General features: G+C 44.2%; 1 protein-coding gene and 1 long non-coding RNA gene across 2 annotated transcripts; both read left to right on the top strand.

Annotated features, from left to right (window-relative positions):
* The first annotated feature begins 846 nt into the window (after positions 1 to 846).
* On the top strand, positions 847 to 48,687 carry LOC129132392 (DDB1- and CUL4-associated factor 12-like). Its single transcript, XM_054651456.1, has 9 exons — positions 847 to 918; positions 1,658 to 1,912; positions 25,749 to 25,955; positions 27,162 to 27,222; positions 28,912 to 29,105; positions 29,747 to 29,812; positions 36,083 to 36,245; positions 47,532 to 47,716; positions 48,472 to 48,687. Exons 1-9 carry the CDS (start codon positions 847 to 849, stop codon positions 48,628 to 48,630), a joined length of 1,362 nt encoding a protein of 453 aa, XP_054507431.1. The 3' UTR covers positions 48,631 to 48,687.
* Positions 48,688 to 111,015: 62,328 nt separating this feature from the next.
* Positions 111,016 to 113,509, top strand: LOC129132427 (uncharacterized). Its single transcript, XR_008535799.2, has 2 exons — positions 111,016 to 111,223; positions 113,222 to 113,509. It is a non-coding gene; the product is annotated as an uncharacterized LOC129132427 (long non-coding RNA).
* Positions 113,510 to 121,896: the final 8,387 nt, after the last annotated feature.

Here is a 121,896-nt window from a genome sequence, read left to right as displayed (position 1 = left end):
CCCCAAAGTTCAGAAGTTCAGCCTTGTGTAGACCCCACTTGTCTGTTTCAGGAGCCAAGCTGTCTGGGCCCTGTAACAAACCTGCTGCCCTAAATCAGTAGAGACATAAAGACCTATTTCAAAGACGTTAACACCCACACCTTCACCCACAGAATTGTTTGTAAAGACATTGGCACACATCTTCCCGATCACTGTGGTCAGATTTTCCCACAGGAGATATGTAGAACTTCAGATTGTGCATGTTATAATCAACAGGAATATGCTCACAGGCTGTCTCAGTAAAATATCACTGTGCTGGTTTGGGCTGGGGTAGAATTAATCTGCTACACAGTAGCTAGAAACGGTGTTGATAATAGAGGGCCTCTCCTATGCTTAAACTGACGGGGCCCGGGGAGGCCGCCAGCGAGAGCCGCCGATCCGTGCAGGGCAGCGGGGAACGGACAAGTGGCGAAGCCGGGAAGCTTCGCTCTGAGTTCCGCTGGGGGCGCCGCCCCGCCCCCGACGGGGCCACGCTGCCTGGCAGCCGCAGAGGGTGGGCAAGCTCGCCGCTATCCTTCCTCCGGTTGCTAGGAAACGAGACTCGGGAAGGGTGGGACAGCCGTCGCAGAGGCACGGTGTGACTGTCGTAAAAACATCTCGGAGAAAATGTCGTGAAGCGCAGTCGGTACGGTCTGTGACGAAGAGAGTGACCGGGCCTGGCTCCCCGCACTTATTTGCCCCGTACCCCGGTGGCCCCCTCCCCCTCTTGCTCCATGTGGGGCCCAGGTTGGGCTCTCGGCTTCTCCTCCTTCTCCTCCTTCTCCTCCTTCTCCTCCTTCTCCTCCTTCTTCTCCTTCTTCTTCTCCTATGGCCCGGAAAACAGTTAGCAGGAAGCGGAAAGCGGCGACGGCTGCCGCCGGGGGGCTCCAGGGGGAGCAGGTAGGCTGGGGGGCCGGAATGGGTGTATGAGGGCAGAAGCCTATATGGCGGTGCCTGGGGTGACCCTGACGGGGGGTCGCCGTGTCCCGGTGCCCGGTTGAGGTAGGGGAAAAGGGCGGGGTCTTTCGGTGCCTGGGGAAGGTATCCTGGGGGGGAGATGGTGGGAAGGAGTAGTCCCGGCCACGGTGGCTGTCGGTGCGATACAGCGGGCAGCTTCCCCCCGTCTCTGCTCTCTGCCCCGGTGGCCCTGGGAGCTCCGGGAGCTCTCTGTTCGGCCCGTAACCGCCGAGTCCCCGCTGCCCCAGAGCTGAGCGTTACTGCGAGGCCACCCCAGGCCGGGCCGGAGGAGGCCGATGAACGGCGCGGTCAGTATCAGATGGCCCCCGCGGTGTCACCTCCAAACCTGCCGAGCTCACGCCAGGAGGCTGTCGGGGCTTTTCCGTTTAAAGTGCTTCTTGTCTTCCTCTTGTTTCTGTAAGCTTTTGGTGTCCCAACGGTGCCGAGACGGGGTGGATTGTTTTCAGTATTATGGCAGTGTTACTTCTTTAGCAAGTATTTATGCTTAATTTTATGTTGCTGAAGGCTTTATCACAATTTATGAGTTAATCTTCGTGTATGGTATTATATGGGTAGTTTGGAAGGCTTCAGTATTTTGCTGAGAATATATTTGAATTTAGATGGCTTGTGTCTTAAGTTTGTTCTAGTCACTTTATCTAAGTTTAATGCTTCTTTTCCACAGTATGGGTGGGATCACTCAGTTCACAAAAGGAAAAGACTCCACCGGGTGAAAAGGTCTGTGGTGTACTACCTGAAAGGTAGAGAGGTCAGGATGCAGAATGAGTCCAGCTATCACCGCTTGTTGCATGGATATGCAGCCCAGCAGCTTCCCAGCCTCTTGAAGGAGAGAGAATTTCACCTTGGAATCCTTAATAAAGTATTTGCCTCCCAGTGGCTGAACCATCGGCAAGTGGTGTGTGGGACAAAATGCAACACAGTAAGTGCCACCTATCTTTTGCTTCTTGCTGTTAATTATTCTACCCCCAAATGACACTTACCATAATTGAAGTATGTAGATAGCCAAGGAATATATTAGGAAATAATTAGGTGTGGATTCCAATTTGTGCACAATTAATTTTGAATAAAGGTAATGCTTAACGATCACCCATTCTCATCTGAAAACATGGCACTATGCGTATGGCCTGAAACCTGAACATGAGGCCTATATCTCATGCAGCATCTGTCTAATCCACATAGAGCGATTTACATCTATTTGCAGCATGGCAAGCAACAGTAGGGTTTGATCTTTCTTCCTGTCCTGCAAATGTAAAGTTAATGAATGATGTTAGCTTTGCTAAATGGTAGCTAACATGCCTGGCAAAACTTGCTAGTAAGACTCTATTTTTATTGTGCTCAGTCTTTTACCATTTGGTTTTATGTATGGTTCTGTGCTTCTGACTTGGGTCTGGAGCATCTCTCTTATGAGGAGAGACTGTGGGAGCTGGGCCTGTTTAGTCTAGAGAAGACTGAGAGGGGATCTCAATGCATATAAATATCTCAAAGGCAGGTGCCAAGAGGATGGTGCCAGACTCTTTTCAGTGATGCCCAGTAACAGGATGAGGAGCAATGCCCATAAACTACAACACAAGAAGTTTTACCTCAACATGAGGAAGAACTTCTTTACGTTGAGGGTAGCAGAGCACTGGAACAGGCTGCCCAGGGAGGTCACGAAGTCTCCCCCTCTGGAGACATTCAAGACCCATCTGGACATATTCCTGTGTCACCTGCTCTGGGTGGCTGTGCCTTAGCAGGGGGTTGGACTGGATGATCTCCAGAAGTTCCTTCCATCCCTAATGATTCTGTGACTTCAAAAAGTTGCTACAAAACTAAAAACTATGGTTAAACTCCAGATATTCTTCAAAGTAGCTAGAAATGTTCCAAACTGAAAAAAAATTAATTTAGATCTTCAGGATTATTCTTTTGCTTTTCTAGTTTGTAATTTTTTTCCCACTCTAAATCTGTTTTTAGTGTTTAAATAACTTCCCTTGCTTATGTATCTTTACATGCTTTAGCAAAATTGGAAATCTGTTCGGACTCTGTTATTGTGGCAGGGCACCCTCAACACAGGGAATAAAGAGCCTTGACTCCGTGATTGCAGAAGGCTGAACAAATGCTTTATTAAGCTATACTATACTATACTATACTACATACTACACTAATACTATACTACTACTATACTAAAGAGAAACCCGTGACCCTTACAAACAGTCACAACACAGCTTTGACCTAATTGGTTAATCAATCAAAACCACCATCACCAGAGTCCGATTAAGAAGCTACCTTTTGGTAAATAATCTCCATAACACATTCCACATGTGCACAACAACAGGTGCAGAGATTAAGATAAGAATTGTTTTTCTCTGAGCTTTCTCACAGCCTTCCCCAGGAAAAATCCAGGGAAAGTTGTGCCTGCTGCTCTCTGTGAAGAGAGCTGTGGCCACACTCTGTCATGTTTCAGATTTCATATTTCCAAAGCATCCCTTTATAGGAAAATATTAAAATAATGTAGTATGTGATTAATAAATGGAGGACATCGTACTTCTTAGGTAATGCTCTCTCTGCTGGAGTTAGTGGCCCAACTTCATTGGCTGAGGTTTCAATGTCATATATGAAATTCTAATTGAATTAGTGCAAAATCCCAAACCTGTTCTTTGCAGGTTCGTTAGTGCCACAAAAATGAATTGAGCATTGTAGAGAATGTATAGATCAAGCAGCTCTAAAATCTCAAAGTATATCACTAGGTGTGATTATTTCTTTGCCTCAAGTTTTGGGTTTTTTTGGGTTTTTTTTTGTGAAAGCCATACTCAATGATCTGACCTGCAAGGGACAGTGTTTTTTGGTTTTGTTTGTTTTGTTTGTTTTGTTTTTTCATTTCAGATGTTCTGTTATTATTCATAGTTACATAGCAGGAGGCTTTCATGCAGTAGGTCTTAAGAAGCAAGGCCTAGCTGTATAAACAAAACAGTCTTTTGACAGGAATTAAGTCTGAAATAGAATCTCTCTGCCTTCAGTTTCCATGTGTGTTCATTGCCTCGGTCTCAAGAGTATTTGGTTTTCTGTGAACTGCATGTGATACCCATGTCTATCTTCATAATCTGGTAGTTTCTGTGCCAAGTATAGTGTGGGTGGTAGAGATTCCCTTTAGCAAGCAATGTCTCTCACTTCTCCATCCTTTGTCATCTGTCAACATGTGCTGTCTCCCAACCTCCTGAAATTAAATGTGGAGGGCAAGACACAAAAAGTGACAAATGTGATTTTGGCACTGAACAAATTCAGTTATATCAAAGTGTGTGCCCGTTAGATAGTGCTTCAAAGTTTCACATCAAGATGGATTGTCTGATTGTGTGGTCTTGTCTCCAGAAATGTAGTTCAGTCAGTCAATTTGTTACCAAATGTCTGAAAACTGGAATGAGATTCCTTAACACCAGCTTTTTGTGTTAAAGAGGGCATCATTTATTCATGCACCTGGAAGGGCATGGAGGATCACTCCTTCCTAACATGCCCCCCTGATTTCTACAAACGTGTTGCTAATATACAGTCACTACATGCATATTATAATTTGCCCATTACCATAAAAATCCTCCCCAAGTTCCCAAACTCAGTCCTTGTTTTGGCTGTAGCTGCATTCTTAAACCAGATGTCTCCTCTTTATCTTCTAACGTCCTTGCTTGGAGAACAATTTCTGCATGCCTTGCTTCTCTGCCAAAGATCCACAGACAGTGTCTTCTCTGCTAAAAGTTCACAGTCACAGTGTCTTTCTACTAAAAGCTCACAGTTACAGTAGAAATTGAATTAACTTTCTTGGTATCAAATTCACTGGCTTCTTTTACCACTGCCCACTTCTCAGACATTTCTTTATATCATGAATTGTTTCTCTGCACTCTTTCAAGTAGGACATGTGAGGCCATTACCCACTTGCATTGCCTGTACAGCACAACCTGTAAGTAGGTTTTGTGCTAAGATCAGTGCACGTTCTGATCTCCACCAGAAAGCAGGCATACGTTTGATATCTTAGTGTTTAAAGAGTCCATGTTTCTTTTGGGCTTGGCATTTTATCAGTAAATATGTATTGCTGCAGAACAGAAGCCAAGCATTCTGTTAATGTAGAAAAAAAGAGGTGTTTATTGTTATAAATGATCAAATCGTGAGCCAAAATTATCAAAAATTTAGCAAAGATTTATTAATTTGTCTGCGAGACTGAAGTTCGGTCTTCGAAACCACCACAGCCAAAGATACAGTGTCGAGCCCAGGGTCGACACCGGGTGAACCTGGATCTGACCTCCAGAGTGTCAGTCTCCCCCTCGGTTCACAAATGCTGCTTCTTGCAGCGAGGTTTTATACAGTTTATTTTGCCCGAGGCAAAGATGACCAAATTTCCTTTGTATCTCTTCACATGCATCGCTGTTTCTTTCCATGTGCAGAGCTGGACAAAAGCCAGGTCCAGGTGTGTAGTCAGTGACAATAGACACCGGGGAAGCCATGTATTCAGATGTATCAGGGTGGCATCGCTGACTATCTTGATAGATGCAATCGGCAAGGCGATAACGCTTTCGGGGTTCATCCCGTGCATCTGGGAACTGGTTGAATCTGAATAAGACAGCTGCTCCCGGCTGAGGTGGTCAAAAGACATGGTTTGGATTTCACAATATTTTATGCATTAATAACATGAATTATCCCTACCATATATTACATTTATAATCTAAATAAAAGTATAGACTAGGAATCAAAAAGTGCTACTCAGTGTGACCAGTGGGGGTATTGATATAATGACACTGTAAGCATTGTCTTGCTTCTGTTGTTAGCAAAAAGCAAATCTGAAGGAAAACAATAACATCATTTTCCAGCTTGGCTGAGGGTGAAATTTTTGTCTGAAGTTGTACTTTTGCAGAATAGGATGTTCCCACATGCTAGTTCTTGCTGGCACCGATGTGTGTGTGGTTGGGGAATCAGCTGGATCAGCTTCCTGCTTTGTGCAGATGGACTTTCTTGTAGGGTTAGTTTTACTGAGACAGATATGCAGCTGATCTTGTAGCTATCTGAGGGCTAGTTGCTGTCGTAGGGGTCGTGAAACTGTTTGGGTGGATGAAGAGGCAAGTGGATTCTCAGAGATTGGCTTAAGCCAATTGTGAAACTTCATCACAGTTGATTTTCTCTTAGTGACTCAATTTTTAGCAGTGCAATGTGTTATTCTTGGGTTTCTTTCAAATGGTAATATGAATGACAAGAATGTGCCTGTGATTTCTGAGAGCTGTATGTGAGAGCTGGGACACAGAGCATGTCAAGTACTTCCTGTGTATACTAAGCAGTATTTTTCATGCATGTTCTTTATGTTTTGTAAATCTATGTCCATCCTGCTTGCATAATAAAAAATGCTGTAGCTCAAGGTGTCACCCTTTGTTTGGTTGATTTGTATGATCAACTAAAAGATAGGGCTGCCTGTTCATCTGCTGTTCTGTATGCAGGGGCAGCAACAGAGGACACTAGAGTCTAAGTGCTGCCATGAAATGACATTTAGTAGGCCTAGGGTTTAATTTTGCTGTGTAAAGTCAATGCTTTCAGTTAAAGATGCATGGGAAAGGCGCTTATATTTAATCAATTGGTAACTTTGTTGGGTTCCTGTCTCTCCCCTCCCCCAAACCGTTGTCTCCAAAAGGCAGGTCATAAAATGGAATTATACTTGATGAAAGAGCCTGGCAAACTGTTCTGATCACAGTATTGTATATAAATTAAGGATGGATTTTCCAGTTCACACTCTGGTTTATAGATACTTGATTCCTTGCCACAGTCTTTACTTTTGGCAAACTGATTAATGAAGTTCCTTAGTTAATGAAGCAGGGCAGTTTCTAACTTGATTGTAAGCAGTTTGAAAAGGGGACAGCTGCAGTGTTGCCTTTTTCCCAACCTGGAAATGAAACTCAAGATAATTTTAGTAAGGGGGAAATATAAAAGGGGATCTTTATTTGAAGGCCTTCAGAGGCAGTTATGGAAAGATGTCCACAAAAGCCCACCCCTCCCAGGGGTGAGTACATATTTATACGTTTTAGGAAATTAGCATAATTGATAAAAAGCACCAATTAGGAGGACAAGCGATGATTCAATTTCCCCCCAGGTTAAGCCTCTTCTCTGGAGTTCCCCCCTCAGCACTAGCTGTACTTTGTTCATGAAAATGTATCTCTGAGAGTTGTTCTTGGCCTTGGTTCCCAGGAAGAACCAAGATAGCACTGGGGCCTTGTACCCCCTGGGGCTTGGAGCTCTGGAATTTGTTTTATCTTTCTGCCTAGGGAAAGGCCATGGAAAAGTACTGGGAAAACAAGTCACTAATACAATAGGCTACAAAGCTACACATATATTTGTGAAGAATACAGAGAACATATAAAAGAAAAAGGGTAAAACCCAAACGGCATCAGCAGAGTAATTGGATGGGGGCCTGTCGTGGTTTGACACAGGCACCCATGAAAGTCGCTCGTTCACCCTCCCCTGCCACATCTGGGCAGAGGAGAGAAAATTTAATGAAGGGTTCACAAATTGAGATAAGGACCCGGAGAAAACAATTCAAGGGAAAAACAGGCTCAACTTAAACTTGCAAAGTGAATTTATTACTAACAAAATCAGAGTAGGATAATGAGAAGTAAAATAAGCCCTTAAAACACCTTTTCCCTCCAGCCCCTCCCTCCTTCCCACCAACAGTGCAGGGGGACAGGGCACGGGGGTTTTGGTCAGTTTGTCACCTGAAGATTTTCTTCCACTGCTCTGGGAGAGGAGTCCTTCCTCTGTAAGGCCATGGGGTCCCTTCCACCGGAGACAGTTCTCTGTGACCTTCTGTCGCTATAGGACACGAAATAAAATGACATGCACGCTGGAACCTCCAAGGTAAAAAAAAGTGTTATAAATGATCAATCGAAAAGCTAAATTATCAAATTGCGAAAGATTTTGTTTTCTGCGACCAAAATACGGTCCTCAAAAACCCACAGCCAAAGAGACAGCGTCAAGCCCGGGATCACGCTGGGTGAGCATAGGTACAACCTCTATCGCACTGGACCTCCCTCTGTTCACAAATGCCGTTTCCAGCAGGCTGTTTTATACAGTTTTTTATGCCTGAGACAGAGGCACCCTGATTTCTTTTGTAATCCTGCATATGCATGAGAGTTTCTTTCACTGTGCAGGGCTGGACAATCGGTTTCCTGAGTAGTGGCAGGCATTGATGTGTCAGGGGAAGTCCTTATTCAGATGTATCTTTCTGGTGGACTTCTGTTATCTCGATGGATGGTATCAGTTGAGGATGATCACTTTTGGGTGTCTCTTGATTACTCCTGACTAGGATGATCATCATGCTGGCCACATCTATTCATGGGTAAACGGGGGTATTGTTCTGCTGCCTTCAGGAATTTCAACATTCCTAACTAGATATCTGTCTCTGGGCTGCTTGTGGTCAGAGACTCGTTTGGATTTTACAATCTTATAAAATACATTCTCTCTTGAAGCATGAATTATTTCATAACATATATTACAGAAGGGAAGTTTATTTTTGACTCCAACATTTATAGACTTTCAAAAGTGACAGTGGATTGGAGGATGAAAGTGCACCCTCTCCAATGACACTGGACAAACCAAGTCCATCAAATTTCTCCTTCTCCTAAAAAGAATGTAAAACAATAATTATTTACAGAAAATTGCGTGAGAAAGTTCATTACAAGAATGTAAACATCAGAAGGCTTAGAAGAACAGGGCGACGACCTCCTTCAGCGTGAGTTCACTATCACGAGTAGCAGCTGTACTGCACCTGCTGCAACATAAATTTCCCCCCACGGGCAGACAGTCCTCCCAAAACTGCTGCAACGTGGGGCACTCTTCCACAGGGTGTAGTCCTCCAAGGACAGGCTGCTCCAGCTTGGAAGCAGGGGCCCCCTCTCTCCACTGGGTCTTCCACTGTATCACAGCCTCCTCCAGGCATCTACCCGCTCCAGCATGGGCACCTCCCCCATGGGCTGTGGGTGGATCTCTGCATCCCCTGTGGACCCATGGGCTGCAGGGGGACAGCCTGCTTCACCATGGTCTTCACCACGGCCTGCAGAGGAATCTCAGCTCCGATGCCTGGAGCACCTCCTCCCCCTCCTTCACTGACCTTGGAGTCTCCATGCTGTTTTCCCTCACATGTTCTCACCTCCTCCTCTTCTCTGACTAGAAGAAAAAACTATTGTGCCCACTTTGTTTTGGTTTTCTTCTTAAATATGTTATCACAGAGGCATTACCAACCTCTCTAATTGGCCCAGCTTTGGCCAGTGGCTCATCCATCTTCAGAGCCGTCAGGGATTTGCTCTGCTGGACATAGTGGAAGCTTCCAGCAGCTTTTCACAGAAGCCATCTCTATGGCCCTCCTGCTACCAAAAAACAGGCCAAGCAAAACCAACACAGTGGTCTTCAGATCCTCTGCATCCCCAACTCTAAAATCCCAGGGGTCAACCTTCAGTCTCCCCAGTGCTTTCTGCCAATGGCTCCAGGAAGGATCATTCTCCCCAGCTGTGGTGTAGAGCACATTGTTTTTTACATCTTTCCCTGTTCTGACTGCCCTGAGAGACTACAGCATGAACTGTCTCCTGTTTGATTTGCTCAAAGGCTTTTTGTTGCTCAGGGCCCCATTGGAAATAATTCTTCTTCCTGGTCCCTTGATAGGGAAATCTTATTATAATTTGGAATATACATTCTCCAAAATCCCGCAATGCCTAAGAAAGCTTGTGTTTCTTTCTTGTGAGTTGGTGGGAACATTACTGTTATTTTGTTGAGCATATCTACTGGTATCTGGCAATGCCCATCTTGCTATTTTATTCCTAAAACCCGTATCTCTTGGGCAGGTCCCTTGACCTTGCTTTGTTTTATAGCAGAATAGGCTTTCAGAAGGATTTGGACTATTTTCTTACCTGTCTCAAAAATTTCTACTGTATTTCCCCACACAATGACTTAATCAATGTATTACAGGAGTTCTGGAGCTTCATCCTTTTCCAGTGCAGTCTGGATCAGTCCATGGCAGATGGTATTGCTGTTTCCACCCCTGGGCAGTTGGTTCCAGGTGTACTGGAAGCAAACTGTGGCCTGCATTCTGCTGCCAGAGGGATTGAGAAAAACCCACTGGTGATATCAGTTGAGACACCACTTTGCTGCCTTTGACTCCAGCTCTTACTGAAGTTCCAGCATGGCAGCACTCAGTGATTGTGTGACATTGTTCAGGCCACGAATATCCACTGTCAGTCTCCATTCTCCATTAGACTTTTGCACTGGCTAAATGTGGCTAATAAAGGGTGAGTGGGTCCTGCTCATCACTCCTTGGCTCTCCAGTTAAGAAATCAGCTTATGGGTTGGAATCAGGGTGTCAGTTATTGCAATATTACTGCTAGTTCACTGTTGTGGTAGCGATCTGCACCTGCTGTTCTTCAACATTCAGTAACCCCACAACTAAAAAGTTCTCCGAGAGACTGGGCAGGGTAGACAGCTGATAACTTTCCTCTGTCTCCAGGGCAGCTATGCCAAAAGCCCACTGGTACCCTTTTAGATCCTTGAAATACCCTCTCCTGAGGTAATCTATGCTAAGGACGCAGGGAGCCGCTGGGCTGGTCACAGTGGGCTGCTTTTGCCATTCATTCCCAGTCAGGATGATTTCAGCCTCCAATACAGTCAGATGTTATGATCCCTCTGTCACTCCAGAAATGCAAATGGGTTCTGCCCCTCTATAGCTTGATTTCATTAGGATACACTGTGCACTGGTATGTACTAGAGCCTTGTACCCCTGTGGGTCTGATGTGCCAGGCCATTGGATCTACAAGTCCAGTAAACCCAGTTTTCCTTCTCTTCCACCTGGCTGGAGGCAGGGGCCCTCTACTTCTGATCATAGGATTCTCTACTTAATTCTTGTAGAAATGGATTAGAATTTTCTTCTGTAGGATCGGGAGTAAGATCAGTCCTTCCATTCTGCCTGAGAAACTGCCCACTGTAGCTTGAAGCAGCAGCTTTCCTGCAAGAACCCTCTTTTGTGATTGTTTTGCCCTGCAATTCCTCTACCTGTGCCTCTAGGATTGAGGTAGGTTTTCCATTCTACTTCCTCATGCCCTCTCTGTGGTCCCACAGGCAAAACCACAAGGTACCCCATGGTGTGTACCTTCTATATCCTCTCTTTTGAGTAAGAGGATGCTTAATGGTAATAGTTGAGATGCTGGTCCCTACAGGTGTAGAGTAGGGCATATCCTCTTTGAGTTGGTGGAACTCCCAGGACAGTTTTTCCACAGCTGACATGAGAGAGGGAGAGATTGTCTTTGTATTCCCAGAGCTGGTGTCGTGGGTTTGGGTTCTTCAGGGAATTTTTTTCCCATCTCCTGTGGGGAGAGGGGGTTGCCTGAGAAACAGCAGAATAGGCAGCTGGAATGACCATCAGGGACTCCAAAAATATCCGATGACTCATAGGACTACATCAATCCATTGTGAAACTCCCTGCCCTGGGGGAGGTACCACCTGAACCTGACCACATGTAATCTCAAGGTCTAGGGGCTTGGGACACCACCACTACCACTGGACAGATCCAGAGGAGGACCCGAACTTCCACAGGAGGACCAGACTTTCCATAGGACCACCACTTTAAACAAGACTGTGAAAAACGCCAATGACTTGTTTTAAAATTTTAAAAGTTTAATAGTAATAAAATGGTTATAAAAATAGTAATACAAATTAGAGCAATAAGAATTTGGACAATCAGAGTTAGGACAATAAAGGACATTAAAAGCAAAGAATTACGAACATTTGGATGCTTTCCTCTTGAAAGCATAGCTTGCTAACAAAGCATTAACTCTTAAAAGCAATAGCCTGTTGCATATTCATATATCTCATACAAGATACATACATTCCTTTCAAACTAGGGATTTCTCTGGTTATTGTCAACTTTCCCCCCCTTCATCTTGTTGGCCCCTCAGTGTCTGGAAGGAGGTAGAAGGAGACTAGTTCTTTACGATAAGGAGACAATAATTCTCTTTGGGATTTTAGTGTCTTTTTGCTGTTATCTCGGTGTGAAGAATTTCTGGATTATCTCATCCCTATCTTGAACTAGTTAAAAAAAGTATATTGCATAGCATAGTTTCTCTTTTAACATTTTGTTATAGCCTAAAACTATATTTAACATACTGCTGAAAAGGATTAATGTCGTTGTTGAGGCGGTCACGACACAAAGCAGAGACCACAAGCAGTCTCAGATGGCGACTCTTTATTATTGAACATGGCTGATGTTAAAAATGCCAATCACTTGTTTTCAAAATTTTAAAAGTTTAATAGTAATAAAATGGTTATAAAAATAGTAATGCAATTAGAGTAATAATAATTTGGACAAATTGAATTAGGAGAATATGAGACAATAAAGATAAAGAGTTACGGACTGTCCGGGTACCTTTTTCTGGGCAGCACGAGCCCGACAAAGGACACCTGTTAACAAAGGATTAACCCTTAAGAACAATAGCCTGTTGCATATTCATACACTTCATACATGATGCATAAATTCCATTCAAATACAGGATTCTGTCTGGTCATCGTCAACTTCTTCCTCCAAATCCTAATAGCGCCTTTGAGGTGGGAAAAAGTTGGTTTCTTCTGATAAGAGGGCCATAAATTCTTCTTCTCTGAAAGATTTAGGTGTCCTGTGGCTGCTATCTCGCTGCGAGTCCTTTCTTTTTAAAAAAAGTATCCTACATAGCATCATTTCTATTTTAATAATTTTTATAACCTAAAACTATATTTAACACAGTACTTAAGAAAACTAATACAGCATTGCTTTCTAACACAACACATATAATATTCATTTTAATATTTGCGAAAAGCCAATCATAAAATACATGCATTTTTCACAATCCCCACTCTTAGTCTTTGTAAATCCTTTGGCTTGAGCAATATTTCTTATCTATTTGCATCTTCTGGACTATGCTGGCAAAATAAAACAGGGGATTACACAAGGAAGAGATATAAAATCAGTTGTAACACATGATGATCTTAATTTCTTCTAATACATTACCCCACCAGCTAGGTTTTAACATTGTTTTCTAATTATTTTGGACCGGTACCTGGGTTATTATATGCATATATATATATTTTTCTTCTTTGATTTCTCTCGCTTTTGCTAGAATGACTTTTCTGTGGTCATCAATCTTCAACAATCTGATATATTAAACTTTCCACAAACACCCCCTTCTTTTGCCAATAAATAGTCTAAAGCCAACCTATTCTGATACACTACAGGTATTGTTTGGCTTAGCTGACTTGATATTAACTCTAATGCCTGGGCAGCTTTATTTGCTATCATTTCTATAACTGCTTGGAGTCTTGTAATATGACTCAATAGATAATTTGGGGTCAATACAGAGTTAAATTGCTGTGCTGGTTTTACCTTTTCATTTACTATTTGTTTTTTTACCAAATCTTGAACTGTCTCTTCAAGATTAAATGTAAAACAAATCCATCTATCTGCTTTTGGACATTCAATTTCAAATCTATTACCACTTTTTCCTAAGTTTCTTGTAATCCAATAATTTTCTCCTTTTTGCCTACAGGTTCTTAATTTGGATGGGTTATAACAGTGGCTGTTGACATAGGTGTGTGTAATAAAAGAGGAACTTTGGTTTCTTTCCATGTGATGCTTTCTGTAGCATTTGTGACACAATCTTGCTGGTATCCCGAAAGGGAAAAGACGACAAATGAGTGACAGAAACAGGAATAACAGAGGTCCAGTATGGCTTATACTCCCACCTCCCATGCCTGTGAGGTTGCAACCCACAGCAGGTATATTTGATCTTCTCGGTGGCGAAATACAGAGGCCAATCTGGTCTTGCCCTCTATTTCCTTGTCACTTTCTCTTAACTATTTTCTAGGCAAATTGTTTTAGACACCGTTTCACTGTGGTCTCCTACCGTTCCTCAGGTATCTCTCATTCAACAGGCACTAATAATTCCCATCCACAAAACAAAGTTATTACTTTACACTTTTTGCAATAAGAGCATAAATTTTGTGAACCACAATACTAATTATTCCCACAATTCAAGCATTTACTTATAACCCAGCTAGCATGTCCAGTATTGGAATGAATCAAATAAAGTTTACTAATGGAAATGGTAATTCCCCTTCTCCCCTGTACAATTCACAGGCTAAGGTCAGAATACAAAAACAGTCTTGATCTTTCTATCTGAAATATTCCTCCCCAAAGGAGATGTTTTATTCAGGCAGTGCTTGAAACCAGTGATACAAGCGTTGTCTTACTTCTCAATTCAGTGTTATTCTTTGTACATTTCTTGGATCATTTGGGTTTTTCCAAACTATTACCACTCAGTCCCCATTGGAAAGTCAGTTCGGTATCACCTGGTTTAAATGTGATAGTCTATTCTTCAGGTTTCTTCACAAGTCTTTTGATTCTGTTGGCATTAATTCACCCTCTTTCCGTGATTCTGATTGTTGCTTCAGTAGTACCTGGAAAGGACTCCTTAATAGCATAGTAATAAAAGAAAGACAATACTGCATTAACTTCTACCATTCGCTTTTCTTCCAAACTTTCTGGGTTTAGCTAAAAGCTTTCTCCACAGCAACCTCTTCTTCTTCTATCCAGCTGCGCTAATAGCTGCAGAGGCAAATTCTTCTTTCTGTGAGTTACAGTTAGTTAAATAAGAAAAGCCTGACCAATTTCAACACGAGATGTATCACATCTATTGCTTTTTACTTTTTCAGCAGCATTTAATTGTTTTAGCCTTACAAACCCATTCTTCAGAAAAAAAAAACAACAACTTCTTTTTAACAGCAAACAAAACACACAAAAGAAAAAAACTAAAAAAAAACTTATTACTTAAGAAAAACAACCTACTTTGTGAGGTTTGGAGAGTCATCAATCTCTGCTTTGATTTTATCTTTTAGTGCTAGCCCCCTCCCCCTCTCTTCACAGCCTTGCTGTCAATGCTGTTCTTCGCCCTTCCCCCGGTGCTGCCACTTTGCTGCAGGGGAGAACAGCAGAACAGCCACAGGCATGGGGACCCTGGGGGCATACCTTGGGTCTCTTTTGCCCTCTCTCTCTCTCTTCTCTCTCTTTCTCTTTCCTTCTCTCTCTGGACCCACTTACCGGGGCCAACGCTGCTATCCTCGACTCGGGACCCCGACAGTCTGGGAGCCCCCCCCCGGCAGTTCCGCCATGGAGCCAGCCCGCTCCTGCCCGGCAAACCTGTGTCCTCTGCTGCCAGCACTGCCGCCGGGTCACCTCCATGGATCGGTCCCTGCCGCAGTCCCCAAGACCTCGTAGGGAGCGGTCAGACACCTCCCAACCTTGACTACCCCAAACTTGGCGTCCTCAGGTGCTCCTGACATTCTTTTTCTTTCTCTAGTCAACTTATCTTCTTTTCCCTTCAAGGAGGGTCCGTCCTGCTGAACCCTTTCTGGACCCCAGTTCGGCATTGAATAACCTCCTAACAACCATGTGTTAAGACATTTCCCTGCCTTTCATGCAAAAAACCCGCATTCACACTCCTGCTCTCTTCTAGCACCAAGATGTCATCACTCCACGTTCTAACATCTCAGAGTTTGCTAACCACCTCCCTACTTCAACTTCTCTCTTTCTTTCCTTCTTACCTGTTTTTTTTTTTGGTTTTTATTTTTTGATTCAACACACCTCAGATGGTACGAGGTGAACTTAACTAATTTACTTCTAAAAGTAAGCTTAGACCTTTCTTTGACTAGGATTGCTGTAGCTGTTATAACTTAAATACATACTGGCTAGCTGTGGCTTACTGGGTCTAACATCTTTTGATATATAAGCTACTAGATATTTTTTACTCTTCTTCACTCCTGAATTAAAATTTTATGAGCTACTCCATTTTCTGTATTTATGTATAAATGATAAAGTATTTTTCAAACAAGGGTAAGCTTAAAGCTAGTACTTAGGCTAGTTTTAACTTAACTCTTTTAATTTAACAATATCTTCTTTGGTCTGTTTTATATCATCTCCTTCTGTCAATTTTTTTTCATACACAAATTTTGCTACCTGTGTGTACCCCTCAATCTATAATCTATAATATTTCAATAATTAGGTAATTTTCTGATCTCCCTCTTTGAAGAGGGAGGGAGAAGGAATACAATTCTTGCAATTTTCTCATGGTTGGGTTTCCAGCTACTTTTATTTATTAAGTGTCTAAGATATTTTACCACTGGGTAGTGAGTCTGAGTTCTTTTATTAACCTCCCTTAAATCTTGTACTAGTCTATAACTCCCATCAGACTTTACTGGGGGAATAGGGATATTATGAGGAGACATACAAGGTTCTAATGCCCTATCTTTTATTAGTCCTTCTATTACTGGCTTCAAACCTTCCTGTCCTTCTAAAGATACAGGATACTGACATACACGTATGGGACAATCTCCTCTCTCAATTGTAACCATTATGGGGTTGATATTTACTCCTCTTCTATTTCCTTCTCCAGCCCAAACTTCTTTGTTGATTTTTTTTTTCTTCGTCTTCTTGGCCTAATTTTAAAACCCTAGCTGTCATTTTCCCATTTTCTGATATAACTCCTATTCTTAATTGCACTTGTAAGACTCTTCCCAATAAATTGCTACCTGCCTCTGGGACCAATAAGACATCTCCCATCCAAATTCTAGTTTCTTCTCTCAATTACCACATCTTTAATGACCAGAAATGTAAAACTTTCTCTTTTTGCCTCTGTTACTTTCACTATATGTTTGCTCACACTATAACTTTTTGGAACATATAACAGGCAGGTTCTCTCTGCCCCTGTGTCTATTACAAATTCTAATTCTTCTTCTTGGGGACCCACTTTTAAAGTTATCACAGGCTCCAGATGGTATTTGTCCCCCCCAAAAAAATTAGAGCTTATGACCTCCCTATTCCTCCTATGTTCCCATCTCTTTAAAGATTTTCAGATCTTCCGCTTACTTAGGACCATTTTCCTATTTCTCTTAAGTTTATCTATTTAGTTGGAGTTTCTTCTTTCTCCTCTAAAAGCTGTCCCTCAAAAACCTTTTGTTTTTGCATTTCGCCTTTGATATGCTGTCTCATTTATTCCCTTGGTTATGTAATTGCGATAATTATTCATGTGTTTTCTCCCCTCCTCAATATTTTAACTTTATTTAGGAGGTACAGTTGGCATTTTGTCTTCTCTGGGGGTCCCCGTGGATTATCTTTTTCCTAAGCTTTTATTTCAGTTGCTCTGATTAATTACCTTTCTTCTTGAGAAAAAAAAAATTATTTTCATTACAGACTGCATCTCTTCTCAAGTATAAATGTTTGGACCTAAAAATTGGTCCAATTGTTCATCTATGCCTATGGAATCCTCTAAATATATCTTTTATTTATTTCTTAAAATTTCAGACCTCAGACGAAGTCAAAGGAGCATTTACAAACCCTGGTCCGTCCCCTCCTGTGAGAACCTCTCTTAATGGAAATAGACTAATCCCTTTATCCCATTCTTTTTGAATTTTTATCTTCTATAGCCTTTCTCCCATATTTTTAGGAAGAATCAGGAGAGGGCTTTCTTTTAACTGAACTTTTAGTGTTTCGATAAGGTGATTCCTTTAGAGAGTTCCCCTGAGCAGCCGGAGCTGTGGTTACCAAGGGAACGGAGCTCAGGGCAGGACGGGGGACTTGGCACAGCTCAGGGTCTAGGTCCTCCAAAGGCGGGGTCTGCAGCCGGGATCGCCCGAGGGGCTGTTCCGGTGCAGACCGAGCTGGAGCGTGGATAGCCCCCACATGGCTGATCCGGCAGAGACAAAGTCGGCGACTGACCCCGGCTGCAGCGGCGGTAGCCGACCAGAGTCAGGGCAGCCGGGGATGGGACAGACGGGACCCCCCTCGGTGCGGTCAGCGTGGTAATCACGGTCCACACGACAGGACAGACCCCCATCCCCCGGCACGGCCAGCGGAGCGGCCGCGGGCCAGGCGGCCGGACTGGGACAGACGGACTGGGACAGACGGACTGGGACAGACGGACTGTGCCGGAGCCGGCACCGGGGCTGGGGGGTGGTGCAGCTGCGAACGAGTGGGGAAACAGACGGGAATGGATGAGGTAATACTTTGTTCCTAGCTTTATACTTTCCCTGTTTTTCTTTTATTGCTTTTCAAAAATGTTATTTTCTTACAACCTCCCCCCTCCCCAGCATGTGGTATACTCTTTTTCTTCTGGATTAAACGGTTTTTACAAATAAATCCAGAGCTTAACAAATCCAAACTTCTGCTTGGTTACTTTGAAATAGTCGACGAGCTAACTTACGACCTTCTCATGTTGTTTTTCTCATCACTTTTTTATTTATCTTTTGGCAAATTATACATCTTTCAGTTACTTGCTTTTCTACTCCAAAAATCTCAATGCACCTATAGTTCCTTAAAAAAAAAACGATCACACAAAGCCCGAGTATCCCACAGGGCTTTTTGATACATGTCCTCTGCTATTCCCTAGTAAGCATTTTATTATCTAATTGTCTTTCATCAAGAGGTTTCTATTTCCCCGATTTATCTTGTTCACCACCTGTCTTGTTTTAATTCCCCTTTTTTGCTTCCCTAAACTTTGGAATTTCCAATTTTTCCTCATTTGGAGTTATTATATAACTCTTTCAGCTCCATTTTCTGCTGCGTCTTTAGCTTCTTGAACTGCCAAATTATTTCCCCTTATTTCTGGGGTCTTTACCTTTTGGTGTCCCTTAATATGTACTATAGCTATCTCTCTTAGGTAATTTTAATGCCTCTAAAACCTCTAAGATAAGTTTCTCATGTACTAATCCTTTTCCTCTTGAATTAAGTAATCTCCCTTTTAAAATTTTTCTTAAGGTATGTGCTACTCTAAAGGCATACCTTGAATCAATATATAACTCCTTTCTTTTGTGTTAAATATTCTAATGCTCTTTTTAGAGTATGTAATTCACAAGTTTGCATGTTTTTTCTCATCAACATCTACATACCCTGTATTTTGCAAGGAGTTGTATTTCTGTTTGCTAACATAACTCCCAAAGGGCTATCTTGGGGTATTTCTGTTGGTAATTTTTTCCCACTTTTCTTTCCCGTATCCACCTTACTGGATTTCTGCCCCATTTCTCAATATTCTATCTATTCATCCCCTGCTTCTGTTTTCCACTTTTTACTAACAACGTAAATACCACTTTTCTTTCAACTACTTACACTCAAAAAACCCCCCACCTTTTTCTCACACTGCTTTTGAATACAATACACCTCCCTCCAAGGAGATATGGTAAGGCTTAAAATGCACAATCCACGTTACCTATACTTTCATTCATCTACATTCACTCACTTTTATTTCTCATTCACTTTTACACATTCCTTCACACCCTCAAGACACAAAGTGGATCGCTGTCGCCAGAAAATCACGGGTCCCTGTGGCACCCCTCGCCTTGGGGTTGGCCTCTAGGTCTCAGTATCTCCGGGCCTCCTGGAAGGGCCCTGACTCTGGCTGCCTCCAGTGCCCGTTCACCTGTGAGTCTGTGCGTCACTCACACTCTTCAACTCTTCAGCTACGGCCCCCTCACACGCCCGGGGAAAACTAGCTTGGTTTGCAGGTCACTCACTCTCTTCGGCCCAAAAGTTCCCACCTACCCGGGAACAATAGCCTGGTGTGCGGGTCACTCACTCCTCTTTCCACTGCCTCCCCCTTCCTACCCGCTCGGGAAGTTGAGGCTGACGTTGTGTGTCTCTCACTCTCACACACCACAAAACAACAATAAGGTACCTTTTACTTTCACATCACCTATTACAAGTTTAGGTGTTACTGGCCAGTCCCGGTGCTACTGGATATCCCTCAACCCAGCTGTGTTGTCCAACCCCAGATGCTCTTGGGCAATTTTCCCTCAGTCCTGCCGTGTTGTCCAACCCCAGATGCTTTTGGGTATTTTTCCCTCAATCCAGCTGTGTTGTTCAACCCCAGATGCTCTTGGGCATTTTCTGTCCCTCAACCCAGCAGTGTGATACAACTACAGATGCTCTTGGGCATTTAATTTGTTTTGCTGTGTTGTCCAACCCTGGATGTTCTTGGGCATTTTTTATCCCTCAATCTGGCTGTGTTGTTCAACCCTGGATGCTGTTGGGCAAAAATTTTCATCCCTCAATCTAGCTGTGTTGTCCCACCCTGAGTGTTCTCGGGCATATCCTCACTCCGACAGAATTCTGCTCAACCCTGCTCTTGGATGCTCTTGGAATATAAATCCCTCAACCCAGCAGGTTTTTAGGGGCCCCTCCTGTCCTGTTTCCTAGTGGATTGGGCTAGGAAACCTTGCTCCCTACCTCCGAGGGGTCCAACCCCTCCCTGAGACCCAGTCCCAGTTACCCCGGGGGATTCTTTCACTCTTATCACTCGCTTTGTCTCTTTACTGGCTGCTTTTCTCGAGAAAAGACAGAAACGCAGCATGGGAGACTCCAGCACTCACTTGGCAGGTCTGGGACAACCAGCCCACCTCTCATTCACACACATTCATCCCCCCGTACCTGCCCCCCCGAGAAATACTTACCAATCCTTTTTCCTTCCCGGGTTCTTCGTGCGCACTACTAGTCTTAGGGGGCCAATTACCGCGGTTGTAGGGAGCCTTTTTCCCTTCTCTTTGTTTTATTGCCTCCTTTTGTCCACAGATCGTAACCTGCGTCTGTCGGTCACTTCAGGGGAGACAGAGCGAGGCTGCCAAAGAGGGCAGGGCGCGCCTTCCCCACTCTGACTCTCCTAAAGCACCAGCAGCGAGGTGTTAACCATCCTCTGCTACCAAATTGTTAAAAATGCCAATCACTTGTTTTCAAAATTTTAAAAGTTTAATAGTAATAAAATGATTATAAAAATAGTAATACAATTAGAGTAATAATAATTTGGACAAATTGAAATAGGACAATATGAGACAATAAAGAGTTACGGACTTCTGGCTACCTTTTTCTGGGCAGCACAAGCCCGAAAAAGGACACCTGTTAACAAAGGATTAACCCTTAAGAACAATAGCCTGTTGCATATTCATACACTTCATACATGATGCATAAATTCCATTCAAATACAGGATTCTGTCTGGTCATCGTCAACTTCTTCCTCCAAATCCTAATAGCGCCTTTGAGGCGGGAAAAAGTTGGTTTCTTCTGATAAGAGGGCCATAAATTCTTCTTCTCTGAAAGATTTAGGTGTCCTGTGGCTGCTATCTCGCTGCGAGTCCTTTCTTTTTAAAAAAAGTATCCTACATAGCATCGTTTCTATTTTAACAATTTTTATAACCTAAAACTATATTTAATACAGTACTTAAGAAAACTAATACAGCATTACTTTCTAACACAACACATATAATATTCATTTTAATATTTGCGAAAAGCCAATCATAAAATACATGCATTTTTCACAGCTGACCTTTTATACACTTTCCAATTGTTTATGCTTCTTCTACCCTAACTATTGGCTACAATAAATCAACATAACACTATTGGTGAAAAGTTACAGGGACTTCAACTAACTTTCTAAAAATACTTTGTCCAGCTGCAAAGTTGTCTTCTTATGTTTCTTCAGTTCCTCACTTCTCTTGGTCTCCTTGGTTACAGCCTTGGAGAGAGCTCCTTATCAGCTTCTTCTTGCTTCTCAGCTTCTTCTCACTCCTTTAGCTAACAGGCCCGCTGTTAGCCCCTTCCACAGATTAATACAGTATAACTTTTTAACATAACACATATAATATTAATTTTAATATTTGCAAGAAGCCAATCATAAAAAAGCATTTTTCACAAAGACTGTGTACAGAAAATCACGCTATTGTTATAGATGAGTAATGAGATGGTTGGCTCTCACAATTAAGGGGTGAACATTATATGTATGTTAAAAGAAGGTTTGTAGATGTATAGTAATGTTACTTTAATATGTCATTCCCCCCCCCCCCCCCCCGCATTGTTATATCACGGAATGGCCTTGGTAGTTGGTAGTTGGGGCATTTGGGGAGGGTTGGCTTGTTACTATAGTAATACCTGACCTCCAATCAAGATGTAAGAAAGTGATCTCCACCACTAGATGGCAAGGAAGGAGTCGACTGATAAGACATTAGGAGGGGGTAGCAGTATAAACGGTGGAGCATCCATTCTGTAGGCGAGCATGTGGCTGATAGTCACGAGGGCTCCCAGAGCTGTAATTTTTCCTTATTTTGTCTTTTTGTTGTATTTTTTGTTAAGGTTTTATAAACCTTTAAAATTTTAAAAAGTGAGCAGTCGTTTCTCATACTATGAAAAGCTAGTGTCCATAAAGGAGACAAAGGAGTCCTGCAACTTTATTCAAATAAAGGGAGAGAGTCCACTGGGGCACATGCCTGCAGGGTTTTCTCTCTCGGGATTTCGGTGGACACAGCCTCCTTTTATGCTAAACTACCAGCTGCATGTTGCCCCCTCTTCCTTTCCCCACTGGCTGAGGTACTAGGAAGGTACAGCCTTCCCGAACTGCCTACCTCATATTCCCCCTTGAACCTAGTGTTTTACCCCAAAGTTCAGAAGTTCAGCCTTGTGCAGACCCCACTTGTCTGTTTCAGGAGCCAAGCTGTCTGGGCCCTGTAACAAACCTGCTGCCCTAAGTCAGTAGAGACATAAAGACCCATTTCAAAGACATTAGCACCCACACCTTCACCCATAGAATTGTTTATAACGACATTAACACACATCTTCCCGATTATGCACTTGTTCAGGGGTGAGGTTCAAAAACATTGGAGGTGCTCACTGTCCTAGGCACTTGCCCATACTATCCTGCATACCCCATCACTCAGAACTATTCAGCCTCAGGGCAAATCTCTGGGGGATGTTCTTAAATAGTTGTTTAATCTGAAAGAAGACCTGAACTATATGCAGCAACATGCTGGCTCCTAGCAAAAGGGCCAGGTTGGTTGCAAGTGTATTGAAAGGTTATTTAAAATCTTACACATTCTCAAATACTACTGTAATCATCCTGGAGGAGAAGGAAAGCAGGCAGGCAGGATGGAGTGATGGATGGATGGATGGATGTTGGAAGATGTATTCGAGGAGGAAAGGAAGATGATGTTACTGTTAATAGTTCCCAATAGATGGCTCCTGAGGTACAGATAGGATGGCAATGGTGAGGACACATACCAGGTTAGTTTCATGACCAGTGGTTCTATCATATCATAGGCCAGTATTACGAAGTACAACAAAATTATAACCTTGGTCCAGGCCTCAAGGATGATAAACATCACCACAGGGAAGACATACTGCAAGTGTCACACAACACAACTCTGAGAAAAAGTGCAACAACTGTGAGAGTAAATAAATCAACATTGTGACCCATGACTATTAAACTAATATAATGAATGCTTATAAGAAATTTGTTTTAACATGCTCTGGTCAGATCTGTCATTGTCTCAATGCTTTGAGCCCCATTTTGGGTGCCAAAATGGACTGTTGTGGTTTAACTCCAACTGGTGGCAGCTAAGTACCACACAGCTGTTCACTCACTTCCCCTCAGTTAAAAATGCCAATCACTTGTTTCCAAAATTTTAAAAGTTTAATAGTAATAAAATGGTTATAATAATAGTAATACAATTAGAGTAATAATAATTTGGACAAACTGAATTAGGACAATATGAGACAATAAAGACAAAGAGTTACGGACTTCCGGCTACCTTTTTCTGGGCAGCACGAGCCCGACAAAGGACACCCGTTAACAAAGGATTAACCCTTAAGAATAATAGCCTGTTGCATATTCATACACTTCATACATGATGCATAAATTCCATTCAAATACAGGATTCTGTCTGGTCATCGTCAACTTCTTCCTCCAAATCCTAATAGCGCCTTTGAGGCGGGAAAAAGTTGGTTTCTTCTGATAAGAGGGCCATAAATTCTTCTTCTCTGAAAGATTTAGGTGTCCTGTGGCTGCTATCTCACTGCGAGTCCTTTCTTTTTAAAAAAAGTATCCTACATAGCATCGTTTCTATTTTAACAATTTTTATAACCTAAAACTATATTTAATACAGTACTTAAGAAAACTAATACAGCATTACTTTCTAACACACCACATATAATATTCATTTTAATATTTGAGAAAAGCCAATCATAAAATACATGCGTTTTTCACACCCTCCCCTTCCCTGGATGGATGGGGAGGAAAATTGGAAAAAATGTAAAACCTGTGGGTTAAAATAAGAGCAGCTTAGTAATTGAAATAAAGTAAAATATTATTGTTATAATAGGAAAAAAAGAAATAAAATCCAAGAAACAGAAATGACATACAATACATTTGCTTACCACCCACTGACCCATGCCCAGCTGTCACGAGCCATCCTCACGGATGGGTTTCGTGATGGTTCGTGATCTCAGAGTGCAAAAGGAACCGATGTGGTACAAGGGGGGTTTGCAGCGATAATCAAAACAAATGGACCTTTATTGAAATAACCACAGCCAAAATGCGTTGGGGAGGAATTGGGGAAAAAGGGAAAAATAAGGGAAAAGAGGAAGGAAAAAGAAAAGGGTAAATAGCTACCAAACGTAGAACGGCAAAGTCCTTCAATGTCCAGCTGATGGAGTTCACCAGGTCACGTCTGACAAGATCTCAGGGGTGCAGGTCATCTGGACTCTAATTATACTCTTTTTTGATGGGGTAAGGGGAATAGATCTTGAAACCGAATCAAAGGTAATCTATTGTATCTTTGGGGGAAAGAATGGTATTTGGAAAGGGTACACACAGTCCATGTTCTCAGCAGTGAGCGAGAGCCATTGTCTTCTCAGTCCACTGCTTGCACCTGCAACATCCATCTTGCTTTGGTCAGCTTGCCTCCCCCCACACACCTCCCCTGGGTTGAGGGTTTCAGTCCCAGTCCTTGGAAAGCATTGGAGGGGGCCTTCTCACATAGGGATTTCATGTCTCGGTTTTTCTCTGGTGAAGAGGCTTCTTACATCTCAGTTTGGCTGTCATGGTGGTTGCAAACGAGCAAGAGGGGTCTTCTTTGGGGGACCACCCCGAAACTCAGGAGAAGTCCAGCCAGGCCGAGAGGTGGGGAAAAATCCCAGAGCTATTGTTGCAAAAAGGTCAGAATGTCCTTCTTTCTTCTTGTTGAGCTCAGTGTAGCATACAATAAATACACATGTGAAAACAATAACTTAGCAATGCTCTCAGGTCTCAGGGCCCTGCTTGACATGTGACTTTCTCCTACAGGGCTAGACAGGGAGGTCTTTTCTTCAGTGGTCCCCCCAATGACGATCGTGAGGCAGATGAGGGATATTTCGGACAGACTCTCACACCAGCCCATCCCCCAACAGTGATTGGCAGCTCCCAGCCAATCCCAACCCCCTGCTTTATATACTGAGCATAATGTTCTATGGTATGGAATATCCCTTTGGCCAGTTTGGGTTAACTGTCCTGGCTATGTTCCCTCACAGCCTCTTGTGCACCTGCTCGCTTATACAGAATGGAAAACTGAGAAGTCCTTGATTTAAAGTAAGCACTATCAAGCAGCAACTAAACATCAGTGTGTTATCAACATTATTCTCATACTAAATCCAAAATACGGGACTGTACCAGCTACTAAGAAGGAAGTTAACATTATCCTAGCCAAAACAAGGATGGATGATTAAAGTAAAACCCAGTTATTTAATTTAGTTGTTTTAAGAAGGAATGTATACATTTTTCAACCATATTTGCAACATTTGTGGATTCTACATTTAAAAGAATGTTAGTTCAAAATAGGAAAAATATTTGACCACCTTGGTTTTCTTATCTGTGTGATAATGACTTGTATCTGCTTTTTTCCCCCAGTTATTTGTAATAGATGTCCAGACTGGTCAAATTACCAAGATTCCTATTCTGAAAGATCGTGAACCTGCCATGGTGAACCAGCAGGGATGTGGTATTCATGCCATTGAGCTCAACCCCTCAAGGACCTTTCTGGCCACAGGTGGAGACAACCCTAACAGTCTTGCAATTTATCGTCTGCCTACACTTGATCCTGTGTGTGTGGGAGATGTAAGTGGGAGTATTTGGGGAAATTTTATTCTGTCCCAAGAATTACTACTTTGAAGTGCGTAAGGTCAAAGCAAGTGTAAAATTTGGGAGTTTTGTAGTGGAGAGTGAATTAAATATGAATGAGTACATAAATATACGAGAGGATTCTCAGGGTTCTAAGTCAGATTTCTTTCTTATCCTCATTCAGGTCTACTTCAGATTACTTTTAAGCACTGAAAATGTAACAAAATCTTCACCGTCAAAGTCTAATTGGGGTGATGATGATCTCTGAAACTTAGCTTTAGTGAAAAAACTCATTTGAGAAGTTGTAAAGGTGATTCAAGGCTTTCTCTTCTCCAGTGCAGCTTATATATGTATTATTTCACAGGTGGAACTTGGCTTTGAGGAGTAGTTCTAACCCAGTGGCTTGTGGCACTTTGATAGACTTTGATACTGGTTTTATTTTTGAAACATCATGAGGCCTTTTTAAAACAGCCAATCTTAAAAAGAAAACGGCTGAAATGGGTATAGTGGTGTCCTGTAAGCACTTCACTCTTATTTTTCCTTTTTGATTCAGGACTTCGCATAGACGTTAACTACAACAGCAGAGCTCAGGTCAGAGTTTCTGCAGTAGCAGATAACCAGCTGCAGAAAGGCTTGAATATGAAGATTTGCATTACTTGTTATTCGTGTGCCACTGTGACTGCAGTTTTTCAAACAGAACTAGACCCTTATGGTCTTTTTTTTATACACAGGCTTCTCACCTTCTGAGGTAAAGATTCTTGAAAATTTAACCAGTAGGTCATATATTTCAAACATAATTTTTTTGTTTCTTTTTAGGGATGTGCATTTGAGGAAATAAAAATAAGCAGCTACTTTAGAGAAGTAAAGAACACTGCTTTCAAAATGGAAAAAATCCAAGTCCTTAGAATTGACATTAATTTTTCCTTGGTCAGAGATCTGTTTTTCTATTGCCTAATTGCTCTCTATTAATTATACATGTCAAAATCAATAAAAGTTAAAATTACTGTTAAGTACTTAAACTGCTACAGCTGGATAGTGGAATACTATTTATATGTTTTAGCATAGGTCTTCTCTTTCTGAGTTTGCACTTAAGTATTCTTCACTTTAATATTTTTTTCGTCTGCCTTGAGACCACTGCAGAATATAATGGCACAGAAAATCTGTCTTTTTTGTTTGTTTTTTTTTTTTTTTTTTTTCTTTTAGGATGGACATAAGGACTGGATATTTTCAATTGCATGGATAAGTGATACTATGGCTGTTTCTGGTAATGTTAATTTTTAATTTTTTTTTCCCCGGAATTTTATACTGATGTACAGCACTTGATAGGTCTTAGGGAAGCACCTTTAGAAGGGATTTGAAACCATTTGGAGCTACTTTGCCTATTTAAACCATTCTTGATCTTAGTACAGCACTTAGCTTTTTTAATTTTTTTTTAATTTGTTGAGCCCTGGTCTAGATTGTACTTTTTTTTTTTCTAGTATTGGAGGGAATACTGTTGTCTTTACAGTAGGTGTTGACATGAGAGGGTGTCTTAACACAGTAAGTTCAAGGGAAGGATTCTACACCAGAATAATTTCAAGATACAGCTCAACAGTACTAGTTTCCTGAAATTCTATGGAAGACTGATTAATGAAAACTCAGTTTGTTTTATCAAGCTATCAGCAAAGTTGTGTGTGTGTGTGTGTGTGTGTGTGTGTGTGTGTGTGTGTGTGTATTTATATATATAGGCACACGTACTGTGGGAACTAATACAGAAGGTTCTAATAGAAAAGGTCAATTACTAACTTTTTAGTCAGTGTAGTTGGATAATCAGTGCAACTTCATAAAGTATTACTTACCTTGAGTAAAGGCAGCAATATGCCATTGAATTAATGTATTAGTTTACTGTCTTTCTGTGCTGAGAGGGTTTTGTATTCCATTCAAGGAGGTGTCAAACTGCAGGTGACAGAAAATCCTAACAGTCTCATATAAAAATCAAATGCTTCAACTGATGATTCAGTAATATAAAAAAAAACAAAAGCTAACCCTTGAGTTGATCCTTGCAATTCTCTAACGCAAATATCTGCATTAAAAAACTCATTAAGTGACATTGTGTAGGGAAGAAATGGAGGTACATGTCAAATCTATCAGAGCTGACTTAAATGGAAGTGAGTTGCCTAAACACCAGAAGGGATGGGTATAGGACCTTGGATTAAATCCATATTGATCTTTGAACCAAAGACATTTAACTTTCTTCATCCAGTATTGTTGGTCTTACTGATTCATATTTTGTATCATTATCTTCAAATTCAGTCGAAAAATAAAATTAATTCTTGCTTGTTTGGCCTCAGTTCCTGTGTTGCATTCTTTAAGCAAGAGGTTGAATGAGTTGAATTAACAGTAGATTTTATTTAAATTGATGCAAATTGTGGTTTTAAATATATGTTTCTGTTCGGTTCACTAATGTATGTGTACATATGCATAAACATACTGTCAGAAATCAAACTGTCTAGAATTGGTATAAACCCCACTGAGTTTTCTTGTAGGTTTTTGTATTGGTTTAATAGACTGTCAATCTCAGCCTCAGTAAGCCAGGCTCAGGCTGAACACATAGGCTATTCAATTGCCTCTGAGTTTATTCTACATGTGAATCTCTAATGGTGATTGTTGTACAGGATCATGGTTTTTTGATGCATCTCAATCAGTTTGAAAACAGATGAGGTGATCTAGCTGATTGGAAACAATGTAGACAAACCAGTTGACAATAACTTCACAATGTTATGAACTCAACACCTCAGTAAAATAATGATTTTGTTAATAATAATTAATACATAGGCACCAACAGTGTGTTCAGTTAGATTAAATGAATCTAAAGTATCCTTTCTTTTTTTAAGACCTCACTGTTTATTGCAGTTCATTTTCTAAAAAGGATAATTATGTATATTTGAAATGCTGTTATGGACTACTTATTCAGGTTCCCGGGATGGTTCGATGGGTCTCTGGGAAGTTACAGAGGATGTGTTGTCCAAAACTGATGCCAGGCATAATCTCTCTCAAGTTCCTGTCTATGCCCACATAACACACAGGGCTCTGAAGGATATTCCTAAGGAGAACACCAATCCTGACAACTGTAAAGTCCGAGCATTGGCTTTCAACAATAAGAACAAGGTCAGTAAGATAAGCAAGACAGTTGAGTAGTCCTAATGTTAGTGTTCAGGAACACATAATCACGGAATGATTATATGCAGGTGCTTTTATTAAGAACTCTGGGTGTCAGGGGTACACAGACCCAAATCTGACTCTGACATGGTTTCGCGCCGAACATGTTTTATATTCTATCGTTATATAACGTACATATTAATTATTAAACTTACATTGTTCTATTGTATACATTGATTTCATCTAAGCATGGATTTCTCGTGATCCCCCTCAAACCTCTAACATAGTTTCTCATGATTCTTTAAACAATAATTATATCTAATCACATCTAACAATTATATCATTTATCATATACTGACTACACAGGTGCAGTTTCACATGATCTAGCAAATACAAGGCCTAACATTTCCCAGGCCCTACCTTTAACATTTTCCCAGGGCCTACTAAACCTTTCTTTCTAGCTCCCCGAATTTTCTGTGATTTTAAAATCTTTTACTATCACTAAAACTGTCCATATGTATTTGAAAAAAAAAGTCATCTAAATAAAATATACTAGAGAAGCAACCTGGAGTGTGAGTTTGTAAGGATATCTATAATACAAAAACTAACTCTTACTTTTTTTCTTCTTTTTTTTCCTTTTTTCATAATAGGAACTGGGAGCTGTGTCCTTGGATGGGTATTTTCATCTTTGGAAAGCAGAGCACACACTATCAAAGGTGCTTTTCTGTTGGTGTAAAACTTAAAACATTGCTTTGCATTGAAGGCTATTCACTATTCTTTATTTCCTATAAATGCTTGATGAAAGAGCAGCAGTGTTTGTAAAACACTGTCCTGGTTCTGGCCAAGACAGGGTTAATTTTTGCAGCAGCCAGGAGGGGCACAGCCTGGACCCTGGGGTTATTAACTACCACCTCACACCAAGTGTAGAGGGAATGGAAGGGAGTGGCATTTTTCCAGTTTTGCTGGGGTGTATGGTTGGGTGGTGCCAGGTTCTACAGAGTGAGCAATCACGTGTGAATCATTCGCTTGTCTTGTACACACTGCTATCAGTATTGTTCTTGTTTATTTTTTTTATTTTGTTGCTGTTTCTAGTAAATTGTTCTTATCTCAACCCGCAATCTTTACCTTTTTTTGCCTCAAATTCTCCTCCCCATCCCACCGCAGGGGGAAGTGAATGAGTAGTGCGTGGTCTGGGGTGATTCAATGGGAACACTAAATTGGGAAATACCATTCCTAAACTATGACAGTCAATTTGGCACCCAATGTGAGGCATGAAGCATTGAGATAACAACACATCTGACCAGAGCAGTTTGGAAACAAATTCGATCTAAGCATTTGTATTAGGTACAGAGCCACTGGTCACAACTTTGCTTGATCTGTTCACATTATGGTACCTAACCCTGTATATGTTCCCCCATGTGCTCTTCATGGTGCTCTTTTTCAGAGCAGGGAGAGGGATCAGCATTGCTTTATTGCTGTACTGTGGGATATCAGTTTATGACATGATAACATCAAGGGCAATGAGGGTCATTTAGGATGTGTCTTGAGTGCTGCTCTCCTGCATTTGCCTTGGGTGCTACCTCTGGGAATTCATTAATAATTGTACTGTCTGTAGGGAGAACAGGGGAGGATGATTTGCCCCAGATTTTCACACCCTTTTCCTCCTTCAGGATTGTTACAACAGCTTGTGAGAATTTTGAATTTCCTTTGGATGTTAAGGAAGGCACATGTTCTTCTTGCTATGTCTACTCAGTACATGTTTAGAATTATGAAAGAGACTTCTTGTATGGTCATTCAGAGATCTACCCGGAGGGTGGATAGTCATGAGTGGCATGGAATGTGGGAGAAAATGGGACGGTTTCGGAGGACTTCTGTTCTCCAATGGTTTGGAAGTTCACCCCTGAACAGGACCCTGATAAAGTGGCAGAATATCTGAAAGGAAAATGCTGTGGTGATTCCAGAGAGGCACAAAGTAATGCAATGTGCTGGGCCCTGGCTACTGTTTACCAGATACCACTCGTCACTAGACAGCACCCTCAGGGGGAGGAGGAGGAGAAAAGCAGAGCAACTGCCACTGTGGCCACTCAAACTGCAACTGAACCAGAGGAACAACACATGCCAGTAGCAGTCATACCTATACAGAAAAAGAAATGCAAGATCAAATCAGTTTGCATAGTGAAGGATGAAGAGGAAGTAGGGCCCTCAGAACAGGAGGAAGAAGCAGGGACAGAGATAATCACCCAATCCCTATCCCCAGGTGAGCTGCACGATATATGAAAATATTTCAGCCCCTAGTAAGGGTGAGCCCCTGGTGACCCCCTGCTCTGATGCTGGGATAGCACAACCCACAGTTGGAAATCGGAGGATAGTGAAGCCAAGCAACTGGGATCCCTTTCCAGGGATGCAGGCATTGACAACAGCATTGGAAAAAGGACAGAAATCCTCAGCCTCTGGAGGTGACTCCTGTCAAGTGTGAGGGAAAGATATCTTTTCAAAGAGGATCTATCAGTGCACCAAGACAAGTGGAACACCATGGAGCAAGGTATCCAGTACCTGAGAGAATTAGTTGTGCTGGAGGTACTCTATAGAGATTCAAATAACAAGCAGTCCCCTGTAGATCCAGATGAAGTTTAGGGCACACAACCCATGTGGCACAACTTCATATGGGAGCATGCCATTGTCATATGCCAACTCATTGGCAGTGATGTCATGGACAGAACAAGAACAAACAGTGGATAATTTGGTTGCCCAACTCTGGCAATATGAGGAAAGTCTCTCTTCCTCCCTGTGGGCCTGCATCTCAGGTGTCCATGGACTTCCAGCAATTTAAAGAGAAAATGTCCTGTGCCCTGCCAGTACAGGCCAGAGTCTCTGCTATTAAGAGCAAGCATGCCCCTGCTCAAGAGAGAGAGGGAATACACCACAAGGTAGGTAACCTGTGGTTTTACCTGCATGACCACAGAGAGGGCATGAAGAAGTGGGATGGAAAACCCACCTCTGCCCTAGGAGCTATGGGTATGTGAGTTGAGAGGAAGAACAACCACCATGGGTAATTCTTCAAGGAAAATTCTGCTTCAGTTTCCAGTGGGCAGGTCCTCAGACAGAAGGGAAGGTGCTGATGTTACTTCCAAACCTCTTGAAGGGACCTGTGGTTGATCATATTTATAAGAAGTGAGCAATGAGTACCATGACCAGAACTAGAGGGGCCCTGCCTCCAGCCCATTGGAGGAAAGGGATAATCAGATCTACTGGACTATGTGGATCTAATGGCCTGGCCCATCAGGCCCACAGGAGTACAATGCTTTAATTTACACTGGTGCACAATGTACCCTGATGCCATTGAGATATGTAGGGTCAGAATCTATCTCTATTTCTGGGGTGACAGGGGGATCCCAACACCTGACTATACTGGAAGCTGAACTGAGCCTGGGTGGGAATTAATGGCAAAAACACCCCATTGTGACTGGGCCAGCGGCCCCGTGTATCCTTGACACAGATTACCTCAGGAGAGGGTATTTCAAGGACCCAAAAGGACATTGCTGGGTTTTTGGGATAGCTGCTGTGAAGACAGAGGAAATTAGGCAGCTGAATACCTTGCTTGGTCTCTCAGAGGATCCTTCTGCTATGGGACTGCTGAGGGTCAAAGAACAGGGTACTGATCACTATCACAACAGTGCACTGTTGACAATACTGCACCAACCAGGATTCTGTGACCCTCATCCACAAGATGATTCGTGAACTGGAGCACCAGGGAGTGGTCAGCAAGACCCACTTACCCTTTAATAGCCCCATGTGTCCAGTACATAAGTCCAATGGAGAGTGGAGACTGACAGTGGATAATCATGGCCTGAACGATGTCACACCATCACTGAGTGCTTCTGTGCCAGGCATGCTGGAACTTCAGTATGAACTGGAATCCAAGGCAGCAAAGTAGTGCTGCCATCGATATTGCCAATGTGTTTCTTCTACATTCCTTTAGCAGCAGAGTGCAGGCCGCAGTTTGCTTTTACCTGAAGGGGCATCCAGTACACCTGGAACCACCTACTCCAGGGGTGGAAGCACAGCCCCACTATTTACCATGGACTGATCCAGACTGCATTGGAAAAGGGTCAGACTCCAGAACACTTGCAATACGTTGATGACATCATCGTATGGGGCAACACAGCAGAGGAAGTTTTTGAGAAAGGGGAGAAGATAATCTGGATTCTCATGAAAGCACGTTTTGCCATAAAGCAAAGTAAGGTCAAGAGACTTGCCCAGGAATTTAGCTTTTAGGAGTAAAATGGCAAGATGGACAATATCAGATTCCAATAGATATGATAAGCAAAATAGCAGCTATGTCCTCACCAACCAGCAAAAAGGAAACACAAGCTTTCCTAGCACTGTGGGTTTTTGGAGAATGCATATTCCAGATTACAGTCAGATTGATTGTAAACCTTCTCTATTGCATGACCTGGAAGAAGAATGATTTCAAGTGGGGTCCTGAACAAGAACAAGCTTTTGAACAAATTAAACCAGGAGAGTGTTCATGCAGTAGCCCTTGGGCCAGTCAGGACAGGACAAGATGTGAAAAATGTGCTCTATACCACAGCCGGGGAGAATCATCCTTCCTGGAGCCTCTGGCAAAAAGTACCCAGAAAGACTCGAGGATGATCCCTGGGGGATACAAAGGATCCAAGGTCTGTTACACCCCAACTGAAAAAGAGATACTGGCAGCTTATGAATGGGTTTGAGCTGCTTCAGAAGTGATTGGCACTGAAGCACAGCTCGTCCTGGCACCCTGACTGCCAGTGCTGGGCTGGATGTTCAAAGGAAAAGTCCCTTCCACACATCATGCCACTGATGCCATGTGGAGCTAGTAGATTGCTCTGATCACACAATGAACTCAAATAGAAAACCGCAATCATTCAGCAATCTTGAAAGTCATTACAAACTCGCCTGAAGGCAAAAATTTCAGACTAATTTCAGAGAAGAAGGTGACATGCTGAAGAGGCCCGACCATATAATCAGATATCAGAAAATGAAAAGCAATGTGCTGTCTTTACTGATGCTTTCTGCTGTATTGTAGGGATACATCAAACATGGAAAGCAGCCATATGGAGCCCTACATGGCGAGTTGCAGAAGCTACCAAGCAACAAGTTGGATCAAGTCAGGTTGCAGAGCTGAAAGTCGTCCAGCTGGCTTTAGGTATCACTGAATGAGAGAAGTGGCCAACACTCTACCTCTACACTGACTCGTGGATGGTAGAAAATACTCTGTGGGGGTGGCTGGACCAATGGAAAAAGACCAATTGGCAGCATAAAAGGAAACTCATCTGGTCTGCTGAATTGTGGCAAGACATTGCTGCTCAGGTGCTCAGGTAGAAGTTGGCTTTTCAAACATTGATATAAACATTTAGTGAAGTCCACCTGGTTAGTTAACTCTAGAGGCTCTACCAATCAAGCTGGCTCTGCCCTATCAAAACCTTCATATACCATAGAAGGGGATAAAGTCCCTGTGGTGCATATGAGAAATGTGTTGGGGAAGACAGTTTGGATCAGTCCTGCCTCAAGGAAAGGCAAATCCATCTGTGGGATTGTTTTTGCTCAAGGACCTGGGTGCATTTGGCATGTAATGCAAAGAGATGGGGGAATGCAATGTGTACCTCAAGGGGATTTGATTTTTGGGTGAGAACAGCCTGTAATGTTGAGTTGTTTAATATTGGTTGCTGAATGCCACTGCCACTGTGTGCCATAACTACCATGGACAATGAGGATCGATTGCTCCAGATACACCAGTCATGAGCTCCTGATGCAGCAAACAGCCAACAGCACGCCAGCCCTCCTGTCTTGGAAGACATTTTGAATGGACAGCCATTGACTAAGGGAATGGTACCCATGCTTGTGTGTGTGTATATATCTCTAAGATGTAGGATCTGGGTGTGATTTAGATGGTATAGAATAAGGGTTGGATAAAGTCCTGGTTCTGTCCAGGACAGGGTTAATTTTTGCAGCAGTTGGGAGGGGCACAGTCCAGACCCTGAGATTATTCAATACCACCTCATGTCATGGGCAGAGGGGACAGCGGAGGGTGGCATTTTTTTGGTTTTTCTGGGGTGTATGGTCAGGTTGTGCTGGATTCCGTGTAGTGAGCAACCGCGTGTGAATCGTTCACCTGTCTTGTACACTCTGCTTTTAGTATTGTTGTTACTGTTCATTTTCTTATTTAATTGCTGTTTCTAGTAAATTGTTCTTATCACATCCCATGACCTTTACCTTTTTACCTTTTTTTGCCTCCAATTCTCCTCTTCAGCCCACTGCAGGGGGAGGTGGGGGGGAAGTGTGTAAGCAGTGTGTGGTCTGGGGTGATTCAGTGAGAACACTAAATTGGGGAATACCATTCCTAAACCATGACAAACACGTAAATCTTTAAGTAAAATGCAATGTCCTAAAAATTAAAACTTGGGGAAAGAAACTTCCCACTCACCTTATTTTTAAGGGTGAGAAGTGCTCTTAACTTTCTGCCAGTTCTGGGTGAGCTGAAGTGAGCTGTTCCATAGAGAGTATAATTGATACTTAATTAGTAGCCTTCATAAAGGAAGTTGCACTTATTTAAGTGTAATTATAGATCAAACCCACAAATATCTATACTACTGTATGAAGTAAGCTTTTTCAGCTGAGATCATGTCTCTGTACACCTGCTGAAGAAATACCAGCTTAGAAAGATGTAAAACAATATGCCAAAATGTCCATTGTTCTTTGCATAATACATGGTTCAGCCTTTATCATCTCAGTTTTGTTCAGATAAGGTATCTAATCTTCAGGGGTTGTTTTTTCTCTGAGTCAGGTTGCTTTTCTCTTAAACTTTTATAGTTGTGATGAACTTATTTTTAGCTGCGTTTTGGGTTTTTTCACTGCAACTGCCTTGAACATAGTTTACAGAATTGTTTTATTAGTGTTTTTTTCTCTTATCATAATGTGTTGATTTGTCTTTTCTTTGTTTCTAGTTACTTTCCACAAAGTTGCCATACTGCAGGGAGAATGTGTGTTTGGCTTATGGTCCGGAGTGGTCAGTGTATGCAGTAGGATCACAGGCACATGTCTCCTTTTTGGATCCAAGGCAGCCTTCTCACAATGTAAAATCCGTCTGTTCCAAAGAACGAGGCAGTGGTAAGAAACTTGTCAAAGGGTGCTTCAAATGGTTTGCTTGCAGAAGTAGCTTTTAAGACTGCAGTAAGATAAGCTTCCAATAAATATGAAGGTTTTTTTCATGTGATAGACTAAATTATTAATACCATATATAGGTTTTGTTTTTATGACATTATTCCTTGAGCAACCAACAAACCAAATGTAAAATCAACTCTGAAATCTAATGAAGGACAACATCAGTGTTTTTATGATCAACTAAATTGCACGCCATCTAAATATTACTGAACTTCTAAAAGTATGCATTTTACTTATTACTGAACTTCACTGTGCATTTTACTTCTGCTTATTTTTTACTGTGTCTTATTCTGTTTTACTTAATTTCAAAGCAAATCCAGTCTTTGCACCACCTTATACTGTCTATTCTCACATTTTTCTCTGGGGACAGAAAAATACCCATGTTGTCTGCTCTGTCCTATCATACTGGGAGTCAGTGCTGTGAGTGAATGCTTGCTTTGTCATTTTAAAGTCATGAGTGAGGCACTTAATTGTCAGTGTGTGTTTATTTGCTTGAAATATACAAAAGCTTACTCTTAAAAAAAAAGTTTGCAGATTTTAGTGCTGTTTTCCTTTTCTGATGTGAATGTAGTATGTCCAATTGAACCTTACACCTGGGTCAAGCCTGGAGGTTTGTAGGGTACATGGCCACATAAGCTTCTTCCCATACCCTTTATTTTCAAGCATGAGAAGGCACTGTGTTGTGATGCCCATTTGAAACCATATTAATCCCAGAGTAATAAGTTGCTAGTCCTTATTTAACCTAACTCTAGGCATTCATCTCTTCATTGGGCAAGTTTATTTTAAAAAATGCATGTAGGCAAGGATTAGGAAATTTTTATTTATGTGGTTACTGGACTTTGAACAGTGCTGTCTAGATAAATGTCAGGATCTGCTTCTTTTAGATACAGAAGTTTCTATAATATGAGAAAAGGTCATTTACCAGCTCATGTTTGTCACTTGAACATCTTGCCAGCAACACTCCTGTTGGAACTCTAATTTGGGAACCCTTGATCACTCCTCTATCATCTAACAAAAATTCTACAATACCACTGATTCCCACACCCATAAAGAAACCCAAAGTCCACAATCTTTTGTGGGCAAAACACAAGGGTTGGAATCTCTGTGCAAGCCACATCTGTGTGACTTCTCTGCTTGTGGAGTGGTCATAGTTGTCTTGCACTTGATAGAGTTTCACATCCTTCACTGAAATCCACCTGGACTCTGCACCTGTTAAAACACAAGCAAACCCACGTCCCCGCAGGGACTGGGGGATTTTCTCAAAATCCTGGAAGTGCGGAATGGGCCATGCTATGAGAAATAAAATATTGATCAGTTCTGTTTTGCAAAATTGCATAGAGACATGTAAGATAATGACATAAGTTGCTATTATTAACACTCTTTGGTTATGAGCATGAGGAAACAGAGCAAAACAATGCATGTAGTAAAGAAGACACTAACAGTAATTAGGAATCAATCAGATAATGCACATAATCAATAACACATGTGCAATTATATAATTACTAAGCACTGCAACACTGAACTGTCATCCCAGAGTCTGCAGCAGCTGATAAACCTCAGATCAGTAGAGAATTGCAACATCATGTCCAGATAATGATTCTCCAAGCTCACTTTAAAAGTAGGTCCAGCTGTCATATAGAGGGTCAAATTGCCAAGCCAAAACGACTTGAATACTTTTTGATGCAGAAAACATCTGAGTTTATTGTCAATCATCCCATCCGAGTAGAGCTAGAGCTTGGCCAGAGCCCAAACTCTAATTGGTGGGTGTCACTTAAAACGTTTTAAACCAAGGCTCTTAAAAATAGCAGTTATGAGTAAAAAACCTTAGGGTTAAAAACCAATCAAACCATCAAGTAATTGAATCCCTCCCAAGTTTCCTTCAGGATAGAGGTTCTTTGAACACAGTAAACCTGTTCTTCAAAGATTTGAAAGTGGTCACAGGCAGGATTATGAGCCTGGATCTGGACACTGAGAGTGTGAAGGTGGAGAAAGTGCAGCTGAATGGGAGACTGATTACCTAGTATGAAACCAAAACCCAAAGAAAGAAGTTAATGTTACAGCTGGACTCTTTGCTGGAGTACTTCTGTAATAATAACTGAAGAAAGCCATGAGACTAGCAGTCTGCATAAAGAAAATGTATAAGCTGTTAGAAAACAAAAAGCAGGATCCTGAAGAGACGTGTCTTGTAGGTGATCACACAAAGAGATGGTAAAACATATGAAAGCCGGCTGTAAATACCACAACAATACCTTAATAATAATTCTTATTACAAAAATCAGTAAATTCATATTACATAATCAATATATTAGCAGCAAGTGTTCGAAGGGGTTAAGACAACCCTTTTTTAAGCATTCATGTAATATTAACAACAATCACTATTTATCGGTATTACCTATAGAAAACAGAAATAACAGGGGTTACAAGTTCACTACCAGCAATCCCCAAACATCAAATCATTGGGGAATCAGCTGATGACCTTGCAGATAGGATGTGATTGAAGTTTCCCAAATGTTCTGTCTTCAGAGAAATTTTGGGTAGTTGAATCATTACTAATACTTGTATCTTTACACAGTGGTTTCACTTGCTGGGAAACACTTTTCACGGTAAAATATTTCCATCTATGTCATATTTGGAATAGCACTGATTTGCATAGTGTCTCCTTTTTCTGCATCTTGGGCAACGATTCAGTGCTGTCGCATTTCCTACAGACTCTGGGCAATATTTTGTTATATGTCCAAATTTCCCACTCTTGAAACATGGCCTTTTGGCGAGTTCTGCTGCTATTATTTCTGTGGAATTATCTTGCTGAGGAGTTACATGGAGAGCTGCGAGGGTTCTTGAAAGTCTTTCATCCTGTGCTTGAAGGAGTTTCCTGACCTGTTCTCCCCAAATACCTGCTTGGAGAGCTGCGAGGGTTCTTGAAAGTCTTTCATCCTGTGCTTGAAGGAGTTTCCTGACCTGTTCTCCCCAAATACCTGCTTGGATTGCTGCGATGTACTGAGTTGTGCCCACCTTACTGCATGCCTCTATCATTTCAGTCATGGTTAGTTGACCAGGCATGGCACTAATTATATGTTTGCATTCTGCATTGGCATTTGTGAAAGTGAGGCTTCAAAGCAGATGTGGCTTCGCCGCTTCATCACTTACTTGTCTGTCCACTGCTTGCATGAGATAATAGATGAATGAAGTGAAGGGCTCAGAAAGACCTTGCTTTAGTTCTGTGTAAATGCCTTCTGGAGTTCCAACTGGTTGAATTTGCAAAATTGCCTTTCATGCCGCCTCTTTAATGTCCACAATCACATCTCGAGGCAACTTGGCTGACTGATCTTCAGGTTTGTCACCTCTTGCTAATTGAGCCAGTGTGAGAGCTGCATGTGGTCCTCCCGCATAACTATTTCTCAGTTGAAGGAGAGCCCTCTGCCATCTTGCATCCCACAGCAGGAGTTGTGAATCTGTAAAAATTGTCGAGGCAATGCACCTACAATCAAAAAGTATCAAGTCATAATTGTTGAATGTGCCTCTTAAAAGCTGTTTGAAGTATGGGGATCCCAAACCATTATTTTTCACTGCTTCCATCAAATCTTTGACAACATCATGATCCAGAGGTTCCCATCTAGGATTTTCATTTTGTCTCGCGTATCTCACTGGCAATGTGATGCTATCTGTGTCTGCTATATCAAAGTTTCTTTCTTTCAGTGCTTTCTTCCTGATGTCTGTCCAGTTCGTTGAACCGGACGTATTTCTTGAGACATTTCTGTTAAATGGAACCATATCCATGCCCGTATTCTGTGGATTGGTAGTCTGCCAGGATGTACCTTCTGGCCTGAAGGTTGCATGCATCCCATGCACCCCTCACCCTCCTGTTTGAGGCATGGGGAGGGACATTTGTGGTGGTGCACACAGGGGAAAAGAGGGTGCAATGGCTGAACCTGCCATTGGTGGCATTGCAGATGGTACCGATATAGATATGTAGGGAGTATTTACAAAGGATGCAGAAAGGGTGTTGCCATCTTGCCCTGGAAAGGAGGTTTGAGGAAAGTGTGCACCATGTTGTGGTAGGAATTCCTGAGCACATTCCCTGACTTGGAGGAAGAGCTGCCGTATAAAGTCTTTTGAAAATGGGAAAAGGTGTGAGCGAGTCATGGAGCTGGACTGTTGCCCTGGAAACCAAGCTGTTGGGGCAGGCATATGAAGTACTGGAGTGCTGCCTGTTGTGGTCCAAAAGTTGGATGGGGCCTGTGATGGTACAGGAATGCCTTGTGAGGCTGTGATGGTTATAATATTTTTGCTGCTGATATCTTGAGCTGGTGGGTTTTGTGCTCCTAAATCACTCATGGCTTGAGCTCTGTTCTCCTGACCAGTCTTTGGAACGTATGCTGCAGCTGTTGTGTCTTGTCCCAACACTTCCCATTTACCTGGGAATATATTCATCATATTCTGTTCACCTGAGAAGGGAACTGGAAAAGGTACTTAAGGGGCTTGGCCTAACTGTGTTTCAAGCAGAGGTTCTGAGACTATGGTATTTAGTCTGTAGTGGTTGAACTTGCTGCAGTGGTACTGTTGTTCCACTTGGTGGCGCTGTTACTGCATAGTTTGCTTGCGAGGATCCCGATCTGGGTCCAGGCTCCGCTCCCTGGATTGCAGAAGGACCGGTTGTTGCAGCTGCAGTCGCCGCCGGTGCCAGTGCTGCTGAGCCGTGCCAGGGCTGTGTTCGGGCTGTAGCAGGCAGTCCCGAATCTACAGTGAGCAGTGACGAGTCCAGGGGCACAGCCATAGCTGTAGGTTCTGGCAGCCCCCACAGCGCGGCTGCCGCTTGGATGAAGGAAGGAGAGGCCCCGGGCACACTCAGAGGCTGCGCAGTCTGGCGGGAAGGGGAGGCGAGGGGGGGATGACGTCAGACCCACTCGATCCCGCCCATTGTACCGTGGGTTGGGGCTCAGAAGCGAATAGGGGTGGAACAAAGCTGACGTCATCGGGCTCCGAGCCCGCCCCTGCTGAACGGGGGGGACTGGAAAGACGCCTCTTACATAATTTCCGGGGCATGGGCGGGGGCAGGAGCTGTGGGTGGACCGCCAAGTGGCAGGGGCGTTGCCACAGAAGCTCCGGAGGCAGGCTTAGCTGCCTGGAACGTCTCCCAAGGTGGGGAGGGGGGTGGAGAAACGTGTGTTCTGGATCCCGCTGCTCCCGAGACATGCGCAGTTGTAAAGGATTCGAAAAATGCCATATCTGCCTGATTCGATGGTCCCAAGAGCAATTTGAGTTTTGAATGGCCCCGAGGTCCCTCCTGAAATAAACAGGGCAGGAAACTTTTTCTCCTTTTTATTGCCTTTATTAAAAGTGATCAGCTCAAGGTTGGGAGGCTCGACGGATCTGTGGTCTCTCCATTGTCGCCCTCAGGGTGACTCGGAGGAGGAGGAATGTGCAGCTTTGTCCACTAGGGGGCAGAGCTGGAGGGTCCTGTCCTCACGAGAGCAGTGGGAGGATACCCCGTGTTACAACTTTCGGGTTTGCCGTCCTGGGGTCGTGGTTCCAGCTGAGGTCTTTGCTCAGGGCGAGGAGCAACGAAGGTTCTCAGCATCTCTGCAGGCTCGGTACTTTGTTTCTCACGTCCAGACATCACTTTGATCTCTTAATTCTGTGTTGGCTCGTTGTTTTTGGGGTCTTTTGGTTAGTTTGGCGGGGTGGCTTTCCCATGGCATGCTGGTTCCGAGGTTATTTTGCATGCCCTCTGATGTCCCCGCCATGTCCCCTCCTTTCACTGTCCAAGAAGGGCTATCAACCTGGCTTTTAGGCAGGACGGTACTGATACAAAAGGAGTAGTTAACGAAAACAACCGGTGATTACAATAATAAACAGGTAGAACTCCACCTTGGCAGCAACTGGACTAATCTGTTCACTCTGCAACCTTTTAAAAAAATTGGCAGCTTTTTTTACTTAGAACACCTCCCAGGCTCTGCCTGGGTTGCAGTCCCCCCGTCGTCGGGACGACTCCTTGCCTGCATTCACAGGGATAACGCATAACGCCTTCCTCTTGTGATTCACGGGGGACAGTTTCCCTTGGGACTAAGGGGGGGGAGGGGGCTGTGGAGGCTCCTGACTGTTGGAGAGTCTCTGCAGCTTCAGAGGAAGGGGCCACGGGCCCTGGCACTCCTGCCTGCAAGGGAACACCTGGCAGCCCCTGGGGTGTTTGCAAAGTACCTTTTGCAAGAGGTTTTTGGCATTTTGCCTCATGAATTACATCATAAACAACTCTGCAGATTGACAGAAGGCTCGCAGCCTTCTGGTCTTTGCGTGTTGCAGAATGATAGAGTTCCATATTAACATCCTCCCATAGATCTGGGTCAAATAAATCTATAACTGTAGCATTGGGGAATTCCTCCCTCACCCAGGAGAACACAGCTTCCAGTTCCTGTCTAGAGACCCAGACTGGATGCTACCTCATCATTATCTCTAGATCATTAATGACATCTGCCTCTGTTTTTGAGACCTTACTCCCCATTTTGGCTCCTTGACAGCTTAGCCGACCCTAATGGGTCTGTCATCCTTGGGTATCTGTCCGTGCTCCAACCAGCAGCTCACAGAAATATGGCTCCCTTGTACCGGATTTTCCAAGTGTCCGAGACGCCGAGATATTCACCTCCGGAGGAATTTTTCTGGCTTCTGGCTTTCGTCAAGGAGAGTCCTGGCACAATCTCTTCCTGCCGAGTTTGCACTTTTACACGGGGGCACCAGTTTGTGGAAACCCTCCCCGAGGATCCCCCTGATGGGGAGACCCCTTCAAAGTTCTGTGCCAGTATTGAGAGACAGATGGGACTTCTGTTTTTTTTTTGGTCTTCAGGTTGTTGTTTATTTTTCTCTTATCAGAAGTTCAGCACGCCGTCTACATCTCAGACTTAGCGTACAAAGAGAAGGCACCAAAAATCACAAGACACACAGGTTTGATATAAAATTTTGATAGCCAAACCGAATTTTATTTCTATATCTTTTATTTTAAAGAAAGCAAGCAAGCAGCACTGGGTGGCTGGGGAGTCACTGCTCCACTCACAGCACACACCACTACAAGTTCACCAGAGTATATATACTGTTTTTAAGCCTACAAAGCATTTTCCAGTGTGCTTGTATTAGTCCAAATCAACAAATATCAATAAGCTGGGATCAGCAATTTCATAATCTTTCCAGGTGGTCGATGGCTTCCTGTCGTTCTTGTGGTCGTCTGGAGGGAGGTCTTACTGGTGTCTGCTACATGATTTTTGTCAAGTGCATCAAGGTTTTTATTATACATAAGCATTTAGTTGCTTTGTTACAATATCACTTTAGCTTTACCACAACTTCCTCTATTTTATTCTAAGCATCAGTCATCTTGCTACCTCATCTCTTTACTCTACTGTACTTCTATTTCAATGCTTTATTTGGCTATTTGGTCAAAAAGTTTCAAAACCGTTCTTTTTAGTTATCCCAGGGAACACATCCACTTTTGACACAGCAGATACAAGCATTTGCTGATTCCATTGCCAATTGACACAAATCACAAAAACATTTTTCACAGGTTCAAGGTCTTTTAAAGCTATTTTGTCCAATTAACTCTTAAAATGTACTTTATTTCTACCTTTCTACCAATTACTATTTACTTGTCTGTCCACGCAACATCTGCATTGCAGTTCTTTCTAACCAATCACTCTGTGCCACCAACACTGCAGAAAATGGAGTAGATGAAGAACAAGGAGATCAGACAACACCCAAAATCCTCCATCTTGTCTTCTATCTACCTCCATACTAAAAACCCAAAATCTAAGTTTTCCACCCTGTGATATTATACACTTCTAACCAACTACACACCCGTAATCCCAGTGCTATTAATCAATTTTGGAAGCTGGTTCCACGGCCTCAGGTCAAATGCAGTGCTCTCCTGGGGATCAGTGCCTGTCAGCACAGAAAGTCTAAAATTCTCAGCATCCAGGGTTCCAGCAGTCACCCTTCAGTATCATAAGGAAGAAATACCAGGACACCGGAGTGTGGTGCCCAGTGGTGACTGGTGGCTAAAAACTTCTATCTTGAATTATGTGATCATCCCTGCTGAGGGGATGACCTATGTGTAGGGAGTATCTCTGGGGTGCTAGTTCATGTCTAGAGAAAACCTTTGTTCAATACTGTTTTCTATTCTGCAAAGTAGATTTTTTTGGTGTGTGTGGGTAGTGGTGGAGGCACTTAAGTAATATTAATTCCCAAGATACTGAGTGTTTCAACTTTCTGTTGATCTCACTGGGACTTGAAATGGTGCGACACCTCTAGAAAGTAGGCTGTTTATTGATTTGCAGATTAAAATCTGGGTTAACTTTTTAAGTGCTTTGAAGTGTTACTTGAATGTGCTTTCAGCTTCTAAATGCAACTGCTGGACATGGTAAGCCCATATTAACTTCAGTTCATTAATGTTGTATACAAAAGCAGATCAGAGAAATGTCACTTAGTAAGACTGAAACTGGGGGTGTTTTTTACCTAGTATAACCCTGTCTCCTCTATGTGAGAAGGCAGCGAATGCTTTTTAGTGCATCTTGTAAGAGTTGCTTTTCTTAGCAGCTATACAGGAAAGTGCAGGCCCTGGACTGTAGTTCTTGATCTGTGAGAGTGACTTCTTTCTGCTTGATTGGCCTGCAGAGCAATGTTGTGTGCCTGTGACTTTATAATCCTGAAGGCAGCAATGTTAATGCAGTGGACAGAGCTTGCACAGCACAGACTGTGTCTACTCTTTGTGTAGGGCATGCTACTGCATCTTCATTTCCTTCTGGGATTTGTAGAGCTCCCTGCCTCTGAGGAGTAAGACTCAATTTATTGACCCAAATAGTCCAGGCCTACAGGTGGTAGAGTGCTGGAAATGTAGAAGAGCTTACTGTGATCAGTTCTAGGCACAGGTGGTGTTTTTAGTTTGATGGGAATGATTAATCTGAGGTACTTCAGCCCCTTAGGAGCCAATTTGAAGTGCTGTTCTTGAAGGCCTGTCCTAAACATCCACTTAGTAGTGGGTACAAAATGGATTCCTTCAGTTTTCCTTCAATTTTTTTTTAATTAGAGAAAGATTCACAGTTGGTTTGTATTTTATAGCTTTTTATTAATTATTTGCATTGAAAAGTATATGCCATCTATTTCATATTCCATCCAAAGCAGTTAAGCAATAAAAGCAATGACCATGGGAATATAGAAGACAGAAAATTGATGGACTAAGTCCTTGAAGAGGAGGCAAAACAAAGAAGATAATACCTTTCTTACACAGGATGTTTAATGATGAGACAATCAACCCCCAGTTTTGACTGGTTCTGTGGTGAGAACTTGCCCTAATGATGAACTTTGCTCATTATAATAATAAAAAACACATCCCTAGCTCAGGCACCCTCTACTCACAAAAAGACCACTACTCATCGAGCATGTGCCATGATTTCTTGGGACACTATGCCTTTAAATCAAAGCAGAGAAAGGATAAGCCAATAGAAACTTAGGCAAGTAGTGACTTAAGTAAGATGTGCTAATAGCCTAATGTTGTAACCTTTTAAGTAGGCCTTTGTGTGCCTCAGTGTGCTGGTTTTGTGGATCTACAACCCAGTACCCCTTTCTGGTCAGAGCTGTAAATAAATCAAATACATTGACTCTGTGAGGATTGGCTTCTTGCACACCAGGTGAAAGAACCTGGTTCAGGGCAACAATGAAGAGGAAGAGATGTCTCCCAACTTGCTCAGATGCATTTGTAGTTCTCTGAATTAGAGATTCAGCAGGTGTGAGACTTGCACAGTGGTTTCCCACCTATTAAGCCTGCAGCCAAGACTTCACCTCATATCTAGAACACAACAATGTGACCTTGCCTGTTCTAAGCGTGTTTAACAGATGCTGGTGGCTGTGGATGTAACATCAGATTGTGGAGATGGAAGAATGAGGATGTGTTTCTAGTTAGGACTCTGTACAGAGGGGAAGGGTAAACTACATCTACACCCCTTGGATGTCTGCTGTCACATGTACTGCTGGTTATATTCCAGTATGTCACAAGTTTTGCGACATTTAGCCCCACTTGGTACAGTGACAGCAGTTGACACATGGATGTATCTGGCCTAACTCACTCTTTTCCCTTCCTGTTTGAATGCTTGTTTAGGCTGTAATTCAGTGGAACTTTAAAGAGGGCTTAAAAAGCTGTAGGGTTTATAACCTGCCTTTATGTTGTACAACAAAGAGTAGCATAGATGTGGTGGGGTTTAATCTGCATAGAAGAGTTGTTTGTGTTTGAGTACTTATACTGAACAAACCTTTTGCACAATAGAGATGACAGGACATTTTGCAAATATATTTTCCTACATAGAGAATCTCCTCAAGACTATTTCCAAGGGAAGGAAGCTTAATCTGAATCTTAATCTGAAGATGAGGCTTCAGATTAAGATTTTGTGAAAACAAAATGTATTATTTTGCTCAATTTAATGGCATAACTGAATTGTGTTAGAATGTTTTGTTTGGATTGGAAACTTGTAGCTTCCCATGTGCTGGTGTAACATGGTGGTGCTTTGCTTGTAGTATTCTTAGTCTGTTTTTATTGCTGGGTAAAGTGCTAAAAGTACTAGCTATGAAGTAAGGTGTGCTGGTATGAGATTATTTGAGCAGGGACAGCCTCAAAATTATTTAAAATCCTGATCTGTCTTAGCAGCAAAGTGACTAGTGCTTATACTTGCTTACAGCTAGCCTCTTGACCAGCAAAATGCACTTGATAGCAGCTGGAACAGTAATTTTTCTCACATAGTCACTTATCACATCTTGGCAAATAGCTAGATAGGGTGTGAGCTTGTGGAGGGAACCAGCGTGTTCTTTCCTCTGTCTGCTGCCCACATACTCATGGTGTGTTCACTTAGAGGCTTGTGAGCAAAACAAAACTACTTTTGATTCTAAATGGCTTGTGATCTTTGTTTATCTGTCAGAGCTGGGGCCTGCTGAGAATTAAGCTTTTTACTACACATCATCAGTGTATCTGATGGCATCAGAAAAGAAAGGAAGTAGTATATGTAATTGAAGCTGCTGTTTCAATAGCATCAATGATATTTGTCTGCACTGCTCCATAGCAGTGTGTGGCCCAAACTTGTGTGTTATGGAGAATACTATTAGTAGGTAGTTCCTCTTAAAGAAAATTTTAGACATCAAGAAGCAGCACTGCAGAGCCAAAGCATCCATTTTCATTACTGCATTGTATGTCCCTTCTCTTTATGACAGGTATTCGATCGGTGAGCTTTTACGAGCACATCATCACAGTGGGAACGGGGCAAGGTTCCCTATTGTTTTATGATATCCGAGCCCAGAGGTTCCTGAATGAAAAGCCCCCACATGCCTGCTATGGACAGAAGCAGAAATTAGGAGGAAGTGAAATTTTAAAGTTGACTACTGGGAAAGGTTGGCTGGTGAGTATCTTGTAGTTGTAGGAAACCCTTTACACAGGAGTTTACACTGTTTTTTTGTAGTAATGGAAGCTATTATATGAAATTTGTCCCAGTCAAACAGTGATCATGTAACTAATAACGGTAGTCTTGAAAAGCAAGAAGTGCTGCAGTATTGCTCTCTATAAAAGCTTTATGAAAGGGTATTGAATGATTGGTTGCTCAAGTGTAAGGCATACTGGCTACTTTTCTTATGCACTGATTCATAAATGAACTAGATTTTATATCTTCATATTTTCTAATGCAATCTAACTTCTAGTTTTCAGAACCTCAAACACAAAATTCATTGTCTTCCTTTAAAAATGTGCTACTCTAATGTGGTACTCAAAGCAAGAGAGTTTTAATTATGTGCAGTATTAGAAACTGTCCTCCTGAGGTAATGCCATGGCAGGCACTTGAGTTCAATTTTCTGTATGTTATCATAAAGCAGTTAATGGCTTTGTCTAACTTTTCTCCATTATCCTTTGCATCACTGTGATGTAACTTTAAAAACTGATGAAACTTAATATCTTCCCTACCCTTCATCTCCCCTCTCCAATGTTTGGCCCCAATGTCCCCAGAAAAAGCTTCAGGACAACATTGTTATTGATCTGTCTGAAGCTTCAGGAGTATTAACAGAGAAGATCCCTTTTTAGGCTCTGGAAACAACCTTCTGCTTTTGTGAAACAAGATTTTGGGTTTGTTTGGCAGCAGTAATAATCTAAACTTTCCTTTAACAGAATCACGATGAAACCTGGAGAAATTATTTTTCTGACATACATTTCTTCCCAAATGCTGTTTATACCCACTGCTACGACTCATCTGGAACGAAACTCTTTGTGGCAGGAGGCCCCCTTCCATCAGGACTTCATGGGAATTATGCTGGTCTCTGGAGCTAATGATAACTCTTCATAAATGCTGATCTTGACACAGATTTCTACTTTACCATTTTAAAAACAAAATTATGTGATGCCATTGAGTTCTGGTTTAAATGCAAGTTATTTTTAGGCAATTTTCTGTTGGTCTCCAACAGTCTTGTACATGTTTTTGAACCATTATTTTTGCTTTAACCTGCTTAGTCTTTTATATGAAGGGGTTTTTAAATCCTTTTTTATTGTATTTACTCCAAATGACTCTTCTCCCACATTTAGGCTGTCTTAGCCACATGCCTCCTCCTCTTTGCTGTGACATAGGATTCCTTCTTATAGCATGGTTGCTGCTGGACTTTCTGTGAAAGTCTAGGGGCTGTGTGTCTTCAGATATTTTGTCAGTTCCATTACCTGAAGTGAGGACTGCTTGTAATTTAAAAATATTAAAAATATTTGTAAGAGATAAAGTAGTAGCTTATCTGTAGAGCCTGGCCCTAGTCTGGGTTAATCTTATTTTTTAAAAGTACAAGTCTAATGACACTGTCTATACATAGAGGAGTATGGTCATTTTAATCTGTACTCATTGGAGCCCAGGGATAGATTCCTCTGGGGTATTGCCCATCAAGCCCAAAGTGCAGGAGTTTTAAAAAATGCATTTGTATTTGAATTGCAGTTTTCAACAGTGCCAAAAGAAAATTTATCCATTGTTCCTTTTCTGCTTCTCCCAGGTATCAGCTTGCACAACTGGAGTTTGTATAGGCTGTTCTGAGGTGTGGCTATTGCATGATGACATTACATTGAGGGCCTGCAGAGGTGCTGAGAGGAAATGGGGGCTAGGGACATGAGTGTTCTTGTCCTTCAAAATGAACTAAATCTATCAATTTTTCAGATGAGTCAAGATTCCTTAGTATGCTGCTGTGGTAGCTCATGGGTTCTTCATAAACTGCCTAAAACCCAGGACCTCTTTTTGTCCCAGGTTGTGGAAGCTTTTCCCATTTTAGCTTTTCTGTTTGGCCATCTCCTCTAATATGCCAATGGAATAAATAAACTGGGTTTTTTTCTCTGAGGGTAAAGAGTGCATCTTGGACTTGTCTAATGCAAGCTGGAAGCTTTCCATGTAGCAAGATAACTTGCTGTTAGTTCACATTGAGCTAGCAGCATCTGTTGTCATCTTGCTTGCTGTAGGAGAGGCTCAGGTTTTCCTTGCTGCCTTCTGCAATCAAACTCCTACAAACTTCATGTGGGACTGGGTGGGGAGAATAGGTCCAATGCCCTTCAGGTCCAACCATGAAGCATGTGCATTCCAGGGTGATGGTCTTACCTAATACTCACTAAAATGCAGGACTCAAGGGTGCTCCTCCTAGCCTTTTGGCAGGCACCAAGCTTGGCTTTTCACTGATATCTCTGTCCTCTGCTGGGATGAATGCCTTTCCCATGCCCTTGTCATCAGTGGAGCAGAGTGTGCATGTATCTCACTGCTGTGGTACCAAATAGGTAGTTGTCTGAAGCTGAGAAGAATGACAAAGCTGGGACATGCTCTGTTCTTCTGTGTCTGCTGGAGATCACAGCCACCACTGTAGAGTAGCTCTAATCCCCGATGTGCAGTTCCTGCCAGATTGCCTAGAGCTAGTCCGCATGTGTCTTTGTGTTCCCTCTCATCTTTGTACTCTATATTTTCATCAGTAATGCCAAGCAGTGAGACTTGGGCTTAATTTCTGGTTGGTAGTGGACACTTGGATGAAAATCCTGCAAGGAATGCAGTTCCCTCCCATCCTGATGAAAAATCCTGTTAAGATGTCTCCCAGACATTCACCTGTCTCAGAAGTATAATTTACTCACACTGAGCACTGACATGGGTACTTTACAAACCAATCTTTTTTATGGTATTTCATAATTCTACTTCCCTTGTGAGTTGGTTGCTTAAACTGAATCAGTTCATGGTGAAATTATAAACTATGGAATAGCAAAGGAGCTACTATTTTATTTAGAGCTTTTGTTTGTTTTTTAAAGATGTAATGGTGCCTGTGTTGTTCTGTGATGGCAATTTACTGCTTTGGTTATTTTAGGGGTTTTGAAAAGTGGAAGTATACAGAGAAAAACAAATCTTGGTGAAGTATGGCAGGATGTGTATTTCTGGGATTATTCCTCCAGCTACCATGTAAGATCATGCTGTCACAGGGAAAAATTTCTGGTTAGTTGTTTTGTTTGGCTTGGTTTAAGGTGCCTTTTTTTTCCCTCTTTTCAAAAGAAACTAGACACTTGACTCTGAGTGTTCTCTAATTCTGCTGAAACAACTAGTTAAGTGCTTAGTGTCACCAGTGCCAAAGGAAAACTACTGATCTGGAAACCCTAGCCCTGATGTTGATCTATAAATTTGAAGCATATTCCAGGTCTGGGTGAAGGGGCAAAAAGGGTATTTTTATGGACTAAGCTCTAGCCTCTAAACATGGAGGCTGATCTTTCTGTAGAGTCAACAGAGTCTCTAGGTTATTGAAGAGGTCACTGTGGCACCCCTGGAACGTGTCCCTCTCTGCCAACTGATCACAAATACCTCAGTGTGTGGTCCTAAAGCTTGGTAGTGTGAGTGCCCTTTTCCTCACTTTTTTTCTGCATAAGAAGCTTTGGACAATTCTCAGAAGAATCTGGACAATGATGTAAAATTTCTCAAGTTTCATATGCTTCTGTGTATTCTGCTTTCGTGGTGCTTTCTTGCAAAAATAACTTCTCATGAGGAGGGAGCCATCCTTGTTGCTGTATGAAAATCCCCCCCAAAAAACTGGGAACAAACTAGATATAGTGCTGCAAGAACACAAATTGGGCCAGAGAGAACTTAATTTCTAGCCTGTTTTGTAGCAGCCACAGGGCCTGCAAGGCCTCCCTGGTTGTCAGTTGCCTAAGATAAGAAATGCCTAGTCATGATGACTGGACCAAAGAAGCCCCTCTTCCACCTTCAGACCCTTGTTATCTCTCTGTAAGACCATAGGTCTATTCACCTTGACCCTTACTATTGGATTGTTTCCCAAAACCCCTATACCCTATATAAACCCCTATTTCTGCGCTGGTCCGCAGAAGAGCTGTCACTGTCACCCTTCGCAGAAGCTGCCAATAAAGACACATCTGTGGAACCTCATACAACCTTCTCCTCTCTCTCCCCATGTCTGCTGAGGCACTTAGCAAGCAAAGAGCTGAAATCACCAAAGAGCTGATCTCACTTAAAAGCTGAGCTGCTTGCTAAGATTGCCTGTGGCTGGGGGCCTGCCTGAGGGACCTGGACAGGTTGTGCTTAGCAGGACTTTGCTATCCAGACACCTACAGCAGCCAGGGTTGGATAGACCCTGAGAACCCCCTGCCATAATACTGTTTCAGTGGTTTTAAATGCTTGTATCAATATAGAATTATAGATGTTACGTTTCAGAGTATTTTGTGGTTGGTCATATGTCACTTTTGGTCCAGTCAAGGTTAGAAAAAGAGGCAGAGAAAGGTGATGATATGCCAACTGTCCAAATATAAGTCATAGGAGAAATGGGATGAAAAGACAGGTTTTCTTATTTGAATTGATTTTTTTGCTCTACTGGTTTAGAAATCAGTTGAAATCCAGGATCATGGTGTGAGAAGCAGTGGTTTTCCATTGAAGTGCAGGAATGACTGTACAGCATGGTATCTCTCATCTCTTCATGGAGGCAAGTTGAGTGCACCCTGGTGTTCAAATAGCAGATGAGATGAAATTCAGTCTGGTGACTGAGTTGTGCTCACTGTGTCTTGCTGTGCTTTGCTGAGACCCATTGGCATTTGCATTTTCAGGCTGTCTTTTTGAATGTTTCTTAACAAGTTCCCTCCCTTGCTCTTTCCCGCCCATCTGAATGGTCTGTTTGGGGTTGCCTCCTCCACCCCAAATCATCCCAGCTTTTTACTGTAGCAATATTGTGATGTGTTACTCTTCGAGCCAGGTCTTATGAGCTCTCAGCGAAACCCATCACACCCGAGATAGCTCAGCTACCCAGAACAGTATAAAATTAGCAGGATGGCTTCTGAGGTAGTGTTGGAAACAGGAAAAGGTTTAATAAAAGGCAAAATAACAAAGCTCTTATGGAGAAAAACCGAGCCAGGGGTAAGAGGTCCTTGCTCCTGCTAAAATACCCCACAAAAGCGATTATTTCCTTTGTTCTCTTCCTTTTCTAGTGAATTACCTAGGCGGGACCTCTTGGCCTCTGTCCAGTCCGACAGACCCAGGTCTGAGGCGAAGTCCCAAAGGTCCTATGAGGTGTCTTTGCACTTAATTTGGGAGAGAAACTTCTGGGCTTTTTGCCTTTTTAAGCAAAGAATAATTTGGTCACTCCGTCAACAGGGGGCACATTCCTACAGTATTGTACTTGCAGAGGTGACCTCTGTTAAGCAGAAATGGGCTTGCTGGCATTTTGTCAAGCCATGCTTGAGACCTTTAATTTGTTTTTTTTTTTAACTGGGCAGACCTTTGAGGCTAGCTCAGACCGGAGAACTGGGTAGTTGCCCTAGTACATGTTTCACTAATGGGAGGATTACACAGTAACAGTCTATTTCTGGGGGGAACAGACTCTAGTTTATCTCACATTAGGCACTTGAAGCAGATAAAAGATCTTCTGTGCTGCCAATGAGTGTAGAAACTAGTTAATTTTATCGCTCAGCTCTTTTCAGTGAACTACCATGTTAATTTGGGTATCTTTGGGTATTGCATTTTCAGTATTCATAATCACAAATAATCAAACCCAGTGACTTAACTATGGATTCAGTAGTAAAATTATCCCTGGCTGACTTGACTGTACAAGGGAGAAAGATGGAGAAATTACCAGGAATGAGGTGATGAATAAAATCATAGATTCTACTGGGTAGCAATGTCTCAGTAACAATTGGGTGTTATGTGATAGACTTTCCTAAGGAAGCAAAAGCTATTTTGCAATACTGGCTTGAGCAGAGAAATGAGGGTGGTGCTCACCCTCTTCACCTTATTTCTGATAATTCCTCCAATTTTTTCCCTTGTACAGTCAAGTCTGATAGGGAGAATTGGTAGTGCTCTCCTTGGGTGCTTTCTGGGATTGCGATAACAAAGTGAGTCCATTTGTTTGGTTCCCCTCATCTGTGCTGCTTGTGTTAGTCCAAGGTGAATAAATTACCAAAGAACAGTTAATAGGTGTTTGATCCTAGTCTCAGTTGTTCATTTTCTACATAGATCCATTTCTAAGATCATAGCAAGAGTACCTAGTGATCTTACTGGACTTAGTCTGTCCACAAAGGTTACATTCACATTGTGGGTGACTTGTGACTTCTTTAATGAGGGGAACTCCTGAACTGCATTATGGGGCTATATTTGCTGCCTCTATTTTAAGTCTTTGGCTGCATTTTGTATCTTAATCCTTAAGATATTTATGTTCAGTTACTCTTCTCCAGAATTTCATCCTCTTCCTTCACCTGAGCACTTGCTTTGTATATACCTTGCAGCTGCAAAATTAACAGATTAAAGTTATGATCCAGCTATGTCAAGTGGTGGTTTGGTGTCTTAATTTCTGCCCCTCAGATGAGAGGCACTTACGGACCTTGTGAATTAATATCCCTCACCTGGTACAGATGTGAAATAAAGCAGGCTTTGATAGAGATCATCTGTTTTCTTTGCTTGCAAGAAACCAAGAACAGATGGACTGTCACTGCATCTTGGCAAAGCAGCAGCATCTTTCAGCAGCCAGGTGGGAGCTCTGAGATCTATTTCTGGTGGTCTGATAACCTTATTTTCCATAAATCTACATTTCCAAGGTGTGTGAGAAGTTCTTAGCTTCTATTGCAATTGCTACTGTGACTTAATTACTAAACTGCGGTACAGCTCGTTCCTAAGAACACCATTGCAGAGCTATGTGTGATGCAGGTCAAGCTGATCCTCTGGCCAGCCCATGCTGAGCCCTGGACTCCTGTGCTAGCCAGGCATATGCTCTCTAGCTTAAAACCAAGTGAAAATCCCTGTGTGCCTCTCTGGCCACCCCTCAGCCAGAACCTCAACTTAAAATGCATTTCTGAGTGTTGCAGTACCTTCAGTAACTTAGTCTCTGAAGCACAGTCACCAGGCATTTGTCTGTGTTGCAGACAAGGGAGAATGGAAATGAGAATATAGCCACATCTTATCTGAAGGAATCTCCTGTTTATGCTCTCCCTTGCTTCTGCAAGTGGACACTTCAGTGCATGTTGAGGATGGGCAAGGGGCACAAGAAAAATGGTAAAAGTCCAACAGTGTTTGATATTGCTCTCAGAACTCCCGAGGAATTAAAAAATATAGAGGGGATACTTATTCGTTGCTCAGGAGGTACTTGTAAAAGGGCTTAATCAGAAACATTTTCAGAGAAATCAAGTAGATATCCCCATAATTCTTGTTTCTTCATGTTAACTTTCAAGGATTTAAATTGGGAAGTATCTTTTTGTTTGTGATACTGGGTTTCTTAATGTGATACTTGTGGTACTTGGCTAATTAGGAGAATGCTTTTGACAGAAAGGAATTTTCCCAATTCAAATTAAGTGCCATTTTCTAATGGCCTTTCCCTCTAGTATCCTTCTGGGAGTGTTGTGGTCTAAGAAAGCACAGACAGATCTAAAATGGAGTGCCAGGGTTGGCAGAGTTAAGAAAATCTGGTCTGCCTGACCATTTCTGTACCTAAAAAACCACCAAGTAAAATACTTGATTGTATACAAATTCTGGTCATTGGACTGAAACTGAGAGGGTGTATACAACCCTTGCAACATAGTGTGAGGTCTCTATAGTCCTAGAAATTGATTCTTTGACCTCAGAACAAAAATGTAGGCATCAATATGTTGTTTTCTTAGGAACTGCTTTTCCAGATGCCCTTATTAAAAGGGAAAATTCAGGTGCTGAATCTTAAAATCTCATTAAACTTGTATTTTTTATTTGCCCATTCACCTGGTCTCCTTTCCTTTTCAAGGCCTCCCACAGTCTCAAGGTATATAAATCACTATGACTCATCCAAATAATGCCAAAACAGTCTAACCAGAGGTTAATGTGCCTTCCTCTTCTAGTACCTTGATCTTTGTAAAGTTATCTCAAACTCATCACTATCTTAGGGTTGGGTACATGCACTGTCTTTTTCTAAGATGTATATGTTGAAGTTGCAACAGGTTTGTACTGTTACTTGTGGCTTGTTCTATTTGTGTTAGGATGTGGTGTTGGCACCTTTTATTGAGTGCCCACAGCAAATGCGATAGAAGGATTAGAAAGGAAATAAAGGATAGAGAGAGAAAAGGGGGGGGGGGCTATAGCTACCAACAGAGAGACTAAATCCTCGTGGTCCAGCCAATAGATCCATCTTGTCACATTGGGGAGAATCTTGGAGTCTTTGGTTAGCTCAGGGGTCTTTCATAGTCCTCTGCCAGGAGGGGAACAGGTACAGGACAATGGAGAATAAGTCAGTTGAGAGCAAGTACAGACAGTCCAGTTCAGGACCCATTGTTTCAGGACTGGTTTCTATGGGAAACCAGTCTTGGTCCAGCAAACACATCTGCAGGTAACACTTGGCAGACATCCCGCTTCAATCAGCCCAGTACCCCCATGTTGGAATTTTAAGGGTCTCAGTCCTTGGGGGAGGGGCTTCAATCTCCATCCTTGAGGGCGGTCATGAGACAGATGAGGAATTTTCTGTGGGGGATCACCAAAGTTACCTCAGAAAGTTAGACTTTCTCTAAAGCAGGTGGCATCTGGCTGAGAGGTGGAGAAATTCATGGGCTATTGTGATGAGCAGGTATCATGAAACAGGTGTAAGCATACAGAGCAGGCCGCTGATTGCTAGGCCCTGCTCAAAGCAGTGTACGGTGGTAGCCCAGCAAGCACACCTGCAAACAATCACTTAGCAAGCATCCACCTCAACCAGGCCAGAACTCCAGTCAGGGTCTTCAGGGTCTTAGTCTCTGTCCTTGCGACAATTGTGAGGCAAATGAGGGAAACTTCAGACTGTCTCTTACACTTGTATGTTAATGTGTACACAAATACTGGCTCTTCCCCATGGCCTATGATGTATATGATGCACGAACTACACAAGATGTTTTAAAAAGTGCAGGGGTCACAGCTTCTTACCTGAGGGTATGATGTCTTACAGTGAACTGTTTTTAATGTTTTTTTTCCAAATATATTTAATAAGATCCAAAGCCTTTGGGAAAAAAAAAAAAACAGGGCTTGCTGACACTTGTTGGCTTTTGTTCTGAATCCAGAGTCTGTTGTTTATTAACAACTCCTGAAAATCCACCCATCTAACAGCTTTTCTCAGCTTGTTGTTTCTTTCATGAGCTGTGTCAGAAACAGCACTGGATCCTGAACTATCACAGAAGTTGTCAAGTGAAATAGTAACAACTCTCTTCAAATATTACAGTGCGCATTTTTAATTGTCAGGTAAAACTGTTCAAAATTATTGATGCAACTTGCAAATGGAACAGTGGGAAATTGCAGATATGTAAAACCAGTCTCTGCACATGGGGCTCAGTGTTCAGTTACCTTGTAAATTGTTTCTTCTCTCTGAAAAGCGGGGGTTGGTACTTTTAGTTTTTATTTTTTCATACAAAGACATTACACATTTGGCTTTGTTTTCTAAATTGGAAAAGGATATCTTTGTTCTTAATCTGACATCTGGAGTTTGGGCTAGGTTTCTGTCTCTTATGCAGGTAGAGAATGCAGTGATTGATACAGAATGTCCCTTCCCAGCTCTAAGGGTAATTAGTTCATAAGAACATAGAAACAGAAACACTTCTTCACTTACTGTGGCCTTCCATGGACATGCATATCCATTATTAACTGAAGTACATTACCACAATCTGTTGATTCATGAGACTACCTTTGTATTTAGAATCAGCATCATTAGTCATCAGTGTATTGACATTAATGAATGGTCACAGAGCTCTAATGTATGTGTATTTACTGTGCTAACTGCATCTGTTTTCCCTGAACCCCAATGCAGACTTAATCTGGAGTTCTCTTTTTAGTTCTTGCTAACTTTGGAGTTTCTTCAAATTCAGCAAGGTCCTGCTTTTACCACAGTTCCTTTTCAGAGTAGAACAGATTGGTTTAACTTCGTTTTCTAATCTTTAGCACTTTCCTCCCATTTCTTCTTAGTTCACCTTTAACAGTAATTTCAAAGCTGCTTGCCTAGTCTGAAAAATATTGAGTCATAATAAAAAGAAAACCTGTTGCCCTGTGTAGAAAGATCGCTCTGTGCTTTTACCATAAACTTCAGGGGCTGGCTGCCTACCTTGGAAGGGGAGACTCCATTCCTGCATACTCTACAGAAGCTGAAATTCTCTTGCATTCATATTATAAAGTGGATGTCAGCAGATCAGGAAGTGGATGTGCCCTGCACCTGCACCTGCACCTAGTTTGTTAATCTGATCAGTGGTGCTTTAGTCAACTAAAGAACCAGCATCTTTGGCTGCTACTCGGTGTTATAACTAAACTGAAGGCAAAATTGAGGATGCATTGGTGACTTTTTTGCTGACTTGGTCCCAATTAAAGGCTTTCTCCACAGACTTTTTGTCTTTTGCATATTTCATGGATGATGAAAAAACTTTGCTATTGTAGGACTATGAGATTAACTCTGTGCTCAAAAGGCAAAAATTATTAGCTTTGGCCAGCAGTAATGCCAAAGGCTGACTATGCTCAGAGATGGGCTGGTAATGGAGTGTTTAAGCAATGGAAGCCTTGAGAATTCCACAACAGTCCTTGGCAGTCTTTCCCGAGCACTGTTCAGCACTATCCCTATTTAAAACCAAAATAGGGATTGCATTGAGCAGTGGAACCTGCTGAATTTCCTAGATTTGAGAGAGACACTGGAGAGAAGAGTCCAGGTTCCATGTGTTTTAAATATAACTTTAAACTAATGCAGCTATACTCTCAGATCAGCACCACTTCCTACCTTTCCCTCCATTTAGATGGGAATTAAAAAGTAAATTCAACAATACATGATCTGGTTGTGTGCTTGCAGGTGGAACATGGGGTTCTTGAAATTTGAGAATTGAAATTTCTTACGTGGAAGAACTCTGTGGGTGCAAAGAGCTTGGATCTTGGATTACAGTTCTTCTGCCAGCTTGCTAAATGCAATTAAGTACTCTGGACACTTCTGAAGAACTGATCATTTTAGGTCATCTGTGTGTTGCTTGACCACATGAACAATGTAACAATGATTTTTACAGCTTGCTTTCCACATGTCAGTCACAACTCTTAATTTGCCATGTGGAGGAAAATTGTTAATTTGATCTGGAAATGTGAACGTGGACACAACATGGGCAGTGGGATTGAGGGCACCCTCAGCAAATTTACTGATGACACTGAGCTGTGTGGTGCAGTCAATATGCTGGAGGGAAGAGATGCCATCCACAGGAACCTTGACACACTTGAGAGGTGGGTCTGTGCGAACCTCATGAAGTTCAAGAAAGCAAAGTGCAAGGTCCTACTACTGGGTCATGTCAGTCCCAGACACACCGACAGGTTGGGCGGAGAAGTGATTGAGAGCAGCCCTGGGAGAAAGACTTGGGGGTGATGGTTGATGAAAAACTCATCATGAGCCAACAGTGTGAACTCACAGCCCAGAAACCAACAAAATTCTTGGCTGCATCAAAAGGACCGTGGCCAGCAAGTCAAGGGAGGAGATTCTCCCCCTCTGCTTTGCTCTTATGAGACTCCAGTTGGAGTACTGTGTCCAGCTCTGGGGTTCCCAACATAAAAAGAACATGGAACTGTTGGAGCAAGTCCAGAGGAGGGCCACAAAATTGATAAGAGGACTGGAGCACCTCCCCTACCAAGACAGGCTGAGAAAGTTGGGGCTGTTCAACCTGGAGAAGAGAAGGTTGTGTGGAGATCTCTTAGCAACCTTCCAGTATCTGAAGGGGCTACGGGGATGATTGAGAGGGACTCCTCATCAGGAACTGCAGACAGGACAAGTAGTAATGGGTAAAAATTGAAAGAAATTAGGAAATTTAGGCTAGATATTAGGAAGAAATTTTTTACTGCGAGGGTGGTAAGATACTGGAACAGGTGGCCCAGAGAGGTTGTGGATGCCCAAATCCTGGCAGTGTTCAAAGCCAGGTTGGATAAGGCCTTAAGCAACCTGGTCTAGTGGGAGGTATCCCTGCCTATGGCAGGGGGGTTGGGACAAAATTATTTTTAAGGTCCATCCCAACCCCATAACATACTATGATTCTATGTATCTATTAAGAGCCTAATTTTCCATCTTGCATCAACCAAGTTACTGTGTTCACATACCAGAAAGATGTTGCTCTTTGAAAAAGCATGTTAGTGTATGTGGCAATGCCCCATGCACTTTTTAAATACCTAGATCTGTACATTCTCATCTGAGTATTGTTAAACATGCTGTAGTCTGGCATACAGGTCTTTTACTGCTGCCCTGTTACATAGATAATTGTAATTAACTGCAGTTTGGTTTTTTCTACTACTTGAGGTTGCGTGATCTGAAAATTGGTGAACAAAAAGTATTTGTGCATCTTACTATGTGTATCTCTAAATAAAATGTATTTGTATAGTTTGTTGGCTTGGCTGATGGTTTCCTTTATTTTGTAATTATCCCACTGCAAGTAAAACCAGGGCAGTTGGGTTTCTCCTTGTAACAGTCCAGCTTCTGTGTTGACATGACGGATTCAAAGGAAACAAAGTAAACTGTTGTTTTTCCTTCACCATTGAGTGGATTGATATCCCAAGGGTACGTTCTCAACATATTCCTGTTTTTCATAGCTTATACATCAGTCCTGTTCTCTGTATAGCTGCATTAACACTCCTTGCTTCTATAGTAAATGTATCTAATGGCAGAGTTGGGACTGTTACACTCTTCAAAGCATGTCCTTTCTGTTCTCTTCTTCTGGTACCTAATTTGTTCTGAGGCAAGAGTTTCCTTTTAACCATGTTATTTTTTCTAAAAAATATTGTACAGCACAGATACCTATAGGTGGACAGTTAGGTCTAGGACTAGGGGTTTTAGGGGAGACCTTATGTACTGAAAATGCACCTGTTGCACTAGATCTTTCACCATATTTTAATTGCATAGGAGAGTGAGGCCTCTGTCCAACTGTCCTATTTCCCTGTCTCCTCTTGTCTGCCTAGAATTGGGAAGGTTATTTTTTGGAGAGGAGGAATGTCCATAAAACATCGAAGCTTTATGTTGAAGGTTAAAATCATGTGCCTAAAAGCAGCTTCTGCATCCCCATCTTCTTCACACTTGACTTCACCCCGTAGTGCTAATTTCCATGGTCGTGGACAAACTGCAGCTTTGTATGCAAGCTATGGGAGACCATGTGTCTTGATTTGCCATATCTGCTCTGTAGTATTGTAGTAGGCATTACAGAGGAGAGTCTAAACAGCATGTGAATGTTATCCTGTCATCCTACTGGCCTTATACCAAAACTGAGAGATGCAAAAAAAGAAGCACTCATGGCCCTGGAGACAGGCAGATGATGGGTTAGATGTATGGTGGGAGGAAAATAGAAGGTGTTGGTAGTAGTGGTTCCTGATTTGCATCATGTCACAGCCATGGATTTGGATGAGCTTGCGCCAACCCCTCAATGCAGAAGCTGTATCTGAACTGCTTGAGCTGTGCTCTATTCCTAGAGGGTTATTCTTGGTGCTGCTTCCCTTTAACACAGAACAGGGCCCCTGTCAGGCTGATGCTTTTGTTTATACCCCTATACCTCATAGGAAAATGAGAAGACGGTGAAGGGATAGTTTAAGCTATAGAAAAGGCCCTGGCAATCAGGGTTACTAACTCTCCAGTTGCATCGGATGATCCATTAAGTACAGCATTCAGATGATGTGAGGCCTGTCAACTGTCTTGTGGGACCAAAAGGACTGGGGATGGGTGAGGGCCTCAGGAAGTATCAAGACAGTCAGTACTCCTCAAGCTCCTCCTAGATGTGTGTCTAGCTTAAATCTCAGCAGTAAAGAGTCCAAATCTTCCCCCAGCAGCTAATTCTTGCATTCATTTATATTGTTCCATTGATTTGTGGAAACAAACAAACTCCACAACTTTTGTGCAAGTTGTAAAGCCGATATGTTTATTACAGCTCTGGATGCATATGGGAATCGTTCCCCTAAAATGACATGCATACCTCTGGGAACTCCAGATCCCTTTTTATCTCCTTCTCAAATACATATGCATGCAATTTCACAATAGGTTCATACATATTCATTCCACTGATTTCGAGTCTTGCCGCTAATTCTTCTTTATCAGAAAGAACTCCTGGGTCAGGTTGCCCTGCTCTGTCTGCCCCCCCTCCCCCCTTATCTCTTGTCCTTTGGCTGAAGCAGTCCCTCCAAGCACAGGCCCTTTGTGAGCCCAAGCAGTCAGACTAAACAGCAAGCTACAGACTTAACTCAAAGATGTACATTTCACCTAAACCAAAATGGCTTTCTACTCTGGAAAATTTCCACTCTGCCTCACCATCCCCTGCCTTGCAGATCCCCTTGCTTTCCTATTCACTGTGTAGATGAAGCAGTTTGTGGGGCAACTCATCTGTTTTTGTTGAAAGGGATTTTAACTGTTTCATGGCAATGGTCTTCACTTCTTATATTGAACAGTCCAGATTCCCTCAGCGTTTTCTCACTGGCCATGCTTGGCATGTATGTGTGTGGCCATTGTTATTTCTGGCTGTGGAACCAAGATCTATTGTACTCCTTGGCCTTGTAGTATATGATAGAGATAATTCACGCTATTAATGTATAAAATATTGCAAGATCCAAACTATGTCTTTTGACCACCCTGGCCGGGAGCAGTGTCTTATTGATATACATCTAGTTCCCGGACTAGGTTGAGATAACATCGAGTTCTTTAACGTAAGAATAGAAACTTCCAGGGTGATAATCACCGGCTTCCCTGGGTCACCAGGACCACTCAAGAGTGATTATCATTATCGCCTCGAAGATTACATCTCCCATGGTGATTGACGGCGGCGGGGCGGCGGGGCGGCGGGGCGGCGGGGCAGCGGGGCGCCACCCTGTTATATGTGAATACTGACTTCCCCGAAGTTCTCAGACAACATCTAGACACCTGGACTGGACCTTTGTCTATCTCTGCACATGTAAAGCCCTGGTTCTGCATATGAAGAGACAAAGAACATTCAGTCATCTCTGCCTTGGGCAGAAAAAAACTGTATAAGAACTCGCTTCGAGAAGCAGCATTCGTGAACGGGGAGACTGACATTCGGAGGTCAGATCTGTGTTCACCCAGCGCCGAACCCGGGCTCGACGCTGCCCTTGGCTGTGGTGGTTTTTGACGACCGAAATTTGGTCTCGCGGACAAATTAATAAATCTTTGCTAAATTTTCTTATAAGTTTGGCTCTCAATTTGATAATTTATAACAGCCTGGAGCCTACAGCATCTCCATGCTGCTGCTATTGACAGCTTCTTTTCCCATATGCTACAAATGCAGTGGCAGTGGACATTATCCCTTTCAACATTCAAACTGCTGCCTGCCTCCAACTCCCAGACCAACTGCTGCAGGTTTACTTGGATCTCATCACTTCCCTTCTTGGGTGTATTTTGTTCCTGATCTTTGTGATGAGATTTCAGCTCTTGCCAGCTGGTGGCACCGCTGTGGCAGAACAAGAAAGCCAAAACAAGATAGTACTGTGGGAATAGTTTCACACTGTTCTGTTAGTCCTTCCTAACCATAGCTGTACTCATCCTGTTAGCGTTCAGAAACACATAATCACATAAGCGATTATATGCAGGTGCTTTTATTAAGAGCTCTGGGTGTCAGGAGTATTCAACTCAAATCTGACTCCGACTATACATTCGAGATGATCGTGTTTTTATATTCTATCATTATATAACTTTCATGATAATTATTAAACTTATATTGTTCTATTGTATACATAGATTTCAGTCAAGCATGGCTTCTCATGGTTCCCCCTTAAATTTCTAACATAGTTTCTCATGATTCTTCTTATGATTATACAATAATTATATTTAGTTATTAAACAATCATCACATCTAACAATTATATCATTTATCATACTGCTTACGCAGGTGCAGTGATCTGAGAGAACACAAACCCTAACATTTTCAAAGTCTATCTTTAACATTTTCCAGGGCTCCACTATCAATCCTGTCTGCTTCTGAATGGAGGATCAGGATCATCTTTCTCAATTTGAGGTTCTTTCAAGGTTCAGTAAATGGATTAATAAATGAAGGGATGCCAGGAACGCAATGCTTGAACTGTTCTTTTGACAAGGGCAGCCTGTTCTGTCAGACACTGAAAGCGAGCAAATTCAGAGTATATTAAAAAACAAGTACCTTTGTGCTTTGTCTCCCAACCTCCTCAGTCTGTCCCAAGCCTTCACATCTGGCAAAACAAATGATAGGATGGCTTCAGCCCCCTGCAAGGCTCAAGGGACCATGCAGTCAACATGGCATTTGGGACCTACTGATCAGCTGCTCCTAAGTACCACCCTACATAGAGGGTCTTACCATTCCCTCTTCATTAAGGTGTACCACGAGCTGGGAGTGGTAAGAAAGAAGCCACAGGCCTTGAAGTGCTGAACTGCAGTCAGAAGGTCAGATTGACAGTTGCTTGGACTGTTTGTGCCAAAAACATAAACAAAGCATAGGTTGTGTTCCAGGGATGCTGAAGTTTCAGCAGAAAGATTTTCGGCCCCTATAATTGGTGCCTGTGGTTTTTTTCCTGTGTTATCAAGTTTCCCTGTTTCAGGGGTTTCCTCTCTCTACAGACCCACTTCAGTGCCTCATGCATGTTGAACATTAGGCACATGGACTCATCTACAATAGAAATTTCAGAAATTCTAGATAACTGGAAAGGATGTAACTAGATTTAAGGTTGCCTTTGGGGAGACACAGACTGGCACTGTTGCTGTAAAACTCCTCCCCATATAGCTGCTGTAGTCTAGGTAAATATTCACCTAGGGAGCAATGGTGGCTAATTTCTAAATGTATATGAGCACTAAAAGAGGTCTCAGAGCCAAGAGGGTGAGGAACAGTTGGTCAGCGCTAAGAAAAACACCTGGGAAAGCACAATCTATTTCTTTGTGTGCTATGATGGCAGACTGCATCCTACTGCTGGACACCATGCAGCAACCAGGCCAGCAAGGATGCCAATAGAGAGCTATTCAGCTATAGAAACTTCTGATCTTGTTCTCTGATAAAACCACTTCATAAGAGACTTTTCCAGTAAAGAAATTGTAGGAGTAATGATCTTAGGAATCTTTGGAAGAAATTTTTTACTGTGAGGGTGGTGAGGCATTGGAACAAGTTGCCTAGAGAAGTTGTGGATACCTGTAGTGGTTTTGGTTCACCAATTTGAGATTTCGCCAATTTTGAGACTTCCCAGGCAGTGCACCAATGAGTGTGATGGGTTTCAGTGCTGGCCAATCACCAGTGCACTCATTTCCTGCTGTGAGGTGGGATTAGGAGAAAGGCAGAGCAGACTCAAAACTTTAAAAGGATATAAAGAAAATTTTATTAACAGTAGCTAAAAGAAAAAAGTAATAAGAATCAAAACAAACCCTTCAGGACACCTCTCCTCCCCCCACAACCTTTTCTTTTCCATTGACAATGTAAAGAAACAAAACCTAAAATTTCCAGTCAGTTTACCACCTGTAAAATAGTCTTTCTTCAGTTCACTTAGGGAGAGAAGTCCCTCTTAATCTTATGGAGACTTCTCCACAAGAGGAAAAAACAGTTCTCTCGTGGCTCTCAATTTCCATGACTAACAGCCACCCGGGAAAACCTGCCATCGTAAAGTCCCTCCCATTTTCCACAAGCCTTCACACAGCTTGTTTATGGGCCATGTTGACTTATGGGGTATTGTTTTAAAGATGAGCTGTTCAAAGGCAAAAGTTCTCATTATCTATTTCTAAAATCATCTTCATCTCTGGGAACAGAGATCTTCTCCTAGGGACACAGGACTACTCTAATTCGCTGTTCAAACTTCTCATGGGATTACAGCTACTTCAACATCTGCTTACTTTAGCATGGAGGCCTTTGCTCAATATCGATTTGAACCCTTCATCTCCCCATAGTTTCATGCATTATAGGGAAAAAGAGTCTTTTCTCCATAGCTTACAAGAAGATTTCAGCCCCAAGATCAAGGCATCTCCTCATTCCTCCCATCTGGGACATGACTTCTTCTTCACTGACCTCAATGTCTTCATGTTGTTCCTTTACATGCTTGCATCTTGTTCCTTTCTCTCACTCGAGGGAGGATTAAGTCACTGAAAGGGTTAACATGTCACCTGGGCCCTGCAAATGGTCACCTGACCCACCGGTAACTTGTGGCAGGGAGCTGCAGCTGGGCTGTGTCAGGATCGGCTTCATGGTTGGTCTTTGGTTTTCTCTGCGTTCAATTCCAGCCGCAGGACCACTCTGCACGGGCTGCAGGGCCGCCTCTGGTCTCAGCCGTGCTGGGGGGAGGGGACCTGGCAGCAAGATCTTAACAGCCACGGCCAGCCCTGCTCCGGGCAGGGCTCCACAGCCTCCCCCACCTTCCTGCCTGGCAGCTGCTGAGGCCCCAGTCCGGCCAGGATAGGGCTCGGAGTCCCCCGGACCCCCCGGAGAGGGGGTCAGTGCCCCCCCCCCGGCAGGGCCACCCAGCCCGACCTGGATGCGAGATGGGGGTCTGGCAGGCTGTGTTACCTGTCCCCAGGCGGGAAGCTAAAGAGGAAGTTCCTGGCATTCTTTCGTGTTTAACATGTGTTTTTCACAGAGGCGCGTCCAGCTTTCTAGTGGCTGGAAGCTTTGCATCACTTCCTGTGAAAAACGCCAATCCCTTGTTTATAAAATTTTAAAAGTTTAATAATAATAAAATGGTTATAAAAATAGTAATACAATTAGAGTAATAATAATTTGGACAATTTGAATTAGGACAATATGAGACAATAGAAACAAAGAGTTACAGACTTCCGGGTACCTTTTTCTGGGCAGCATAAGCCCGAGAAAGGACACCCGTTAACAAAGGATTAACCCTTAAGAACAATAGCCTGTTGCATATTCATACATCTCATACATGATGCATAAATTCCATTCAAATACAGGATTCTGTCTGATCATTGTCAACTTCTTCCTCTGAATCCTAACAGTGCCTTCAAGGTGGGAAGAAGTTAATTTCTTTTGATAAGAGGGCCATAAATTCTTTTTCTCTGAAAGATTTAGGTGTCCTGTGGCTGCTATCTCGCTGCAAGTCCTTTCTTTAAAAAGTATCCTACATAGCATCGTTTCTATTTTAACATTTTTTATAACCTAAAACTATATTTAACACACTACTTAAGAGAATTAATACATCATTACTTTCTAACACAACACATATTCATTTTAATATTTGCGAAAAACCAATCATAAAATACACATTTTTCACACTTCCTTAAATGTCTCTCATACAAAACCATGACAATACCCCATCCCTGAAAGTGCTCAGGCCAGGTTAGACAGGGTGTGGAGCAACCTGGTCTAGTGGAAGGTGTCCCTGCCCATGACAGGGGGTGTCGGAAACTGAAATGTTATCATTTATGGCTTAAACATCTTCATGAAGGACTTTTGCCTATTATAGCAAAACTGTACAAAAGCTGCAGAGAAAACCACCAAAACCCTGAATGGGGCCCTGCACTACTTGCTGATGGCGATAAGATAAAGTAACTCAGGAGGAGAAGAATACATTCACAGAGGGATCAAGCTTAGCACCTTTGGGATGGAGACCACAGCCCCAGGGCTATGACCTGCCAGGTTCCCAGAGACCCTCACACCAAAGGGTGGGAGGGAGAGGGGCTTTGGGTGTATAGTGAAAAAGCCTCTGGTTGGGGCAGTGAAGGCCCATCCTCCACTGTGCAAAGGAGCTCAGCTATGGGGCCCCTTCACCCTGGTAAAAGCTGCATCCATGTGAAGGACAGCAGAGGGGGTGTCATGGCCCATCAAACACCCCCCCAAAAAGGATCCCAGACCCTGCACCAGAGCACTGCAGCATGATGCAACAGATCCACAGTGTTGCAAGGGACAGTGTCAAGCTTGGCCTCCCCGGGGGAAGCACCTGGGTGTTCCCACCTGGCCCAAATGTATATCAATCCATTGGCTTCTATATTTTTCGGCGGCGGCTGCAGGGTGGTGGGGGACTCTCACCACCAAGAAGACCAGATGGAGGGGAGCAACAAGACGTTGTTGGGACCCTTGGAAGGGTGATATGCTTCTACCTAACCCCTGTCACTCTCCCCCTGTCTGCCTACCCCCCATGCACACCTCTTTTTCTCCTTTTCTTTCTTTCTTTCTTTCTTTCTTTCTTTCTTTCTTTCTTTCTTTCTTTCTTTCTTTCTTTCTTTCTTTCTTTCTTTCTTTCTTTCTTTCTTTCTTTCTTTCTTTCTTTCTTTCTTTCTTTCTTTCTTTCTCTTTGCCTTCTTTACTATTAAATAAAATATATCAATTTTTTGGCACCAACATCTAACCTCATTTGGTTTTAATCATGTTTTTTGGGTATATTTTGAACCTTTCTGAGTTTCATCCATTTTATTCACAAAGACTTCGTTTTCCTTACTCTTCTGTGTTTAAACCGGTTCATAACAGGGGGGTTGGAACTAGATGACCTTTGAGGTCCTTACCAACCCAAACCATTCTATGACTCTGATATTGGTGCATATACAGTAGACTGCTGCTGCTGTACTTTGAGTGCATTTGGTTTTGTGTTGCATATAGGTAATACCTTACAAAAGAAAGGCCTTGTAAAAATATGGTTTAGGCCCTGCTACTATGGCTAACTGAGCAGCTAGCTTGTAACTTCCCATGTGAAAAAATCATAAGAATGAAAGTCAGTTTGCATAACAATCTATTATTGTGATTGAAAATAAGTTGCACCTGCAAAACCAAGAAATCTGTCCCATGAGAATCAGTGAAGAAAATATGTAAACAATCTAGAAATAGAAAAATTTGATGGACATGCATGTCGCAATAGGACACAAAATGAACAACACGCACACACCGAAACGTCCAAGGCAAAAAAGGGTAGTTTATTTCTGACTCCAATATTTATAGACTTTCAAAAGTGACCATGGATTGGAGGATGAAATTGCCACCTCTCCAGCCACACTGGTCAAACCAACAGTCCATCAAATTTCTCCTCCTCCAGAAAGGAATGCAAAACAATCATTATTTACAGAAAAGTGTGTGAGAAACTGAATTACAAAAATGTAAACATCAGAAGGCTTAGAAGAACTTAGAAGAACTTAGAAGAACAGGGCGACACATGCAAAATGCCATTTACTGACCAATGAACTGAGTGTCAGTGTATTGTTTACCAATTAGATCTAACATGGTGGCTTCTGATAATCCTATAAAAAAATGAGCTATGCAATAAAGATTCAGCTTTTCTGCATGAAGAAACGGAGTCCGGTCTGCTTATTATTACAACAGTTTTGTGGAAAACTTTTAGTCCTGTACCCAGGCTTCTCCACTTAGCTTAGGGGAAGAGAAACATCCAGAGCTTCAATATTCTGCACAGAGCAATAGAAAGTGACTACAGGGGAAAATCTGGCTCATATGACATGGATTTTCCTGTCACCTTTCTCAATTTACTAACATACTCTTGGAATAAGAAATAGTCAGAGAAGTCAATGTGGTAGGCCAGGGACAGGCGCTCGGAAGATTTCGGGCTGTAACGGAAAGTTACAGGAATCCTTCTACCCCCCTCCCCATAGATAAGGATCACCCTTGGAATGTAGCCAGATGTGTAGCCCCCCTAACCTATGCATGCCAGTAACTTTCCACTCCATACTAACCCTAGAAAGTATAACCAAACGCCTGTCTGACGTAGAGAGACCCCTTAGTCCATAAATACCCTTAAGACCCCTCAATAAACGCCTTTAACCGTCCACCACATTGGTGTCAGCGTCCGTTATTGGCCACAAGGGATCCCACAAAGGAGATCGAAGTGCTGGACCCCTGAAACCAGGTCGCCGTGGCCTTCACAAGAAGGCAACAAGTCAAGTCATATCCCCTAATGCTTGGTTCCTGTATTTTCCGCATGACAGAATAGTTGAGGTTGAAAGGGACCTTTGGAAATCACCTGGTCCAATGCCCTGCTCAAAGTAGGGTCAACTAGGGCAAGCTGCCCAGGACCATGTCCAGTCAAGTTTTGAATATCTCCAAGGATATAAACGCCATAACCTCTGTGGGCATCCCGTGCCAGTGTTTAACTACTCTCACAGTAAGAAAAGTTTTATGTTTAAATGCAATTTTCTGTTTTTCAATTTGTGGGTCATCACTGGGTAACACTGAGTCTGGTTTCATCTTCCTTAGTCACTGCCATGAGATAAAGGACTCATAAGAACCCCCTGAGCCTTCTCTTCTCCAGGATAAACAATTCTTGCTTTCAACCTGTACCTGTATGTCAGGTGCTTCAGTCCCTTAATCATCTCAGTGACACTTCACTGGACTTCCTCCAGTATGCCCATGTCTTTCTTGTATTGTGGAACCCAGAAGAGGACACAGTGCTCCAGATGTGTCTCACCAGTGCCAAAATGGTGAGAGGAGGGGAAGTATCACCTCCCTCAATCTGCTAGCAGCAGTCTTCCTAATACAGCCCAGGATGTTTTTGGCCTTTGCTGCAAGGGCACATGGCTGGCTCATGTTCCATTGTCCACCAGGACTTCCAGGTCCTTCTCTGCCAAGCTGCTTTCCAGATGATTGGATCCAGCCCACACTGGCATATGGGGGTATTCCTTCCCAGGTGTATAACTTTATATTTTCCTTTGTTGAACTTCATGAGATTCCTGTTATCCCATTCCTCCAGCCTGTTAAGGTCCTTCTGAATGGCACCATAATCATCTAGTGAATCAACTACTCCTTATGGGTTTATGTTATCTGTGAACTTTCTGAGGCAACGCTGCTCCACTGTCCAAGTCATAAAGATATTCAACAGCAGTGGTGGCAGGACCAGACTCTAGAGTACACCACCAGTGACTGGTCTCCAGCTAGACTCTGCGCCACTGATCACAACCCCTTGAACCCAGCAGTTCAGCCAGTTTTCAATCCACCTCACTGTCCATACACCTAGTCTGTTGTATTGGGTTTTCATGACAGTTTTGGTAGTGGGGATTACAGAGGTGGCTTCTGTGAGAAGCTACTAGAAGCTTCCACGTCTAAAAGAGCCAATGCCAGTTGGCTCCAACTTGGATCCACCAGTGGCCAAGGTTGAGATAATCAGCAACAGTGGTAGTGCCTCTGGGATAATATATTTAAGGGAAAAAAACTGCTGCACAACAGCAACCAGAAAAGAGAGGAGTGAAAATAAGTGAGAGGAAAAGCTCTGCAGACACCAAGGTCAGTGAAGAAGGGGGAGGAGGTGCTCCAGGTGCCAGAGCAGAGATGTCCCCCTGCAGCCCATGGAGGACCCCACACCAGAGCAGGTGGATGCGCCCAAAGGAGGCTATGACCCCATGGGAAGTCTGTTGGAGCAGGGTCCTGGCAGGACCTTGTGATCCTGTGGAGAAAGAAGCCTACACTGGGAAAAGGTTTGCTGGCAGGACTTCTGACCCCATGGGGGACCCATGTTGCAGCAGCCTGTTCTTGAAAGACTGCATCCCATGGAAAGGACCCATGCTGAAGCAGTTCATGAAGGACTGTAGCTCATGGGAAGGACCCATGTTGGAGAAGTTCATGGAAGACTGTCTCCCATGGGTGTGACCACACACTGTGTTTTGGTTTGAAAGACAGGTGTCTGCCAAGGAAGGCAGGAACCTGCCTTGGAATAGAAAATGTGACCCCCTTCCTTCCAAATTATTATAACTTTGAAATTAAGGGGCTTTCAGGCAAAGATATGGGAAAAAGGAAGAACAGTTTTTTACTAGTATGTATATGTATAACAAGGCAAACAAACCACAACAGCAGCAACAACAAACAAAACCACAAACCCAATAGCAGCCTTCTCTTGGCTGCAGGCACTTCCCCTTCAGTGCAGTTGCGGTCACAGCCGGCAGGGGCATTGGTGGCTCCAGGCTGGGCAGGGCAGGGCAGGTGCGATGATTCCCCCCACAGCTGCAGGGGGCGCTGTGGTGCGAGCTCAGCCGCCTGTCTCCACGTGGGCAATGGCGGATGTGCAGACTGAAGAGATGCAAAAGGGGCTTCCTATACAACCTCACAGGGGCAGCCGATCTCAGTGCCCCTCTGTTTTGCGGAGATAAACAAAACTCCACAACTTTGTGAAAGTTGTAAAGCCGGTATGTTTATTACAGCACTGGACGCATGTGGAGATTACTCTCCTTAAAAAACATGTGTACCTCTGGGAACTCCAGATCCTTTTTTATCTCCCTCTCAAATACATATACATGCAATTTCACAATAGGTTCATGCATATTCATTTTTACAAATTTCGTGTGACATTTGCCGCTAGTTCTTCTTTATCAGAAAGAATTCCTAGGTCAGGTTGACCTGCTCTCACAGCAGTCTCTCTGTCTCTCTCTGTCTCCCCCCCCTTATCTCTGTCCTTCACTGAAGCAGTTTCTCTGAGCCTAGGCTTTTATGAGAACAGGCAGTCAGACTAAATAGATATGTTTTCAAACTACAGACTTAACTCAAAGATGTACATTTCACCTAAATCAAAATGGATTTCTATTCTGGAGAATTTCTACTCTGTCTCACCTCCAGGTGGCAAAATGGGCTGTAGCAGGAACCTCAGAGCAGCAGCTGGAATGGCAGAGGCAGGCACAACCAGGAGTAGCAAACAAAAGGTAGCAGAAACTCTGGAGCCATGCCCAAAGCTATGGGCTGTCCATGTGTTGCGTTACAGTGTTTTAAGAAGCCCTGAAGCAGTAGCAGAGAACAGCGAGGCTGGGCAGGGAGTCGCTCCCTTGGATAGCTCACCAGGGATGGCTGGTTCCTGGGTCAGGCTGAGCAGAGGGGGCGGCCCCCGGCAGGGGAGGGGGCATTCGGGGCCATGGTTAGGTTGAGGTATTAGGGCATGGGTTAGACTCAATGATCTTGAAGGTCTCTTCCAACCTAGTCATTCTGTGAATTCTGTGAATTCTGGGGTGCTCCCAGGTCCCGGCATGGCACACACTGGCTCTGGGCTCCAAAGCAGCAGAGAAGCAGAGAAGCAAGCCAGTACGCCCAGTCAGTGTTGAAGGAAAAAAACAACAAAAAGAAACAGGCAAAATGTACAAGGCAACAGTATGTCCAGTCAGAGACACCACACTATGTGACCCACAAGCCAATCACCCCACTGGAAGAGAAAACTGTCCCTCCCCTCCACCCATCCCATACTCCCAGAGCCGGGGAAGGGGCGGACAGTGACCACCCCGGACACAAAACAAAAATGGTATGGAATAAAAACACATTCCCAAGACATACTGGAGCAGGAGAAGAGTATGAGGAGGAAGGAGCAGCAGAGACAACATGCGATGAACTGACCACAACCTGTGTTTGCCATCCCCCTGTGCTTCTCGAGAAGGTAAAAAAAAATAGGGAGTGAAGTTGAACCTGGGAAGAAGGGAGGGGTGGGAGGAAGGTGTTTTTAAGACTGTTTTTTTAAATTTCTCATTATCCTACTCTGTTATTAATAATAAATTCAGTTAATTTCCCTAAATCAAGTCTGTTTTTCCAGTGACAGTAATTGGTGAGTGATCTCTCCCTGTCCTTATCTCAAGCCGTGAGTGTCTTGTTATATTTTCTCTCCCCTGTCCAGATGAGGAGGGGAGTTGTAAAATGGCTTTGGTGGGCATCTGGCATGCAGCCAAGGTCAAACCACCACATCTGTAATTCATCAATTTTGTCTATGAGGCTGTTATAGGAAACGCCATTGAAAGCCTTGCTAAAGTCAAAGTGAACAACATCCCCTCCCCATCTACCAAAGCCATCATTTCATAGAAGAAAGTGATCAGGGCAGTCAGACATTACTTCCCCGGTGTAAATCTATGCTCACTACTACAAATCACCTTCTTGTCCTCAATATGTTTGGAAATGGCTTTCAATACTATTTGTTCTATCAACTTCACAGAGCTGACGGGAGGCTGACCAGCATGTAGTTCCCCAAGGTCTTTCAAGATCACTGATTTGTTCCTGCAATGGCCAGTTGCTGCATCTACAAACAGCCCTTTTATAATTGAAAGCAGATGACTGACATTTAACCAGAGTTGGCAAATACCATGGACATGCTATTCAAAACATTCTCCTAAAATATCACAGGCTAAAAATGCTTGTAATTTATCCTAAGATGAAGTTTGCGGGAAAGCAGCAAATGGTACAATATCCAAGCTTCTACTTAATGATGCTATTAATTACTAATCAATTACAGAAACATTGATATTATCTGGAGTTGTTGTATTGCACTAAATAGTTATTTAGTTGTTTTGCACTGGGTTCTGTATTATTGCACAAATAGTATGTTTGTATCCTCATGGGATTCCCCTCTTATATCACATGGTCTTTCCTCCCCCCCCCTCCAAAGGCCCCAGTGGTGATGGTTTGTTTACTCCTCCCCTCGCCCCCTCCTCACTTGTATCCCATTGGCTGTGGTCCTCTTCCTCTGCCCCCCATTCCCCTGGCTTTAAAAGTCTCCTACCATGAGGCATCGCTCTCTTCTTTTTCCACCTTGGGGGTCACCTGGATGATCTGGTGTCTCCTATCAAGGAAATAAAATAGGACTTTGTCCCCACGTGGAGAAGAGTGCTTCTTGTCTTTTGCCTTTCGTCCTATGTAAGATCGTGTGGGCTGGGGTCCATAGCTAGCCGGATTGGACCCAAACAGCCCACCAGGCACGAATTTTACATGTAGTAAGGGTTGGTTGAGATTCCACTAGGCCAATAAAAATCTAGCTGATAAAGGCAGATGCTCTGTAAGCACTGCAAGAGGCACTGTGCAACATGGTGCAAGGATGTTTAAAAGTCTCTATCACTGCAGCTGAGCTAATTAGCCATCCCAGAATTGTGAGAAATGATACTCACTTTCAAAAAATGTAGAAGGTTTATTAAAACCTTATTAAAAATACAATAGAAGACTGAATAGAGAAAATATTACAGCGCCGTGAGCAAAGGATTTTATCACCATGTGCTCATTTCAACCCTTTAGCCCGTCCCAAAGTGTTGTCAATCGACTCTTTCTTTGCTGTCCAGTGGTGGAGATCACTTTCTTACATCTTGATTGGAGGTCAGGTGTTGTCATAGTAACAAGCTGACCCTCTCAAATGCCCCAACTACCCAGGCCATCCCATGATAACAGTGCAAGGGGGGAGAAACATAACTATACATGTACAAAACTTCTCTTAACATATACCTAATATTTGCCCTTTAATTGTGAGAATCAACCATTGCATTACTTATCTATAACAAACCCCCCCTTTTCCTTCTCTATAAGTCACCTGGCACAAACAATTAACTGAAAAATATTTTTCTCTCTTGAATGAGTCATACTAGCATCTGTTGATGTGGGCAAGGACAGTGGGAACTGGAGAAAAAAATCTCAGGTTTTCCCTAGGCACACTTATTTGAAATGGACAAAAGGGCATCACAGAGGTCCGGTATGACTTTGACTCCCATTACCATGCCTATGGGGTTGCTACCCATAGTAGGTTTCATCTTAGTGGCAAGTACAGAGGCTAACTTGGTCTTGCCCTCTAGTCCCTTTTGTATTAAAAGACAATTGAGGAATGATAGAGGTCCAGTATGGCCTTTTTTTGCCCCTACCTTACCATGCCTACAGGGTTGCTACCCGCAGCAGGGCTATGCAATCTTCTTGGTGGTGAACAAAGGGGCTAACCCCGTCTTGCCCTCCATTCCTTGTCTTACTTGTGGTTCTTAAGGAAGCTGCCCCGTTACTTCTTACAGTCCCTTGTGTACTTCCCTTCAACAGATGCTTGTAATTCTTACCCATTAAAACAGGAAAACAGTTCTCAAGCTGGCTGGTGGAAGCTTGACTCTACTTATTGGGCATCTTGTTGTTTCTCTGGTTGTCTCTCCGTCTATGCTTGAGAGTCAATCTTGTCTCACCTGGTCTGGATGTTATAGTCCATTCTTTAGGTTCTTCTACTGGGCCTTTATCTTTGTTGGCATGAGTCCATCCCCGCTCTGCAGTTCACACAGCCAATTCGGTGGTGAGCAGTACCTGAAAGGGACCTTCCCACTGAGGAGTTAGAGGCTGATCTCTTCATGACTTGATCATTACCCAATCCCCAGGATTAATATTATGGATTCTGAAATCCAGGGTGGTAGTTTGAGGAATTGCCTCTTTATGTCTTAGTCCTTCTAAGGTTTGTGCTATAGACATAACATATTTCTTGGCATTGGTTTCCCCTTCCTCATAGGTGTCAACCTTCTGGGGTGAGGTCAAGAAGGGTAACCCAAATATCATTTCATAGGGTGAGACCCCCAGATCTGACCGGGGTTGGGTTCTAATTCTTAACAAGGCTAAAGGGAGACATTTGATCCATGACATCTGGATTTCAATTTTCAGCTTAACTAGAGTTCTTTTAAGAGTTTGATTCATCCTCTTCACATGACCAGAACTCTGTGGATGCCATGAAGTGTGTAACTCCCATTTTAGTCCCAGGACTTGAACAACTTTCTGCAATATCTTCGATGTGAAATGAGTTCCTTGGTCTGAATCAATCCTGTTTACCATCTAATATCGGGGAATGATGGATTCTAACAGTGTTTTACTCACGACATTGGTATTGGCTTTAACAGTGGGTACTGCCTCTACCCAATGAGTCAAGTGATCTACTATCACTAGCAAAAATTTCCACCATTGTACCCAGGGAAGCTCAGTAAAGTCTACTTGGATGTTTTGAAAGGGCCGTAAGGCTAGTTCTCGCCTTCTTCTGGGTGTTTTCCTCATGACTTTCTTATTGACTTGTTGACATATCGCACACTGTTCAGTTACTTGTTTAGATATTCTGAAAATTCCTATGCAGCCTCAGTCCCTGAGAAATTGATCACTTAGCGTTTGAGTACCCCAATATGTTCTACCATGCACGCCTTCTAGCATTTTCTTGGCAAGGCATTTATTCAACATTTGCCTCCTATCTGCTAATCTCCACTTCCCTTCATTATCTTTCTTGGCTCTTATTTTAAGGAATTCTTTCTCTTTTGTCCCAATGAATACAGAAACTTCTTGCATTTCTCTCATGGGGGTTAATACCATCATTAGTTTTTCTGTCACTGATTCAGATGCATTTTTAGCTTCTAAATCTGCTAAATTGTTCCCTCGTGCCTCTAGAATCACCCCTTTTTTATGTCCTTTAACATATACCACTGCCACTTCCTCTGGTTATTGTAAGGTTTCTAACACTTCTAAAATAAGTTTTTAGTGAATCAGTTCCTTTCCCTTTGAATTCAATAGCCCCCTCTCTTCCCAAATTTTTCCAAAGGTATGCGCTACTCCAAAAGCATATTTTGAGTCTGTATATATTGATCCTCTTTTCTGTGCTAATATTTCCAGAGCTCATTTTAGGGCATATAACTCACATTCTTGGGCTGACCAGTTGGAAGGTAACTTTCCCTTTTCTATGTCTACTAACTCTTCATCTACTATAGCGTACCCTGACACCTGGTACCCCTGGATTACCCTTGAAGATCCATCAATGTACAATCATTTCCCTCTTTGAAGTGGTTGATCTGTTAGGTCCTCTCTTATTTTAGTTTGATAGTTTATAACCTCTAGGCAATTATGTATTAGTTCCTCATCTGGTTCCCTATACAAAAACTGGGCAGGGTTGAGTTAATTATTCAGGATTATCTCTAAATCATTATCTATTAAGATGGCTTCATACTTTAGCACTCAGGAATCGGTGAGCTATTTCTCAGCCTTTTGGCTTAGGATACTTCTAACTGACTGTGGGGTATGTATTTTCAATTTTCCCCCAAAGGTTAATTTTTTGCTTTCCTCTATGAGTACTGTGGTCGCTGCCACTGCCTGAATGCAGGTTGGCCAACCCTGGCTGACAGGGTCTAACAGTTTTGATTAAAAGGCCACTGGTTTCCTGGATTGTCCCCAGTCCTGGGCTAGTAATCCATGTGCTACCCCTTTTTCTATATCGACAATCAGATAGAAAGGTTTGTCTAAGACAAGAAGGCTCAGTGCTGGTGCACTGACTAATTTTTGCTTTAAAGCTTCAAACTTTTGTTCATCGACTTTTTCCCACCTAATCTCTTCTTCTACTAACTTTTCATACAAGAACTTGATGGCCTGCATGTATCCTTCAATCCATAGCCTACGATATCCCAACAAGCCTAGAAACCTTGTAACTTCTCTCTTAGATTTTGGCTGTGGAAGTGAGACTATCCCCGTAATTCTCTCCCGGTTCAGTCACCTGCTCCCTTGATAAATCATGTCCTAGGTACTTTACTTTGCACTCTAAAAATTGGAGTTTCCCTTTTGAATACCTGAAGTCCTTGGTCCCCCAGAAAATTTAACAACGCTATGGTAGATTCCCAAACTTCTTTTTCTTCCTGTCCTGAGAGAAGCAAATAATCTACATATTGGATGAGTTTTATCTCAGGTTTGATGGAGAAAAGTTGTAGTACTTCTAGTGCTTGACTGAATAGGTTTGGGGATTCGGAAAACCCTTGGGGTAACCTTGTCCACCAAAGCTGTTACTTCCTCCTAGAATCGGGGTCCTCCCATTCAAAGGCAAATATATCTCTACATTCTGCTCCTGGTGGGCAAGCCCAAAAAGCATCTTTTAGGTCTATCACACTGTCATGGTTTGACACTGGCGCAATGCCAGTGCCCCCATGAAAATACATTCTCCCTGGTGTCTGCTGTGAGATGTGACCAGGAATAAGCAAAGCAGGCCCCCACTTAGAAATAAAGAAGAGAAAACTTTATTAACTAAACTACAACTATATGTAAAAAGAAACACACAGAAAGAATGAAAACCTTCCAAAAACATTTCCTCCTCCCCCCAACAAATTTCCAATACATATCTTGCTTCCATGCCCAGTGCTCTCACCACTGCGCATGGACCAGGGCTGCTTCTACGGTTTTCCTTTTAAGGGTGCTTTGTCCAGTTCCAAAAAGAGCACAGTCTCTCACTTTTGGGACAACTGTCCCCCGCCAAATTTCACCCCCTGGGGCCGAGGGGTCTCAAGGACAGAGAGCTTCTCCACTGAAGATTGAGGGCACCAACCACCACCCTCCTCATCTGCTGTCTCTGTTCATGCACTCCCATAACATCACTGCCCTCTCTCAGCTCCAAGCCTCCCCCCTAAATGCAGTCTCTGTGTCACAGGGAAAAAAAATGGTTCCGTCCATGGCTATACAAGAAAAGTCCAGCCAAAAGCCACTCCATCATCTCCTCCCACCTAAGATTCTTCTCCACTTCTCTCTTCTTTCCTCTTATCCCATCTCTTATCTCTCTCCTCATTCAGCTCCAGGAGGATTAGCATTTGTAAGGTTTCCTTCATGCAAGAAAAGGGTTAAAAATCTCAGTCTCTACCTGTCCATGGACTCCCACGCTACCCTGCGGGGCACCTTCTCTCCGCATCCCCCCCCTTCTCCTTCTCAGCCAGCCTGCTATTGAATTTCAAGGTGGCACAAGCAGAGGCCCAGCAAGCAGAAGCCCAGGCTCTCTCTCTCTCTCTCTCCCTCCGGGGTGGTGGTGGGGGGGGGGGGGGGGGGGGGGTTGGCTGCCCAATGCCTCCTGGTGCTTCTCCACCCTTCCATCCTTGGGGCCAGGCCTACCTAACCCAGCCGCATGGCTTCCCCTCCCCTGTCCAGCAGCAGGCAGCTGGGCAGGAGAAAGATCCGAACTCTTTCCCCACTGGAACCCAAGAGAGAAAGGTTTCCTGGGCGTCCTCTGTTTTTAACCCCTGTGTTCTCAGAGGTGTATCCATGTCCCCAGTGGCCACACCAGGTGCCAATATTCAAATCTGAACACCTATTGGCTTGACCACAGCATCCCAGAAAACTCACTTCCTCTCAAACCACGACACACACTAAACCACTGGTGTGGTGGGGGGATATTACTCAATAGTGTATAGGGGTTAGGTACTACTGGGTTTCGATTCACTGTTCTTTTATTCACTTCTCTCAAGTCTTGGACAAGCCTGTAAGTCCCGTCTGACATCTTTACTAGTAATATGGGTGTATTATGGGGTGTTTCTTGATTGGAGGTCAGATGTTGTCATAGTAACAAGCTGACCCTCCCAAATGCCCCGACTACCCTGGCCATCCCATGATAACAGTGCAAGGCAGGAAAAACATAACTATACATCTACAAAACTTCTCTTACCATATACAGAATATTTGCCATTTAATTGTGAGAGTCAAACATTACATTATTCATCTATAACAGAATGAACAAGTTCTGCGTGTTAACATCTGGTGTCTCTGACTAATAAATTTTGAGTTGCTTGTAACTTAAATTAGAAAAGGAACAGATAAATTGCTTTACATTTATTCTGGTATAAGCTATATCAGCAAAAGGATTTTTTTTTTTTTGCTTCTAATAACTTTCAACCTCTTAAGGAACATTTCCTACCAATTCTATTGGCCCACTTGCAGACAGTTTTAAAAGCACTAATGCATCATTTTAAAAAGAGAGGTGTTCCAAAAATATCTGCTTAGTGTTCCACTAATGTTTTGATTTTTAAAGATTTTCTAAGCCTTCTGATGTTTACATTCTTGTAGCAAACTTTCTCACACACTTTCTGTAAATGACTTATTATTTTGCATTCCTTTATAGAAGAAATTTGATAAACTGTTAGTTTGTCCAGTGTCATTGGAGACGTGGCACTTTCACCCTCCAATCCACTGTCACTTTTAGAAAACTATAAATGTTAAAGTCAGAAAATAAACTTCCCTTTTCTTCACCTTGAGAGCAGCAGTGTGTGTGCTCGTGTTGTTTCATGTCCTATAGTGGCATACTAAGAAGCAGGATGCTCTAGTAGTGTCACAATGGGAAGAGAAGAAATAGCTGGTTGTTAGCTTATGGACTGACTAGTGCAAAGTAACATTTGACAGTCAAAAATGGTTTTTTATCATCAGCCCTGAGCCATCTACACCCAAGAAGTCATAGAACCATAGAATGGTTTGGATCAGAAGGGACCTTTGGGTTAAAAGGGACCTTTAACTAACAATTATCTAGTCTATCCCACTGTCCTGGTTCAGGGCAAATTTTGGAGACAACTCCCAAAGGGGCTCCTCTAGGAAAGCAGATTCAATCGGCCCGTCCCCCCAACCGGTCCGGGAGAAAATACCTCCTTGGAGAAAAGTGGAAAAAACCTGTTTATTAAACAATAAAACCTAAACAATATTAAACAATAAAACCCCTTGCTGGCCCAAAAGAGATGACAAACTCAGAAAGTCCCTTCCCCGGGTTGCAGTTCAGCTCACTCAGACTCTTACCAGTCCCTCCAGTGCTGGAAATGCCATGGCCCAGGCCCAGCCCGGTGGGCCACAAGTGTGAGCTGCCAGTGCTCTTTTGGGTGTTCAGTCCAGAGCAGGTTTAAACAGGTCCAAAGAAAAGGGAAAAAAAGGAAAAAAACCCCCACAGTCCAGGGAACTTCTTTGCCTTAGCTAGCTAAATTAACTAAAAGCAAAGGAGAGCTCTGTCCAGCTGTCTGTTCATCCGCAGGCAACAGAGTCCAGGAGCAGGAATGTGGAGGAGTGAGTGCACTGTCTGAAAACAAACTGCGCGCTTCTTCTCTCCACCCTTCACTCTCTGGAACAACTCTTAAAGGTGCAAAACTTATTATTCATCATAAACAGAATGAGACGATTGGGGATATAAGCATCATATAGTCAACCCAGGACACCCACACACCCCCAAGTTCCTTAAGAGTTGGCCAGGGAAACTTCTAGATTCTTTATCAATGATCTGTTTGTGAGGATCAAGTACGTTTGCAGATTGTGATGTGTTGGTGTTGGTGCTGGTGCAGTGCCAGTGCATCCATGAAAATATATTTTTCTCAAATATCTGCTGTGAGATGTGACCAGAAACAGAGCAGGCTCAAGTTTAGAAATAAAGAAAAAAACTTTATTAACTTACACTATAATAAAAGGAGCACACAAAATTCAGAATGAAAACCTTCCAAAACATTCCTCCTCCCCCCACACAATTTCCACCAAAGCTCAGTGAGACAAAACCTTGGATTCTCAGTCAAGTTACCACCTCTCAGATAATCAATTCTCAGTTCATCAAGGGAGAGAGGAGTCTCTCTTGTACCATAGTCTTCCACAGAAAACACAGTTAAAACCTCTTATGTTTCCATGTCACACATGGCACTGCGTAGAAAACATCTGCCATTGTGACATCCTCCTTCCATGTACAGTGCTCTCACCACTGTTCATGGACCAAAACTGTTTATAGGGTTCTTTTTAAGGATGCCTTGACAAGTACCAAGAAACAACAATTTCTCATTTTGGGACAACAGTCCCCCCCATTTTAACTTCCCCTGGGGCCGAGGGTCTTGAAAACAGAGAACTTCTTCCCTGAAGACAGAGGGCACCACCACACCCTCCTCATCTTTCTCTGTTCGCTTCACTCCTGCACATGACATCACTGCAGCAGGTCAGTCTCTCTCCTGCCCTGGCAATCACTACAGCAGGTCACTCTCTTGGCTCAAACCACTGCATCCCCCTAAATGCAGTCTCTGTGTTACAGGAAAATTGGTTCAGTCTATGGCTATACAAGAAAAAGTCCAGCCAAAGGCCACTCCATCATCTCTTCCCACCTAGGATTCTTTCCCATCTTCTTCTGACATCTCAGGTCCCAGGCTGTCTCTCTTCTCTTTCAGATCAAGGAGGATTAGTGTTTCACAAGGTTTTCTTTGTCTAAGAAAGGGTTAAAATCTCGGGCTCAGCTGCACTCAGGATGGCTGAAATCTCACATCGGCCTGCCCGGGACTCCCACAGCTGGGCACCTTCCCCTCCCCCCCCCTCCTTTCTTTCTCCTCTGCCTTTGTGCTGCCAGCAGATGACATCAAATTTCAAGGTGGCACAGGCTCTCTCTCTCTCTGAGGGGGGCTGCCCAGGACATCCCACTGTTTCTCCACCCCTCCGTCCTGCAGGGGCCAGCCCAGTTCCATTCTCGTCACCTCGTCACCCCTCCTCTCTATCTGAGGCTCCTGGCCTACCTCAACCTAGGCCTCATGGCTTCCCCTCCCCCACCCAGCCTGTGGCTGGACAGGGAAGGTCTATACTCTTCACTGACTGGAACAAAAGAGAAAGTCCTCTGGGAGTTCTCTGCTTTTAACCTCCTGTGTTCTCAGAGGCATATCCATGTCTTCAGTGGTTACACCAGGTGTCAGTATTCAAATCTGACCACTGATTGGTTTGGCTATAACTTCCCGAGAAAACTCACTTCCTTGTCAACCTACGACACTGATGACCCCAAGTTGGGCAGGAATGTTGATCTGCTGGAGGGTAGGACGGCTCTGCAGAGGGCTCTGGACAGGCTGGATCGATGGGCCAAGGCAGATTGTATGAGGTTCAATAAGGCAGAGTGTTGGGTTCTGCACTTGGATCACAACAACCACCTACAGCACTCTAGACGGGCAGCAGAGTGGGTGGAAAGAAGCCTGGTGGAAAAGGACCTGGAGGTATTGCCAGAACATGAGCCAGCAGTGTGCCTAGGTGGCCAAGGCCAATGGCATCCTGGCTTGTATCAGAAATAGACCAGCCAGCAGGACCAGGCAAGTGATTTTCCATCTGTACTGGATGCTGGTGAAGCCATACCTCAAATCCTGTGTTCAGTTCTGGGCCTCTCACTGCAAAAAAGTCATTGAGGAGGTGGAGTGTGTTCAAAGAACAGCAATGAAGCTGGTGAATGGTCTGGAGCACAAGTTCTGTGAGGAGTGGCTGAGGGAGCTCTGGTTGTTTCATCTCGAGAAAATGAGGGTCAGGGGGGACTGGCATGGTTTAGGTATGGTACTCCCCAATTCAGTGCTCCCACTGAGACTTTCCAAACCACATGGCACTCCCCCTTCTCCCTCCAATTGGAGGCACAATAGGCAAAGATCATGGGTTGAGATAAGAATAATTTACTGGAAACAGCAATGAGATAAGAAAATAAGCAGTAACAGCAACAAAATTAATAACAAAGGATATAAGAAAATGAATTATTCACACGGACAAACATTCCCAACAATAAACAATATCAGACGGCTCAGTCCTCCAGTTTTATTGACTGGAAGGAACCCCTTCTCCCTGGAAGACAGAGTCCCTTTCCCCTGCCGCCAGCAGTGATGAGGGATGATATACATTAACCTCAATGTCTTAGCCACAACACCCCCCCCTTCCCCCCTCCCAATACTACAGAAAATTAGCCCTGTCCTTGCTGGAACCAGCCAGCACTCTTCAACTACCTGAAAGGAGGTTGTAGGCAGGTGTGGGTCAATCTCTTTTCCCAGGTAACAAGTGACAGGATGACAGGAATCGGCCTCACACTGTGCCTGGGGAAGTTTAGATTTGACAGAAGGATGTGTGAACTGAATATATGTAGGTAACACCAAGGTGCCCATGATCCACAGCTGAAGTGTGAAATGTTCAGTGACAATAGGAGTTAATAGATCCTTTTCACCCACTAATAAGTGAAGAGATGCAGCACCACCCCCTCCAAGCTCATAACATCCATGCTAGTGTGTTCTCCCCACTCTTCTGCTGATAAGTCTCTAAAAATTCCCATAACTCTCTTGCAGTATAGATCCGAGTGACCTGTGCTCCTCTGTCTGGCAGATTCTGCTGCCCCTCCATTTATATGAGGGGTCATGCTTCTACCACCTCTTTATCTTCTGAGTGTGGCTCAAACTCAATCTCACAGTCTGAGGACCCCACCCAAATATTTCCATTCCAAGCCTTGGGATCCCATGAAGGGTTCTTAATAAGAGCACAAACCTGAGAAGCTGAGACCTTACTTTTCCCATATTTTTGCCTATGTTCATTAGCAATGTGTGCCACCAGACATTGCTGCTTACAACAGCATTTCTTTTGAGCAGTAAATGCTTCTTGCACAAATTCCTTTGCATCCTTTAAAGCACCATTCTCTTTCAGCTCTCTCACTGTAAGGTTATAACTTCATGGTCGAGAGCTCTGAGACCAGGGAATAACAATCATCCCAATCTCCCTACTGACTTGCAAGTAGAATTCCATGGTGCTTTCCATGGTAATTCACACATAACCAATCTGATTGTCTGCAGAGTAACTGCTGCTGCATCATCAGCTTCAAGCCATGCCTCTAGTAGAGCCACTGTCACTAGGAAAATGGCCACAGGAGTCCAATGCTTTGTGCTTGGCCATCCCAAAATGGGGGGAGTCACTGTCACAGCCTCCCCAGTTCCCAGTGTTTTCCATGGCCATGGCATGGCCGTTCTTGGCAGTCACTGACTACACTAAATATGTGAACAGAATATATGCAGGTAACACCAAGATGGCCACAATCCACAGCTGAAGTGTGAAGAAAAGATTTATTCCATCATTTCACTGGCAAAACAGGGAGACATTCACTGCTGAGCTTATGTCATTTTAGCGGGGGCAAGAAGCACTTGGGCCATTCCTGGTTCACATATCAAAAAGGTCTGGCACAGGTGTAATTCTTCACAAGGCTGTGTTTTACAATCTCTAAGCTTCTGTCTTGGTTTGAAAAGACAGGTGTCTGCTTAAGGAAGGTAAGAGTCTCCCTTGAAATGGAAAATGTAAACCCCCTCCACCCGAATTATTAAAATTTTGAAATTAAAAGGGTCTCAGGCAAAGATATGTGAATAAGAATAACAGTTCTTTATTAGGAAATCTAAAAAAAACCAAAAAAAACCAAATGCAATAGTACAAACAAAAAAACCCCCTACTGACAGAGTCAGAATATGACCTGACACCCTGTGGGTCAGGGTGTTGGTAGCAGTCTGATTAAATGGTGGCTGCAGTCCTCCTGGAGTGACAGATGCAGTTCTGTTGAAGCAGTGATCCTGTAGAAGGGTGTAGTTTTCCTCTGAAGGTCTGGTGGTGGTGTAGATAGGCCTGGCCTTCCTCAGAATACAGTGGAGAAGGCAGTTGCTCCTCTGAGAATCCAGTGGAAAAAGGCTCCTTGTGGTCTTCCAATTCTCTGATTATATCCAGGTAGGAATGCTTGGTTCCTCCCTCTAGGGGGAAGCTTCTCACAATGGGATGATGTAATTTTTATCAGTCATGCAGTGAGACTCAGTAGTCCATTAACAGAAGCTATGTCCCAGAGGGAGGATTGGTTGTGGAAGAGATAAAGAGAACTGCCCAATTAACAGAAGATAACTGCCCCACCTCTAACAGATAGGAATAGAATACCCCTATTTCCAACCTAATACAGCTTAGCTCCCTTTCCCCCTTGTCTGACAGGCTTAGGCCAGTGAAGAATGCTTTTTAGGTCTTTTATAGTATTCTATCATCTTCTACACAAATTCACTTCTCAGGACAGGCTAAAAACAACATGAAATTCCCCAGACTGAATAACAATAGCACTCCCCAGCTGCAAGGTCATCTTGAGCAAAAACAATTCTAAAAACAACTCTTCCTCTGCACCAGTCTTCTGGCTCTAACCCTTTCCCCCCCGCAAAGGAAACATTTTTTCACTGAAAAGGTGGTCAGGCATTGGAATAGGCTGCCCAGGGAAGCAGTGGAGTCACCATCCCTGGAAGTGTTCAAAAGACATGTTGATGTGGCACTTGGGGATGGGGATATGGTTTAATGGTGAACATGGTGGTGCTGGGTTAACAGTTGTACTTGATGACCTTGGAGGTATTTTCCAACCTTAGTGACTATGAAAATAATGGAAAACTGATAAGGAACTTGATTAATAGAGAATTCAAGGCTATATATACAGTCAATTCCAAGAAACAGGGTCATGTGGAAAATAAGTCTGTTTATCAAAAGTTTATTTAATTCTTTGAAATTGTTTGGCTGATAAATGTAACATTTGAGTCAAGGGGTCAGCTGGAAATATATTTAGGATAATTGAAAATTGTAGATGAGTTGAGGGGCCAGCTGGGAATATAATTGGGATAGTAGAAGATTGCATATTTTAGTTAAGATTTTAAAATTAGTTAAGAAGCTAAGTAATATAGCTGGCAAGAATCAAGTACCTTAATTAAAGAGTAATAAACACATTAGTAAAGAGAAGCTAGGAGTGACAGGGATAGATGTAGAAATTGTGAAGGAGCAGAGACCATAGAAATACCTTGCCTTAAGAATAATCAGTTAGGAGAGGCTTGGACCGTGACCAGCAGATCAAAAAGTCCTGCCAAATGGCCATGGGTGAAGAGTTCACCATGAGAAAGATAGCTTTCTTCCTCCCATACACCCACTCCCTTATTTCAAAATCCCACCAATCCAATGAAGGGAGTATAATTGCACAGCCATAATGGATATTCAGCTGATTATAATATGAAGTGGGCAGGTAATGATTATGTATTATGCATCCTTAAAAACCACTTGGATATGTAAAACCTTTTCTGTATAAATAGAGAGCAGGAGTCTGTGACTCCTTGCACATGTATTTGGAAATTATTCCATATGTGTCCAACACACTGCAATAAATACCCTTCTTTTCAACTTTAATTAGTTGAAGAGTCGTCTGTCTGTGCATCACAGTGAGCATATCACCAAATTAAATCAGAGAGTATGACAGAACAAACAGCACACACCATTAGCAGAGCATGCACTACACATGTGTCCTGGTTTAAGGAAAATTTGGGAGAAAACCTCCAAAGGGGTTCCTCTAGAAAGCAAATTCAAGTGGCCCCTCCCCCAACTGGTTCAGGAAAAGATTTCCTTGGAGAAAAGTGGAAGAAACCTGTTTATTTAACAGGCAAAACATTCACAAGCACAAAAAAAAAATGAACCATATTAAAAAATAAAACCTCTTACCACTCTGAAGAGATGATAAACTCAGAAAGTCCCCTTCGTGGGCTGTAGCTTGGCTCACTCAGTCTGTTATCAGTCACTCCAGCTCTGGGAAATGCCACAGCCCAGGCCCAGCCTGGTGGGCCACAGGTGTGACCTGCCGGTGCTCTTCTGGGTTTTCAGCCCAGAGCAGGTTTGAACAGTTCCAAGAAAAAGAAAAACCACAGTCCAGGGAACTTCCCTGCCTCAGCTAGCTAAAAACTAACTAAAAGCAAAGGAGAGCTCTCTCCCACCATCTGTTCGTTCTGCAGACAACACAATCCTGGAGTAGGATGCGGGGGAGCAAGTACAGTTTCTGATAACAAACTCTGCTCTTCTTCTCTTCCCCCCTTTGTTCTCGGAACCAGTCTTAAAGGTGCAAAAGTTATTTCTGGACTAAACAGGAGAATGGGATACAAGCATCATAAAGTCACCCCATGTTAACAACTTCCAACATCCTCCCTGAAACGTGTTTGTAGCAAGATTCTGCAGGATCAGTATCAGGCTCAAATGTGTTGAACTGTCTCAGCAATATGGAAATAAGTACAAAGTCACAGCAGATAAAATATTTTGTGAAAAAGTTTAGACAAATGGAAAATAAAAATGGGATTAAGGTGGTTGTATAGAGCAATTTCAGATCCTGGTCACATGAAAATGCATCGCCTTTTTCATACAGCCAAAGTACCATGTGGAGCAAAGACTGCAGTGGGAACCTACAGAAGAAGATCTTTCTCCAGGTGCACACTGACTCTAAAGGATGATCAAGCAGCCCAACATGAATTCCCAGAATGATGCTGAGACATGAGGGATTAATTCAGCCTATGTATGTTAGGAATTTTTATGGCTGAGGTTGTATGAAGGCTAGACAATGATATCATTACCCTTCCTGTCTTCAACATTGTGAATGGTATCTATAGCAGAAAAGCTTGCCACCACAATGGAAATGGCAACCCTTTCAAGTACAAATGTTGCCAAAGTCCTGCTTCTGTGTGCATATTAACACAATCTAAAATGTGGAGGGATAGAATGTAAGAGAATAGTGCAGAAGGTAATCTCATCCCTAAGGAGTTGCAGCAGTACTAATCCACAAAGATTAGGAACAGGCCTGCCCTTAAAAGGCCACAGCTGTGTCCAGTAAGAAGACGAGTGCTACAAAAGAGTGGATTAGCTGTTTGAGAAGGGAGTTGGAGTTTGTTGGTTGTGCTGTGAAGAAAGAGTCAGTGCAGTGAGGAGATGCCTATGAGAAATCACCAAGAAGGTATGGAACTTTTGCAATAAGATGACAACAACTGGTGATCCCTGATGTGACCTCATGGTGATTTGGGTAGAGAACTGTAGAGAGAGCAGTAAGGATGTGATCATGTTATGGTTTGGGAAAAAGGACTTAAATATTAAATGACACGATCTGGAGGTGATTCAGGTAGATGACCACAGATCTAAGAGCAGTAAGACGGTAGAGCCAGGTGGACTAGGAGCTGAGGAGGCAGACCAAGAGCCTGAGAGCCTAAAAATCCAGATGAGCTATAGCCAGGTAGACCTGGGAGCCTAGAAGTCTGGACAATGTATGAGATACCACCCCCAAGAAGATGAGTGCTGGATATGAGGAGCGGATGCTACACACTTTGCTTATTAGGTGCATTAGAGCAAGCCCTGTGCCCCCTGCCAAGGTATGACCGCAGTCCAGAGGGGACCCAGGATGGTGCCGGGTTCCCCCTGAATGGCAGAGTGTGTGCAGCAGGATACAAGCTGCGTGATAAGAGGTGGCAAATTAATAAAGCCTCTGATTTGGCCTTATCATAAAGCAGAGCAATAGGGCTCAGGAGCTCAGTCCCTGGGTAGGGACCAGGTGCCCAAGGCTAGCTCGCTCATGCCAACGCCGCAGGGCTGCCATCTAGCAAGCATGGTGATTATCAGCTCTATAGTGATTAGCAAGCTCTTAGGATTTCAGCTCTGCTTGCTAGGTAGTGGTGCCCTGGGCTTGAGGCTGCAGCAGATGGAGAGAGAGGAGAAGGAGAAGGCGCAGGCTGTTCCACGAAGATGGCTTTATTTGGGGAGGTCCGTGAAGGGTCTCTGCTCTTCTTCTTTCTCAACTAATGGGGTACAGTATGCTTCTTTTATAGGTTTGGAAAGGATCCAAGCTTGACCAATAGTAAGGGGTTAACATGACATTGCCTTATAGGGTTACAGAGATAGGTTAGGGGTGGAGGACAGGAAAACAGTATTTTTCTTTTGCTGTTTCAGCATTCCTATTGTTCATATTCTCCATGGTGCTTTTCCTAAATCTATGGGGTTTACTACATTCCAATGCCTGAGAAGATTTATTTGTTATCATTTCTATAACTGCTTAGAGTCTTAGAATAAGATTCAGCATATAATTTGGGGTCAATACAGAGTTAAATTGCTGTGCTGGTTTTACCTTTTTGTTTACTAGTAGTTTTTTTACCGAATCCCGAACTGTATTGTCCGATTCGGCTGTCTGTCTCTGCCTGGACACGGGTAGGGTGGTTCTTGGATGGCACGCGTTTTGAAGGACGAGTCTGGACTCTTCAGCTTTTCGATCTTCAGATTGTTTATTGTTTCTTATCTACAAAATTTTCTGTCTGCCCAACAGAGGTCTGACCTGCAAGGCAGCCAAAGGCACTCTGACCACCCACGGGGCGGTCATGTCTTTTTATACTAAAATCTACGTACATGATATTTACCTTTATTTTCCAATACTTTTCACCCATGTTAGCAAGTGCACCTTCACCATGAACCAATCCCCAAGTGCCAACATCACCACAGAAGATGGAAGACAAGAAGAAGAAAGAAGAAGGACGAGACACGCCCTGATCCCTCCATCTTGTCTCCATAACCCCCCTGTACCAAAAACCTTAAAGTTTATATTTCACCCTATAAATGTGTCTCATTTACACCCTTCACTCTAAAGTGATTCTCATGTCCTCAAACTGCTGTCACTTCTGTGGATGGATCAAAATCAAGCCACCAAACACTCCTGGCAACATTCCAGGATTTCCGAGACCCCCAAGGGTTCTCTCGGTAACTCTGGACATCCGGAGTGATGTGCTGAGTTCCCACATCTCCCCCTTCGGTTTGCACCAAGAATACTTCTTTGGCAACCTGACTCATGACACGTCGCACACATAAAAAGATGCATGGGACGATGAGCATGAGGACTAAGAGTATCATTAGAGTATAAAATCCAATTTTAAAAACCCTCTCCATAAGGGAGAAAGATCAAAAAATCCCGCCACATCATCAATCCATGATCCAGTGATTTCGCCGAGTTTCTTTATACTGTCTTTCATTTTTTGAATACTTTCCTGATTTGATCTTGAATGATTTGAGATATTCATGCAGCACATTCCCTCAAACTCTTCACATCCATGTCCATGAGCAAGCAATAGATAATCGATTGCTGCTTTATTTTGAAGAGTTGCCTCTCTCACACTACTTATGTCTTTTAATATATCACTCAAAGCGAGAGAGACTGATTGAGCATGCTTGCTCAACCAACAACCCATGTGGTCCAGTTGAGTCAAGGCCACCCCCGACGCTGTCTGAGGTGAGAAAATTGCTGCTGCAATTCTCCTTGCCTTGTCCCAGGTGTATACTTCATCATCACAATCTGCACTGTAATGTTGCAAGGACCTTTTTATGTTTTTGCTCTCTCAATACTTTCAAATCTGGTGATAACATTGAAATCCTTCCAATGCTGCATGGACCTCCTTTGGCATTTGCAGGAATGCTGTGCCAAATTCTGTACCCACAAATTAAAACAACCCATGTGGCAATTGCACTGGGACCTGGATTGATCCTTTGGCTATCGTCTCGGTGTGATTGCACCAAGCTGATGCGTTTCTATAAAACTTGTGATTTGGAGTGACATCAACGCTTTTGTTTGTCCTTGACACATTCGAAATTTCGAATTTCATGCATAGTTCCATTGTCGTGGACCCGAAAATTTCCAATTCCTGTGGTTCGGTAGAAGCCACAGGTAAAAGATGTGTCCAAGCACACCATTCATTCACAGGTTCTTTGATGACTTGCGAAATCTCCATTGGAGAGTGCCCTGGAATTGGCCATTCGTCCACTGGCAACCCAACCATGCATGCTGTGAATGGCTTCCCTGGTTTCGAATGTGTCAGGCAAATACTTTCTAAGTTCGCTGCCTGGGCTAAAGTTTCCCAAACATTTTGTTTTGGTTGATTGATGGGTAGATTTGCTCCATTGCTTAAAGCAACAGATGAAAGAATGAGCATCATGAAGCTCATGACTTCATCCTTATGAAAAATCATTGTCATGTTCTCACTCAAAGCCCCAAAGGAAAAACCCACAAAGTCTTTATTCTTTTTGTCTCTCTTCTGAGTCGTTGTTCACAACTTGAGTTTCTTCCTCCGTCTGTGTGCTTGTTTCTCTGCTTTTGGGATCAGTGCTCTCTTGCTCTCTTGTCCGAAATGGCTTCACGTGTCGCGCTGACACCCACTTCAGCCCTCGCCCTGTGGAAACACAAGTGAAACCCTTGCCCCAAGTGATTAGTTTGAAAGGACCCTCTATTTGTCCTGTCTCTGGGTTTCTGATCAAAACCAAAGGATTCTCCCTTAGTTTTGCCTGAGAGCTGTTTGAAAAATGCCTCACGATTGGTGGATTGGGTTCTGAAGACAAACTGTTAAGAAAATTCAACACATACAATGCTTTGTTTAACTTCATGTGTGGTGTCGCCTCTGGCTCCCCCCTTTTCTGCCTATCCAAAAGGGATTTCAGGGTATGATGTGTTCTTTCAATGATTGCTTGACCTGTGGGTGAATGTGGAATACCAAATGTGTGTCTGACACCCCATCTTTTCAGGAATCTGTCAAGCACCCTGCCTGTATATGTTGGACCATTATCTGTTTTTATTTCTTGAGGCACACCTAATGATGCAAACGCTTGTAGGAAATGTCGACAAACGTGTTCTGCTGTTTCCCCTGCATGTGCTGAAGCAAAGACTGCCCCTGAGAATGTATCTACTGAAACATGAACATTTTTTAGTCTCCCAAATGATGGATATTTTGTGACATCTGTTTGCCACAGCTGAAGACTTTGCAGTCCTCGTGGGTTGACTGCTCCTGTGGAAGCAGGTGGTTGCATGAGTCGACAATCTGGACAAGCACTAATGATTTCCCTCGCCTGAGTTTTTGTGAGACAAAAGGATTCCATCAGCGCCTGCGCATTCTGATGAAAAAATGCATGACTCAGTCGTGCTTGCTCAAAAATGTCCGGAAGTGTTTGTGAAATGGGCATTGTCAATCTGTCTGCCTGAGCATTCCCTTCTGCTAGAAATCCTGGAAGTGTTGTGTGTGCTCTAATGTGAGTGATAAAATATTCTTGTTCCCTGCTTTCTGGCAATGTTTTCATGCTTGCCAGATAGGAATATAAAACTTCGTTGCTGACTTCTTTCAAGAGCGAACCTTCCAATCGTTTGACCACACCTGCAACGTATGCAGAGTCCGTGACCAAATTGAGCGGTTGTTGGAACAACTGAAATGCTCAGACAACAGCTGCCAACTCCACAATTTGTGGAGAGCCTTGAACCGTCTTCACGTTTGATTCCCATTCCCCTGTCGTTGAGTTCATCCACGTGATCACTGACTTGTGTGTCTTTCCTGAGCCATCAGTGAACACTGTGATCCCGTCCAGAGGTTCTTCACTTATTTTTGGCTTTGCTCTGTAGCATATTTGTGACTGCAACATTCTGTGTTGCGGAAAGTTGATTGTGCAAGCTCCTGGAAAAGCTAACAACGCAATTAACAAATCTTTTGATTTCTGCATCGCCCAATCAAAATAATCTTTCTTCAAAGGTAGATAAATCTTTGAAAATTCTCGTCCCGTCATTGTCAGCAATCTTGTTCTCCCGTTTATGATGATTTGTGCTGCCATCTCCAAATCTGTCAGAATTGTCTTTGAAGGCCTATACGGTAAGAAAATCCACTCTATGATTATCAAAGAATCTCTCTGAGATGCATCCCATTGGAAGATCAAACCATGGAATTGTGCTTTCTTTCCCAACACTGCCAATTGGAAAGGCAACAATTCAACGAATCGATGTGCTTGTCTCTTCTGAATGGCATCTGTAACTTTCTCCAACTCTTTCTTTGCTTCCTCTGTGAGCGTTCTGGGAGATCGAATGTCTGTGTCTCCTCTCAAGAGATCAAGAAACGCTGGAATGTCATTGTTCGTGATTCCCAAAATCGACCTCATCCAGTTGATTTCTCCTAGAAGTTGCTGTAAATCATGCAGATTGTTGACTTTTGTGCTGATCTCCATCTTTTGAGGCCTTATTGTTTTCTCCGAGATCTTCCACCCTAGATATTTCCAAGGCGTGACCTCCTGAATTTTTGAAACACTGATTTCCAGACCTGCCTCTTGCACTTCTGCAATCACACAGTCACGAGCCTTTTGCAGCTCTTGTTGTGTTGATACCGCAATGAGCAAATCATCCATATAATGAATGATTTTCACCCTCGGGAATTTCTTCCGCGCTGGTGACAAAGCTCGTGCCACGTACCATTGGCAGATTGTTGGCGAGTTCTTGAGACCTTGAGGAAGAACCACCCAATGGTACCGCTGCAGAGGCGTTTCCTTGTTGATACTTGGAACTGAAAAGGCAAGCCTTGGAGCATTATCTGGATGAAGTGGAATGCTGAAGAAACAGTCCTTGAGGTCAATGACCACAAGCGGCCAATCTCTGGGAATCATCGAAACAGATGGAAGACCCAGCTGAAGCGGTCCCATGTCTTCAAGAACTTCATTGATCTTCCTGAGATCGTGCAACAGCCTCCATTTGCCTGATAGCTTCTTTTTGATGACGAACACTGGAGAGTTCCAAGGGCTGTTTGTTGGCTTGATGTGTCCCTTCTGCAACTGTTCTTGGACCAGGGTTTTCAATGCACTCAACTTTTTTCGCTCCAGGGGCCACTGATCCACCCAGACTGGATCATCTGTTCTCCAAGTCAACTTCAGTGTGGCGAGTGCCACAGTGACCCCGACTAAAAATCCACCTCGATCTTCGTGCCCCATTGTGCCAAGAGATCTCGTCCCCAAACTGTGATTGGCTTTTTCACAACAAAAGGACGAATGATCGCCGTCTTGTTTCCTGGTCCCGTGACAACGATGGCATTCTCGCTCTGCAGACACAGAGCAACTCCCCCTATGCCTGAGAGAGATCCCAAGGGCGCAATCAAGCTCCAATTGTGAGGCCAAAAGATGTAGGATATTACTCTGACCTCTATTGTTCTGTCTCCACAAGTCAATTGACACGTGAGTGTGGGTCGATCTCGACCTATGTGCTTTATCCATGTGGTATGTATTTCAACATGTTCCTTCAAAGGAAGCCCTTCTTCATCGAAGATTGACATGACTTCTTCAATGGCGTGTGGTGGCAGAGCAAAAGCTCTTGCGATCTAAGTGTTTTCTGCCATGGTCAATGGTGGACGGAGTGCTTTTGCTAAAACTGTCAATTCTGTATTTTTGTCTGCGGAAACAACTGATGGATAAACAATAAGTCCAAGGATTCTGCTTCTGTCCTGTCCTATTATTAAGAAATCTTGTTTTTTGTATGAATCTCCGCGGATCCCTGTTGGAATCTCCGCATGACTTTCACCCAGAAAGCAAATTAACTTTGAAGTTGCCAGTGTGCACCGTGCTCCTGGTGGAAGGAACTCTGGGTCGCTTGAGAATCGACTGAGGAGTTTGCTGAGGGCGCCTGCTTGATGTTCCCTGATGACTGTCCTGTTGGCTGTTGTGTCACCGCCATCACTTGTGTCAACGCGCGCTGACGGTTTGTGGGCGCGCTCCTTCTCCCGTTTCCCGGAAGTGGTAAAGGATTCCCTTCCACGTCTGTCTGGGAATAACATTCCTTCACAGAGTGTCTTCCTCTTCCACATCGCACACAGAGTGGCTTTTCAGGTTTTTGTGTCTGCACTTGTGCGTGCGCTTGTGGACAATTCTTCTTCAAGTGTCCAAACGCTCCACATTTGTAGCACTGTCCTCCCGATGAATTGTTCTTTTTCTGGATGGTTGCAAGAACTTTATTCGTGTTTTCATTCTGTTGTTGGAGTACCTTTTCCAGCATCTTTTCAACTATCTTGTCCTTATCTTCTGACTGCCTCTCCGAGTTTCTTCTTATCTGTTCTTCCCATTCTCCTCTCAGCTCATCCCTCACGATCGACGCGACGTGCTGAGGTGTTCCCACTCTGCTGCATGCCTCCACCATCTCTGCCAAGGATGGCCGTCCTGGCATTGTACTGATGACCCGTTGACAATCCGAGTTGGCATTGCCGAAAGCTAGACTTTCCATGAGAGGTTGCTTCGCCTCGTCAACCGTCACTTGTCGATCCACAGCTTGCGAGAGTCAATCTATGAATGATGAGAATGGTTCTGTGGGACCTTGCCTGACGCATGAGAATGGGACGTCCGGAACTCCCGCCGGAGCAATCTGCAAGATCGCTTTGCGTGCTGCTTCTTTGATGTCATTCAACACCCGTCGTGGAAGCCGTGCTGCTTGCTCCACTGGATTGTCATCTGGAGGATCTCCTGCCAACTGTGCTTCTGTGAGATTTGCGTTTGGCCCATCTTGATAGCTGGTTCTCAACTCTGTGAGATATCTTCGCCATCTTCTTTCCCAGATGAGACTTTGTGTGTCAGTGAGAATCATTGACACAAGACATCGAATGTCATATGGTGTGAAATCGTACATATTGAATGTCCCCCTCAGGAGCTGTTTGAAGAATTGTGAATTCAGACCATTGTTCTGAATGGCCTTTGCTAAGTCTTTGACTACTTCATGACCCAACCTTTCCCACCTTGGATTTTGACCTTGTGCATCATATGTCACTGGCATTATCATGTCTCCTGATCCTCTGATCAGACCCTTTTCTTTTGATAACACATTTCTAATTTCCTTCCAGTCTATTGGTTCTATCGGCCGTTCTTCTTCCTCCTCTGAAAACTCCATTGGCCATTGCCTGCACAATGGAATCGTGGAGGCCCTTGGTGATCCTTTGCTCCATGTTCTTTGTCTTGAGGTTTTCGGTCTTGCTCCTAAATCTGAAAAAGAAACTTGAGGTTCTCGTGAACGCGTTCTTCTTGCTGCATCAAAAGACTGCAGAAGATTTCTTGCTGCCTCCGCTGCCGAAAACATCCATGCTGGAATTCCTTCTGATGCTGTAATTTGTATCATTTCTTCTCCTTGAGGTTGTGCTTCATCTGAACTGTCTTCAACTTCATAAGATCCTGAAGTTGATGGAAAATTATCCTTTTGTTGTGTTGTTGTTGTTTTTGTTGTTTTCTTTAATGTGGTTTTCTTTTTGTACGTCGTTGGAAAAAATTGTTGCATTGTTGCAGTTTGGCCAACAGGTGATGTGGTGGCGCTGTCGAACAGGTCCGACATGTCTTGCATTGCGGTCATCCCTCCATGAGGTGGCGCTGTCATCTGCCTGGACGACCGTGATGACGACACGAACTCGATCGGTTCCTGCTCAGCAGACTGCAACGTTTGCGATCGTGTTTGAGACCGAGTTTACATGGCTGTTGATTGAGCTGGCATTGAGGGTTGAATACTTGAATGTTTCTTTTGAGTGGAAGAGGTTTGAACCACAGGGATTGAGGCTGAAGGCATCTGGACCGGAGAGGGGGTGGAGCTCCGGGATGTCGAACCCCGAGCATGGCCCCTCCTCCTTGCCCGAGACGTCACAGGGGATCGGACCCGCCCCCGACCGCGCTCCGTCTGCACCTCCCGCGCACGCGCACCTTCGTGAACGCCCTCTGTCTCCCCTGTACTGATGTCACTGTCTCCATCCCGCTCCACCTCCGAAATCTCCTCCCTAATGTCTGTTCCTGTCCCTCTCTCCTCCTCCTCTGGCGCTGTATCCACGCCCCCCGCCGAAGCGTGCGGCCCTCCCCCTGGCCGATCTCCGCGTCCAGACCTCCGGGTCTGACATTACCACCGTGCGTCCCTTGCGTCTCCCCACGGTAGCCTGCTGGAGCCCTGCAGCTGCTCCACCCTTGCCGCCCGTGTCTGACGCTGCCGCATCGGTTTGAAAGCCCTCCCCAGCTGTCCCGCGAGCCTTGCCCCTCGCGCGCACTTTTGGCACCGCGCCAGTCAAGGCTGCAGCCGCTCTCGACGCTGCGCTCGCAAAAGCCACACCAGAACCCATGTCCCCCATCGCCTCTGTGCCCCTCCCACTAGCTGCCGCCGCCGCCGCACCACCGCGCCTGCCGCGAGAGAGCGCATCCCCCCTTCCCTCTTGTTCCCTTTCAACCCCCTTCCCCAACTCCGCCACTTTTGCCACCTCATCTCCCTCTGACTCCTGCGAATTGGGGCGGTATGCTCCTAAAGAGCGACCTGTCTCCTCGATGTCGCTGGGAGAAAACCTCATTTCATCAGGGAGTGGAATGGTATCGTCTGTGCCTGAGTCGGAGCCTGAAGCCCCTGCACTCTCTGGGGTCTCAGGACGTTTTGGAGGTCCCTTGGGTCCTCGGGATGGTGGGACTGAAGGCAATGACATTTTTCCTTGTCTCCCTTCCTCGGGCGCTTTTTCCCCCGGGCCAATCGGGATCAGAGCCAATCTCCGTTTTGAGCCTTGCTCTCCTCCCTCCGTCCCTGTGGGATTTGTAACAAGTTGTTGCCTGGCCAACCCCCTAGATTGAGTCGAGGTCGCTTCTAACATAATTCTTGCTGAAGACAGCAATCTCAAGGCCGTCTTATCATCATTGATGGCTAAAAAATATAGGTGTCTATTAACTTCTTGCCAAAAACCCACTTCAAATAACAAATGTGTCTCTGAGTACGGGTAATTACACCGCACCCACAACAATAGCTCTCTAAGTTTTTTCTTTGGGATCCCCCTAGTGTGTGTGTCTGCCACACCCTGTAGGTCAGACAGAATCTCGATTTGTTCCTGGGAGAGTGTACCCCCCCATGTTCCTAATTCTTGACCTTCTCACCGAATTTGTCGTCAGAGCAGTCCGAAGGCTCCTGGTCACCGGCCCGCAGATCACAGGAGATGGATTCGGAGGCGCCTTTCCGATTCCGATCCGGGCTGTCCTGCTACGAACTTTGTTCAGCCGAAGTGGAGTGCGATGTTCTCAGTGGCTGCTGCGTCTTCAGACTCTCCTGGCTGCTTTCTGGCTGCTTTCCCAAGGAGTTATCAGCGCTCTCCTGGGAACGAGTCCAGCTCGGGAGCTGCCCACTCTGCGCTTCAAGGCTGCCCCTGTGCAAGAGGTGCACACCAGAGCTCACCGTGGCTCAGTGAGTGCCCGCCGGATGCTGCTGGGTCGCCGGTCGCCGCCGGGTAGCCCCCCGGGTCGCCCACCGGGTGCCCACCTGGGGACGCCAAATGTCCGGTTCGGCTGTCTGTCTCTGCCTGGACACGGGTAGGGTGGTTCTTGGGTGGCACGCGTTTTGAAGGACGAGTCTGGACTCTTCAGCTTTTCGATCTTCAGATTGTTTATTGTTTCTTATCTACAAAATTTTCTGTCTGCCCAACAGAGGTCTGACCTGCAAGGCAGCCAAAGGCACTCTGACCACCCACGGGGCGGTCATGTCTTTTTATACTAAAATCTACGTACATGATATTTACCTTTATTTTCCAATACTTTTCACCCATGTTAGCAAGTGCACCTTCACCATGAACCAATCCCCAAGTGCCAACATCACCACAGAAGATGGAAGACAAGAAGAAGAAAGAAGAAGGACGAGACACGCCCTGATCCCTCCATCTTGTCTCCATAACCCCCCTGTACCAAAAACCTTAAAGTTTATATTTCACCCTATAAATGTGTCTCTTTTACACCCTTCACTCTAAAGTGATTCTCATGTCCTCAAACTGCTGTCACTTCTGTGGATGGATCAAAATCAAGCCACCAAACACTCCTGGCAACATTCCAGGATTTCCGAGACCCCCAAGGGTTCTCTCGGTAACTCTGGACATCCGGAGTGATGTGCTGAGTTCCCACACTGTATCTTTAAATGTAAAACAAATTCATCTCTCTCCTTTTGGACATTAAATTCTCCATCTATTACCACTTTTTCCTAAGTTTCTTGCAATCAAATAATTTTCTTCGTTTTGCCTACAGGTTCTTAATTTGAATGGGTTATAACAGTGGCTGTTGACATGGGTGTGTGTAATAAAAGAGGAACTTTGGTTTCTTTCCATGTAATACTTTCTGTAGCATTTGTGACATGATCTTGCCGGTATCCCGAAAGGGAAAAGACAACAAATGAGTGACAGAAACAGGAATAACAGTGTGGAAACCCAGGGCACTGGGAATATTTCCCTGTCTGCTCTGGGGTGCCCTGACCCCCAGTGGAACACTAACTTTGACCCTCATTCACAGAGAAAGTTTCCTAAACTTCAAGATACACTAGAATCCACTAAATTGTGAAGTAGATTGTAGAGAGTAGTGTAGGTGTATCACTTAGGTGGGAAATTTAGGTTTTGGAAATTTTAGTATGTTGTGGATGGAAGAAAGATGGAGGGCACAGGGTGTCATCCTGGGTTTCTTCTTCATGCTTCTCCCTCCTTCTTCATGGGTTTGGGTGGCATTTTGTAATTGGGAGGAAAAATCCGCATTGCGGGCTTTTGAGGATCAGTTTTTGGGTTAAAAGGGGAAATAATCTAGGTGTCAGTTCTTAATTGGATAGTTTAGCTTTAAAAGACCTTGTAACAAAAGATTGTTAGCCAATTTTGTGGTGCTTTTCCAGTGCGCTGAACCTTGTGTGGACAGCATGCAAAGCTCTAGATATGATAATAATAAACAAGAACCTGAAGACTTAAAAAATCCAGTGCGTCTCTCTTTCCTGACACAAGACCACTCCAAGAGGGTCTCCCTGGACAGGGCAGCCCCCTGGGAGGGCCCAGCCTGAGTCCCAGAAGTCAGGGAAACGGCAACAGGTACCCCAGGAACTGGTGCCCCATATTGACCTCACTCATCTCAGATTCGGACCCCGTGCTCTGCAGGACGGAAATCAGGACTGATAGCTGAACTCCAGATTCAGTAAGCCCTCAAAGGGTCCAACATGGGAGGGAATATCTTTACCAAATAAAATAAACACAGGCAGGAGACTTTTCTCCTTTTTAATGCCTTTATTAGAAGTGACCAGCTTGGTGGGAAGAACCAACAGGTTCACGCTCACGCTGCCGCAGCTCCCAGGAGTGTCTTGGAGGAGGAGGAAGAGTGCAGCTGCATCTACTGGATGTGGGCAGAGCTGGGGGTTCCATCCACACAAGAGCATTAGGAAATCCCTTGCTTTAAGGTACAACATTTGAGGTCCTCTGTCTAGCTGGCATCTTTTAGGTTTTAGGTTAGGGTGAGGGGTAAAAAGGCCTTGGCGGATACTAGATTCTGTTCCTCATGTCTAGTCATCACTTTGATTCATCAATTTTGTGTTGGCTCGTTGTTTTAGGGGTTTTTGGCTAGGTTTGGTGAGGTGTCTCTCCTGTTGCATGCTGGATCTGATGTCATTTGCATGTTGACTCAATGTCCCTTCCCCTTCACCGTCTGGGTGTTATCCTCTTGGAAGCAGCAGGGTGTCACTCGACAAAAAGGGGGATGTCTTAACCATCAGTGACAGGTAGTTAACGAAAATGACCGGCGATTACAATAACAAACAGAACTCCATCCTGGCAGCAACTGGCCCAACCTGTGAACTCTGCAACATTTTAAAAAAATGGGCAACTGTTCTACTCATAACACCAAAGATAGAGACTCTTTCCAGAAATTAAAACACTTAGTAAATCAGCACCCAGCAAAAGTGCAAAAAAAAGGATTTGGAGTCCCTGATGCTTTGGGCAAAAGAAACTTATCCAGCTCTAAAAGAAAAAGATCTATTTCAACCCTGTTTTTGGGCAGATGTTAGCATGAAGTTATATGAGTGTGTCACCCAGCAAGATGCAAGTGCAGGGGCATTGTTTGCTGCTTCTAGAGTTCTTTATCTAGTGACTTCTGATGCAAAATACCCAGAATCTGTTGAACATCCACCTTTGCAGACACCAAGGGGAGCTGAGGGCTTTTCCCCAGGAGCAGAAGGGCATGAGCCCACAACCCCCCCACCTCAGAGACTTCTCCAGATTCAAGGGGGGAGGAGGAGGATGATTGGGATACTGCGGCCCAAGCAGACCCCGAAAAAGAACAAACCCCCAAGTTTAGACTCCTCTTTGGTAGAGAGGAGGAAGCTGATATGTATTTTTTTAAATTCCTTACATCCGTGCAAATTCCTGAGGGGGGGGGCGGGGGTTGAAGCGCCGCCCCGTTCACGGCCGGTTTCCATATTCCCGCCCCTTTCCCCGCCCAGGGAGGCGTCACAGGTGCCCGAGGCTTCGCTTGCAACGCCCTCGGTTTTTGACGGGCCAGTCCCAGCCTCTGCCGCCGCCCAACCTCTGAAAAAGACGTCAAAAGGGTCCTCCCCGCCTCGCCGCTCGGTTAGAACGGTTCCGGGGCCGGCTCCCCTTCCCGCCCCTGAGGCCCGAGTTGCGTCACGGAGGGCGGGGCCCACGGCAAGTGGGTCTGACGTCACCACACGCCCCTCCCGTCGGTTCGTGCAGGCCCAGTCCCAGCCAGGGGCCGCGCATGCGCCCTGCGCACCACCGGTCCATCCCACGGCCCGCCCCCCACCGAAGCCGCGGCAGCTGCGCCTGTTCCCTCTCCTGCAGCGGCGGCTGTGCCCCGCCGGCGCCCGATGCGGTCAAGCATCGCTGACCTGGGGCAAACCCCATCCCCCGAAAAAGCTCACACCGCTCCGTCACGTCCCCGCCAAACGGAGCCTTCCAAACCACTCCAAACCGTGGCAGCCGCTGCGAGGAGAGACACTCAGCTGATCCGTGGAGCAACATCGCCACTTTGTGTAACTACGACAACATTACAGCAAACATTACAAAACCTTCAAAAGAAATGTAAAATCATTGTAATGCAGGACATGCCCAATCAACAGCAAACAATTAAAGCCCTCAAAGCTTCTCTTTCAGAAGAAGACCAAGACACCATAGTCATCTTCCCAGGCAAAATGGGAATGACTGGCCAGGACACAACACACACTGAACAGTGGACCAGCACTCAAGCCATGGATGCTTCACAGCAACAACAATTCCCTTCAGCCCATTATGTCAGCGATGAAGACATCATCTTCATCACAGAAGGACAAGGCATTCCTATGTCATCTAAAGATCCACCTGGCTTTTGGACATCATCAGGCACTTCAGCCTTTTACGTGCCTGCTCCAAAGACTTGGCTTTCAGGGCAAAAATCCAGTTCCTCAACCAAGCCACGATTTTTTTCATTTTCTGAAGATTTTGTAAATCAACTTTTTCTCCAGCTCGAGGAGTGTGCTCATTGCTTCCAATCAAAGAAACACCATACCCACTCTATTTCAATAATACCAAAGCAGACAACAAAATCAACTATTGCTTCCTCAATTCCTCGACAACCACAGCCTGCAACCCCTTTCTCCTCCCCTCAAAGAGAAGAGGGAGGGATGCCTGGGATGCATTCACTCTTTGGGTCAGAAGAGGATTCATCCAGGCAAATTGCAAGCCCACAGGTACCCCGGCATAACAGAGGTCCAGTATGGCTTATACTCCCACCTCCCATGCCTGTTTTAATAAAGTTTACTGTATGGTACTGATGGAAATGGTAATTCCCCTTCTTCCCTGTACAATTCACAGGCTAAGGTCAGAATATAAGAACTGTTAGACCAAAACAGTCCTGATCCTTCTGTCTGAAGTATTCCTCCCCAAGGAGATGTTTTATTCAGGCAGTGCTTGAAACCAGTGATGTAAGCTTTGCCTTATTTCTTAATTAGGTGTTATTCTTTGTACATTTCTTGGATCATTTGGGTTTTCCCAAACCATTACCAGCCAGTTCCTGTTTGAAAGTCAATTTGATATCACCCGGTTTAGATGTGATAGTCCATTCCTCAGATTCCTTCACAAGTCCTTTGATTTTGCTGGCATGAATTCACCCTCTTTCTGTGGTTCGTATTACTGTTTCAGTAGTACCTGGAAAGGACTTCTTAATAGCACAGTGATAAAAGAAAGACAATACTGCATTAACTTTTACCATTTGCTTTCTTCAAAACTTTCTGAGTTTAGCTAAAAGCTTTCTCCACAGCAGCCTCTTCTTCTTGTATCCAGCTGTGCTAATAGCTAAAGAGGCAAATTCTTCTTTCTGTGAGCTACAATTAGTTAAACAAGAAAGGCCAGGCCGATTTTAACACAAGATGAATCACATCCATTGCTTTTTACTTTTCGGGCAACATTTAACTGTTTTAGCCTTACAGACCCATTCTTCAGAGCAAAAGCCTCCTCTTTCTTTTTTTTTTCACTGCATTTCTTTCAATGCTGTTTCTCGCCCTTCCCCCACTGCTGCCACTTTACTGCAGGGCCCCGGCCAGGGCAGATCCTGCCCTAGCGAGAGTTGGGGAGAACTTACAGACAGCCACGGGCATGGGGACCCTGGGGGCATGCCTTGGGTCCCTTTCGCTCCCTCCCTCTCTCTCTCTTTTCCTCTCTCTCTCTCTCTCTCTCTCTCTCTCTCTCTCGACCCACTTGCCGGGGCTGACGCTGCCATCTGGACTCAGGACCCCACTGGTTTATTTTTTTTCTTAGTCAACATTAGCCTCTTTTCCCTTCAAGGAGGGCCCGTTCTGCTAAACCTTTTCCGGACCCCAGTTTGGCATTGAATAACCTCCTAACAACCATGTGTTGAGACACTTCCCTGCCCTTCATGCAGAAACTGCATTTACACTTCTGTTCTCCTCTAGCACCAAGACATCATCACTCCACATTCCAACATCCCAGAGTCTGCTAACCATCCCTCCCCCTTCTTCAACTTCTCTCTTTCGTCTCTTCTTACTTTCTTTTCTTTTCCCTATCTTTTTCTCTTTTCTTTGATTCAACACAACTCGGACTGTATGAGGTGTCCACACAACTAGTTTACTTACAAAAGTAAGCTTATAACTTTCTTTTACCAGGATTGCAGTAGCTGTTATAGCTTGAATACATACTGGCCAGCTGTGGCTCACTGGGTCCAACATCTTTGATAAATAAGTTACTAGTCTCTTTACTCCTCCCCACTCCTGAATTAAAATTTTATGAGCTACTCCATTTTCTACATTTATGTACAAATGAAACGGGTTTTTCTAACAACTGTAAGCTTAAAGCTGGTACTTAGGCTAGTTTTAACTTCAACTCTTCTAATTTAACATCATTTTCCTTTGTTAATTTTCTATATAAAAATTTTATTGCTTGTGTGTACCCACCAATTCATAATCTGCAATATTCCAGTAATCTGAGTAGCTTTCTGATTTCCCTCCTTGAAAAGGGAGGGGGAAGAGAGAAAATTCCTGCAATTCTCTCGTGGTTGAGTTTTCAACTACCCTTATTTATTAAGTGCCTAAGATATTTTACCTCTGGTTCTACAAATTACAGCTTCCCTTTTGATACCCTTAATCCTTTTTCCCCTAGAAAATTCAAAAGTTATATAGTAGCTTCTCTAACTTCAGTTTCTCAAAAAAAATAGTTTCTATTGTGCTTCTTTACTGGGAGAATAGGGGTATTATGAGAAGACATCAAGTTCTAATGTCGCATCTTTTATAAGTCCTTTTATTACTGGCTTTAAACTTTCCCGTCCTTCTAAAGATATGGGGTACTGACGTACATGTATGGGACAATCTTCTTTCTCAATTGTAACCCTTATGGGGTCAATATTTAATCCTCCCCTATTTCCTTCCCCAGCCCAAACTTCCTTGTTAATTTTTCTTCATCCCTTGGCCTAATTTTAAAACTCCAGCAGTCATTTTCCTGCCTTCTGGTATAACCCCTATTCCTAATTTTACTTGTAAGTCTCTTCTCAATAAGTTGCTACCTGCCCCTGGGACCAATAAGACATCCCCCATCCAAATTTTAGTTCCCCCCTCAATTACCACATCGTTAATGACAGGAACAGTGAAACTCTCTCCTTTTGCCCCTGTTACTTTTACAGTATTTTTGTTCACACTATAACCTTTTGGAATATTTAACAGTCAGGTTCTTTCTGCCCCTGTGTCTACCACAAATTCCAATTCTTCTTCTTGGGGACCCACTTTTAAAGTTATCACAGGCTCCAGACGGTATTTGTCCCCTAAAAAATAGAGCCGATGACCTCCCTATTCCTCCTCTGTGCCCATCTCTTTAAAGATTTTCAGATCTTTTGCCTGCTTAGGACAATGTTTCCTATAATGCCCTTTGCCCCCACAGTAAAAACAGACATTTCTGGAATGCTCCTGAGACTTTATTTGTATTGGGGTTCTATTATTTTCCTTTCCCCTGTCTCTACAACCTTCATATTTAGGAGTAGTGCCTGTGTGGTTTTGATTTTTCTGGAAATTGTTTTCTCGCATGCTGGCTGCCATAAGTTTTGCTTTCAGTTTAACTTTTTCTTCATCTCTCCGGACATAAACTTTCTGAGCTTCCTTTAATAAATCATCTAATGATCTATTATGCCAATCCTCAATTTTTTCTAATTTTTTTTCTAATATCTGGCCAAGCATTAGTAACAAAGTTAATCCTTAACAATGCTTTTCCCACATCAGTTTCAGGGTCTATCCTGGAATATTGTTTCATATTTCTCCTAAGTCTGTCTAAACATTCAGGTGGAGTTTCCCCTTTCCCCTGCTGTGCCTCAAAAGCCTTTTTAGCATTTTGCCCTCTGGGTGCTGCCTCTCTGTCATGGTTTGACACTGGCACAATGCCAGTGCCCCCATGAAGATACCCTCTCCCTGGTAGCTGCTGTGAGATGTGACCAGGAATAAGCAAAGCAGGCTCCTACTTAGGGAAGAAAGAAAACAAAACTTTATTAACTACACTACAACTACAGATATAAAGGAACACACACACAGGGAAAATGAAAACCTTACAAATACATTTCCTCCTCCCCCCACCAAATTCCCAACACAATACATCTATTCCTCAAATCACCAACTCTTAGTCCAGCACCACTCTTCAGACAATCAATCCTCAGTTCATCAAGAGGAGAGGAGTCCTTCTTGTACCATGGGCTTCCCCTGGAAACACAGCTGAAGCCTCGTGTGTTTCCGTGTCACTCGTGGCACCGCCCAGAGTACATCTGCCATCGTGACCTCTTCCTTTCATGTCCAGTGCTCTCACCACTGAACACGGACCAGAGCTGCTTCTAGGGTTGTCTTTTTTAAGGATGCTCTGTCCCGATCCAAAAAAGGCACAGTCTCTCCTTTGGGACACCTGTCCCCCCCATATTTTTTCACCCCCTGGGGCCGAGGGGCACCAACACTGAACCCTCTTGGCCCTGAGGCTTTGCCTCCCCCTGGATGCAGTCTCTGTGTCACAAGGAACATGGTTCTGTCCATGGCTATACAAAAAGAGTCCAGCAAAAGCCACTCCATCATCTCTTCCCACTAGGATTCTTCTCTACTCTTCCACTACTTCTCACTCGCCCAGACCTCTCTCACACTTGCACATTCCTTCCTCATCTTCCACTCTATCTTCTAGGAGAGGTCAATGATCTGTAAAGTTCTCATTCTCCGAAAAGGGGTTAAAAGCTCCTACAAGTGGCCGGCTGAACCCCCCCCCCCTTCTTCTCCGTCCCAGCCATGCTGCTGGCACAGGCCCATGTTTATCAAGTTTCAAGGTTACAGTCTCAGGCAGCGGCTCTTTCTCTCTCTCTCTGTGTCTCTCAGGGGGGGCTGACCGATGGCTCCTGGTGTCTCTCTCTCTCTCTCTTCCACCCTTCCACCCCCAGGGTCAGGCCTATCTCTCCCGGCCACATGGCTTTTTCCCCTCCCCCTGCCCAGCCAGCAGCTGGGCCGGGGGAGAGACCCGAACTCTTTCCCGCCGGAAGCCCAAAAGGACCCTCCCAGGGGAGAGCTCTGCTTTTAACCCCGTGTTCTCAGAGGCGTGTCCATGTCCTAAATGGCCAGGTTAAATGCCAATATTAAAGCCTGAATATCCATTGGCCCAAAACACAGCATCCCAAAAAACACATTTCCTGTCAAACCACCACACTCTCTTATTCCCTTGATTATTAAATTACAGTAGTCAGTCATTTGTTTCCTCCTCTCCTCATTATTTTGACCCCACTCAGGAGGTGCAGTTGGAATTTTGTCTTCTCCGGGGGGCCCCTGTGGATTATCTTTTTCCCAAGCTTTTATTCCAGCTGCTCTGATTAATTGCCTTTCTTCCTGAGTAAATATTATTATGGACTGCATCTCTTCCCAAGTATAAATGTTTGGACCTAAAAATTGGTCTAATTGTTCAGCTGTGCCTATGGGAACCTCCAAAATCCCTTTGATTTCTTTTTTTTTTTAAATTTCTGATCTCAGAAGAAGTCAAAGGGGCATTTACAAACCCTGTTCCACCACCTGCCATGGGAACCTCTCTTAGCGGAAATAAACTAATCCCTTCATCTAACTCTTTTTCTTTTTTATCTTTTATAGCCTTTCTCCCGTGGTTTGAGAAAGAATTTGGAGAGGGCTGTCTTTTAACTGAGCTCCTAGTGTTTCGATAAAGTGCTTCCTCCAGAGAGAGAGTTTCCCTGAACAGCCGGAGCTGTGGTTACCAAGGGAACAGAGCTCAGGGCAAGACGGGGGGGAGGGGGTGAGGGAAGGATATCCGGCCGACGCTCGGTCCTCCAAGGGCGGGACGTAGGCGTTGTCTGCTGTCGGAATCGCCAGAGGAGGGAGCATTTCCGGGGGATACCAGACGGGAGCGCGGGTAGCTTGCACGTGGTTAAGGGCGGCTGAGTCAGCGGCTCCCGGCAGAGGCAAATCAGCAGCGGTGGCACCCAGCGCAGCCGGCACGGGCAGGGCAGCCGGGGATTGGGCACTGGGGGAAGCGGTCGGGGATGGGACGGCTGGGACCGATGGGACCCCTGGTGCGGTTGGGGCAGTGGTCATAGTCCATGCAGCAGAAGGCGCCGGGACCGGGGCAGACAAATTCACTGGCGGGGCCAGGGCTGGAGTGTGGGCGGGGACCGGCGGAGCTGCTGTGGGCAGCGAGCCTGCACTTGGGACGGGAACCAGGGCAGGTGGAGCTGAAGCAGGCAGCGAGCCGGGACCCGGGACCCGAGACAGGCGCCTCGGCCGCGAACGGAGGGGGCAAGACCTGCAAAGGATCCCACTCTTTTTCTGTTTTTTCCTCTTGTCCCCCTCCATTTTCTTTCACCCCTTTTTCCTTTTATTGCTTTGTCTCGGGGGTTTTTGATATTTTTAAAGATGTTATTTTCTTACGATCTCCCCCTTAGCATTTCTGGGGTCTTTCCCTTTTGGTGTCCCCTAATATGTACTATAGCTATCTCTTTTAGGTAACTTTAATGTCTCTAAAACCTCTAAAATAAGTTCCTCATGTACTAATCCTTTTCCTCTTGAATTAAGTAATCTTCCTTTCCAAATTTTTTAAAGGTATTTCACTCACACTCTAGCCACAGCCCCCTCCACACACCCGGGGGAACAATGGCTTGTTTGCAGGTCACATACACCTCTTTCCACAGCCCCCTCCTTCCCACCCGCCCGGGAAGTTGAGGCTGATTTTGTGTTTGAATCACTCACACACAACAAGACAACAACAAGGTACCTTTTACTTTCAAATCACCTATTACAATTTTAGGTGTTACTGGCCAGTCCTGGTCCTCTTGGATATCCCTCAATCCAGCTGTGTGGTCCAGCCCTGGATGCTCTTGGGCATATCCTCAATCCGGCAGAATTTTGCTCAACCCTGGATGCTCTTGGAATGTTAATCCCTCAATCCAACAGGTTTTAATTCTGGATGCTCTTGATCACTCTTATCCCTCAATCCAGTAGAATTTTTAGGGGCCCCTTCCTTTTGTCCCGTTTCCTAGTGGATTGGGCTAGGAAACCCGTCTGCTCCCTTCCTCCGAGGGATTCCCTCCCTAAGACCCAGTCCCAGTTACCCCGGGGGATTGTTTCACTCCTTTTGTCTCTTTACTGGCCGCTTTTCTGGCGAAAAGACAAAAACGCAGCATGGGAGGCCCCACACTCAGGTAGCAGGTCTGGGATTACCAGCCCGCCTCTCATTCGCACACACATTCATCCCCCCATACCTGACCCCCCGGAAAGTACTTACCAATCCATTTTCCTTCCCGGGTTCTTCATGTGCACTACTACTCTTAGGGGGCCAATTACCGCGGTTTTAGGGAGCCTTTTTCCCTTTACTTTGTTTTATTGCCTCCTTTTGTTCACCAATCTTAACCTGTGTCTGTAAGTCACACTCGGTGAAACAGAGCAAGGCTGCCAAATCGGGCAGGGCGTGCCTTCCTCACTCTGACTCTCCCAAAGCACTGGCAGCAAGGTGTTAGTAACCATCCTCTGCTACCGTAATTGTGAAAAACACCAATCACTTGCTTTTAGAATAGCAAAAGTTTAATAGTAATAAAATGGTTATAAAAATAGTAATATAATTAGAGTAATAAAAATCTGGACAATTAGGATTTAGGACAATACGAGACAATAAGAACAAAGAGTTACGGATGGTCCGGGTCCCTTTTTCTGGGCAAAATAAGCCCGAAAAAGGACACACATTAACAGAGGATTAACCCTTAAAAGCAATAGCCCATTACATATTCATACACCTCATACATGATGCATAAATTCCATTCAAACAAAGGATTCTGTCTGGCGAGTGTCAACTTCTTCCTCTTAATCCTGATGGCGCCTTCAGGGCTGGTCGAGACAGGAAGAACTCGATAGGAGAGCAATAAATTATTTTTCTCTGAAAGATTTAGGTGTCCTGTGGCTGCTATCTCAGTGCGAGTCCTCTCTTATAAAAAGTATCTTACATAGCATAATTTCTATTTTAACATTGTGTTATAACCTAAAACTATATTTAACACACTACTTATGAAAATTAATACAGCATAACTTTCTAACATAACACATACAATATTCATTTTAATATTTGCGAAAAGCCAATCATATAATATGCATTTTTCACATTGTTGCATGGAGATACCTGTTCTGTGACATCCCAGCCCTGGATAGTGGGTCAGAGATTGGGAGTTCGGAGGGTGGAGATGGCGCCGACACCCCGGGGGGAAGATCGCCAGACCGGGCGGCTGCCAGTTTTTCTCCGGCTTCGCGCGGTCCGGCAAGAGGCGTGGGGACTCCCCATGGAACCTATCTCTCGTCTAGAGATTATGTTTGGCCGACAAGTCCTGGTCCCTACATCTCTGGGAGGTGGCCGTCTCCTCTTTCTGCCACAACAGTGCCGCCAAGAGCGATAGCTGCGCTCGGCCATGCCCAGGAGACGGCGCTTCCCTGCTTGCGCTGCTTTAGGCCCCTCCTTCGCCGCGGGCAGCGCCACAACTATCACCACCGCGGCTGACAGGTCGGTTCTCCCCTTTCCTGCGAAGAGTTCCTGGCGGTCCACTGCGGCAGTCAGCCCTGCCTTAGCACCCCCTGCACGCTGGGGACCGACTCTTTCATGGCCGGCAGGAGCTGCAGTTCCTGGCTCAAGATCCCCATCCCCACATCGAGGGTGAGGGAGGAGTCAGCTCCACCCTCGGCAGTCGCCACGACAACACTGATCGCTCCATCAGCTTCCTTGTTGACATCCACAAAGCCTGTGCAGCTGTACCGGCCACGCCCATCGTCAATGCCCTCTGGCGGGTGTCTGTTCCAGCCGACGTCACACCCCTGGCTGGCTTCCCCCTCCTTTTCCATGGCACCTGTGTGGACGACAGCAACCGTGACCGATGCATCAGCTCCATTTCTCCGAACGGTAAATCACACAGCAGGAGCTGTGTCTCCTTTTGCTCCCCCATCTTTGGTTGCGGAGCAACAGCCTCCTCCCGGCGTGGCGGCTGACTTGGTTGACTTAATGTCTTTTACACCTTCGCCATTGCAGCCCGCGGTGGTGGCGGTAGTGTCACCGGCCGCGGCCGCCCTGCCCGCCACCATGCCTCCAGCCGCGCGATCTGTGGCTGGGCCCCCGGCTGCGGCATGGCTGGCGGCTGGCCCCTGTTCATTTGGGCTTGCAACCGGCCCTTCGGCTTCGTGGTCCGCAGTCAGTCATTCGACTTCAGAGCCTTTGGCCAACCCACCATTCCCTGCTGCCCGCAGGCTGTCGTCCCCATCCCTGGATGGGGACAGTGACAGCGATGAATACCAGCGGCCAGCCCCCCGGCGGGGGCGTGCCTTGGTGGTGGAACGCCGGCAGAGACAGGCGGAATCATTGTCTTGTCGGGTGACCGTGGGCCCCAAGAACCCTTGCAGCTTTTGGGATGCAGTTAAGATACGAGCTTCAGAAGCTGGGGATAGGGTCCTGTTGGACAGGATGGAAAGGCTGTGGTGTACAGCTGACACCACACTTGCTCCGGGGGAAGGGGCCACAGATGTCAGTCAGACAGCTTATCCAGCATCTGTGGGGGAGACACAGGTGGTTAAGGAGGACCATGTTCTGCCACGAGGCGAGGTGCAAGATTTTCCCGCATATAAACCTGTCCCAAATTCAGGACATGCCAACAGGCATGATGTGATTGCCTGGTGAGTGATCCAGGATTTACAAGAGAAGGTTGCAAAATATGGCCTTGGCTCCGTGCAAGTTATGCAGGCTCTCTGAATGATAAACTCGGACCTGCTTGCTCCATTTGATATTAAACATATTGCTCAGGCACTGTTCCAGCCTGTGCAATATGAGGTTTTTTTGGACAGCTGGAGGCAGGCTGCTGAAAAGGTTACAGCAAGCAACAGGCTTCTGCCTCAGGAAGACCCTAGGTATGGTGTGGGGGTGGACGCTCTCCTCGGAGAGCAGGCCTTTTCCAATCCTGATTTTCAGGCTACCTGGGACTCTGCCGTTCTTGAGCAGTGTCATAAGGGTAGGATTTAATGCACTGTTGAAAACTATTGAGACAGCCTCTCCCAGGCCACAGTTTACAACGATAATTCAAGGAGCTGGTGAGCCTTTTTTGCCAGTTGCTGAGAAGCTTGCATCTGCCCTGGAGAAACAGGTTGAGGATGATACCTTAAGGTGGATTTTATGCAAGCAGTTAGCTCGAGTCAACTCAAACGGGGAGTGCCGGAAGATCATAGATGCTCTTCCAGGTGACCCGATGCTAGCAGACATGGTCAATGCATGTGCCAAGACAGGTTCTGTAGACCACAGGGTTTCTGCTCTGGCAGTTGCTTTACAGCCAGGCCAGATACCCTTAGGGGGCGGACAAGAGAAGAAGAGCAAAAATAAGGGCAAGAGAAAGCAAGGAACACCCAAACCAACAGGGCCGAGTGCCACCTTCTTGTGCTCTAAATGCCTATGGGAAGTGAGATGAGGGACTACATTTTGTTCATCACGAAAAAGAGACCAGTGTGTTACAAGAGTTGTCTGCTGACTATTTCTGTACTACTTCATGAGATATGAGCCACAAGGATACCAGGGAAGGGGTTGCAGGAGCCCACACATAGTCCCACCCAGCAAATGGTACAAACAGATAACTCACAGAAATAACGACCAGGGAAAGGCTGGGGAAAGGGCAGGGGCAGATTAACACCCAGCAGGGAAACCTTTCCCGCTGACAAATGGTACAAGCAGATAACTCACAGAGATAACGACCAGGGAAAAGCTGGGGAAGGGGCAGGGGCAGATAAACAGTCTGCAAGGCAGGATATTTGCTTGCTTAAGCTTGATAGGGCACAGTTTGCAAGGCAGGACATTTGCTTGCTTAAGCTTGATAGGGCACATATTGCGTTAATCATAAGATTTTGGTAATTTTCCACGGAGAAGTCACCAAATAAGGACATAGGGTGAAGAAGACGCAGCTGAGGAAGACTCCGCAGCCTTTTATCACCGAACACCAGGAGACAGAAGGATGACCCCCTAGCAACAACCAGCGCAGGCGCAGAGAACTCCGAGATAACATGGACTCCTGAAGGATGGAGAGGATAAAAGGACTGAATCAGAAACTAGTTGGTGCGGCAGTAGGTGGAGCGGAGACTCCCCTGTCGCCCAGCGCTGAGCCTTTGCTTATGTAGTATAACTGCTTCAATAATTAATAAATTCTTTGATTGGAAATTACTCGTTTTGAGTCAATTTTATAACAGGAAGGTCATTGTTCAGACCAATGTAGGGCTAAATTTCATGCCAATGGCCAGCCTTTGGTAGGCCCGGGAAACATAACGATGAGCGCACAGGGGAATTGAGCCCTGACACAAGTGATTCCTCAGAGCATGGCGCCGGGTCACATCTGCCCAGCCAGCTCGGAGGCATCACCCACAGCTCCACCAGCATGGATGTATGTACCACCAATGCAGTCATCTTAGAATCCTGTCATGAACATAAGGTTCCTTTGGACGTGTTCGGAACTTTGGGACAAGGACTGGGCACGCTGCTTGTGGGAAAATCTAATGTCACCAACCAAGGAATCTTTGTTCACCCAGGAGTCATTGACTCTGACTTTTCAGGTCAGATTTGTGCCACGATTTCCATGCCCTCCCCCCCCGTCACTATTCCGGCAGGGACTCGGATTGCTCAACTTGTGCTTTTTTAGTCATGTGTCTCCAGGACTGACCAGCAGACTCGTGGGAGTGGTGGCTTCGGATCCACGGGACTGCCACAAGCCCTCTGGTCTGCACACATTTCTGCTCAGCGACCCCAGATGTCGTGTACCCTGACCCTACTGGGTGCCTGCCCATCAATGATCTAGTTTCGAGTTTTGATTGACAGAGGGGCGGATATGACAGTGATCTCCCTCTCTGCATGGCCTCCTACATGGCCTTTGGCCCCCGTGGGGTCACCCATCATAGGGATGGGGGGTGCGTCATGTAACTTGGTGAGCCAACACTTTGTGCTGATCAGTAACGCAAATGGGCAGACAGCTGAAGTTCGGCCCTATGTCATTCCATCTCCAATCAATTTCTGGGGGCAGGATGTATTGGCTGCCTGGGGAGTGCGAATTGGGATGGATTTTTATTGAGGTCACTGCATTGAAGGGCGAAAGATATCCTATGCTGCCTTTATGGTGGCTGGTGGACAAACCCATTTGGGTTCATCAGTGGCCCCTGACAGAAGAAATTCATCGCCCTTCATCAACAGGGACATTAAGCCTTCTACTAGTCCCTGGAATACTCCCGTCTTTGTGATAAAGTCTGGGAAATGGAGGTTGTTACAGGACCTCCGGAAAATTAATGCGGTGATGAAAAGCATGGGGGCATTGCAGCCTGGTATGCCCTCACCTACCATGATCCTTGCGGGATGGGAGATCTTGATCATTGATTTGAAGGATTGCTTTTCACAATTCCTTTGCATCCTGGTGACAAGGTGACAAACCAAAGTTTGCCTTCATGGTGCCTTCAATGTGCAAACCAAAAAAAAAAAAAAAAGGGGGGGGGGGGATGCCTGGAGAAACCCAATCAACCATCTTACAGTGCCACTGAATTCAGAGAATAGAGAATCCTGTCATTCTAAATCATTTTCTCTCGTTGCATTCTTCAGGTGAGACACACCTGCCTCGAGCGAAACTCGGGATACGGGACCTAGCCCCTAATAAGTGGGAGGGCCTGTGCGACCTTATCGTTTGGGACCATGGGTATGCATGCGTTTCCACAGATATTGGAGTACGATGCGTACCTGTGACGTGTGTCCGCACTGACTTGTGACACCAAAAACAGAATGTGGCCAACAGGCAACCTCTGAATGATGATCAAGATGACAACCATCAATCAAATGGCCCCTCCATGACTGGGGAGTGAACATTCCATCCTTTCTTTGCTTCTGAAAAAGGACTGTTGACAGGCTAAGACTGTCAGTTCTTTGAACAAATTAATGATAAGTTGTTATTATATTATTAGACTTAGTATTGAGATTGTATTAGAATAAGTAAATGATTTTAAGATTGATAGTGCATTTCTTGTAAGATGGAATCACAAGATCTGATCTCTCTGACCATTTTAAATCGGCATCCGATTGAGGTTCTGATTGAAAACTAGCAACTGCTAGAGGAACCTCTGGAGCTGTGTTTGTTCTCCTTCCTGCAAGGGGCCCCACAGAGGATTACAAACATCACCTCCTCCTTTAAAAAAAAAGGGGGACCTGTGGATGAGACAGCCCGGTCAGAGAGCGAGAAAACCAGATAAGTTTTCTCACGGCAGACTTGTGAGACTTTCAGGGAGTTGTAGAGAAATGATGATAGCTTGTTATTATAAACAATCTGCAGGTGGTATTTTCCTACTCTCTGTTTTCCTGTTTTTCTCAAGGATTGTTTATAAGAAAGATGTTTTTGTTAATTAGCCAATCAGGTGAAATGTATTGGAATAGTCTATAAAAAGAGAGGTTTTCGTATTAAAGCTACTGCTGTGCAAACCAGCCTTCTTGGAGTCTGTGTTGTTTCTGACTCAATAGCAACATATAGCTTATTTAGCAAGTTTGCAAAAGTACAGAAAGCTTGTAACAGGAATGTAACTTGTTTGGTAGAAACAACTTAGAACACATAAGAATTTAGTTGCTAGGCAAAGGCCATAAAGATAAGATATATATTGTGAGAACTCAGTAAAGCATGACTCAAGTATTGTGGAAACCCGATAAAGCAGAACCTTTTGCTTAAGGAGCTAGCAAGAACCTGGCTCCTGGTCTTGGCCAGGACAAACTGACCTGGGAGTTAGTCAAACCTCCACCGCGCCTGCCCAGAGATGAGGTCAAGCAGCAAACACCTGAGAAAGACCTCTTACTTCATCAAGAAGACCCCTGCCTATGACCCCCAGGGGACGTGGCACCCCAGAAGACTAATTGTATTATGAAGCGCAAGGAGGTGGAGAGTGAGCGAGGGAATTGGCGGGTAGGGAAGTGTGGGGTTGGGGGATCAATGTGTATTTAAACCTGAAACCTGTCTCGACCAGTTACGTATGTATGGTGGAAATATCCCTCATGCGTTCCAGCTGGAATAAAACATACCTGCTTTACAATTTTAATTGTAAAGTCCTCATTCACCAACTCAATAGTTATTTATAACAGTTTCAAAAGATACTTGTATTCTATCAAGGCATTATACAGTTGATTTCCAAGATGCGCTGAAAAATAAGTTGTTAACAAGCCCTGAGTCAGAAGTTGCTGCAGGGTGAGAGGGTTACCATTTTTATCAAATCTTGATCCATAGGTTTTACTCCAGTGTTACGGGGAGGAGGGGAGGGGCAGCAGGGTGGTAAGAGGTTCTTCCATTTTCTGTAACTCAGTTTCATTATTACTTTGAAAAAACATGGCGGGTTGATATATGAAAATGTGGATGTCCCTCCCCCGGGCTTTCCCGCACTGCGCAGGCACCCCAGTCTTTACGCTGGGCCCGCCCATCCCTCTGCCACTTTTCACAACTGTATGATACACACTGAGAACAAAGGGGCTGGCACAGCGGGGTTGCTCCGGCGCGGCTGCCACCGGATGGCTTGGGCTCAGCAGGTGCCGGTGCTATCTGGTTCCGGTGCGCTGTCAGACCTGCCACTGCTGTGTTTCCCACACTGCCCACAGCAAGAAGCCCACAGCACCCCGCAGCACCCAACCCACCGCCACTGTGCACAGCCCCGGTACCATGGGCCATAGAGCCGCCTGCGCCGGGACAAGCTGCTGTTTCTGGCACCCTGCCAATGCCTCAGGAGGCCGCTGCAGCCTCTGGGGAAGGAAGCGGGGGGGAGGGGAGTGAAAAGCCTCAGTGCTGCTGAAGCAACCCCGACGCAATGAAACTGCAAAGATGGTGTTAAGAGTAACAGGAACTAACGGCAGTACATCCTTCTCCGGTCCAGGGTTGAACTGGTAGGGATCAAACAGCACTGTAGGGGATGGGCTGACGTCGATGTGAAAAATGTCAATTTTATGATTGGCTTTTCTCAAATATTAAAATGAATATTATATGTGCTATGTTAGAAAGTTATGCTGTATTATTTTTTTTAAGTAGTGTGTTAAATATAGTTTTAGGTTATAACATAATGTTAAAATCGAAACTATCTGAGATATTTTTTAAGAAAGGAATGAGGTACTCGCACCAGATAGCAGCCATAGAACACCTAAATCTTACAGAGAAAGAGAATTTATTGCTTCATTATCAGAAGAAACTAAATCTTCCCGCCTCACTCAGTCCTGAAGATGCTGTTAGGATTAAGAGGAAGAAGCTGACACTGACCAGACAGAATCCTTGGTTTGAATGGAATTTATGCATCATGTATTAGGTGTATGAATATGCAACAAGCTATTGTTTTTAAGGGTTAATCCTCTGTTAACGTGTGTCCTTTTTCGGGCTTATTTTGCCCAGGAAGAGGTACCCGGACTGTCCGTAACTCTTGGTTTTTATTGTTTAATATTGTCCTAATCCAAATTGTCCAAATTATTATTACTTTAATTATATTACTATTTTTTATAACCATTTTATTATTATTAAACTTTTAAAATTTTAAAAACACATGATTGGCGTTTTTCACATCGGAATAGTCTGGTATGTTGGAAGTGGGTGCAAGCGGACTTGAGGGTTCAGGGCAATCAGTTTCTGAAGTCGCAAAATGGCGGATCTCCAGGCGACTCTCTTTAAGAGCCACCATATTACGTATTAGCTCCCCACGTGGCAAGATGCCTTCAAGTATCAGCATCGCCATCCCTGGCAATATTAAAAAGTTTCTAACCCATTGCCTGCCAGGCTTCCAATTGAAAAGTCCTAGTAGAAGGGAAATTCTTTACATGCGTGTACACCTAGTCCAGCAAGTCACTTAGCATCGGACATATCTGTACTTTGCCGATGCAGGAGCTGCCGTAACAGGTCTAGGCTCCATCTTTGTTCTAGGGATATTTTTCCTCCCATAATTCTTCCACTGCTCACCTGATAGGTGATAGGCGTGCACTTGGGTTCCTTTGCTAAACTTCTCCTGGTTGACCCCAATCCTGGTTCAGAGGAAGTCGCTAATGGTGCGGTCCAATTCTTTCACCGCCTGTGATAAGTCCCGATTTGGGTGCCAATTATAGCAATGGGGAACGAAGACACATCGACCTCCTTGCTTGTCCCGAAGAAGATTATTGTAATAAAGTGAACCCTTTTGTGTTCTAAACGTAACACAAAACAAGCATTCATTGGCTGCCTGCCACTGCAGTGTCACTGTTCATGTATCCCTTTACCCAACTAGCTCTCTGATCACCTGGTGCCCATGCACCTCCCCAACCAGTCACTGCCTCATGCACGAGGCAAGCATGTGCCAGCCATACAACCCGATCTCTGCTTACAGGACTTGGTTTGTACCTCGCTGTTAGCTGAACCTTTCCCAGAGTGCTTTCTGTTGAGCAAGAGTGAACAGGATTTTTTGTCTCCCACAAATGACTGTGGATGCTGACAGTCTGGTCAGAGAAAGTCAGATAAACTTTTGTTGCAGTGTGATGCCATTTCCTGTTTCACCTATCCCAACCCCCCAGGTGTGCCAACCTCTCCTTTCCCCTCCCCCTTTGCCCTCCTGCTGAGAGCTGTCCATCAATCTTAACATTTCAGCAGGGTTGTGGTGTGGTTGGCAGTTCAAAAGATGCCCCTCAGGTCCAGGCTCATTGGCCTGTCTAAGTGTCTTTATCCCCTGAGCTTTCCCCTCCTCCCACCTGGTTGGTGGCTCACCTGTCCCTTCCCCTCCCCCTGTCCCCAGGCTTAAAAGGAGACGGGACCATGAGGTCTGGATTCTGTTGGGAGCTGTTACAAGATTCAGAGGTCTGTCATCCTGGAATAAAACTCTGGATTAAAACTCTACGACAGAATCCTCTCCTTTTTCTCTTCACCGTCGCCTGAACCTTTTCCACCAGAGGTAAACTGAGTTTCTACTATGCCTGGATTTGGCCTGAGTGCATAGCTGCAGCATCCAGCTGGCCAAAGGTATCTCTAAGGTGAAACACCACAGCTGCTGTCTTTGGCCCAGCAGCAAGGGACAGATGAGGACAGGCACGTCCCACCTGGAAATATTGGGATTAATATTCCATATATTGGCGCCCAAACGTGTGGCTGCACGAATCTGCAGCTCCAGAAGGAATCTCAGAACCTTGGAAAAGCTTTCAGGCAGCTTAGCGTCCACTGGTAGAGCTGTGGTTGCATAGCTCTCCAGAGAAACTTTGGGACTGATCCCACAAGAAGTTTCATGGAATGCTTGGCGCCTCTGGAAAGTGCAGCTCCTTTCTGGTGAGCGAATTTTCCAGGGGAGAATAGGGAGCCCCTTCTGCCTGAGGGGTCCTATTCAAGTGAAGAGACCAGCCTGCCTGACTTTGCCAGCAACAGTTTCGATTTCGGTGAGTATTTCTGCTCCTTGGGGGAGTAGAAGCTCAAATTCCGTCTCTGCCGTGAGACTTGTTCTTTTTTGCTCTTGCATTTAGGCTGCGCAGCCCTGCGGAGCGAAAGCGATACCCTGTAAAGCTTTAGCCCACTGCGGTGTGGTTTTGCTGTTTTTAGAATTGGCAGCGCTGGCTCGGAGGAGCGGGACAGCTCTGCCTGCCCTCCCCCCCGGCTCAGCAGCATAGCGTGCTCGGCTCTCGGTGCGGGGGGGCTGCTCTCTCGCGGTGCGGGGGCAGGGGCTGCTCTCTACACGCGGTTCAGGGGGGCTGCTCTCTACACGTGGCGCGGGGGGGCTGCATTCTCGGGCCGGGAAGGCTTTGTCTGTCTCTCCATGTGGCCGGGGCGGGTCCCGATTGCCTGCTGCTGCTGCCGCGGCATTTTTAAAAGCAGTATATACAGCTGCAGTGTAAAAAGCTCTCGTCTGATCATTATCGCTTTTTAACCGTGGTCTTTTTAGAAATTGGTAGCTGATTTTGGCTTTGCATTCGGTCGGCGGGACTTTGTTTTGTGCCATTTACATCTAAAATGGGCTCGAAGTTAAGCACAGCACAAAAAGGAGTGTATTATCATATTGTTGGAATTTTAGTTAGTGCAAATGTAAAGTTCTCAAAAGGAAAATTGAAACAGTTTATAAGGTGGCTTTTTCTACACTTCCCACAAACTTCTCCTGAGGAAGTCCACAATATTCAATTTTAGGATAAAGTAGGGCATGAATTGATAACCTTGGGACAGTCTGGGAATACATCTTCAGCTAAATTTGTGTTCTGGAGTTTACAAATTCGAACAGCCTTGCTCAAACAAAGGGAATTGGAGAAAAAGCCAAATATCAAGCCATGTACCTCTGCTCTCCCTGTTTCTCCCCCTCCCAGCCCGAAACCTCTTACCCCAAAACTTGGTATTTTAAAGAGAGCAAATTCTGCTCATGTGCTGGGAAGTCAACTCCCTGAGCACGTTAAAGTGCCTGAGTTCCCTTGTCCACGAGGACCTGGCCAGACCGCGTGGAACATGTTCCAAAACCCTGTGTCCCCTGCTCTGAAACCCAAAGCACGTGTTAGCTTTTCAGAGAGCAGTGATGCCCAAAATGGCCCCCAGTCCCTAGGGGGTACACAAGATGGAGGATGCCACGTGGCACCATCCCAAACCTGGTTGTCTTCTTCCCAAGATCCCCTTAAGCATCCCAAAATTCCTTCCCCATCCCCCTCTCCTCCTGTTCCTCATGACACCTTCCCTCCCCCTCCCCTACCTGCAGTACCCTCAGCTCCGCCCCTCTACTCCTCCCAGGGGGCGTCTGCCGATGTGACGTCACCAGCTGTCCTCGCCCCCTGTTCCCACGGTATCCCCGCCCCTTGCCAGCCCCCTGTCCCCGCCCCCTGTTCCCATTGTGTCCCCGCCCCCTCCCCGGGTTCCCACGGTGGGGGCACGCCCACTGCACTTCCTCACAGCTGTATCTGTTATCTCAATGCTTCCAATTCAAAGGATACAGGGCAGGAAGCTGTAGACCCAATACAGGGTCCCACTTTGTCATTCGCTCCTGTTTCATATCAGCCTGCAACACAAGGAGGAGGGGCCCCAACTGGTAATTGGAGCTCTTTTGGACAACAATTGATTAAGTAGATCTGTAAATCTCACTGGGAGTATGGCCCACACAGTCCATATTTCCGTGGCCTTTTAAATTCTGAATTGAGTAGGACTGTAGTAGTCCCACATGATTTAAAACAGCGTTTCTCATGCCTCATGACCTCTACAGAATTCAAATTATGGGAATTAGCATGGAAACAACTGCTAAAAGAGGCTCTCCCAGGCTTGCATGCTGATCCAAACACAGCGAAAGATGCTAATGGCATGACAATTACCATTGAGCATCTCTCCGGTGAAGGCCAATGGTCTTCACCCTCAATCCAAGCTACCACAATTCCTGTAGAAACACTCGAGAAAGTAAAGGAAGCAGCTGAAAAAGCATTCTTTTCCCTCCAACCTGAGGGGCCTTTTGAGCCCTACAGTAAGATTAAGCAGCTACCATCAGAGCCTTTTCTGAAATTTGTAGAAAGGTTAACTAGGGCCATTGAAATACAAGTTCAAAAAGAGAATGCAAGGGAAGAGGTTTTAGAGGAAATGGCATTTACAAATGCAAATG

This window comes from Agelaius phoeniceus, chromosome W (genome assembly GCF_051311805.1).
Source record: "Agelaius phoeniceus isolate bAgePho1 chromosome W, bAgePho1.hap1, whole genome shotgun sequence".
NCBI classification, from domain to species: Eukaryota; Metazoa; Chordata; class Aves; order Passeriformes; family Icteridae; genus Agelaius; species Agelaius phoeniceus.
Note: the sequence above shows the minus strand (reverse complement) of the source record. Positions and strands in the feature narration are given on the sequence as shown.

Excerpts from the sequence above, each read along its gene's own strand:
- LOC129132392 (XM_054651456.1), top strand. The coding sequence starts at position 847 with ATGGCCCGGAAAACAGTTAGCAGGAAGCGGAAAGCGGCGACGGCTGCC. Across the intron at positions 29,106-29,746 it reads CTTTCAACAATAAGAACAAG|GAACTGGGAGCTGTGTCCTT; the intron begins GTCAGTAAGATA and ends TTTTCATAATAG. Across the intron at positions 36,246-47,531 it reads TTCCAAAGAACGAGGCAGTG|GTATTCGATCGGTGAGCTTT; the intron begins GTAAGAAACTTG and ends TCTTTATGACAG.